General features: G+C 41.2%; 4 protein-coding genes across 5 annotated transcripts; 2 read left to right on the top strand and 2 right to left on the bottom strand.

Moving 5' to 3' along the window:
* Positions 1–11,030: 11,030 nt before the first annotated feature.
* Positions 11,031–24,607, top strand: HNRNPU (heterogeneous nuclear ribonucleoprotein U). The gene is made up of 14 exons (XM_084284625.1): positions 11,031–12,042; positions 12,651–12,762; positions 12,852–12,925; positions 15,195–15,334; positions 16,820–16,919; positions 18,009–18,121; positions 18,544–18,807; positions 19,034–19,153; positions 19,618–19,746; positions 20,116–20,284; positions 20,822–21,061; positions 21,531–21,733; positions 23,014–23,085; positions 23,478–24,607. Exons 1-14 carry the CDS (start codon positions 11,298–11,300, stop codon positions 23,529–23,531), a joined length of 2,535 nt encoding a protein of 844 aa, XP_084140751.1. The 5' UTR covers positions 11,031–11,297; the 3' UTR covers positions 23,532–24,607.
* Positions 24,608–27,139: 2,532 nt separating this feature from the next.
* On the bottom strand, positions 27,140–38,839 carry COX20 (cytochrome c oxidase assembly factor COX20). 2 transcript variants are annotated; one of them, XR_014618262.1, is made up of 6 exons: positions 38,774–38,839; positions 36,928–37,042; positions 36,729–36,792; positions 35,917–36,141; positions 27,470–27,726; positions 27,140–27,370 (listed from the first exon to the last, which is right to left on the bottom strand). XR_014618262.1 is itself a non-coding variant. In XM_084283357.1 (4 exons), the coding sequence occupies exons 1-4, from the start codon at positions 38,804–38,806 to the stop codon at positions 36,000–36,002; spliced, it is 354 nt and encodes a 117-aa protein (XP_084139483.1). In that variant the 5' UTR covers positions 38,807–38,839; the 3' UTR covers positions 35,034–35,999. The 2 variants fall into 2 exon arrangements, 1 of the variants encoding a protein (XP_084139483.1); XM_084283357.1 differs by lacking the exons at positions 27,140–27,370; positions 27,470–27,726 and having other exon boundaries at positions 35,034–36,141.
* Positions 38,840–56,204: 17,365 nt separating this feature from the next.
* DESI2 (desumoylating isopeptidase 2) lies at positions 56,205–70,843 on the bottom strand. The gene is made up of 5 exons (XM_084285205.1): positions 70,487–70,843; positions 64,460–64,532; positions 62,534–62,627; positions 61,671–61,812; positions 56,205–59,776 (listed from the first exon to the last, which is right to left on the bottom strand). The coding sequence occupies exons 1-5, from the start codon at positions 70,523–70,525 to the stop codon at positions 59,543–59,545; spliced, it is 582 nt and encodes a 193-aa protein (XP_084141331.1). The 5' UTR covers positions 70,526–70,843; the 3' UTR covers positions 56,205–59,542.
* A 29,132-nt stretch (positions 70,844–99,975) lies between these two features.
* On the top strand, positions 99,976–135,461 carry ADSS2 (adenylosuccinate synthase 2). The gene is made up of 13 exons (XM_084283581.1): positions 99,976–100,316; positions 113,655–113,757; positions 116,174–116,242; positions 116,978–117,028; positions 119,244–119,310; positions 122,020–122,127; positions 122,356–122,437; positions 123,612–123,738; positions 126,612–126,766; positions 127,629–127,753; positions 128,749–128,846; positions 133,159–133,308; positions 134,080–135,461. Exons 1-13 carry the CDS (start codon positions 99,984–99,986, stop codon positions 134,130–134,132), a joined length of 1,521 nt encoding a protein of 506 aa, XP_084139707.1. The 5' UTR covers positions 99,976–99,983; the 3' UTR covers positions 134,133–135,461.
* Positions 135,462–143,516: the final 8,055 nt, after the last annotated feature.

Here is a 143,516-nt window from a genome sequence, read left to right as displayed (position 1 = left end):
GATTTTTCACCTCTAATTAGTTACAGGATTAAGACCAAAGCTCCAAAAGATTGTAATTTCTTACCTGAAAAGTGATATCATATATTTCAATTGCATGTAGGCTGAGTAAGTAGTGTTAGTGTTGTACATTTTATAATATCCTTAAGATAGCATTCGTGCCTCTCTCTCTACCCTCTTTGCAAGTAGTGTGTCTCTTTAGATATAGTGTGGAACATACGGGATATGTTGAAGGTACATGATCAAAGAGAGAACTAAAATTCAGTATTAAAGAGGTGAGGCTGAGGTTAGTTTGTAGCCACAGAAATAAGTAAAAGTAGAGCACACAGGAAGAAGGGAGGCGTGTGGGAGGAATGTGGGATCTAGGGCAGATGGCATACCCAAGTGCCAAGCCTTTTGAAAAGGATCTCATTTTGTGTCCTCTGTGCCTCTGTAAAGATCCAGAGATGATCCTGAAAGCAGACACACCCCTGGTGCCCGCCCTGTGGCAGCACCACCACTTCTCCATTTGCCCACAGTGCAATGTTTGCACGCTGCTTCAGACTGCACAAAGACATAGACAAGGCCGTGACGGCCAGGTCACAAGACACTAATGGGCCATCGTGTTGATCTCTAACCTGACACCAGCAAGTTTAACAAGGTCAAACAGCAAGGTGGTGCAGTAACATGTCCTCCCTTTTGACTGACGGTCAAAAAAACACAGCCTTGGTCTCACTAGGAAGCCAGCATGGCTAGGCAGCTGATCTGTGAAACTTTCCAAAATGGCTACCAGAAATCTGACAGGATGCTCACAAACTGATCCCGTAGCCATGGAGATCCACAATTCTTCTGATCTAAAATTTTAGAAGCCTGAGTCTCTTGTTCTCCTAAACAATCCTAGCAGACAAAATCTTCAGCACATTTTCAAAAGTCCAGTTTCCAGAGGTGACTGAAGGGACCTCCTCAAGTAAATATTACAGTCCCAGGCAGGGCTATGAGAGGTGTTCTGTCTTTGTAGGATTACTTCGCTTCAGCTGTAGAAGGAAGGAGACGCTTTTTAGGGCTCTGTTTTTAACACTTTCCGACTTATATTCATTGCCATAAAATATGAATGCATAAAGTTATCAGCCTAGAGCTATTGGCTTCCCTATAGATTTGAGAAACGAGAAACACAGAGAATCTATGATTCCAGGCTTTGGAATAACTAAATACCCATCTCTTTTTTTCAGGAATTACGAAGGGGAAAATAAAAAAAAAAAAAGGCAGCTCCATAAATTCACAGATCACTCAAAGCTCCAGGCCTGGCATTTAGATCTGCATAAGACATGGTTGGTTATGAAAAAGCCACTGCCATCAGCAGCAACCCAATGGCTCTTGATTTTGGGAAGATGGCTTCTTTGAACATTTTAAAGAATTCTTTTGTCCATCCTCCCAACAACATCCTTCAATAATCTGGTGGATTGCAGCACATAAGGGTTGATTTTATTTTAAGCATAAGGTTTCACAGATGAACCTGGCTTGTAAGACTGCTTTTTGTCAACTCAGTGATCGCAAATAATTGCATGGAATTAATCACTTCTATTGTCACTTGGAAATCAAGAATAAAAGTGCTAATATCTGGAAGCTGGAGAGAGAGCATATGCATTATCTATTAAGAAAGACAGATAATATGTACTGGGAAGAGAAAAGATCTGTGAGGTAAGTGTTAGAAGAATTAGAATGAAACCTAAATGAGAGGATTTCAAAATAGAACAAAACAAAGAACAGAAGTGAGAAAATAGTCAAATTCTTGAAAACAGAAAGCAGAAGCATCAGAAAACAAAAGGATGAAAGAAAAACTGAATACAGATAATCTGATAGAAAAGTTGTATTTGTTAGCATGATATAAAAGGAGCTTTATGTTTTCGGGAAAAAAAAAAAAAAAAGTGATCCAAAATGTCAGCAGACCTAAATGGCTAATCAAAAAATCCCAGTCTTGAGGCAGATACTCATACTCAAATCCCAGCCATGAAGCATATATATGTATGCTTAGCTTTACCTCACACAAGTAACACCAGTGAGTTCAGCAGTAAGCTAGCTCCACCAGTGTAAATCACACTTCTCCCTCTTTCCACCCCCAGTTTCAGCAAATGCAGCCACAGTAAAGACTAGAGAAAAAAAAAAAAAAAAAAAAAGACAAGAAGACAGAACTCAAATGCAATTTCCAATTCAGATAAAACATCAGACTGTTAAAAACACTGCAAGAAAATACTTTTCCTTTATATTTCAAATGTGGTTCCAAATGTACCTGAAAGGTAGAATGGGGGAAGCTAATATACTGATATCCAGTTTTAAATGTTTTTATTTTAAAATGTAGGCTGTTAGTATTTTAAGACATCTTGGTGCCCTGCAACAAGCAACCTAATTGCTAACTGAAATACTGTGTTCTGCAAAATTATTTTTCTTAAGGACTTCTCTGATTTTTGTTATTTTCTAGAATAACTAAATCTCTTACGAGATTCTAGAAGTAGTGGTAATAAATCAGTTTAATAAACCTGACCAAAGAAGCAAAGTGAATTTTATGTTTCAACACAACTGATTAAAATCCAGAATACACTCTGGAAGAGCACGTTGTTTACCACTGGTATTTATTCAGTGTTTTTTTGGACTTTTTTTCATTCGGATGTGCTCTGGACGTTACCCAAGCATGAGGCTGCCAACAGTGGGTTCAGCCAGGCTCCTCACTGCTCCGCCACCCCTCCTGCTTCAGCCCGTGCAGGGTGGGCTGCCTCACCACCTGGGCTTCATGCGCTTCCTTCCCACCCTCAGCCTGCAAGCCAGAGCCTCCCTGTAAAGGCACAGCCCTCCTCCCTCCCCACCTACCCAACCAATTCTCTCCTGTCGTGCCTCAGACTTTCTCTAACCTTGGCTCAGAGGTGGCTTTGGGCTCCCAGGCGCCTGGCAGACCAGGCCCAATGTGCCTCCTGCTGTGGGTGATGAGCTTACACCAGTCCTTTGCCCCTGAAGGGTTTCAGCAAGCTGTCTTGCACAGGGAAGTGCTCTGTCCCCAGCTGCACCAGCACAAGTTTCCATTGTGGTGCCCATCACATCGGCTCCCAGTTCCAACCCGGAGGACTCTGTGTAGGTGAATGTGTAGGGGAGGAGGAAGGCATGGCAGAAGGAGGAGTATCTTCAGTGTTACACAGGTTTCACCTCTGTGTATCCAAGTGGGCTTCTGTGGATGTTACAGCAAAAAAGGTGAAAAGGGAAAGAGGACCCGTGTCCATTCACTTCACTCTCTGGCTGTCAGTTTGGGATTTATCTGGGGTAGGGCTCTCCAAAGCAGCCCGTGCTCATTTGGAAGTGGGCTGAGATCTTCACCTCATTGCAAGGGGGCTGCCACACACTGCGATCCACTGCAAGTACACAACAGGTGCAAGGCAGGCATCTCAACATCCCAGCAAAGTGGAATTCTATACAAGTGTGATAAACCTAACGTATTTGGAGTATACAAAGCTACTTAAAATACAAATGGGGGAGGAATATAGAGTAAGTTATAAACTAGGAGGGAAGAAATACATAATAAAAAAAAAAAAAAGGAAATGTGAAAGAACAAAAGGAAATGTTACCAGAAACATCTCCTGGTAATAAAAGTTGTTCAAATAAACAATAGACCAAATTCCCTACATCTGGTTTCTGATTTATTGCTGGTTGCTAAAGCATAGCATTAAGCGCAAACTCTGGTATTGTCCAGCCTATGAACTTGAACTAGGATTGCTAGATCTAGTTACTATGGAGTTAAAAAAACCTGTTGGCTTTTTAGATGAGTCCAGATTCTCCCTACCATGAGAGAGAAGAAACAGAGGATAAAGGAAAAAAAGTTGGCTTTAAGCATTCATTTAAAGATTTGCCATCTGAACACTGGGCATTTGTATCATTTAAAGCTGATCAGTTATAACATTAATTATTTTCTCCTGTAATAGCTTCAAGTCTTTAGTGTTTTGTTTTGGCTTGTAACTTTTAATTGCCTTTTATGCGCCAGTGCATTAGAATTTCAGAGTGCTGTCCATAGCTAGAGTATTTGAGCCTTTTCGATGTGAAATACATTGGCAATAAAAAAATAATCTTCTGGATTCTTTGTGGGCATTCAGATACAGCTCTGTTTTGAAAGTGCAAGAGCTATACTTGGAGCATACGTGTCTTTTTCTTGCCTTTTTAACTATACTTTTAGTTTTAAGTTTTTGAGTTTGTAAATGTTATGATAGACAAGCAGGGTATTGTCACTTAGCAACAAGCTCTTATTTTATTACAGAAACACTGTCCTACATATGACAATAGGATTGCTAAGGCAGTTCCTTGTTATGACCAGCATGCTGTGCTCACCTCGCTTCTTATTTATTTTGTTTTATTTGTTTTAATGCTTCCTGTTGGTGATCTCTTACTTTGCTAGTAAGTGGAGAGGGAAGGCACAGGAGAAACAAGAGCAGATGCCTTATCTCATAGAGGAATTGCCAGGCGGTTCTTTTTTCTTTTGCATGAAAAGAGCTCATAAAATCCAGAATCTCATTTAGGCCCTGACCCCGTAATGAACTCAGCAGAGTCACGGGGCCCCGGGACATAGGAAAAGCCCTAAGATAAAGAGCCTCGGATTGTAAATACCGATAATCAGGGTGCTGCATGAAACACATAGGCCTGATGTTATTTTAAAAACTGCTTTGTTTTATGATTGGTATCAGAACAAAAATTAACTGGAGAGTTTAGGAGCTCATTAACTATGGGATTAGCAACTTCACAGGACAAAGCTGCAGGAAAACTCTTTATGGCACCCTTCTCCCTGGCCCGCAGGGTGCTGTTTCTTTAAAGCAGCATGAGCTGATGGGAACCTGTGGGTTATAACACCTGCTGGAAGGGCTGCCTGCCTTCTGGCAGTGCGCTCCTAGGAGTGGCCCTAGACTATGGATGTGGAGCACCAAGGTTAAGTGACAGTGCTTTTGTTCTGGCGGGGCTGCGGCGATGTACGAGTGCTCTTTGGTCTGGCAGAGGTAGTAGGGGGCTTGCTGCGGCTTCGGATGCTTTCCTAGGAAATTACCTGTAGCCATTTGGTAGCAGACACTTCTGTTGCTTTGATGGAAAGAGTTTCTGTTGCTGCTAGTCTGTCATGTGAAATAATGCTGGTTTTCCTCCTCCTAAAAATAAAGATAGACAGAGCAGGTTTGCTCCAGCAGAGTAGGTTAAAGAACAGTCTATGAAAAGTTGTCCTGATACAAAATGACTTTCTTTCCAAGTAGCATTCTTCAATGAGATAAACTTAATTGGATAGAGAGTAATTTCCTTTTTTTAAAAAAAAAAAAAAAAAAACTCTCATTTCTTTATCCTTTTTGACTTAAAGATGATATAGTATATAAATTCTTAAAATTACATGCCACTAATGGTTGTGCTTTGCTTGCTCATACATAGTTAGGTATTTCTGTAGCTTCCTGAGCCAATGTATGTATGATTGGAGGAGAGAGGGCAGAAAAAACAAGTCTCTGTTTTCTTTTTTTCAGCAGTTATGCTGAGTATTTTTCCTATTCTTTTGTGCTGGCTTATTCTGGGCCTTAATGGAGATGTAGCTAGGTTTTAGGATGCTGCTTCCAAAGGTAAGAGTGAAAAGATGCGAGACCAAGACTGTGAGGGGGAAGCAATTTTGTACTTTCCATGTGTTTTTCTGATGCTTTTTACCTCAGCAGACCTTACCATTTTGTAGCACCAGCCTTGTGGGACTGTCAGAGAAGTGCCTGGACAGGGAAAACTTGACATCTAGCTATTCTTTTTACTTTATTTTGTTTTTGCCTTCCCCACCCCAAATGTACTGGATATGTTTCCTAGATAGGAATCAGTCCTGGGGAGAACTTGGAGGGACTGCCTCTAACATTATGTATGCCTTCTGAGGCTGTGGCACTTAAAGGAAAGAAACCAACAGCTTCAGGAAGAATAAAATCAAGCTTCCTGTTGTTGGGATATGTAAATCAATGAATGTGCAGTGCTTCAGCCCTGTGGCAAGCCCACACTACAAAAACGGCCATCTTGAAAGCATGCTAGCAGGGGATAGTGAATATTCAAAATTAGCTTGCTTACTCAGAATTGCCTATTGCAGATTTAATGTATGGGGTTGGACCATGGTAGTAACTTTTGTTAGAGTACAGTATTTTTTAATCTGTAGGGTTTTCACGTTGGTTTGTTTAGCGAGACCTTACCCAATCTGTGAAAAGAATTTTTTTGAACTGGGGCTGAGGGGAAATAGGGTGGATGGCCTAATACCTCATGGTGCTCTGGTGCCACTGGTTCCTTTTTTTTTATTTTTATTTTTGTCCAAAGCATCAGAAGATGGGAAAAAGAAATGTGTATTCAAAGAGTGAAATGATGATAGAAGTGTAGAATGCAGTGTGTGTACTGTAGAGCAGGCAAAACGTAAGGGAGGGATGGAGGAAGGGAAGGAAAACCCAAGAAGATAGTCACTGGGACATTAAATGTGGCTTTTTTCCTGTTTAAAACATAAATATTAAAAGGTTGATCAAAGAAGTTGCATTAGGCAAGAGCTGGTCTGTTGGCTGCCAGTTGAATTGCCCCACTTAGTTTGTGCCTGTGAGATCCTGTAGTTCTATGTAAATGTATTGACCGTGTATTTCTTCAGGTACACTGGAGCTGGCACTAAAGCCTGCTTTGGATTGTCTTAATAGTCCCTTAGAGAAAATTTTTGTTACTCTTTTGAAAGAGTTGTTTCACACACTCAGGAAAACATTTGGAAGTTGGTTCACAATGCTACCTCCTCTTTCAGTCTGCCCTCTATTCAGAGGGGTTTAGTTAATATAACTTTCCCAAGTTCATAGCCCTGCTCTAGTGTATGTCTATATATGGAGGTATCTGATCTTTCTGAGCTGAGTACTTGATGAATTAGATTGTATGTAACACCTGGTATTGCTGTGACCAGTAAGCTTCCAAATGACCCAGAATAAAGCCAAAATGATTCCTGTTCTTGATGTTGGAGGATACAGCCTTTTCTCCAAGGCCAGGCTTAGAAGCTGTGTGAGCATCTGAATGCTCTGAGTTGAGAAACAATTCGTCAGACTCCTGGTGTTTTGTTGTTTTCTCTCTTTTTAACCAAGTGAAGCTACTTCTTGAAAATGGGCAAAGGGGGATTCTTGTCTCTACAGGGTCACTGGGTTCTTGAACTTTGAAGGGTGACAGACATGGGCTTGGGTTAATTTGAGTGATGAAAATGCAGCTGCTTTAGTCATTGTGAAGTGTTCCTGCTGACACTGAAGGGGAGGGAGTGCTTCCTCGTTATTTGTCACAAACGTACCCTTATTCCTTGTTTCACATCACTACTTCTCTTCCATTTTCAACCTTTTTGCTTCTTGCTAATCCCTGCTTTAGGGGATGAGTGTGGAAAGCTAGCATATGTGGAAGGACTGTTGAGGGACCGAGGGTCAACTGGTGGTCCCAATGCAACTTTGACACCCTTTGTGCTGCTTGGTGGGATTGCTGAAGCATTACATCAACAAACCCTCATCTAAATGTAGCGTGGGAAAAACAAAATAATATCAGTGTCTTAAAAAGGAGCTGTATATTGAATATAACACACAGCCACCTGGAGGCCCAAAGGGTACGATGGCAGGAAGAGAAGCACTGCGCAGAACTGTAATAGGAGAAAGGTGCTACCAAGGAGTAACTGGCTAACCAAGCCAGTGCCAGAAGCCTGGAGTTTAGTCCCCTGAACACTGTCAGCTCTGCTTGTAATCGGGCACTAAATATCCTTAGGGCTGAGATAAGGATCTAGTTCTCGTACAGTTAATAGTCCTTATTATGGCAAATGGCCTTCTTGTTTCTGAGATGAATTGGACCTCACTGGGTATTAAAATATCATGAAGAGATTATAGATAGCACAAGGCGAGACTGGTCTAGTTCTGCAGCCTGATTCTGATGGTGAGCAGTAGTGCATGTTACAGGAAGGGGAGAACAGTGCAAGCACCCAGTGATGCCAGTCCAAAGCAGACTCCCAGCCTCCTGGTAGTCTCAATCTACTGGCTCTATTTATATAGATTCGTAAGTTGTTTTTGGCTGACAAATCATCAGAACTGATTCTTTGTCATGCAACCTTGCTTGTGACAAATTAGTACTTAAAAAATGTCTGAAAAGTTCTGACTGGCTTTAATAATGATTAATGAGGATTTCATGAGGAGAGATGAAAAGGGAGAAAGAAAAAGACTTGCTCCACATGCTCCCTGCTATCATAAAAGGCAGCAGAGTATTGCAAGAATATTCTCTTTAAAAGTAATGGTGTGTTGAATGTCGAACTCTGAAGGCGGTGTTAATTGAGGGTAGATGGGTTGAGGACGTGGAGAAAAGACCATGAGCGTATTGTAATGGTCAGAAGTAGGGTAAGGCATGAAAAGGACAGGCAAGGCCATAAGAGAGCAAAACTAGGCAAAGAAAAATGTCTGGGTCCTCCTGCAATACTGAAGGCCAAAGAAAAGGCAATTTTAATGGAAGAATATTTGTGTTTGTCACCATTAATGTTACATTTTTCATGTGGCCATCATTATCGTGCAGGTAATATCTTTGCAAGTTACAGGTGAAGTGTTTTCCTCTAGAACTTTCTTGTTTCAGAAGTTTGCATTACCAAACGCTGTTTTTTTTTTTTTTTTTTTTGATATGGCTGGTATCTGCATGATACAGGAAATGCTGGGTTAAAGGATTTACCCTCTGAAATGAGTGTACAACAATGAGGAGATTGTACCCTCTTAACTTTTTTCTTCCTTTAGAGTATGAATAGGGAAGATATGAACTCCTGAAACATAGGACTCAAAGAGGGCAAGTGAGATATCTTACAGAAATGTTCCCAGAGACAAATGTGGAAGAAATATATTTAATTTAAAGAGCAAAAAGCCTTAATTTTCATTTTACACAAAGAAGCAGTTATAATATTACTTATCCATTTCAGTTTTGTATTTATTTTATGTACTTTATGTACTTAGCTTTATAAGAAGCGTTGTTCTTAGAACAATTAAATCACCTGGCGTCTGAAAAATGAACTGAGATTTCTCACTTTTATAATAATGGATAGCAACATACTGTAGTCAGAAAGCATGCTCCTGCTACACTTATGAATATCTGTTTGATAGCGTGTGGTTAGATAGTACCTTTACTACTATGGTGTGAATTAATCTTCTTTAAAAAAAAGTTTGGCTGCCTTTGTGGTTTAATAAAGAAAGAGCTTTTAACGTCTTCAAAAACAACAATAAAATCACTACTTTTCAGGCTGGTAGCGCTACATTTCTGGGGGTAAAAAATATTATTCTTAGTTTATGTACTTGAACCTTCATATAGAGGCCTGAATGCTTTAGGGTAAGTAAGCTCGCTCTCAATGTGCCTCAAAGCTGTTAGCTGTTTTGTTTCTCCATGGTAACGGGAGTATAAAGCAGTATGAGTGTGTTCCTGAAGTAGGCAGACATGACATTGGTTAGGAATGGGATTACATGTGAGGATTCCAGCTCTAAAATGAGTCTGATTGAGGCCATTTTTTCCAACAGAGGTGCTGTGAATGTGTGCAGATGTGCTAATTTCAGGCATGATTCAGGGATCCAAAACTGGTTTAAAATAATCTTCCCCCCCTCCCCCCAGAAAGTTTGCTATGGTGAGGGGGATTATCAGCTTAGTTCAACGAAGCTCTTCAAGAAACATGGCTCAACATGTGATCCGTGCCAGATCAAGGTTTCAATGTAGGGCTCAGAGATTCAGATAAAATGTCATAAAGACTTTGCGTTGTATGTTCTGTGTAAAATTTTTACATCTATAAAACAAACATAGAGGTTGGACAGGCAGATGGCATCTAAATTAATGCAGTTTTGGATAAGCTTTGGCTATAAGTCGTCTTGCAATATTAACGAGATAAAACCTGGTTATGTTCCCACCTTGGCAGAACAGCAGTATCAACAGTACCTCAGCAGACTGGTTTAGATCACTCTTTTGTGCAGAAAGGTAATGACTTGTATCTGTGCGGCTAGACTGACCTTTTTGTGGTACTCGTGCACTCTTATCCTTTTCTTTCTTTACTTAGATGACTCTGACCTAGTAGATTGAGATAAAATCACCAGCTTGCATTCATACTAAGGGAAAATTTCATAATCTGGACATACTGCATGAGGGAACTCTTCCTGTCTCTGTTCCAGCGAGACTCTGTGTAGTGATGGGTTGAGCTAACCTCGCAAAGTGAGTCAGGTTTCCTCCAAAGGCATCCAGCCTGACTGAAGACAGAGCAGTGTGTGTGTTTGTAAAAGAGCACTTACCTTTAAACAGAGACTTCCTCGTCTCTCCTCCCTTCCGCTGGCTGCAGGTAAATGTAATTTGTTCTAGTTCAGAAGGGCACGTGACCTGTTCCTATACAAGGCAACTCCACACCTTCAGTAGGACTTTATACTTATCTGTTTGTTGCTTGGCCTGTTTTTTTGTTTTTTTTTTTTTTTTTAAACTTGTGTGAGTGAAAATCAGCTTTTTGTTCAGGTTCCCTGAAGAAGCAGAATTGTCTCTCAGTGGTGCCTTTCTGCTCATCTCCAGTGCTCTGTAGTGTTTCTTTTCGAGTAACTTTTGGCGAAAGTGTAAAAATTCAACCGCCGAACAACTTCGGTTGGGCCCAGAAGGCCCAAAGCGGAGGGAAAGACGGGAAAAGCCGAGCAGTTTGGCTGCGGTCGGCTCTCTGATCAGCGCTGCGCTGCGCTGCCTGGTGCTTCCCGTGTGGCGGCGAGTTAGCGCGCTGGAAATACCTTTGTTAGCCGCGTGGCTTGCAGGGCAGCTCGGTCTAGCTAGGCTCAGATCCGTGCGTGCCTCCTGCTGCCGCCCTTATGCAACCGCCTGAACGAGCGCCGCTCCCCGCTTTAACCGGGCTGGGGCGGGGGGCGGGGGGGGGGGCAACATGGCGCGGCTGCGCGCGGGCGGGTAATTACGGTAGGGGCGCGCGCGCGGGCGGCCGTTACGGTAGCGGGGTAGGGGGAGGGGAGGGGAGGGGAGGGAGGGCCGACGTGCGCGGGGGCGGGGCGGGCAGTGCTGCGTGCTCGGCCCCGCGAGGCGCGTCTCCCTCGCGAGCTCGGTGAAAGGATTTGGCGCCAGGCGGGTCCGCTCTGCAGCTGCCGCAGCCGCACGCAGCAGCCCAGCCGCGCCACCCACCCACCGCCGCCGCCGCCCGCCGCCGGGGCCTCGGCTCCCAGCCGCCGCAGCCGCCGCCAGCCCCAGCCCCAGCCCGAGCCCGCCAGCCCGAGCCCAGAGCCGCCCGCGCGCCGCCCAGGGACCGAGCCGCCGCCGCCGCCATGAGCTGCTCGCCCGTGAACGTGAAGAAGCTGAAGGTGTCGGAGCTGAAGGAGGAGCTGAAAAAGCGGCGCCTCTCCGACAAGGGCCTCAAGGCCGACCTGATGGAGCGGCTCCAGGCCGCGCTGGACCAGGAGGAGGCCGGCGGGGGAGGCCCCGCCAGCAGCGCGGCCGAGCCTGGCAACGGCAGCATGGAGGGGGAGGCGGCCGAGAGCGGCGGCGGCGCCGCGCAGCTGCGCCAGGCGGGAGGCCCCGACCAGGCCGCGGCCTCCGCGGCGGAGGACGACGACGAGGAAGGGCTGGAGGCGGCCGATGGCGACGCCATGGAGCTGGGCGAGGAGAACGGCGAGCGGGCGGGGGCCGGGGGCGGCCCGATGGAGGAGGAGGCGGGCGGCGAGGAGGAGGAAGAGGAGGAGGAGGAGGACGAGAACGGCGACGACCAGGGCTTCCAGGAGGGCGAGGACGAGCTGGCCGACGAGGAGGAGGCCGCGGCCGGCGACGCGAACGGGCACGGCGAGCAGCAGCCGCCGCAGCAGCCCCAGCCGCAGCAGCAGCCCCAGCAGCAGCCCCCGCCGCTCCTCCCGCCGCGCGGCGCCGCCAAGGAGCCCGCGGCCAAGAGCGGCGCTGCCGGCGCCTCGGGCCCCCCAGCGGCGGGCGCGGCGGGCCCCGCCAAGCAGCAGCAGCAGCAGCAGAAGAAAGCGGAAGGCGGCGGCGGCGGCGGCCGCCCGGGGGCTCAGGGCGCCGGGGGTGAGTGCGTGGGGGGGGGGGGGGGGGGGGTGTGAGGGGGGGCGGGGGGGGGGGGGCGGCCGTTAACCCCCCGCCTCTCGGGATGGGGGGGAGGGGAGGGGGGAGCGGCTTCCGGGGCGCGCGAGGCGGGCGCGTGGTGCCCCCCCCCCCCCCCCCCAGCCCGCGGGGGGGTCCTGGAGGGGCCGTTGGGGAGGGGGCGGAGCCTGAGGGGTTGGAGGGAGGGGGGGAGGGGCGGCGGCGGGGCCGCTGGGGCGCGCTGTATTGTGCCGAGCGGCGCTCGGCGGCCTGACGTCACTTCCGGCCGGGGCGCCGCACGGGATGGCGGCGGGGAGGCCGGGTACAATGGGGGCGGGAGGAGGGGGGGGGGAGGGGGGGGAGGAATCCCGGCCCCGCGCGCGCGGGGCTCGCGCCCTGCCCCCGCCCGCCGGGAGGAGGCGCGCGCGGGCACGATGGCGCCGCGGGGGGGGGGGAGGGAGCGGCCTCCTGTGCGCGCGCCCGGCGCCGAGCACGGCCCGGGGGGGGGGGGGAGGGAGGGGGGGGGCACCTTCCGCGGCTTTGTCCCCCTGAGAGGGGCCCTGTGCCTGCCTGACGGCCGCGCGTCCCCGCAGGAGACGGCAAGGCGGAGCAGAAGCCCGGGGAGAAGAAGAGGGGCGTGAAGAGGCCGCGGGAGGACCATGGGCGCGGGTACTTCGAGTACATCGAGGAGAACAAGTACAGCAGGTAACGGAAGGGGCTGGGGAGCCGGGGGGAGCCACGCGCGCTCACCCTACAGAAATCCACCTCCTTTAACCTTCCTTCTCTTTGTGCAGGGCCAAGTCCCCTCAGCCACCTGTGGAAGAGGAAGATGAGCATTTCGACGACACAGTCGTTTGTCTCGATACTTGTGAGTAGCCGCACTTCCCTTCTGTCCGCAGAGATCAGGGTTAGGCTTTCAGTCTTAAAACTGCACTTTATGAAATGCAGGGCAAATGTGTTCGACTCAGATTGCCGAGTAACATAGAAATGTGTTTTCACCACTTCTCAGCATCCAAAACAACAAAAGGACACATGGGTCTTCATAGTAACAGCAGTAAGTTGAGGTTTCTCCACAAAATCTGTGGCATCATACAATTTCCTGAAGAAATCTTGACTAGAACACCAAGTTAGCCTATAAACTAAGTTGGTTGAGTGTAGAGTGAGCATAGATAACACTAAAAACAGTGTGAGAGGCATTGTCTGCCGCATGAAATATTCACTTCAGGAAGTCAAAGAACCAGTGATACATAGTTAGAGTAGTAAAATCTGTAGAGGAAGCTTCCTGCATAGTTTGCTGAGGCCCTGCTTATTTATCAGCAATAAATAAACACTTATTTTTATTCTTTCTGATAAATCTAATCAAATGACTTAGGCCTTCGGGAATAAAAAAGACCCATTTTTGCAATCCAAACGTTGAGACTGGTGTAGAGGTGACTTGTTTAAATGGGTGCCAGAGAGAATTGGTCCAGAGAACACAGATTGACAAAAAGATACCAATAAGAGGGTTTTAAGGCAGTATATCACAATAGTAGCAACATTAACAGTCTGTGACCAGGATAAACGTTTGTATTCTTGAGGGTAAGTATAAGGAACTATTACAGAATTAAACCCAGGTAATGTGCTAACTCATTGGCTTAAAATGCCATGAAAGAGAACCTCTAAGCTTTGGCTTTATTTGGCATGGCATGTTTCCTAGTAGTTTTTTTCCTCCTGAGAAATTCAAGGATGCGTGAGTTTACAGCCACGTATATGCCAGCCTTGACATTCTGTTAACTAAATTTCAACCTTCTAGCTGCAGACTTGGTGAGTAGCAATCTCTGTGGGAGTTCCTAATTCTCCCAATAATTGACTAGTAGCTACTTTTGATTATTATTCCTAGCAGAAAACTTCGTTACTGGATGAACTGTATTTTAAAAGTGTTGACAGGCTGTCTGGAGCGCAGAATCAACCACGTCTTCAAGACTGAATTGTGTAGCAGTTTGGCTCTCTTCTACTGGACTGTAACAAGTCAGATATAAGAGGTTTAGTGCTCTCAAGTGCTTTTTTTACCTGTCACATAAGAAGGCTATTAACTTGATTCTCATTTGTTACTCTAAAATTAACCTACAGAGAGAGGTTTCTACTGTATATTCCTTTTGTTTGTTTTTCATGCAACAAATTAGTACTGCAAAATACAAAAATGTATTAATGAGAACACTTGAGTCACAAACACAGTAGCTGTAACCGGAGATGGCTTCATGCAAACAAAACAAGATCTTGTGCATGAGAATTACCAGTAATACCGGGAAGACTGCATTTTAGTGCATGTGCTCGGGCACCATGCAGATTTTGTACTAGGGCATAAGATAGTCTCTGCTTCCTGATTTTACACCTTTCTTATAAATATCAAATAGGTTTGGAGTTCATTCTGTGGTTTCCTTGCTGTGGGGAATTCTAGCCCATGTCCCACACGTCATGTGACTGTTCTGCACTGTCACTTTCTGAAAGCTACTAGGACATGAGAAACTTGATGGTGCTGCAGCCTTGAAGATACCCATACAACAAAGGTTCTGTGTAAGGTTCCTGGGGTTCTTTTAGAATGATGGGTGAATTCATATTGCAGATCACACTTGAGTGAAACGTTCTCTTACCACATTCTGCATGCTTAACCTATTGGCACTTGACTGAACTGACTTTATTTTAATTGACTTAATCTAATTGGACTTGCTGAAGGACTGTATTCACCAAAGATGGTACTGCTTTCAGTACTTCAAAGAAAAATACTTGTTTTTGTACTTACCTACGTAGCTGCCCTTAGGTTTGGGTATGAGGGATAAGACTTGACAAAACCGTGCCTAGCAAACCACTCAAGGAGCAAAGACAAAACAGTGGGAATTCGGTGACAGCGCATGGTAGTACCTTGAAAATCAAATCTGTTGTTAGTTAGGTTTCCCTGGGGTTTTGGCTGAACTTCAGGCTGCAGCTTTAGGCGTGTATTCATTTCCTTTCCTGAAAGATGGTGAACAGTTGCCAAATGCCAGTTATTTGTCTTAAAATAAGTGGAGGCTTATACTTGTGAAAGCTGAAATCCTCCTTAATGCATAAAATTTGAGAGTTCTGCTTTATTTTTATTAATAAACAATGATTTTTGTTAACAGATAACTGTGACCTGCATTTTAAAATCTCAAGAGACCGGTTTAGTGCTTCCTCACTGACCATGGAAAGCTTTGCTTTCCTTTGGGCTGGTGGGAGAGCCTCCTATGGAGTTTCTAAAGGCAAAGTCTGCTTTGAGATGAAGGTGAGTTAGACTGATGTTTTGTGGGAAACTGTTCTTAGTTAAATATAATAACACTGTTTATACTTGCTATTCTTTCAGTCCTCTTTTTACTTAGTTGGAACTAATTCAGGTGAAGAGAGCTTAAGAGCTTTCTGAAATCGTTCTGTCATGAGTCTGTGAAATGGTTCTCAACAGAAGATGACTTAATTAACAAAACTGCTTCCTCGTTCAAAGGACTTCCTTTAAAAAAAAAAAAAGCTGTGCTTGACCCAAATGTGTAACTTCTGGTTTTAGTTTCGAACCAAGAATTTCACTTTGCAGTTTATGCATTAGAACTTAAAGACTTAAGACACAAGTCAGAAGTTTGCTTATGTTTTCTGAAGATTACAGAAAAATTGGATTTAACAACAACAAAAAAAAAACCTACAAAGCACCACTTACACCAGGAAGTTGGTTAGCTGACCTCCAGAGGTTCCTTCCAACCCGAATGATTCTGGGTTGTGTACACAATGAATGTGAGTATTTAGCTGGGCATTTCAGTTTGGAGAGCAAGAGTTCCCTTCAAGGGTAAGAATGGAAAAGCTTCCAGCCTTGCAATAAACAGATTTCTCCAACCTGGTAAGGGAAGAAAAGAAGGATGCACAAACCTTGATTTGGGGTTTTAGTGATGTTAAAGCCTTGCTTGTGTATGATGTGTGTACACACGCTTACTCTGTTCTCTTCCTCCAGTACTTGCAAACCCAACTGCTACCGTGAGGACGGGGTAGTGATCCCATTCTCTGCGCTATTGCATTGAGAGATTTCTGTGCCTGTTGGTGCTTGTAACTTTGGAAGGACAATGAAGTGTAACTGATGTCACTGTCTATTGCCCTGTTCACTTCTAAATAAGCTTGGTTAAGGTTTCACCTTGGTTACCTGACTCAAGTACTCATGGAAACTGGTGGGATAGTGGTCAGTTTTTCCACTCTATTTGGTGAAATTTATTTAAAAAAAAAAAAAACTTGATTCCAGTTACGTCGTTTGGAAGCTGGCAACTTGCCCAGCAGCTCTGTTTGCTGTAGAAAGGGATGAGTGTAATATTTTTCCATATCTATCTAGAAAACTGTTTTCATCTAATACCACACTGTATTGGCAAAGTAATTTACCGTTAATCCCAAAGTTCTGGCCTTTTTTTCTTCTAAATTACATAAAGAATTTTTTGTAGACTGCAGTTTTAATAGTGTCAAGGATTGAGGTTTTTGGCCGCTAAGAGGGACTGCTATGAGTAAGGTCTCCGAAGGTATACGTGTTATCTTGCATCTCCATCAGGCGAGAGATGGGAGTGTTGAGCAATTGGTTTGTGTTCTCACAGACTTGGCATATCTTACATTTTTGTAGATGTTTATTCAGACTAGGCCAAGATTTAACCAAAGCATAAAGCTTTTGGATGTTTGCATTGTTTCCATTTTGTTGGCGTTTTTAAGAAGTACAGTGCATTAACTTTTTTAATGAATAATTTAAAAATAGGTTACAGAAAAGATCCCTGTTAAACACCTGTATACAAAAGACATTGACATACATGAAGTGCGAGTTGGCTGGTCACTGAACACAAGTGGAATGTTGCTGGGTAAGACTTAAACGTTTGGTTACTCCTCTGTATTGTGTATGTGGTTGAAATCTGTAATCTTTTTTTTTTACCCTTAACTGGATAGGAAAAGCTTAGTGATCTTAATCCATGTATTCTGAAAAGTGGTCTCAGTTTGGATCATTCTGAGTGTTGTGGGAGAAAGTTTTTATTACCAGGACCAAACAAGGTTAAGTATTCAGGCTTATACAGGAGGGTATGATTTGAGTTAATTCTTTCAGTGGTCAAGTGTGGGTTGTGGAGAACCTTCCTGGAGACCTGGCAAGGTTAAGCATCTCCTTTTCTTGTAATGTCATAAATAGGAAGATGATTTTCTGCTTTTTTTTTTAAATAAAAAAAAAAATTTAAAAAAAAAAAAAGTAAGGCTACATGATAACATTATCATTCTTTCAAAGCAAGGGAAGAATTCTCATTTCTAAAAGTAGCTAGAACAATGAACAACTTAATTAGATAAATGGGAACAGATAATTATGGTATTTTAACTAATACCTGCTGCTGAGATATGTCTGTGGGAAGTACATATGAGTAGGGATATTCTCGTAGCAGCAGCTTTCTAGTTACTGAAATACTTAAGTTCCACTTGAGTTCTTGTGTTTGACATTTGCTGTTAGCTTGTTCCTTGCAGCTTCATTCATCCTCAGCTGTCCCATAGGCTGAATGTCTGCTAAACTCCCTTTAAAATGGGGAGGGGTAAGTGCTACTGGAGACTTAATTCAGAAAGCCTTTGTGACCAGCTGCATTACAGGTATACTGGTGCATAAACAGGTCTTCAGAGTTTAAAAATACTTACTTGTGTCTTTAGTGTTTCAACTTTACGTCAACATGAATGTGGAACCAGTAGCATAAGGCTCTTAAGACAAGGGTGGGGGAAATGCTGCTGTTCAATCTCAAATTGAGTGTGTTGAGTACTTAAATGCAAGAATAAGCTGTAGCTCTTTTTGGGGGTCATAGCTTGTTTTAGCATCAATTAAAACATCCTGAAAAACAGTTCATTTAAGTAGCTGTAAAGTGACTGCATTTCTGAACAGCTAGGTAAAAATGCATGTTAATAAGTTTAAATTTCTTCTTCAGGTGAAGAAGAGTTTTCTTACGGATATTCTCTAAAAGGAATAAAGACATGCAATTGTGAGACTGAAGACTTTGGTGAGAAGTTTGATGAAAATGATGTGATTGGATGTTTTGCTGTAAGTTTTCTCTTAAATTTTCTCTTGAGGAAAAACATCCTTGCATTTTCAGGCTACTTTGTGGGAAGCAGTAAAAGAAATCCCCAAAAACATGGAGCAAGACAAGTTGCTTAACATAGGGAGGAGGTAGAAATAGCATGTATTGTCAGCAGTCGCTGCTCTCAGTTGTTTTCACACTCACAGGCCATGTCTTCTAAGGCTTTAAGTACTCAGATACTAAGATCAACTTAAGAGGAAATGATCAATATAAGAGATCATGATCGATTTGACCAGCTTGAGAGAAAGCCTTTAAGGATTTACTTCATGATATAAGTGGTTATGCAAGTTAAGTTAATGCAACTAGTATAGTGAAATGACTAATGTGGCTTGTACAGCACAAGGTTGGTGTCTTTGTGCAAACTAATGCTTTGTCTGCAAAACAGAACTTTGATGGTGATGAAGTGGAACTCTCGTATTCCAAGAACGGACAAGAGCTCGGAGTTGCATTCAAAATCAGTAAGGAAGCTCTTGATGGGCGCCCACTCTTCCCACATGTTCTCTGCCATAACTGTGCAGTTGAGTTCAACTTTGGTCAGAAGGAGGAACCTTACTTTCCTGTACCTGAAGAGTACACCTTCATCCAGAAGGTCCCCCTGGAGGACAGGGTCCGAGGACCAAAGGGGCCTGAGCAAAAGAAAGATTGTGAGGTGAGTTTCTTGTTTTATCTCCAAGTTGTTGAGGCAGAGATGAACAGAAGTGGTGGAGTTTAAATGTACTATAATAGAAATTTTCCCTTTTTGCTTGGATACTTTAATACTTGGTGTATCCCATGACTATCTCTTCCCCATACTCAATTTCCTTTACACTTCTAGTCTTAGTTGCATATTAAAGATCTGTGAACTAGTATCTCAAATATAGAACCTGTCGTAATAGGTGGTGATGATGATTGGCTTGCCTGGAGCTGGCAAGACTACATGGGTTACTAAACATGCAGCAGCAAATCCTGGGAAATACAACATTCTTGGGACAAATACTATTATGGACAAAATGATGGTAAGTGATAGTACAACCTTCTGTACGTTGGTATGTTAAAGACTGGCAGTCAATCCAAGGTCTTTGGCTGCCAGGGGATTCTCTTGCATATAAGAAATAAAAGAAACAGATGCTTGTGACTGCTAGTGACCACTAAGTCTTCTGTCTTGCTGAGCTACTTCTTAGCAGGATTCTGAAGCTTTTCTATTGTTGTACTGTATAAAAAGTGGAAGTATTTCCATTTATTTGTTATTGTCCTCAGAACATGCAGCTTTTTGAATGTAATGAGTATACGTTAGATTCGGCTGCATTGATTCACCTAGATTCTTTATAAAGCTGTACAGCTTATGAAGGCTTTGGGAATTTCAGTTACGAGTTTGTGGCTGTGGCCTTAATAACCTTTGAGGCCAAATGAGAAGAGCAGTGAGTAAAACCATGTGAAACATGCATATAAGGACTAATCTAACTCTGGGAAATCTCTGTAGGTTGCAGGTTTTAAGCGTCAGATGGCAGACACCGGGAAACTTAACACACTGCTGCAGAGAGCTCCGCAGTGTCTTGGAAAGTTCATTGAGATTGCAGCTCGTAAGAAGCGGAATTTCATTTTGGATCAGGTAGAAGCTTCACTAAAAAATTGTTCTGGAATTCTGTTATAGGCTCTAGTGTAGTAATTAAATGGGATTAAAGTTATGTTGTAATGGCAGTTGTTGCACTTAATTGACGTAATACTGGTTCTGGGGGCACAGTTGTGATACTGCTACAAATGCTTGTCTGAACTTCTCTGGATTTATGGGATGTGGGAGGCATAGTGTTGTAACACTTGGATATGAACTCGTAACTTTGCATTATGCAGCATCTTTATGTCCAGTTATATGTAAACTTCATTGCAAGCTCTTGTAGAGGTGAAGTCTATACACCATAAGTTGACTTCCTTAACTCTTACAATGACAGCTACGTGTAGTAAGTTACTGCATTTTTTTCAGACAAATGTGTCTGCAGCTGCGCAGAGGAGAAAAATGTGCCTGTTTGCAGGCTTCCAGCGCAAAGCAGTTGTTGTTTGCCCAAAAGATGAAGACTACAAGCAAAGAACACAAAAGAAGGCAGAGGTGGAGGGAAAAGATCTTCCAGAGCATGCAGTTCTCAAAATGAAAGGCATGGAACATAATCCTATACTGTGTTTTAGGATGCTGAGTATCTGCTTAAAGGATTAAGTAAACCTGAAATCTAAAAATTCACGTTATCTTAAACAGTTGTACTTTAAACAAAACTGGAAGACTACTGTAACTTGTAGGACAACACTATATTGTGTTCCCTCTGCTGCAGTCCTTAACACTACTCATTTATGCTGATATGCTTCATGCAGATGCACAAAGCTGTCTTGGCATAAAGTGCCCTATTTAAGTGACATATTTGGCAGAAACTGGTGTTCTGAGTGGAGGCTTATAAAAGAAAAAAAAAAAAGATATAGGCAGAATGCTTTCAAGGTTTGGAACAGTACTGGCAACTCCATGGAGACCCGTTTATTTCTTTTGTCACTCTTACATACCTAAAATGCTCAAATTACTTAATCTTGTCCCTATGCTGAGGGAATGCAGGGGGTGGGAGGCAGGATGGGAGAAAGGTGGTTAAATACGGCTTGAATTGTAGCTGAATGGAGATGCTGAATACTCAGTGTTTTTGCAATTATAGGGAACTTCACACTGCCAGAGGTAGCAGAATGTTTTGATGAAATAATCTATGTAGAGTTGCAAAAAGAAGAAGCTCAGAAGCTCTTGGAACAATATAAAGAAGAAAGTAAGAAATCTCTTCCGCCAGAAAAGAAACAGAACACTGGCTCAAAGAAAAACAAGAAGAGCAATAAAAATCAGTTTAATAGAGGTCAGAGGGGACGTGGAGGATTCAACATGCGTGGCAACTTCAGAGGAGGAGGTGAGCCTAGAAATAAGCCTGGAAATTCTGGAGATGGTACCTGCTGTGCAAAAAGCCTGTTGTGCAGTACTTCATTTCCAGTTACTGTGTGGTGGTAAGCTTGATCTCAACTCCAGGAAGTTTTTAATACCCTGACATGTAGTGCAAAGTTAGTTTTACGACTTCATCCAGGATTTTGATGATGGTCCTCACTTCTAATGCTATTCATGTGGTACGAGACACAATGTCCAAGTCCCTGTTGTAGGTTTGGTGTTTGCTCGTCCATGAGACCCTATTACAGCGGTTTTACATGCTCATATTTCTTTAGTATGACCAAGCTTGACTTGAAATCTTTGCATTGAAGTCTTTGTTCTGAACTTGGCTACGTATTTCTATAACATGGTTGTGTTCTTGCTTTGAACAATGATCTTCCCATAAGAAACACTGAAGACCTAACGGTGACTTGATGTGAGTGCCTTTCTCCCTGCAGTCCCTGGCAATCGTGGTGGATACAACCGGAGGGGAGGCAACATGCCTCAGCGAGGTGGTGGAGGTGGTGGCGGCGGCGGTGGCAGCAGCGGTGCAATTGGCTACCCGTATCCTCGTGGCCCTGTCTTTCCAAGCAGAGGTGGCTACTCAAACAGAGGGAACTATAACAGAGGAGGAATGCCCAACAGGGGAAACTACAACCAGGTAATGCTTTGGGGTGGGCTTAACAGTCACTGGGCAGTGTTGTGGACAGCGCTGTGTGAAAGGCTTGGTAGCTGTGAATTGTGGTAGACCTGGTTGTTGTGGTACGCTAATTCCACAGTAAAAGGTCTGGCTTCTAGTTTTGTGCACATGCCTAGAGCTCTAAACATTGTCTGAGAAACTCTAACATGGATCCAGTGGTTTCCTGGTAAGACTGTACCTCAGTTCTGTTAAGCTGAACATTTTTAGGGCTGAGGTTCCATTGAGCAGTCCCTGGATCTGCGTGCTCTGACAGGTGAGAGTTGCCTCTTGCAGTTGATGTAGGATGCAAACACTCAGGTCTGGTTTAGTTCCACACCTTCAGTTGAGCTGGAGCTAGGCACGGCTTGTTCCGCTACACAAGGTGCGCAAATACCTATGTAAGAACGAGTAGGTAAAAAAAAAAAAGGTATTTCTGTAACTTCACATTGTGCATAAAACTTGGTATGTTTTATTACTGCCTATTCCCTCCCCTACAAGTCCCCACCTGACCCCCAATAGCAACAACCCTTGTTTGGCCCTAGGGTCAAGGTGTATCTTCAAGTAGAAAGTAAAGCAAGGAGCATTTAGAGCTTTCTGGAAATAGCCCTGGAGAGAGTCTGTTTTGCTGTCTGATGTCAAACACCGATTAAAGACATGCCAGCCTCGGTCTTAACTGATGGAATATCAGTGAAAGTATTTGAAAACATAATTTTGATTACTGAAGAGCCAGCAGATGGAGCCCAAGCTAGTAAACATGGATTAGGTTTGTCTAATGCTGACAAACAGGGGAAATGCTGTGTTTTATCTAAAGTTTTGTGGACTAACTATTTTCTGTTGCATGAGCCGTATCCTTTTGTCTGGTCAGATAACATCCTTGTAACTACGACAGCCTTTCCTAACTAAAAATAGGCAAGCTCTAGTATTTTTAGTTGTCCTGGTGCAGTTTAGCAGCTGGAAATAGGGTGAGTCAAAACTGGATTAGCCAGCTTTCCAGACCTCTGGGAACAATAGTTTGAGCTAGCTTATTAGTTTTAGTGGTTTTGACCCATGTTTTAAAAATCAGTTGCTTGGAGGGGGCTTTTGGCATTGTTTTTATTTTAATTCTTTAACCTAAACCTGATCCCTTGTGTTTGGAAGATGCTGTGTGATATGTGATCTTCTGGTAGCAATAGAAAGACTCGGTAGCAGTGTATTTCTTAAAAAAAAAAAAAAAAAAAAAGTCTCTACAGATGTAGTAGTTCAAAACTGTTGTTCTCTTTCAGAACTTCAGAGGAAGGGGAAATAATCGTGGCTACAAAAACCAATCTCAGGGCTACAACCAGTGGCAGCAGGGTGTAAGTAATAACAACTAAACTTGTTCCTTTTCGCTGATTGTTAATTGAGTGTTTGAAAATGCTGTCTGAAATAATTAGGAGAATCAGAAGTAGATGTGTAATCAGAACTGGATAGCATAATCTTCTAATGCCAGGTAATATTGCTATAAATAGTTTTCTCTGCAAAGCTTAATCTGTCTTGATGTATCAAATATCAGCCGTGGCTTATTGGTCTTAATGGTATGAAGTATTTGGCTTCATGTTGCTACTGTGAAGTGAACTTAACTGTCTTCAGTTCTTTAGGAATTCGCTGTTGTTTGGGAGGACTTGAATCAGGAGGACTGCATGTTTGTTAAAGATGTTCCTTCTGTAAGGAGCTAAGTTAATTTTAACCATTTATCCATTTATTGCAGCAATTCTGGGGTCAGAAGCCATGGAGTCAGCATTATCACCAAGGATACTATTGAATACCCAAATAAATGAACTGATACATATTTCTCCAAAACCTTCACAAGAAGTCGACTGTTTTCTTTAGTAGGCTAACTTTTTAAACATTCCACAAGAGGAAGTGCCTGCGGGTTCCTTTTTTAGAAGCTTTGTGGGTTGATTTTTTTCTTTTCTTTTTTTGTACATTTTTAATTGCAGTTTTAAAGTGATTCGTAAGAGAACCTCAGCATTGTGCACGATAAGAGAATGTGTCAGTATTTCAGGGTTCTACATTTTATCTGTAAAATGTGACTTTTTTTTTACCACAACAAAAGTAAAACGTTGCTTTGTACCTGGTGTCTTTTTATTAAAGAATTTTCTCCTTTTTCCCCATTCCCCGATTTCTAAGAAACAGTCGTGAGTCATGTCACAATACGATCGAAATGTTAGCAACCAGATTCGTGTGGAGGCTCCTGAGCAGCCCTCGCGAATGCCATGAGATACTGTAAAGCTCCGTATTACACTCCATCCTCTCTATACAGCTTCGGGGTGGGGAGGGGAGGAGGGGGAGGTAAAAGTTTCTGGCAATAACTAGGACTTCTTTTGTAACACTTGGAGCTCAATAAGATGTTGGGGGCAAAGAGGAAACCTGGAGCTAAATAGGGAAGGTGGAGTGTATGTAGAAGCTCTTAAAGTTGTAAAACTTTGGTTGCATTACTTGTGGAGGCTCAAACTTGTGAAGGTACACCACCATAATTTCTTTTCCATTTGTTCTGCATTTTGATTCTGAAAAGAAGCTGGCTTTGCCCATTTCTTATTAAACAAAACTTGTTGTAAATCCAGTTGTCTAATGGGATCTATATGAAGTTAGCTGTGTGTCTGTATAACTTTCCCCACAAAATACTGTATACCTAGTGTGCTTGTAGTAGTTACTCCACCATTTTGTAAGCTAATGAAACTGTGAGTCACCCATTTTATATCTAATTTTTAATCATGTCAATTCTCAAATGGGTGTATCTCCGTAGCCTGCTGATTCCTTTTTCTCTTTAAAGAAAGTGGGTGGAGAAATTTAACTCTAGACGTTTGTTTGCAATAAAATAAATTCATTTTACTCTTGTTTTGGGATTGTCGCCATCAAGGTCTAAAATCCCTTTAAGGCTATAAAGAGGAAGAGAATGTATGGAAGTGCTGATGTTGGACAGTTCTAAACTCATTACTGTGTACATGCTGAAATAACTTGTGTTTCTTTACAAATCTAAACCGGTGGTTGCTCTGTTAGAGATGTATCACATGTATAATCTCACAATTTAACATGGTTATGTGTGTAGGGCAAAAGTCTTTTGAGTTGCACTTGCATCATGTAAATCCACTTAAATCTATTTATTGTAAAATAGAAGCCAGGGGAGGAGTGGGGGAAGAAACCGCCCCGGGAATAGGACAGAAGGAGGGTTGTCGCAGAACGAAACCCGGAGCTGGAACAGAGCGCTTCAATTTGTTTTAACTGCTACTTTGCTCAGACTTGCGCTTTTGTAATGCTGTAGTGGCAATGTTAGCTAATGATTTACTTGCATCCTAGCGCCAGGGAAGGGACGTAACAGTTGTGAATTGGGCTGACAGTATACGTGTGAAGGCATTACTGCCAGCAGCGGGGGGTGGGAGTGCTGTGCCGAGTTGTACTGGCAGTGTACAGACTAGCAGAGGCTTACCAGCAGCAGCGTAGACCTAGAGGCAGTGTAGTGTGCTTGAAACTGTCCTCCAATGTTAGTCGATTTCTTATAGTCTTTGGAAGTACAGATAAAGTTGTGTTGCTCTTCTAGCCTTTATAGCAGATGACATTGCATATTGACATTAAACATTAACAGCACCACCTCCTTGTTAATACTGCTTTAAATCATCCCTTTACTTTGAACAAGAAAAATGTAAGTTGTCTTTAAAGAAGCATTATTTAATGAACTAGAAGTATGGGAAATATAAACCCAGCTCTGTTTTTGCTGAAATGGAATTTTCTTTAGACTAAAACAACATTAGTGTAATTAAATTCCATGTCCCCTCTGCCTTCCTCCTAAGAACCTAACACTTTGTATGGAGTGCTGATCCTTTGCTTATTTTGGTACTCTATAGAATGATATAGTCTTAAATATAAGAGCCTACGCTTACTATGTGCTTGTAAAGTTTGTATTTTAATTCAAAAGTCTGGGATGTTTTGTTTTCTATTCAACATACGGTGTTAATAATGCCACAACTGAGAGGAAGGGCTTTAAGCGTTATACAAAGGCCATAGGAGTATGTAGTAATACTCCTGCGTGAGGAAAAGATGCCTCAAGTTGTTCAGCAATATGTGCTGTCTGGGCTCTGAGTTGCAGAAACCAAGTCATTCCAACATAAAGCATCATGGAGGTACATTTAATTCAGAAAGTCTTAATACTTTATCACTATAGATCAGACCCTCACTTGGTAAGGCTTTGCTCAGCCTGGGTTCATCCCTGAAGGAAAAAGCCTTCAAGTTACCTTAGCTCCACTTACTCAAATGAAAGGGATTTAATTTAGTGTGAAAAGGGCTTGTTACCAAGGCAGTCACTAATATTAAAATAATTGTGGGTTAAAAAAGGGAAAGCTAGTGGCTACACAACTGCAAGGAAAGCCCAGCTGTATGTTGTCAAGATGGGAGGCTGGGACCATCTGTCACATTGAGCAACTTCTCGCAGCTTATAAGGACTTGTTTACGTGAGGCAGAGCGCCCGGATCGTGGCAGCTGTGCTGCTGGCAGGGGCGCCGCACATGCTAGCGGCACGTAGTGTAGGGTGGGGGCATGGGGGGCTCTGAAAGCTGTTCAAATCCGGAGGGCTTCAGCCCTGGGGTGGTGGCAGCAACGCTGGGAGGTGCTGCCCATGCTTGTGTCAGCAGCTGTAGCGGCCTGGTGAAGCTGCCTGCACCTTGCACTGCTGCTGCCCTGTGTTGGGAACTCCCCAGCCCTGACATCCCATTTCCAAAGCAACCCAAAGCGCTTGTGGTCTTTCAGCCCTAGCTGCTAACAGTCCCTGGAGTACATGTACACATGGGGTAAGGGTGGGCCTTTCCCTGACGGGCTGGTGTTGGCAAGGGGCTGTGTCCCTGGGGCTCTGTGCATATTGGGCCCACCCCAAAGCGCTCAGGTGCCTGCAAACACTTCCCTGGGGGACGTTGGGGTTTGGCTTTTGCTGTGGGGTGCTTTATGAGACCCCCTGTGCTCAGAGGCAGGCTCTGCTGTAAGGAGCTGCCTTTTCTTGGTGTCACACTGCTGGGCTGTGTGGGATGTCCTCAGCAGTGCTGTGGGTGTGAGCACGTGTGTGTGACATCATCCGTGCACGTGGCACTGCTATCGGACAAGTTCCTTTGGGTGCCCATTGCAGAATAATTCCTGGTCAGCTAAAACTGTCAGAAATTGCTCTTCTCCCTCAATATTGCCCAATCTTTCTGACAGTGGGAGTGATGAAACCAGCGTTCTGGCAATGCCAAGTGCAGCCCATGCCACTTGGATTAAAAGAAAAAACAAACTGTGGTGTAAGCCACTAGCTTGTCCAAACCTCCTACTACAACACTATCTGTTTTTAATGTAAACAGCCCGTGAAGTCATTTTCTAAGATGTGGTTTCCCTATCCATGACCTTTAGGAAAACTAGACCAATGCTTTCTAGAAGTGCCGCTTCAGACTACGCCCCAAGATACAGAGCTCAGTTACAGATGTGAGGTGCTTTAATACCTCTGCAGATGTTCAGCAGCCAAATTTGAGACTCACAAGTGAAGAAGTGTGCATACGCCTTGGTCCTGTACTACAGCCTGTAGAGCTTTAGCCTGAAACACTGCAGAGGATGGGGACAGCTGTAGGTCATCACAAAAAGCCGCTGCAAGGGAAGCAGAAATTTAGAAGGGCAGCTTTATAACTCAAGGGTTAACAGACCCGTTGTGAAGTCAGAGCAGCACCCCGGTCATGCAGAGCTCACCTACTCCTAGACAGAGTGGCTGCGTTTAGGTGGAGGGGGAAGGAGGCCTCTCTGCATCTTGCTAGCAGGAGTGCGTGCACACTGAGGCGGCGCCTCCCGTTTTTGGAGCTGGCAGTTGCAGGGAATCAGTCAGCCGAAGTCAGGACTTGGCCAGCAGTTTGTCTGGACGGGACTCGCCTCAGTTCGTCTCTCTGCCAGTGCTGGGAGGGGCAGGAAAACTCAGCAAGGAGTAAATAGCTACATAAACTCAGCGGTAGCTTAAAAAAAAAAAAAAAAAAGATGCTAAGCATTTAACATATTGTCAACTTCAAAGGAGAAAGAGCAAAGGCAAACGTAGAAAACTTGTAGTACAATTTCTAATGCTTGGCTCATTGCCACTGGCCCTTCCGCACCAGCATTACCTTAGAGCAAGCTTTTGTTTTTGTTCCGTTTCATGTTTTAGTAAACAACCTCTGCAGAATCATTTTAGTCCTGAAAGTTACTGAAACTGAAACCAGGGGTAAGAGAGCTCGGCCGAACTTTTTCACACTTAGAGAAGTTTCATGATGTGATGTCAAGGGAAGATGCAATTTACACAAAATAATGAAGCTGGATCTGCTGCATAATCGGCAGCAGATTATTGCTGCTGCTTACTGGGACACCTGTGATACCTGACGTGGCAGAAAAACACCTGTATGCATTTTCTGGCCTGAATGAAACCTTAGCTTCTGCCGCATTCGCCTACAGTAACTCTTCTAGCACTCTGCTCAGGTTTTCTCCCAACAAACTGACTTCCATTAGAGGGGGGAGATGGGTGCTCAGGGAGAGCACTGGCTCTGCAATGGTGCAGGTGCCTGAAGCAGTTTTAAAATAAAAAGGTTCAGCAGTACTGAGCACTCCCTGAAAGAATTCCCCAGTTGTACCTGGATGCTTCAAGTACCAGTAACTGTTTACAAGGTGAGAGACACACAAAGGACTTGATTCTTTTTTTCTTTTTTTTTGCGACACAGGCTGGAGCTATGTTTGGGCCCTGCTGAACTTTCAGCTCTGTGGGGCTGTTGAGCAAGCTGATAAGATAAGCCCTTGTGTTATAAAAGGACTTTTGCCTTTATGGTAAGAAGGTGGTAGAGGAGGGGGGAGAGGAAACGAGTAAGTCTTCTTGGAGGGATGTTTGATGGCTTTGTCCAGCCGCCTGCTCTGAAGCTCCCAAGTCTGTGGTCATTGCCCCCTCTATGTCATCTGCCACTACCAAGAGGGGTTGGATCCATCCTTGCAATTGCCTCGCAGATCATTTTAGGCAGTTATTTCTTATATTGCACCCCGTAGCCTGCTCTTCCTCAGACCTAGTCCAACTCCTCCCACCTTTTTCCCAGCGGACATGCACTCTGGCTCTACCACCACCTCACAGCACCCTCCGCAGCTTTTCAGCATCCCCGTTGGCCAAGAGGCCAAAGCTGGACAGCAACATTGCACGCAGCGTGGCGTACTGGGGGCGAGTGCTCCCGCAGATTTTCTGGCCGCGTGCCCCCCGATGCAGCCCAGCCTGGGGCATGCCGTGTTCGCAGCAAGAACTCTGCTGGCCCACGTTAACTTGGCAGCCACTGTACGCGCTGCTTCTGCAGGGCGCCTGGTTCCCAGCCTCTACTGTGCACTGCTGTACAAGCAGCCACATCATCATCATCACCATGGGTGGTACGGAGCTGTTAAACAGGAAGTCAAGCACCTCAAAAATAAACATTAGCCATAAACGACTTGTGCAAGTGAAATGTCTTGTGTGTTTTCCCTCTGGCTCAGGGAGACCTCAGAGGAGGAGACCGCGCTAGAGTAACAAAAACTACTGTAGTACTTACACACCAGAGAACGCAATAGCTAAGTGTTACAAAAAGCATTTGGGTTCCAGACCTAAGACAATCTTTCAGCCATAATCTTCGTAGGAATGTGCCTGCTCCTTTCCACAGAGAGGAGGGAGGATTTCCGAGGAGCGGGGCCACTGAGCACTACGCAGGCTTCCGGTGCTTGAGCCGGCGTGGCAGTGGCAGAATCCCTTCTCCCTGAAGGAACGAGGCCAAGAGAAGCAGCGAAATCCAGCGCTCGAGCCCCCAGGGCAGGGGCAGCCCTGCTTTTTGTTGAGGAAAACCTGCGATCTCCTGCGCGGCGAGAGGAACGTGGAGGCCATAGGCTGGGTCCGGGGGGCGCAGGCAGAGGAGAGGCTCCCTGGCAGCTCCCGGACATCCTTCAGCCAGGGGCTGCTGCTGTTACTGAGCGGCGGCGCTGGCTCAGCCTCGGGATATCGCTGTGCCTCCATGGCTTGGCAGTTTGCCAGCGCTTTGCTTTGCTTTGCTTTTTTTTTTCCAGAAATGGCCATGAAAGGGAAATGATGGATTCCAACGGCTCCTCTCGGCAGACTCTGTTACAGGAACTGAAGGCGCTGGATGTTTTCAGGAGTGAACTTGCTTTTATACATGCTTACTGCCTTGGAAAGGAGGCTACCCAGCAAGCACTAAGTACAAGCATCCCCCTCTGGTTCCAAAACTGAACAGTGAGAACTACACCACTGAAAGCAACCGGAGCGTTGGTGGGGGAAGGGAGCGAATGGTTTCCTCCTTGAGCGGTGGCTGTATCTGAGGAGCTCCAGCTAACAGGGATCCTCTTGGAGACACCTGGCAGATGGAAAGTGTTTCTGATGCATCAGTAACAGGACTCTTCCAGTTTTGTCTGCTTTGCAATTGCAGGAGTATGCAATTTAATAAAAAGCTGTGGTTTGCAGCACATCTGTCACAGCCTTGCAGTTCCCAGGGACTGAGAGCTCCCAAAACGGAGTGGGGATGCATCCTCTGCGTGCATCCTTTGTGCAGCTTGAGCCACACTTGTCACTGTGCAGGAGAGGCCTTCTGGCTGTGTGGTAGGAGAGAAAGCACTGTGTGACCTGCTCAGAGGCTCCGTGACAAGATCAAGGTGTTGCGGTCTTCCCCACGGCCAGACACAGCCACGGAGGAACAGACAGACTGAAATGCCCAGTCTTGATCGGGGTATTAAGAGCCTTGTGTCTGCCACATCCTGAACATGTGGACGCCTCTTTCCTCATACCAGGGGGAGCACGGAGAAAAAGAGCATCTGGGTCACCCACTGCTTTAGGTGGAGGTCTCAAGAACACACGTGTGGGTGGTAGAGGCATACAAGCCAAAGCACGGTGCTCCCAGAACGAACAGTGATGTAAAAAGTGATGACTAGAAACAGTGAATGGGTTTCTGGGTTGAAAAGCCCATCTTGCTTTTCTACTCTACGTTTTTTTTTGTTTTTTCTACTCTACTCTTCTACTCTAGCAGGAGTATGAAGCCCTCCGTGGTAGTGGTTTGAAGGGACATTCTGATGCTTAGGAAGAAAGAGCTGAGCTCTTTTTATCTGGAGTTTGAGTAGAGGGCTACAAAAGAACATTGCGTTTAGATACTATCAGATCTAAAAACCAAGTAAAACAAGTTCTGTCAGGGTCTCCCAGCGCTGCCTCAGGATGACCCTCCAGGGCTTCAGCTGCTGGATGAATATGCTGTAAGCAAAGCATGTAACAGGCACTGGTAGTTCCAGATTTCCTTGGGGTACCTGAACAGAGAATCTCTTTATCGAGGAACTGGCTGTTAGAAAATTTTGCTGTATGTTGGGTCTGAAGAACTGCAACAGCTGTTGGTGACATTGTATCCGCCCAATAATAAATCAGTTATCAACTTTACACCTTCACTGGTATTACTGATATTTCACCCAGAGCCTGAATGTTTATTGACAGTAGGGGAATGTTACTTTTTTTTTTTTTTTTTTTTAATTTCTTAAGTAACATATCCAAAATAGGCTGGTGGCTGGGGCTATGGGCTCCTGACTGAATTTGCTTAGAAGCAGCAGCCATAGGCAAAGAGGCCTCACCCCATTTCCACGGCATCTGTGCAAAGCATGAGTGATGAGGTGGTAGAGAAAGATCTCTCTCACTGGATTTGACTGCCTGCCAAAGGTAAAGACAGTAAGAACTTTTGATCCAGATAATGAAAAACGTGACTATTAGCTGGAGTTGTAAAGCTTGTAGGTGAACCCCAAAACCTGTCATGCGTGTCTACATGGCCCCGAAGGCCAGGACTTCTTGTAGATAAATACACACCACGATCACTGGAGTTGATCACAAGCTGACTGCCATCAATGGAGAGATCAGGGAAGAGAATCTATGTAGGCTGAGGGCACATGGCTGCTCCTTGAAACAGCATTTGATATGCTTGAAAAATAATCAAAGAAGGCATTTCATTCTATTCAGAGTGTGAAGACAGAAGGGGATTCTTTGGTTCTGTTACATACATCACCACAATATACAGTCTGTGTATTATTAAGCTTGGCCAGTCTGAAGAAAAAGAGCTCCATAATGGGAACTGTCTGCTCCCAGGGTAAGTTTGATGTACTCCCAGCAGGCTCCTGGCACGTCCAGAACAGTTGAGGGCTGTGCCCCTCTCTTGCTGATGACAGAAGCTGGAAGGGTTAAACTACCCTCCTCAGCACCCAGAACAGGAGTGCCCTCAGTCTTTACACAAGACACAGGGATACTGTGACCTGCTCGCATGGCAGCAGGCAGCCCCTCCGCTGGACTGTTCCTGAGCAAACCACGAACCACATACAGAAGAAATACAGAAAGTGCAGGAAATGGATAGGGCCTTGAGAACAGCTTTAGCCAGGGTTTTGCTAGCCGTGAGTCTGCATTTTACTCACCTCACCAAGGCTCTACCTTCTCTTCATCCAGCTGTTCCCCTGCCTCCTTTGAAGGTTCACCAGCTGTACTTGCTGAGTGCAATGTTCTCAGTTTAAGAATGATGTACGTTCCAAGGCCTCGAGTCACATTAACCAGAACTCAGCTCTACGTCTGACATATTAATTCTTGGTTCTTCAAATTCAAAGGAATTGATCAAAAGCTTGTCATCTTCATCTTCTGAACGTGCTCTAAGAACCTTGTTCTGACCATTTTTTCATGGTAATTTTACTTCATATTTGCTTCAAAATTTCACTAGTAATCACCAAGCTCTTGACCTAAGATCCTGAATACAGGAATGAGGGAAGCATGGAAATTAACGTACTAAGCTGAGGTAATTCTTTCACTTGGGAACTCACTACAACCAAGTTCACACAGTGCTCCATTGTTAGCTGTGTTGCTTACATCAGAAATAACCAGTGTACTCCCCCCCCCCTGTAAAATACAATCACCCCACCAAAAGCCAGACTCATTTATGAATGACAGGTGAACTTCCCTTTCCAGCACTCTAGGACTTGGGTTGGGTGGCAGTACACAAAATACCTTGGAAGCCTGAGAAATGAAGCAAGAAAGCAAAGCCATCTCCTAAAAACCTCTGCTTGGGTTAAGATGCAACCGACAAGTTTGGGGTAACAGCTGTAAGTGCCTCTCTTGTCAACTTAAAAGTTTAGGTTCTGAGCCTGTCACAGTTGTTGATGGCTGAAACATTACATTTGCTATAGCAGAAGGTTCTGGAGAGCAGAGGCAATCTGATCACATACCTCCAATAACAGAGTTGGCAATTAACCTTAGACAGAGACTTTGTGCCTGAAAGGTTTGGAGGATGTCCCTCCCTTGTGCAGTGTGCTCCAGTCACTGTGAGAGCAAGGTGCCACAAACCCATTTGTTTACCTTGGTGGAATTTTACATTGCTTTAAAAGTAGAGAGGATTTTATTAACTTCAGAGAGCAAAAAAATGTGTTCTGGTCAGGCACAGTTTGGTGACCAAATAAGACAACTGTCAGTGCAATAAAGAGGATTTTTTTCCAGTGGTCTCTAAGTTTAAAGGTGTTACACTTCATTCTCTCCTTTTGCAGGCTCATTCGGAGTGCAGAAAAACATATTCAGTCCTACTATTTCTCTTCTGTGTTAGCTATCTATTAATCTGAGGGGTATTTTGAACCTTGATAAAGCAAGAGCTATCACACCTGTCACTAGCAGCAACAGGGATATAAAGTGCAATAATAAAACAGAGGTGCATGCTACATATTTCTATGAATGACTTAGCTAGAAGAAAAAAAAGCAAACAGTATCAGTAAGAATACAACTCACTAATTTAAGGAATAGTTAGGACTTTGGTTTTGAATATTAAAATTACTTCTGCTAAGTTATTACACTCTTTATTCTCTTATGTATTTACCTCAATTTACCACAGCTAATAGATTTTGGGGTTTTGTCCTGTCCCCCACAAAGTTGTTCATCCTTTCAACAGGGGTTTGTCACCCATCAGTCACTTTCAATCCACTTTCCATAGCCGATGCAGAAGCAGCTGTAGCTGGCACTCTGAAGAGCTGTCAGCCTTTTTTTGAGCCATGTTTAACTATCTGCATTCTTTCCTCTGCTGTTGCCGACCCTCCCCTTTCCTGCCAGCTGAGTCCTGCTCACCGATTCCTCCTCCCCACACTTCCCATTCTGCAGAGGCTGACTTTTGGTTGGCTCAATTTTACCTCTGTTTTTCAATAATGAAACTCAAACGTTGGCCAGACTGCCTGCATATTACCTCTTTCCCCATTTTTCTGTTACCATTTAGCACACTCATTTTATGTTTTGTATGGGGAGGCAGCGTTAGACTGGTGATTTAAGCCATCGGATACACCTGGAATTTGGTTGTTATTGGCCAGAATCACTAATACTGCCGTTAAGCTGCTACTGGGCTAATGTCCTTACATACAGCAGCCTAAAACAGCCAATTAATACTGTAGAGAAATTAATCCTGCTGTTTTCCGCTCGTCATGGTCACTGTACTTACGCATTTTAAAGGATGCCCTTCCGTGCATGTTGCCTCCTTTCCTGTCAGCACAGAGCCACGTTCTTTTCTCAACATCTTACCTGATTTTCACCCGGATGCTTTTGTTTTCTAAACTCCCCAACCGAACTATGGCCTCACAGCCAAAAGACCCCCTGCTTAGGTTGCAGCTCCTTTTCTTATGTCAGATAGGAAAGAACTCAACCATGTGTTAAAATAGGAGCTTGCTAAGTACTTGCTCATGGCTCAGTTTCCCACTGCCACTCAAAGGGCTTCAAGAGGCAACGCCTCCTACATGATCCAAAGAGAAGGAGCTTCTCTCTCCTCTTCACCTCCCAGCATAAAACTACAGAAAACATTTTATCTTGTGAATTAGAGCTAGCTATGAGTTAAATTCTGAGCTTGAACTTTCCAGTGAGGACAGAGAGTGTTTCATTGCATTAACTCAAGCCCTCTGGAGACTTTTTAATATAAATTACCGAACTAAAAGTTCTCCATAAAACTTATCTTCATTCTTTTATTTCCTCCAGAAGAAACAGGAGGAATACGGAACAAAAATAAATGGTACAGAATACAGGTTTGTTTTCTTCTTGTAAGAGGCTAAACCAGAGAGGTTTTGTAAAAGTTCAACTATCTTAGTGTAAACAGCATGCTTGTTTAGTGCTCTCAAGCGTATTTCCAAATTAACTAAGTAGAGCAATGCTGGTGTTTACATCTGCACTCCTCTGCACACCCCCACCACCGACAGATCACAAACTCTCTCAGACTAAGCAGAGGGTAATTGTGCTCAGTGAATGACTTTAGACCAAAAAGGTGCTTATAACATGATGTACTATAAATCATTTTGTAAAAAACATAAATGCATCCTCACTGGTGTAGACAGAATCATACAAGCAAAGGAATTCTATGCCATCATTCATCTTTTTGCCCACATGCCATTAAATCTAACACTATTTCCCAATGAAACAATGTTTCCTTTAAAGTATGTAGTTATATTTTTATCTTAAGATTTACAGTGAAATATATTAACAGAGCATGCCTTCTTCCATGAACTGCTTACCATTACTACTTGTAAGTAATATAAGTATTATTCCAGCAATTGTTAAGGAAATGTCTCAAACAGATTTTTAATCAAGTCAAAAGATATTACACAAATACCTGAGGCTCCTCCTGAAGCGTGGTTTTATTCTTCATTTTGCACAGACACAGATGGAAGTTCACAGTATATATAGATTATTTGAAGTTGCCCACTGCTCTGCAGCTGAAATCTTACAAAAGCTACTGATACCCACCTTGCACAGGCAAAGCATTCACTGATTGTTTAAATACTCCTGTTTTACAAACAGCATGCTAACCAGCAGCACTGAAAGATGCATTTACTCAGAGAAGAGCTGATGGAAATATTTGCCTGTATTTAAATGAGACGTAATTACAACTTTGCTAAAATGAACCATTCTGTTTATAATACAGTTCAAGCAGTCCCAAAATGCCATCATTAATCCTCCAAGACCCTGCAGCAGACCACATCAATTCCCAAATGTTGAACAAGCCAAAACCATGGAGGTCATTCCTGACCGTGTACATAGTTATATACATACATACATGAAACAAAGAAAGGCTTGTATACTGACTTAACACTGAATTTCTTACTTGATTTTTCTAGGAAAATCAGCATGATTTATCAGTTACCTCACACGTTTACAGGGAACACCACCATTTTTGGACCACCTTCTCCCAAAGCTGTATTAGCCCACAGATTCTTCTAGAGCAGACTATGAATTGCTTCTTTCACTGTCCGTTTGTTTTTTTTCTGGATCAAAAGAACTGCCTTCAAATAAAATTTTGTTTCTCATTCCTTCTTTAAGCATTCTTTGCCGGATCCTGTGTTTGGCTAAATTGTACCTGCAGTAAAACCTAGAGGAGACAAAAAGAAAACGTGATTCCCTCTTTACATGTGTGACAGTATCAAATCAGAGTTATTCAGCCAGTTGAAATTTTGAAACCACATACAATAATGGTAGTAAAATTCAGTATGAAATAACGCATAATGGAAATACCAGGGTACCTGCTGTTTCTTTAAGGCAGGCATTAGGCAGCTCCTACTGAGGAGCAGGACATACAATTCCAATGGAAAATGCTCACTTCTATGATTTGGATCTTAACCTCGTGAACATTTAATATGCTGCTTTTTTAATTAGGGCAGAAGAATGGCACATGTGAAGGAAAAAAAGGAAGAAAGAAGGAGATAACTAGATGGTCTGATCTCTGAGAATTCAAGAAACGAGCAGCTTCTGTTTTGTTTTTTTTTTTTAATATATGAAAATAAAAATTTGAAGGCATAGAACTCTCTTCCCTTAAAATGATTTGGGGGAGAAGGAAGAGGACAATTAGCTAGGCAAGTCATATATGGAGTTTCAAAGAGTATGAAAGGTCACACAAGGATTGTGTTGTACAAAACAGCCAACATAGGTCTGTCAAAATTCAAGAAACGTTCTACATACCAGTATCCTAACATTGTGCAAATAAAGCCACCGACTGCAAAGTCACAGGATCTTTTAACTCTACCTGAAACAAAAATACTCCAAAAAATTAGAGGAAAAAAGTTGGGTGGCTTCCCATTATTAATAAAGCTTAATCGAAATTGAGAATGAATTTCTCCTTACAAATAACACAAAAGAAACAAAAGGTGTAATTACTTACTGGTTGCTAAAAAGTGTCCAAGACCCACAACTAAAGATCCCACAGAGCCATAGAGCACTGATTCTCGTGCACATGGGACATTTTTAACATCAAGAAATCCTAGGAGTTTAAAGGACTGCAAGGAAAAAGAAAACAAAAACAACACATTAAAATATGAATTAAAAACTACTTTTGTAAAAGTAGCCAATTTCCCTGTAAAATTGACTCATTTTAGTAGTCAACAATAAAAACTGGATGATCTCCTGCTCCCAGGAATACATTTATATTTGAGCAAAATCAATTTATACTTGAGCAAAAGATGACCATACATAGCAAATATGCACAGCTGTATCAAGAACTGCTTTAAAAGAGTTAGCAATTGATTTAGACAACAACATTTTTATAAGCCTGGTGGCTTATGGTTCTTCTATCCTTCCTATTGAAGATTATTTCATTTCTTCCTTTATTCTCTCTAAAAAGGAAGGGAGAATAAACACCCTTAGGAGCCCAGTTCTTTGTTTAAAACCAAAATACATCAGGTTGTATAACAGGTGAGGTTACAATCAACCAGGTAAGGTTATGCCACATAATTTTAATACCTGTAAAGGCAAACGTGTTTAAAATTATTTATTATTATTATTATTATTATAAAAAAAAGACTTAAAGAAATTATTGGAGAAGATGATGCTGGTACCAGAGAACTTTATATTAAACAAAGACTAAAACCACCATTTTAAACTTAATCCCATGTATGCCTAAACATAGGGGCTATTCATATAAATTCATCTATATTCTACACATAGATTTTAATATGAATCTACTGATTAAAATTACCCTAATTATTTCATATTCTGCCTCACATCTATAATCCACACTAGCTTTTTTCTGCCATATTTCTATTTACTTTTCAAATGGCAATTACATATTGCCATGCATACATGCAACTGTTGTCTGGACAAATATGTTTTTGATTTCTGAGATGCTTCCGTTGGCTTAAGTATGATTGAGATCTTCTAACTTGATTACACCTCCTATCTCCCACCTGAAGAACATCCTTGCAAGTGCACGTTGGTGTCACAAGCAGGAATGGCAAACTGCATGTGCAAAGGCCTCGAGACAACATGGTCAGAGTGAAGGGGCCTGAACTGTAATAAATCTCTCTTCTTCCTCCTAACTCACCTGTTACTGGTGGTGCGATAATTCTGTCTTCAACCATTCCATTGACTTTAAATCATTAAATACCATTAAACACTGCAATGTGCAACAGTACCAGCTGAAGTCATTAACAATGATTTATTTTTTTTTTTGAAAGCTGCTGTAGTTGGACCAATTTAATTTTAAAGATAGGATACCACCATAAACCATCCACAAAGGGCTGGCAACACTGAGGGAAGTCACTGAGAATGATGCCCGACTACGGAGAGAGGGATGGCAAGCCTCTGACTACAAATGGATTTGCGTTCAAGTAAGGAACCTACATTAATAATTTAATCTCTGTTGTCTGCAAACAGCCCTCAGCTGCTCCCACACCATCCCTTTGTGCCAGCGGGACAAAAAGCCCTGCTCTGATCTCCTAACGATTTCAAGCATGCTCTTGCGGAAGAAGCCAGGCTGCCCGTGCTGCACCCACGCTGTGCCCCGTTACGGCAGGGCTTCACCCGCTGCCACACGGGCAGTCAGCCGCTCGGTGCGACTCCGGCCACCGTTACGGCGGTTGAGGAGGCTCGAGGGTCACGACAGCGTTTCAACCCCAAAAGCGAAAACCCTGTGGAAGAGCGTGTGGAAATAAAAAATAAAAATTAAAATTAAAAAATAAAACTAAATACGGAGAGCGAACGGCCGCCGTCCCGCCGGCAGCCGCCATTACCTTCCCCTCCTCAGAGCCGCCCTCGCCCGCCATGACGCGACAGCGCCCGCGCACCACCGAGACGGGGAAGGGACGCGCCTAGAGAGGCCGCGGCGAGGCGCCGCTCTGCCCGCCCCGTCTCGGTGGTGCCCGCGCGGAGGGGAGGGGGGCGGGGGGGAGGGAGGAGGCGCCGGCGCCATTTTAGGTGCGGGGCCTCGCTGCCCGCGAGCTCCTTTGTTCGCCGAAATGGGTCACGGAGCGAGGGCGCGCGCGCGTGCGCCCGGCTGCGTGCGTGCGCGCGCGCGCCCGCCCGTGGCGGGAGGGGGAGGCGCGAGGGCGCGCAGCGGGGAGGGGAGGGAGGGAAAGGGAGGGGGGGAGCCATGGCGGCGCTGCGGGCGTGCTGCCAAGCGGCGCCCGCCCGGCACCGCCGCTCCTTCCCTGTGCCCCCCGTGCCGCGGAGCCACAGCACCGCCGTGTCACAAACGCAGAGCCCTTAGGGTGGGGAAAGCCCGGCAAGGTCACACGGGGCGGCCGCCACTGGCACCCGCTGGCACCTGAAAGGGCGAGGGAAACGGCCCGCTGCGGGGAGAAACCCGTGCTGGGGGCGGGGGGGCGTGCGTGGGTGAATTACTCTGCACAGAATGGTGGTCCTGTTTGGGTCATTACGACCAAATCGGATAAAACACCAGTGCGTTTCTTAGGGCAGCCTGTGCCAAATCACGTCCGCACACTGGAAATGATGCTTCAGACGTTAAATGTTACCACGAGTAAAATCTGAAGAGGTAAACGGTGCTAAGTGACTCAGGACAGCGTTTTGTAGTTCTGACATACTGTGAAAACACATTTTGCTGGAAGAAAACAAGTTTCTACCTCCTAAGTAGTAATTTGCCAGCTAGGTTCAATTTAGGACCTTTTACATCGCAGCAACAAAGAAAAACAAGGATGAGAGATGTGTAGTATTGCTTTTTGATTAAAAAAAAAATAAAATCCTGAAACACGTTGTTTCCCTAGGAGGAATTGGATTTTGTCAGACCTTTTAAAATGCTATTTTGTATGTTTTATTTTTAATTCTATGCTGAATAGAATGGTCTTTTGCACTCGCTGGATTTTAAGTTTGAGTTTTATATTACTTACATGTTTTCAGGATTCTGGAAACAACGTACTTTTACACAGAATTGATATATTACTAGTTGAAAAGTGCTGTTTTACATTTGCATGGGTTATTTGAAATCTTTAACAGATTAGAAATAAGTCTCACTCCTTCCCAGCAGTCCCAAATCTGATTGCTTTATCATCTTTGCAGTCTCTAGAGGCAATATTCAGAATTCATGGAACAAACTGGTCTGATACATTTGCAATTTTAAAAAGATCAATAAACATATCTGGAATTGTATCTAATCTTTTTAAAGCTAATGTGTATTATGTATGTAAAAACACAGGACATTTACCATAATAAAATGTGGAAATAAAATTATTGGCATATTTTCTTCTTGGAATTTGTAATGTATGTTTTTATTTTAGTTGGTTTAAAAAAATCATTGTGTAATTGCATTTTATTGCACAACCACAAACATGGAGGAGTATAGTAAGAAATCGCAGGAGTGGGCTAATATGTCTGGGATTAATAGGGCCAAATTGGTAAAAAGTAGATAGTGCTTTTACTGGTGGTAATGTGGCCTGGCCTGCAGAAGTTAATATTTTGAAGAAGAAAAGAGTGGAAGAATTGGATTGATGTTGGCTTGCTGACTTCAGCGCTAATTTCCTTCATCATGCTGAGCACTTTCTTGAGGGGTCTGAACCTACGTGCAGTCTTGTCACCTTCGAACATAAGGGGAGACACACGTTTGCTCTTCTGAGAGCAGATAAGCGCCTCAAGACGTTGCTCTGCTACAGGCATTGCTTGGTAGTTAGCAGGCTGGCAGATTCCTGGGCTAGTGGTGGAGGCACCCCTTGAAACAAATCTTGTAGGACTTTTTATCTGTCTTCATGGTCAGCTTGAAGCTGCTTAAAAAGAAGTCAGGCAATTGCCTGTGGTGACCAGGTGCCATGTTGTAAGCAATGTAAGCAAGGGTTACTTAACATTGCCAGAAGTCAGGAAGAGGATGGTTATTCCATTCATGTCCTTGGATTTCACAAGAGTGTTTGTCCTTCAGGAGGAGGGCATCATATTATTAGATTCAGGTGTGTAGGATTTATGTATATGATGGTTTTGTGGTGGTAAATATTTACTATGATGGTTGTAGAGATACCATCCAGCAGGTTATGTCAGAGTAACTACTCCCTGTAGGGGAAGGCACAAAGAGTGAGTGCAGGCTACTGCTGCCAAGGCAGTCGGGAACCACGCTCATGCAATTAAAACAAATTGCCTTTTTTATTCCAGCATTAATACTAATGCAAATTAAGGCTCAATTGCAAGCCAGTTTTATTCCAGGCTGGCTTTGCTGATTGCTTCTGTAGGTTGACTTTGACTAACACAGAATCATATAATCATAGAATATCCTCAGTGGGAAAAGACCCACAAAGGTCATCGAGTCCAGGTCCTGGCTCCATGCAGAACCCCCTAGGAGTTAACCCCAATGTGAGCGTTGTCCAAACACTTCCTGAACTCCAGCAAGCTCAGTGCCGTGACCGCTGCCCTGGGCAGCCTGTCCCAGTGCCCGACCACCTCTGGGTGCAGACCCTTTCCCTATCCCCCAGCCTGACCCTCCCCTGTCCCAGCTCCATGCCGTTCCCTCGGGTCCTGTCGCTGTCCCCAGAGAGCAGAGCTCAGCGCCTGCCCCTCTGCTCCCCTCATGAGGGAGCTGCAGGCCGCCATGAGGCCTCCCCTCAGCCTGCTCTGCTCGGGGCTGAGCAAACCAAGAGACCTCAGCTGCTCCTCAGCTACTCCATAGAAAATTCTTGCCCTCTAGACCTGTCACCATCTTTGTAGCCTTCCTTTGGACACTCTCTATTCTTTTTATGTCTTTCTTAGGCTGTGGTTTAAAAAACAGCACATAGTACTTGAGGTGAGGCCACACCAGCGCAGAGCAGTGTTCCAATACTCCCAGTTACCCGTACAAATGATGTTTCTGTACAAATGGTCTTTCTAGCTACAACATGAGCTGTCAATTCAACATACTCCTCTAAAAGCCTAGGAAATGAAGGCAGGCTCCTATGGCTTTATTTCTTCTGCCAGATCTTTTAATGTTATTCAAGTATATGATTCAAAAAGAACAAGGGGGTTCTAAAAAAAAAAAAAAAAAAAGGAAAGAAAAAAGACATATAAAACTTTATCAGTTATAATTTCAGTTAAACTGTCAGAGGTAGAGCTACCTTTAGAATTTCCTGACTTCTTGGTGGCAACTGGACTTAAGCATGCTAAAGTCCAGACTAAAAACAGAACCAACATTTTCGTAATTAAACAACATCTTTCATATAATGAAAATGTTTTCTATTTTGCTTATAAAGCATGTCTTAAATTTATTATTGGTGAATACAGAAAGACAGCTTTCTTATATGACATTGTAAATTCCCTTCATGCAGACGATGGTAGTATTTAATTGTCTGGTTTTGGTCCATTTCTTTTTAAGTTTCAGCCTTTTAAGACCTAGAATATATTTTCTGGAATTGAAGACTTTAGGAGATGTATGTTACTTCTGAAAGAAATCTGTGTAATAATGACCTAGTAATCATGGGGTTATAGCAATAGGAGTGTGGAACATGAGAGGTTTGCTAGTCCATTCCTTTGCCCCACAGGTACTTAACTTACGCTGTCTCATCCCTGACAAACTTGTCTAAGTTTTTTAAAACACTTCCACAGGCAGGGATTCCCCAGCTTCTCTCAGCAATCTGTTTTCTAATTGCAATTAAATTGAAATTATATTAACAGATTATTAAAGGGGTACTGTAATAGGCTTTAGATCACCTATCCCAACAATTGGCCAATTTGCAGAAAATGAATTATTTCAGAAATCTGCCATATTGTGGTCATATGACTTTTTTTTTTTTGTATTTTTTTTTTATATATATGTTACATTTCTTATTTTTCTGCCAGTGAAATCACAGTCCTTTGCAATCAAAATTGTATTTTGTCATGGTTTTGAACCTGTGAACATTATATATTTAGATCCTCCAAATCAGAATATTGCTGCTTTTATCCGTGCCAATGAGTCCCAGAAACACTTCACATCTTAATTTTTTCAAACTAGAGTAGCTGTCCTGAGGTTTCCATCAGGAATAGCGTGGAGGGGTATTATTATGAACTCTAAGCCTCGTGTTCCATGTCTGTCATATGAATGTGTCAGGTTTAATCTTTATTAATTCCTCAGAGAAAACTGAAGAGTAGAACTAATAAGATATTTGTATGGTAATTGTTTCTTTTGGGATGTGGTTTCTGAAAATTCATAACAAACTGAATTATGCCAGTAAGAAATTTATGTAGAAATAAGCTATTTAAACAGCACTGCAAAATTCAGAGGAAAAGAAAAATCTATCAAAGGCTGTTAAATACTCAGGCACCCTCTCAGGGTTAAGAATTCCCTCACCACAAGTGCTAGGGTACAATGAGTAAGTATTACTACGTGCTTCTCCTGTCCTTACACTTTTCCCTGTATATCCAGCACTAGCTAAAGTAACTTTTTGCATTAATCACCGTGGCTCTTTATTTTTCGCTGAGATAAAAGCCTGGAGAAGGCAAAAACGTCTTTATTGCATTAATACACTAAGGTCTCAGCAACTGGTTCATTTTTAACACAGACAGTGCTAGAATATAATGACATCACTGAACCAAAGGGTAAGAGGAGAGAAGTGATGTTCAGGAGCTGCTCTGACGCTGTGTTTTGTATGCAACGTGCTGTTAAAGCAGGTGTATAATCAGCACTATACAGGGAGGTATAGTGCTGATTTTTGCTTTTTTTGTTAGTTTGTTTTTTTTTTGGGGTGGGGGGAAGGAGGTGGGAGTGGGGGTAGGGGAAGGGTTTCTGGGTTTTGTTTCCAATTTTGTAATAAAGCACCAAACACTTTAGAGTACACTCACTGGCTTATCCCCACCTTTCCTGGTGACATGACTGTCCTCTGGTAGTCATGCCAGCTGCAAAGTGCTTTGTTCCACTGGAAATAACTGGAAAGTGTACTTTTAAGTAATAAAGTGTACTTTTAAGACAGCTGCCATCCAAAATACACTAAGAGATTCAGAAATGTCAGCATACATTTTTTTCATCGTGCTAAAAGACCAGTTTTAGTATGCTAGGGCAGGATCTCCTATACCAAATAGTGCCCCTTGGGCAAGTGGTAGCGAAGAGAAAGCTCATGGCTCCAGAAGGATCTCATAAGAAATGGCTCATCCTTAAGGCTGAGATTTGAGAGATCAAAGCATAGCAGAATATATTGTTTCCAAACAGTTGTTGCAGATTTGCAGACACCTCAGGTGTCCCACTATGGTGCTCAGATTCCCTGGCAAGAATTCAAGGTTTTTCTCCATAAGTGTTGGGAATGACTTAATGTCTAGCATATAAATATTTCTATATATGATGAAAATTCTCCTACTTTCTGAGAAGGATCAGAGTTTAAAAACTTGGTATTAGTGTTTTTGAATCCAGTATTTTTTGCTCTCTTTCTGATGCCACGCTGTGACCTGGCCTCAAGTCTGAGTCAGTCTGCTGGTGGTTGACTACCAAGGGCTGTGACCTTCTGTCAGAATTCAATTTTGGAGACTCCTAGCTTCCCAGCATCATGTGCTGGGCTAAAATCACTAATACCTATGAACTTACAGACCACCTGATGCAAGACAGCCTGGGGCAGAAGCTGTTTGTGCTCTGAGGTCTGGTAGAGGAGCCGGAGCTCTCAGGGTGCTGGGGGAATTGTTCCCAGGGTTCTGGTGGGATTTGTGTGAGCTCTGCACCATCATGCTGCTGGGGAAGCCCTCGCAGTCTCCTACCCTTAGTGGAGGGTTATTATCCTCACCCATGCCATTCTCCTCACCAGCAAGGTAGCCAGCTGCTCAGTAAATTCAGTTGCAGAGCTCTTGGGCATGGACATCTATGCTGTGGCTGCTGATCTGTGCAGAGAGTTTTCTTTATTTACCCTGGTAGGGCTTTTTTCCCCATAATTTCCCATGCTGGTGGTTTTATTTTCCTAGCATGTCAAACTCGTGCCTTCTCAGTACCTCTGCAGGAATGAGAATAGAAACTAAACATACACTTAATCACTTCACTTATAAGCTGTTTAAAATTCTTACAGAGTTGGATATAATTGATGTCTAATAGATGAGTTTTTCTGGTCAGCTAAAGCTAAAATAGCCTAATGGCAGTCGTGGTAAGTTACTCTTCCAGTTTTGGAGAAGTGTGTGTTGGCAGAAAGCTGCACTGCTTACTTCATCAAATCCAGTGCTTCTAAGACAAAAGAGGGGCCATTTCTAACACGAGGAAGGGAAAGGAGTGCTTATTTTGATGAATGGTCCTTCAGAGTGCTAGCTTGGGTTTGTGACAGCGTAATTCTGAGTAACAGTGTCAGTTCCATCTGATTCCCACCCCGTCCCCGCTCTTGGGAGTGACGTGTACATTCTGATAGTTTATGGTTTCCGTTTTACATTTGTTTACCTCCTGTGAGGACACTTTAAATTAGTTGATCACGATGATTGTTGTGATAGAGCAGTTTATCTTAAACCCACCATCTTTTCAGATATTTGTTCATGAATATTTACCAAGTAATGCTGTTCAAAGTTGGTTTTCTTCAACCTAATACAGGCAAGTCTCAGATTCATTTGGAACATATTAGATGTCTCTTTAAAATTTTATCTATAACTGGCATAATTATCTGTTCTGACAAGATCTGGTGAAAGAACAGTCCCTAAAAAGAATTTCAGGCATTGTGCTGTTATTTATAAGTCAAACCCTGAAACAGTTCCCACAGCCCCACCATTTATTTATTAGATCTTATCTAGAAAAAATGGGGCTGCCAGGCATTCAGAGGAGTATCATTTAAGCATTTTGATTTAATTTAAACTTAATAACCATCAACTCCTTAACTAGTAGGGGTGTGCCTAATAATGTCACCTGTCAGTGTGCTTTTAAGTGAGCTTGACTTTGAAAATATAACTCACCAGATCCAAAGCTAAGGCAGGTAATTGATGAACTCCTGCAGATTTTAGGTGAGAAAAATACTACATCTTGACACTGCTGATATCCACGTGTGTTGCTTTTTTTCAATTAATTTCACATTCATGTGCAATTTTTGTTTATAAAGAATGACATATGGACTGATTTTAGTTAATTTTAAAGGCATATCAGCTACAAACTGTCCAGAATCTTCACAGTTATATAAATTCTGGTTAAGCCTAAATTGTTCATAATCAATACAGCTCAGTTGCTGGGAAGTTTGTAGGACTCATTTTAATATACATACCTCAGTATTTCACCAAAACACTAAGCTTTCCATATCCCTGTAGCCTTCTGATAGCTTCACATTGATTGAGGTTATTAGTGATTTTGGGGGAATAAAGAGGTGAGAGTACATACACTGGGAATTTTGACAAGTGCTATCATATCATGTAATCAGTACAGAACAGCATAATTCAATAAACCTTGTTTTCTTGTCCAGAATAAATCTTTATGTGGCCTCTCTTCCAGTAACAATGAGGTTAGCATTAAATGGCAGTATGTACCTGGGAAAAATAGGTCTGGGAGAGATTCTGAGACATGATTTTGTCCTGCTTCCTGTCCCAGGGCAAACACAAATATTCCTGCCACATCGCTGACAGCAGTTTTTCTACTGTCCACTTTAGGACCTTCAGTGAGGGATATTCTGCAGCCTCCCTGCTGCTCTTTTCACAAAGAAATGCTTCCTATTGCCTTTCTTATCATCTTCAGTGGGGTGCTTGGGAACTCAAGCAGATTCCTCATCCTCATCCATCTCCATCTCTGCTCGTTAGGAACCACATGTGGCTGATTCAGTTAAGGATCTAGCTCAATCTGAAGAGCTCCTCACACAGAAACATAAAAACCCAACAGCCTGTTGGTAATATCCAGAAAGGAAACAGCAGTTTCCTTCTTCTTGGACTTTGCCTAGTTGCCCTCACGATATATGAAGTTCTCTGATCCCCTTTGTGAACAGCTGGGGAACAGAGAAACAGAGAAGCTGCAGTCATTTGCCCAGATGTCTTGGAAGTACGGAGTTTAATATTTAATTTTTAGTACCAATGTATATGATCCTGTTGATGCAGCCTGATCCAGCTAATGTGTCCGAGCTGAGTAAGTCAAACTGCTAGGAAAGCTGTGATTTGCAGAGAAAGGTACCTCTTAGAAGAAAATAGAAGACCTGTATGTCTTCTATTCGAGTCAGGCTGGTTGGGGCTGCCAGCATGGAGCAGAAACCTGGGCAGTCTGAGCAGAATTGCTGCAGGTTGCTTTGTTGGCCTCCCCACCATCTTCCCAGCAGAATATTTGCCAGAGTTTTGCTTGGTGTTGGGTGATCTTTGTGCTACTGGAGCTGTGGCTGCATGAGAAAGTAACTCAGGGCAATGGGGGGACTGGATCAGTAGATAAAAGTAGCTGACATTTGTGTGGTTCACCTCACATAAATTACGAAACATGGTGGGCTTCACTAGAAGAATTAATGACTTTCACATGCTCCTTAGAGTCTCCAAGCAGAGAAGGGATCATTTGTGATGTTACAGTACCCCTTTATGTCACAGAAGACACCACACCTCACAGGACCATGCCCCTGTACACAATTAAAAAAATAATAAAAATGAAGCCTATGCTGTGTTTACCTCTGGCCTTACCGTATGCAGTGTGGAGGCTGAACATGTGCTTAGTTGTCTCCCTGCCAAAGGGTGAACCCTAGACAACAACCATGGTGCCAGTCTTCCCAAAAGCCTGTCAGCTCTGAGTATCCTGCCCTTACCAGCCTTTGGCACCCTACCCTATGGGACGGAAGGAGGCAGCCCAGAAGGCTCAGATGTTTAGCTCAGAGGAAGGCAGTGGTGGAAGACTGCTGTTATGCTGCTGTGTGAAGAGGTGACAGAACAGGAGGAGGAGCTGAAGTGTTGTTTGCTCCAGGGCTCCTTTGAAAGGAGTTGATGGGAAATGCGGTGGTTGGAGAGAAGCGCAACAGTGGCTCTTGAAGCAACAGCCACAAATGGGAACTTTGATAAAGGCAGAGAGCTAAGGTGTGGAGCTGGTGTCTCCTGCCCTGGAGGGTATGAAGGAACCTTATCAGCTATGAAACTTTCTTTTCCCACACCACAAGCAAAGGCTTTGTCTCTATTTGTCCTTGGACCATATTCCCTTGCCAGGACCCCCAAAGGGTAAGCATACTAGGAAAGTGTGCATCTGTAAGCAAAGATCAGACATATAGTTACAGCGGTTGGTTGGTCAGCAAAAGCATTCAAATGCTACGAAGACTCCTTGGTGCCGCCATAATGTTCTGGTTCCCTCTCAGCAGTGCTGAGGCCCTCCTACAGATCTCACCATTGATATTCCATGGTTAGGAGGTGACACACTTATCACAGGCTTAGCTCATCTGTTCGGAAATATTCAACTTAATTCCCTTTTAGAGCCCCCTCCTGCTTCAGAAACTATTTTAGAATAATATTTGAAATCCCCCAGGATATGTGCCAGCAGTAATTGACCAAGAAAGCTTCATCTGGGGGAAAATTCTTCTAGGTACTGAAAATGAAGTTGTTCTCACCTGCATGGTGCCCTACACAGAGGAAATGAATGCATGAGTCAGATTCAAAACAAAACAAAACAAAACTCCCTTGTTTCATCACTCATTAGGACACATGGATTTCATCCTTAGTTGCATATTTCATTTGCTCGGTTTGCCTGCAGCAATTCTGGGCCTGCCAGCTTGTTTCCTCTCACATTGCTGAGGATACTCAAGTCTTAATGCTGTAGGACAGCAGCTGCACAGCAGCATCAGTGAACTAAAAAAACACATTACTGTTGAAAAGATAGATCTACAAAGAAAATGTTCACTGACCCATCAAAAGCCCACTATTGTGACACAGGATGGAGTTCACCCATCACTGTGTAATTTAGATCAAATTGGATTTATCAATGTCTCAGACAATTTTCACTTAACAAATTGCATAAGAGGCACTTTACAAGGCTGCTGGGTGATTTTCCTGTACTCTGTGTGCTTGTGTTGAAAAAGAACACGGGGAACAACTTCTGAAACCCACTGTCCCCACTCCCATAATGACTGCAGGTCAAGCAACTTCTAGACTGAAATTTGGCTTGGAAGTCAACGTGTTTGGTTGAACAATCTGTGTCAGACATGAGCGTTTGTATGTGTGTCCTGATCCAAGGGTTTGACTAACTCTGTGGCAGCTAGAGGCTGTGGCAGCAAAGCAAAATGGAAAGAAGGCATTGCAACCTGGCCAGCCGGTGCTGCTGCCTGCGTGGGTAGCGTGAGCCAGCGTCACCCCTCTCTTCCTCACTTCTCTTCACGTGGCTGTCTAAGTTATGTTTTATTAGAACAAAAAAGTAATTAAGTCTGGCAACACAACTCTCTGGACTACTACGTGAGACAGAATAAAGAAAATTTTGGAAACAAATCTCATGCTCTGTCTGCTTCAGATGTGAGCTGGGAAAATTCAGAAGGGAGTCTGGGAAATGCTACCTGACAGAGAGCTTACTCAATCCTGCAAACCCTGTCCATGCCAAACAAGTTCCTTTCACGTATACATGAGTTTCATTGTTACCAAGACAGTAATAAATCAGCTGGAAAAGTACCTTATGGTTGGGTGGCTAAACCAAGAGGGACCCAATGCAGCTGAATTTAGGCAACTGAATCATGCCTTCACTGTTCAGCAGCTTGAATCTGAAGAACCCGAGCCACAGCTCTGTACATTTAATCGGCGTCTTATATGTTGTATATCTATTCTTCTTTTGCTGTCCCCAGCTATGGAATGACCACCAAAGTTCTTTTCAATCATGTTGTTGGCAGACTAAGCATACATGTAAAGACAAGTCATTGCCAGCACCACAAGGCTATTCGCACTGTGTATAAATGCCATATCGAGGCATTTTCTAAGACCCATGTTTCTCCCATAAAATACCATAGCTGTTTTCTTTGGGGCTTTATTCCTCCTTTGATGGCCTATTGACCACCAAATTCTGCTTCTTAATTTAGCTTCTAATTGCTTATTAGTCATACTGTAAATTTCTTTATGGCTTCAGTTGCACAGCTATAGTAATTAGCGTTTATGTTCCCGAGGCCTGCAAAGCAGTGCTTTAACACTGCACAAAGAGATGAAACACTCCGCTACAGAGCAGGGATTGTGCTCTGAGGATTTCTCATTTTATCTCCTTAAGTTTTGTAGAGCCTCGCTGTGGGAGTCTCTCCAGAAATGGGGTCAGGGGTAAATTCGGTAGAGTCATCCTGAGTAGATTTCACAGAAGAGATTCAGAAAAATGTTCATTTATGATCATGTAGTGTTCTCTGCATGAAGGAACATGCAAGCTTCTCTGCAGCGAACACTTATTAGTGCCCTGGTGTTTCTCTTATGAGGTGAAACACTTCTCTGTATTTCTGTGGACTCTTTCTGCTTGAAATGTGATTCTGTGAAATTTGATTGAGTAATTAATGATCTGTAGGGAGAGTTAAGCTTTTTAAATTTTGCACTTTCTCCTGACCACTACTCCATCAAAGCCTGGCTCAGTTTGGTGCTGTTTATATCGCTCTGACCCACGCCCACAAGAGGCTATCGGCGGCCTGGAAGTGCTGGGGCCCTGCTCCCTCCTCCTCCTCTCCCCCTACCTGGGCCTTGTGATGTAGCGCCCATTTCTGCAGCTTGTCTTGGGGACCTGCAGAGCTTCTGGGTGAGGCCAAGAAGCACCTCACCACAGCAGGGGACAAGATGGCTGGGGTGCTGTCCCTTGCCGGCCCCTCATGTTGGGCAGGCCACAGGGCTCCCTGGGAGCAGTGTGAGGCGCTGTCATGGATGGGCCAGGCCAGGGTGCTGCCACCTGCAAAAGCCAGCCCCAAAACTGCTGGGTTGTGGCAACTGAAAGGCACCAGCTCATCCTTTTATCATCCCCAGTAGGTTTGTCACAGCTACTTCAGCATTTTTAGAGCAGGTGACTCAAGCTAACCCAGCCTAGAGCACAACCACAGGAGTTTTCTCAGAATGCTGTAGGAGGTGGAGAAGATCCGGTCGTGGCTGCACATGTGGGTTTGCAGGCAGGCAGGCGGGCCCACAGCTGCAGCTCCTGCCGCTGCGAGCACAGGAGGAAGGGGCTCGCTAGTGCCAAGATGAGTTACACATGAGTTACCTCATGCCACAGCACACCGCCATGATGGCCACATCTCTCCTTCTGCCCTGCCTGTTCATTGCTCCATTTTCACATACCCACATTGTTCGTGTCTGTGATGTGTTCAAAGGCTTCAAGCTGTTCAAGGGGCAGCAGCCTGCGTGCCTCTCCCTGCCTCCCACCCTCCTCATCACACCCCTCAGGCAGCTTGTCCCACAGCAGTGGAAGGACGACGAAGGTCTCGAGATGCCTTCACCCCCTCCCACCCCAGCAGAGATGGCAGGGTTTGTGACCTGCACTTTCACAAGGCAGAGGCTGTTCTTGGGTGGGCTTGGAGGGTGGCTCCACCTTTCCTGAGAAATGCTGGGGGAGAAAGGAGTGGGGGGTGCAAAGGGACCATGCTCCTCCATCTCTGTCCTGCTGCTCCCACCCCAGAGGCATTTGTTTTACCTTTAAAAGCAATTATTTTCATACCTAGAGCACAGCCTGAAGATTCGAGTCCAGATATTTGAAAAACAGTGCAGAATTTTGCCCTGACTGCTTGGTCTGAATGCTGCTCTGAATGCAAACATCCCCTCTTTTTGGAGCCTTCGACCTGAGGTGTTTCCTTCACTCTTTCATCGTGCTGCACACAGCGTATTCCTGTAGGTTAAGCTGTTAAACGAGCATATCTCAGAGCAATACCAGGGCGGTATGTGCTGTGAGTGATCTGTGAATGCTCCTGGCATTCTCTCTCCCTGCCACACCAAAGCGACTGCTCTTGGGAAGTATGTTCAGTCATTGTTCAGGTATTCTTCCATAAAAATGGAAGATTAAAATTTATGGAGTTGATCCATTAAAAATAACCTATTTCAACATGTTTTTTTCATGCTTGCAGACAACTTAAAGTCAACAGTGGTTTCTGGTGGCAGAAGGTGACCTGGGAGGTCTGCAAGGAGGGACAGAGCCAAGGTTCCAAGGTTTCCCTGACCACCAGGCACACACTGTGGAAGCTGCCACTCGTGGAGATGAAACAAAAGCCCATTTCTGCTGTTCCTGGTACTTCAAAACATTTTTCAATAAGCCTCCCCCAAAAATAAGGAGAAAGAAGTATGGAGTAGCATCCTTACTTGTTTCTGCTGTTGTCCCTTCCCAGGTGGATTAAATGAGCTTGAAGCAAGTGACAGTGCTTTTTGCCAAAAGCAGTCGATTGTTTCTGTCCTCATTACCTATTGCATGTCAAAGCAAAAAGCCCCTGAAGATCAGCGCAATCCAGCCAGGAGCTGGAGGCTCCCTTTCTCCCTGAGGGATGGGCTCCATGCTCCCATGCTTACCCCTGCACCCAGCAGCATGGGAAGCGTGCAGCACCCCTTCCTGCAGGATGGTGTGTAGCTGGGGCACCAGCCAGGAGGCTGGGCTGGGAGTGGGGCAGCAGCACCTTGCCTTTAAACCTCTTAACACGCATGGAAGCTGTAAGGCTCCTGAAGGGCAAAGGAGCTTAAAGAGGTGACAGCATCCTCCAAGGCTCAGGAATCCCCCAAGGCATTGCTCTGCCAGGGTGAGCTGCTTTGGGAGACCTGCAGGAGTTTGGGTGCCTTGCTGGATCTTCATGATTTTTTTTAAACCTAAGAACAAAAGCTGAAAGAATCACACACACACACAAAAATCAGTCTCCTGTCTCATGGTTCTTTCTATCTCCCAATGCTGTTCAGAGGAGAAAAACTGAAAAAGTAGCTCCTGACACAGTATTTTGGTAGGCAAGTATCCGGTTTGGTACTGGCAGAAACCTAGGACAATGAAACAAGACAACTTGGAAGTCATTACAAACAGCAGGCAGATTTAGGAAGTGCTTTGTTTTAAGCTGAGTTTTGCTAAGCACCATGTGGACTTTGATTTCCACTTACTATAAAAGCCCAAAGCATGCCTATATAATAGTAAGTGGGTACAGGAGCTGCACAGCCTATTTCTTCATCAGTTCTTGTTCACTGTTTTTACTGAACTTTCCAAGTCTCTTCAACATAAAAAATAATTGACTTTTACATTTGCATTTGAGCTGGCTACATTATTACTGGATCTTTCTAGTCCTTTCTACTCAGCTCGTATTTGCTTAATGGCACATGAAATCATTTGTTTGAAGCTGGCATTTCACTGCAGTATTAGCTAGTGATTCTAACAAGGGGCCGGGGTCTGAAATTTAAGATGCAGAGCATCTTTTAGGGGAAAAAAAAAAAAAAAAAAAAGGAGGGAAGATTCCAATGCTCTTGGAAATCCTCACTTTTAGGATGCTGTAGTGATGAATGAGCTGAAGTATAGAAGAAAAATAAACTCAATTCCAGCTATTCAAACACTCAGCAACTCCTTCCAAGCAAAAAAACAACAAGCTATTGTGTGCTTGTGCTGGTAAGGCTGGGAGGAGACAAGAGCTTCCCACAGGCAAATTAGGAAATGGAAAAGCAGAACAAAACCCACAACCCTCAAAATCCCAAGCAAGGAACACAAGTTACTTTCTGTTTGTTTCAAACATGATTTGTGTTATCATTAGGTGGTTTTAATAGGGCTTCAGTCTTACTCTGGGAGGAAAGCCCTGGCTTTGCTTGAGCAAACAGCAATGACCACTCTGAGCTGGGAAACACGAGGGAAGCAGCCTAACCCACGTTCACCATCGCACTGGAGCACTTACTGAGAGCTGTGTCCTCCTCCTGTCCTCTCATATGCTCTGGGGGTTGACCACATTTAGCTAGAGCCCAACCAAACTTGCCAGTGCCCAGCCCAGCAGGGACACAGCTGACACACACCATTTATCCAAAGACCCATATAGACTGTGCTGGGACCAGACCTGAACCCCAAGAAAGGTGCATCCTGAGTCCTGCAATATTTGGGCATCTTGTTTGGGTTTGTATAAAGGTAAAAGGGGATAAGGAGGTTAAAAAAAAAAAAAAAAAAAAAAAAAAAAAAAAAAAAAAAAAAGCTACCTGAGAAGGAATCTTAGAGTTGAAACTGTTGAGTTTACTTTGACCAGTCCCCATGAGGCATACGTGAAGCCCCTCTCCTTCAGTTTCTTCAGTGTCTTCCAGAAGATACTGGGAACGATTTCTTCGCTTTCAACCATGTGAGGTAAGAGAAAGCACAGCGAGTAATTGTCAAGTGCAGCAGGCTCTGTTGCGAGGATCACAGGGTTAACACACCACTTTGCAAAGAGCAGGAGAGCCCCCAGCCACCCACCCACGGCAAGAAGGGCGCTAGCCTAGCTCCGCCAGGCTGCTGCTGCTGCTCAAAGCCACCCTCTGGTGGACGGGCAGCGAGGCCAGTGCTGGTGAGAGCAACCTCCCTCCCCGGGGAGACCTGAGATACCTGCAGCCCTCTGCCTGCCCCAAAGAAAATTAAGATTGCACCAGTGCAGGAGTCTCGCATTCTGCCATGCAGACCCTGTTTTATTTTGTGATACGCTAACTTTTGTGGACCAAATCTTTTGAGAAATAAGGGATTCCTACCATAGTCCACTAGAAAAAGGAACTGTGAAGGGGTGCGGTTGCTTCCTCAAAGTAGTGCTATGGGATTCCTTGGCAACTTATCACATTGAAAAGTTCATTCATTTATTTTTATGATCTGATTTAGATCAAACCAAAGGACATTAGGCAAATTCAGAAACTATTCAATAGCCATTTCCAATGCATTAAGTACTCTGAAGGAAAACATTTATACTAGTGGAGCAATATAATTAAGGGACCTCTAGAGGTAAAAAACCTAGAGGTAAAAACTTCACCTAGTGAGCAGCTGTTCCAATAACAAATTTGTTATGTAAACCTTGCATACACAAAGCGAGTTTCGGAAAATGAAATCTCATTTGAGACATTTCTTATTTCTTCAGGAACAGTTCAGTTAAACTCAGCTACTCACCCATCAACAAAACATGCAGCACGTATGTTTTGTGCACTGAATGTCTTCCCAGAGTGGATAAGCACTCTTGGCCACTGGATGTTGCAGGTGTGTTTGCCTAGAACAGCAGTGCAGGCCATGCTGTACAAACACTAACTCTCATTTAGTTTCAAAATTTCAAAGCAGAAAATCCACAGACGAGACAGATCCTTATGTTCACATCAGTTTCAGCTGAAGAACTCATTGGAAAAAACAAACCTTGACAAATCCAACTAAGTTAAAGCTCCTCAAACCCTCCCACAACTTTAACCATGATTTGGGTCCAGTAGCAGGTGGGCAAAGGAACTGCTGTGTCTCAGCAGCTTCTCCAGCAACTCACATCCTCACCCATCCTTAGCAGCAGCAGCAGATGTGGAGACACCAGGCTCAGAGACGTTCCCATCCTGTTAAAATCTGAGCACCCACCTGCCTTCCGCAGCCTCCTATAAAGTAGAGGCTGTATGTCTTGTCTCATTAACCCAGGTCTGGCTTCGCTGGCTGGCTCACTGTGTGGCTGCCCCCTTACAGCCCCGAGGCTTGCGAGGAGCAGCCAGAAGCCCTGGTACCTACAGCCTCGAGCAGAGGAATGGCCACAGCCCCACAGAAGGGTGCAGGGAGCCAGGCTGGGACCCTATTCCAGACCTGCTCTGAAACAGCTTGGCAGCTTTTTAATTAAACAGCCAGAAGAGTTTCTCCAGCCCGTGCCAGGGCTGGGACACACTACCAGGGGCACTGCTGCTGCAGGAGCAGGCGTAGCGCAGGCTGCAATGGGTTGGTGTTGCTCTTAGCACTTCACCACAGTCTGGGGACCACCTTTGCCACTTCCTGCAAGCACAGCACAGCAAAACACAGGCTCCACACTAGCTGTCAGTAATTCACGAGATTACCAACAGCTGAGCCATTTAAGGCAGTACTCCCTGTTTGCTTTGGCTGGTACAAAACCAGATACAGATCTGGGCTTTGGAGCACGTTTGTGGAAGGTGGCACATAATTACCAGCAACACGTCCCGAGCATACTTACAGAATCACAAGTGCTTGCATACCTCAGTGTCTGTGGTTGACACACCAAACATGAAAGAAATGGAATTTAGCCTAATAAAAACTAATGGCTTTTAACAGTGCCTTAAACAAACCAAGCCACCCAAGTCAGAATATAACCTATAGCTTAAGTAGCTATAGTACAACTATCCAGTGGTTTCATACCTTTACCTTTCAAATAAAACATCAGAAAGGCAAGTCAGCTTGCACAGCATTGATAAAATGAGCTATCGGTACCAGGAGAGTAAGAACCACAGCCAACCGTCTTTTTTATAAAAGTATTTTTAATAAACTGATGGATTTAAGATGCTAGACAACTTGTTGCCATGTACAGGTAACAAAAGTCAAAATTCTTTGAATTTTATACAAATACTATGTAGTATTGTAAACTTGAATACAAGTTTACCAAAAATGCATCAGTGAGTATTCAGCTTGTAACCAACTTCCAACAGTGAAAATTATCATGTATCAATAGTGATCAGAATTGCATTGCAAATTTTAGAAGTAATGCAAGTATATTTTTACCAAGCCACTCTGAAGTTACTGGTGCACACTGACAGTACATTGGATTTTTTTTGGCTTGCTGAACAGAAAATGGCATTTAAATAAAACGACCGAGTTAAAGAATATACTACGTATCAAAAGTACTATCTTACAGAAAACTAAACAACAATGAGAAAGTAAACGGAGCAGAACCCTGAAGTAGTGAATTATTTTTCTACCCGTTTTGATGGAAAAGACTCCACAGGTGTCCAGCTTTCTCACAGCATTTTGGAGTGTCCTAGTCCTAGCACAGTGTGGTTGTTAGTAGACTAAAGTAATCCCTGCTTGGCAGTAATGCTGGTGAAAGGTAACTTGTTCTATTGCTAACAAATCGGAGTAACCACTGGCAGGGTGACTTCTTGGAGGCATCCAGCAGAGGCTGAGTTCACAGCACATGGTTGAAGTTACAGTACCACTTGCTTCGATGCAATACCCAACAGCCTTCAGGGTTCACGTGTCAGTTTCCTCACAGGATTTACAAATGGATGGTATTTAAACAAAAAAAAATGGAGCATAAGACACTATTTTCACCTGTACAGCTACCAATAAAATGAACATTTTTTGTTACAAACTTTCCAGTCTGCTTTATAAAAAATATTCTTAGTTTTACTTCTAAATAAAAACTGTGCTGTGATCTGTCGCTTTCTTGCATTGTACATGCTGCAACTGTGTGGGTTAATGAAGGTGTAGAGATCTGTGACCTAGAGCTCTGGATATATTAGAAGCCTAGAAAGCTGGTTTTGGTACATAAAAGTTAGGTAGCGATGAAAATTCATTCTATTTATTTTTCCTAAAGCCTAGGAAGAGCTACAGTACATTGCTAGATCAGTGGCCTCAACCCTGAGCTGAAATAAAGGACCTGCCTTGACCAAGAGACTTAGTCACACTCCTACCACAGCTGCACAGGAGAGACAAAACTTATCTATGGTCTGTCACCTTCGCTGTAAGTAGTGTGATCTTTCCTTCTGTAATGCTTGAGAGTTGACTGGAGACCACCATGTTCATTTTCACAACAGGAAAAAAAAGAACTCAAATTCAGAGATTCAGGTTTAAAGAAAAAACAATCAGGGAGAGTCAGTATGTCCAACTTCTGGAGACCAAATAGATAACATGATAGACTTGTCAGTCTTAAGCATTTCCCACTTGGTAGAAGAGATTATAAGAACACGTACCAAAGCACAGTTAGCAAGACTTCTACCATTATCCCACTCTTTCAAGAAAAAAGTAGCACTTGATTTTTGCCCCCCGCCATAACCAAACATTAGCATTTCTTTCTGTCACTACAATGTACCACAGTTCAGTGAAAGCTTCAACTGTCCTACAAATGACTCGGCCCAACTGCAAGCAGAAAGACTTCTTGCTCATTTCTAACACGAATTGGAGTTGGCCATCATATGAATTCTTACTAGAATATAACCTACTGCGCCTTCCTGAAGGGTTCAACGGCACTGACTACACATAGCTAGGAGAGTACGTAACATTAAGCATTCTTGCCTCCTAAGAGGATATTTTTTCCCCTTTTAAGTAACAGAAACTGTAGAGTCAGTATTTCACTTAATGGAAAAATTAAACCCAGCAACAAATCAAAGCCAAAGCTCGTAAAAATCATTCATACTTCTAGTAATGCACACGTCTTTGAGAGCTGATCAGTTTACAGATGGTATGTTTTTGTTACAGTTTAAGGCAGCAAGTCTTCCCTCCCTCATGTTTGTGCTACTGTATCCTCACGTGCACAATAGAACCTCACTAATTTACACTAATAACTGGAAGAACCATTAATTCTCTTGGTAAGTGAACAAGAATAAGGCATTCCATTATATATTCTGATCACTAATTATAATTTAGCTCTAATTATAATCTACCAGCAAACATACTTCTGTGTTTTAGAAAATAGCATCTCTTACCTTCAGATATAATTATGTGTGCAGATTAGTGGGTTCTGCTGTGTAAACACGCAGGTGCATAAGCAGTTTTCAGGTTTTTCTTCATTACATCTGACAAGAAAGTTAATGCCACAGACAGAAACTGCGGGAAAATAAATTAGGATTTCTCTATAACTTGTGCGAATCTGCACGACTGGGCAGTAATATGTAAGTAAAAAAAAAACAAACACTAATGTTTACAAACTCAAATGAAGCAAAAATCAGCAGCAGAAAGCAAGGCCATTCCCCAACCATAAATGGCTTGTTTTATACTGTTCAAACTATGTGAAGGAAAAAAAAAAAAAAGAATACAAGTACTAACTTTTATATACAAGTTTTAAATCAAGTAAAGCAAACGGCAAAAAAAAAGTTGTTGATGCTTTCAACAGGTGATATTTACATGTCTAAATCCTGGCTGAAGTAGACTGTAAATACAGATGGAAGTTAGGATGCAAACTACACGACTAAGTTAAAAAAAAAACAACAAACATTAGGGATCAATGTGCAGTGTAATGAGATAGAAATTTCCCTTCATATGTGCAAAAATCCACAGTTTCGTTAATGTAGAGGTCATACTTCTTCAGTAAGAGATCTTCAACAAAATCAGTCTCCCTACATCCCGGAATCTACCTGTTTACATCAGCCACTTTAAGTGTACAGTACCCTGTTCGCATATATAGTATTCAGCAGTTTCTACATTTCTCAGAAATTTAAACTTCGCCTGCCTTAAATCTTGAAAACAAAGGGGAGAGTTCATCCAGGGCATAATACTACTGCCTTTGAGTTATACCAACAGTTAATAAAACACATGTTCTCTCTTCTTCCATGGTGGCAGGAGTCCTTACAGGACTTGTAAACAGCAGTACACCATACTGTAAACAAATAATTTAAGTTCTGCTTTATACAAGATGTTAAGTTAACTCACGTCTATCAAACAGGTGAAAATGAAAAGGGTGGCTTCACATAAAATCCTTCCCTTTCCTCCCAGCAATTCTTTTCACTACATAAGTAATCCTGAGCTGAAACAGGGGCTGATGAGAGCCATTTTTGCATATAAAAACAATGTTCTAGACTCAGCTCTCATGTTCTGTCAGGAAGTCAGTTGCTGGAGAGATTAAACTGAAGTATTTCAAACCATTGTTACTTTGGAGGAGGACTTATAATTTGGTGTGACGTCCAGTTCTAGACCCAGATGCTGAGCTTGCCAAGGAAGCTGATGCTGCTGCATCCTCAGCTTCCTCCAGCTCCTCGTGTAGCTCCTGGCTAACACTAGACTGGAGAGCTGCAGGAGTTAGCCATTCCTTCGGCAGGCAGCTCTGGAGAAACGGTATGCAAGAGCTGAAGTAGGCAAGACGATTCACCCATCGTGGAATCTCTTTTCCACACAGAATCTAGAGCAAGAGGGGAAGGAAAGGATTAACTTGTCTTCTTGGTTCAGCAGAACAAAGCTACATGACTGTAAAGAGAAAGCAAAGGCTGCAGCACTCTTAGGTTTATGCATCACAAACACCATTCAAGAAGCACTCGGCTGCACTCAGACAACTTGGTCCATCAGTAAAAGCACCAACCCAAGTTGCAGAGACTTGTTTTTCACTCTAAGTTTGACACGTGGTCCTGCTTTCCTTCTGTAAGGAAGGAAAGTAGGGGGTGTATTTTTATTTTGAGTTCTGAAAAGCCCAAACACCTAGCTCTTTTTGAATAGTTTCTATAAAAGGCACAGAAATGAGTTAAGCTTTATTTTGTATTCACAGACAATCCTTCAGGAACAGCGGCCAAATGAGAAAGCTCACTATTACAGATGTGCACCCTGAAATCAAGCAGTCAAAAAAACACTGCTAGTATTACAGCTACGTGGAGTTACACACACAGCTCAGGATATTTACTATGATTGTCTCTGATGACTCTGGACCAGAGATCACTATCTGACACCGCACAGGCTGCTAAGATCGCTAGAACAAGAGAAGCAATACAATACAAAGCTAGCTTCAACCCCTCAAAAATATATAAATTTGCATTAAATATTTGTTTTTACTACACAGCAGTCATTCAATGTTTTCATTGTCACTATTGAGGGAGTGACCTATTTTATTTAACTGCCTCCATGTTCACTTTGAGCATTACTTATTCCAATGCAAATCTGGAGAAAATCACAGCTAACAGGAATGTTACTCTGCTGTAACTGAATAGCATTTTATTTGTAATTATATCCCTGGTTTTCAGTCAGCTTGAACACTGAATAGGACATGAGATAAAACAGAAACGACATGATCATGCAGTTCAAGGGTATGGCAAGTGCCTGGCCATATGGGCCAGATGTCACGTCAACTGCAGCTTCACCAGTGGGCCACCCTACTAATTTGTACCAGTGCTGCATGCAAATCATCCACCTCAAAATTTTCCAGCACCACTGGAAGATCAGACTACACAAAGCAAAGGCTATACAGTAAGCGTGCCATTAACTTTTTTTTTCCCTTCTTCCTCCGGAACGGTTAAGTTCTATGGAAGATCGCCATGGAAAACACAGCCATCCCTTTTTCGGAAGGCCTCAATGAGCATTAGAATAAATTCTGACAAGCACAGGTTAGCAACTACTAACGAAAACACAAGTGCCATTCTCCTTTTTGTCCTGGGTTATTTGTTCCTCACCCTTCCTCTTGCGTTGGTACAAGCACGTGAGTGATCAAGCACTCAATCCTACTGGCAAACTGGTAAGGTTAAAATAAAGCTGAGGGGGAAAAGCAAAGCCCATTCAATTCCACAACCAGATACTTTTGCACACCCACACAGGTATCTACATGACCAGGACACAGGTGCTGGCAGAGGGATAACTTGACAAAAGCCTCTCAGACAGCAGATTCACTTCTGAACCTTCAAGGCTTTTGTTGTTCTTTAATAGTACATCGTAACTTTAGAAATTATTTTCAGTGTGAGGGCTCTGTGAGGGAACACTGGTAAAAGCAGCATGTGGCTCTGTCTCCTGTAGTGATCTATGAGGAGTCTGACAAGGTCCTGCAATGCTGTTAATACCTGCTTTACTAGGTCTCTCAAATAGGAACACCTCCCCCCTTCTGGACCTCAAACTACATACAACAATGTCTAGCATTTTTGGCAGCATAATCTTGCATTTTGGACATAAGCCCAAAAATCTGAAGAAATGGTGACATTTACCCAAGGTAACAAAGATTATTACTGGAAATTATGCCAAACAATCCAAAGGACAGGAAGGAGATGACGCTCTGTAGCCACCTGGGATGCACCTTTCTATAGACCCTCGTGTTTGTTTACCTCAGATAAAGCTGAAGAAAAGTGATTGCAGTTTTTGTGCATTAGGTGATAAGCATTTCCTTTGAATTCTTTTCCAAGCTCTTCTACTATTTTTTCTATGTCATCTTCCATAAAGTCAGTACTGCCTAGAACCACAGCCTCTCTAGAAAGAGAAACAGAGATTAGAAAATGATTAGGCTGCCATAAAATAAGTAGATAACTGTTCTTAAAGTGCTCAAAAATTACCCTACTGCAGGTGGGGAAATCTTTCTGCCCTCCTAGAATAACACACTTTTTCTATTGCATTTTACAGCACCACTTCCATCTTACATGACGTTATTTTCTTGCTGACTGCCCACCTCTATTCCACTTAAGTTCTCTGCAGCTTAACTCACAGAAGTGCAGGCTGCAATTTTCCCCTCTTCTCCAAAGGATATTGTTTATGAAAGACAGCTGGGAATAGGCAGGAGTTTGTAATGCAAGGAAGGGTCAAGACAACCACACTGAGAAACCACAAAAAAAAAAAAAAAAAAGACGTGGAAACCTTGAAAAGCAACACGATTACCTTTGTATAAAAATTTCACTACCTTGAAAGAGTTACCCCACTGTATATATGGAGAATAATAGAAAGCTAGCTACGAGTCCACATAATTTATGCACATTTAAGGAATTTAACGGTACGCTAAAAATAATGTTCTTTGCTGCCATCACCTCTTCCCATTTTTCAAAGAAAAGAAAACACGCTATTATCTCACTAAGTCAGAAATCCTTGGGTACCATTTAACACACTTAAAAATCCTTATTTCCTTATCCTTAAAAATACATTCAGCAAGCTGTCCTTTTAGCATACCTTCTCAAAACAAGAAAACAGATATTTTTCTTACTTAAATTTAAACGTTTCTCCTAGCTCAGAAGCATTTCCTGGTGAAATTTCAAATATTCCAGAAAAAGGGTATGGATGACCACCGTAGGCAAATTCTGAAAAAGAAAGCTCAGGTTAAAAAAAAATAATAATGCCGTAAGATGACAGTAAAGAATAAGAGACCTCATCAACTGGTATATCAATTGCAAGGATCTTCTAGTCGATGAGAACTTCACAAGGACCTAAACCTAGAAACCAGGGCAACAAATGCAAAGAACGACCAACTAATAGGTTGACTTCTAAGTCAATAAAACTAAGTGAAATTTGACAAAAAACTTGCTATATCAGCATGCAGGCTTAATTAATAAGTGTATATAACTGGTGGGATTTTCAATTTAACTTTTAAATCTTCACTTATACAATTAAAGCAATGTTTTTTACATGCGCTTACCTCCACAAGTCTACTTAAATATTTACAGATTAGGGATTCAAAGTACAGCATCCTCAAAGGTCTGATGGTACACTACAGCTGTACGCGTTGCCAACTAGTATTGGCCTAAAAGGTTTTTGAGTTTTTTGATATGTAAGAGTTCAACTATCCTGCGTTCTTCTCTAAGAAGAAAGTAAACCAGTGCACAGATCTGAAGTCTGCACCTAACATCTGCTGGCACAAGCCCTTACAGTTCATGAAGGTATCAGTGTGCTTTAACTTCCTTCTGTGTCTGTAAGATAACACACCACGCCACACCCTGGGTATAATAAAAAGCTTTAAGCATGACTTCACACTTCCTTTCCTAAAAACTTGAAATACATCATCCAAGTCTAGCATTCAGCTTTGTGGATAACCTTTTTTAAAACAGGTTAATAAATAAAGTTTGAGGTACTGTGAAAAATGCAAGTCATTGTTCTAGCAGGGGCACGACCTAATATGAGAAAGCTGTTACAAGCTGTACAGGAAGGGAGACGTGGATTTGGCACAGCGCAAGGACTGGGTTTCACACACACCACTACTAGGAGTCAGGCCCTTCTGGTTTGGATTAGAAGAAATTCAAAGAAGATTTTAACTGTAAGCATTGTATTTCATCAACTCCCCGTTCCTCTGATAACACCTGAAAACCCAGTTACAACGCTACTATTATGGTAGCTGCAACACCTACAGCGTAAGATACTTGCACAATGGGGTCTTTGGATCAGCTCACAACCCCCATTGCTTTTCCTCACCTCCAAACACATTCCAATAAAAGAAAAATAACAAGTATATGTAAATATACATCTAATCAGACTACTTTTAGCAACACCATCACCTCAGAAAGGGATTTTACTTCTAGGTATGTATGTCTAAGACCTAAGCTTGCACCCCTTCTGGCCGGGTCTGGAATTGAAGTGGCCTGCGTAAATCAGGAAGCTGCCTCCCAGAGTACAACCCACTGGGCAAAATCAGGACATATCACTATTTATCAGCAGTGTATCTTTCGTAAATAAACAGTATGCATAAGATACCTTTTAAATAAACTCTCCCTAAAACAAATAAATCTACTAATAAGGAATAGACCACAACAGATTAGTCTCTATAGTTAAAAATTAACTCCTTGCAGAAGTGCTGGCAGAATACTGACGAAACATGATCCATCATGCTTGTGTGAAACATACATTATTTTTTTTTAAACAATAGGTATTTCTAAACCCAAACCAAATATTGCTATTTCTAGTGGGAAAAAAATGTACACTTTTTCACAGCTATATAGCTTTACACAAGAACGCAAGATGCATATCAGTAATCTGATAGTCAAGTGTTTTTTGTTTTTTTTCCCAGAGACAGAAGAGATGAGAACTTGAAAACAACAGGTTTCAGGACCAGCTTTCTCTCACTACCCCAAACCCATTTTTGTTTGAATAATACTGTTACTTAGACAAACAAAAGAGTAAATTATAGTTTTCTTGTACATACCTCGGCCATACACCTCTATACCTGAATGGAATACTCCAATTCCAAGGGAAGAAGTATACTCATTCATCCAATACTAAAAAGAAAACAGAACAAGAAGGCTCTAGTTAGTTTCCAATACAGATTTGTCTTCTCACAGCACATCAAAAGGATAAAAGCCAACCATAAAACCAAACTGCACAACCCAGTTTTTAAACAGGAACAGAACACACTATTAAAATTCCCCAACTGTACACAGTCAATTAATTCCATTAGGTTTTACTCGATGTTTTAGTGCTGTCAGTGCCTGTCAACCAAGGAGACTATACTGGGGAGAAATCCAGATCAACTTTATTTGTCAACAGCTTACAAAAGTTTCCCATGAGTTGACTACATGCTGGATTCAACTACAATAATTTTGCAGGAGCTTTTTTTTTTTTTTTTTGGAAAGAACATCAAAACATAGGACTAACATACACACACCAATTGTCCCTTGGAGCAATGACCATTTTTTCTTATGACCAGATGATGACAGGACGCTCAGAGATATTTAAGATGAAATTACCTTGTATTACGTGTTTGATTACTCAATTGGTAATCACCATACAATAGGCTAAACTCTCAGCAGGCTCCTGACGTATCTGTCTCCACACAGCAAGTGCAAGACCTTTGCAGACACCTGGTATGTGTTTCTAGCATATCACTTCTATGATAAAAAACAGATTGCAGCTGTATTTCAAAGTTATCACTTCCTGGGTTCTTTTAATTCTAACACACAAACCACACTCCCTCAAAAAAAGGAAAAGGAAAGAAAAAAATTTCTTGGCACTATTTTCTATTTAAAAAGTAGCAGCAGTGAGGGCCTATCAGGAGCTAACAATTATCCTCAACACCATAAAGGCATACAGAGTTTGAAAAAAAATGAAAACCTCAAAGTTACTGCCTTTTCTTGGCTATATCACCACCTTGAAAATATCAGTCTCCAAGGAGCAAAAAAATTTCCGAGTGAAACAATTTAAAGAGGAACCTCAAACAAAGGCTTCAAAGAAAAAAGTCTAAGCAGTGTCCTTAAAGCTGAAATTGGCTAGCAAGGAAAACCTCTCAAAAATACATGAAAAACATTATTTTGTCAATTACTCCAGTAGTGGTAACCTTCCTCCCAGGTCACCCAGACCTGAAGCACACCACAGACTTCAAAAAGTCAGCTGGCAGTCAGGATAGAGACTGAGGCAGCATCCTCAGCGAGTTACTACTTGTTTTGTAAACAGGAAGGAGAAAAATCCATCTTATTTGCACAAACTGTTGACACAGTAAGCGCTTTCTGATGTGAAGTCACTATTAAAACATCACAACCGATGATATAAATGTAAAAGGTTACAGATGTCACACTGTTGATGTGTACTAGCTGGGGCTGGTACATAATTTACAGACATTTTAGTCATCCTGGCATTTAACGTGCAGTGGGAGAATGAGACGTTTTTCCTCCAGTGAGGATCATTCTCACTAAGTTTTGGACTGAGAAGCTTCTTTGTGAAAATCAAAGGAAGTTCAATGGCAAAAAGAGCAAGTCAGGCCACATATTACAAGTTTTCAAGCATCAGAAATGCATGCATTTGGCTTTCACAATCAGCCTTACCCTGAGGATTGTCAAACCTAGAGGCAGTGGTCTCCCACATTCAGTTACCCGCAGTAGCCAAACATCTGCACCCCATTTTTTCCAGCCTAAACTTGACAGCAGCGCTGCAGGCGCGGGACTTCAGTGACTAAGGACTTAATGATCATGTCTCCAGAAATGCCAATTGTGGGAAATCTTGACAATGTGAGTTAGCAGCAGGCAGGTCTTGCTCCTTGTGTTTATCGAAAGCTAACAGTCACTGAGATCTGGGGGTACAGTTTGCTTCAGAGTAAGCTTCACACTCAGCTTTGTTAAGGGATCACTGTGCTAGTGAGCGTGGTATAGATGACCACGCTAAATCACCACCTTAATCTGTTTAAAGGCTTCCCAATTCTCTCCTCCCTCTCTCCAGAAGAGAGAGCAGAGTGCTCATCCACATGCGTCTAATCAGCCTTTTCAGGTCGAGCTACCTCCAGGAACACGCTGGGTTAGGTTTGCTCTGTACAGAACGACGGAACAGGGAGGACAGAAGAAGAGGGGATGCAAGGAGAGAGGTAAGACTGCCCAAATAACTTAATGAGTTCACGAGCATAAGAAATAGACTGTTCATTGAAGGGAAATTAAAGCTTACAGAAGAATGCAAGAGATTCCCAAATGTAGACCTGCTTCAGTTCTGAAGCCAGTTTTCCTCACTTCTCCAGCTCACTGTTTCAAAATAGTTTTACTTTTTTTTTTTTTTTTTTTTTTTTTTTTTTTTTACACAATCAGAACTACAGGAATATTCAACATATAAGCTGTCAGCACAGGAAAAAAGTTTATTTGTCTAGGGAGAATGCGTCCAAGTCTCTGTAACCTCACACTGAGCCGGTAAGCAGCCCTGGTTAGTGGCAGCACTTCAGTATGCGGGGCTCATATGGCTCCAAAAACTGAGCAGTGGTAGCAAATTTAACAAGTGTTAGCAGCTTGAAAGAAGTGCCTACAGCACTGCACTTAACACTTCCAGCAAGAACCGAGTAGGTTAACTGACGAATTTTAATACGGCAGAATTACTTTCCCCTAGGAACAGTAATTAGATCTAATTATTACTTAATCTGGATCAGTTATTGGAAGGTGGGTCACATCCTCTCATTGAGCAAAATGCCTTATCTCACTGAGGAAAGGAACACGGGAAAATGCAGCTTCAAGTGTGCTGAATTTGGCTGCAGCTGGCAAGGTACGGTACAACTTACAGAATAGAGATTGCCCATAAATGAGATATATACAGCTCACTGGTTCAGTAACATGACAAACTCTGGAATCCCAAACCGATCCCAAAAGCTACATCCTTGCTTTCATTACACAGAACAGGTTCCCTTCACCTAGTTTTGATCTGAATTTAACTACAGTAGAACGTGTAAGAGCACTGTCCCACATCCTCAGTATTTTGCAGTCCTGTGAAACAGGGATCGGTGTTTAATGCATGTACCAACAGAAATTAGAGAAACATTTTTCTATGTGGGCAATAAAGACGTCACTGATACGAAAAACAGATTAATCCCAGTGCTTCAAAAGTATCTTTGTTACGCTCTTCAGAGCTTTCATTTATGTTAATGCTTTAGATTGTTATAGCTTTACTTGATGAGTGAAAAAGATGGTGCTACTTTGGACACACAAAAAATAGAATCCTAAAAAAACAAAAAAAACAAAAAAAAACAATTTTACTATATTGAATACTGCAGTTCTCAAAACACAGTAACTGTTTTCATCTGACCATTTCTATGATAAGAAGTTCTCAAAGGCATGAACAGAAGCACACAAACATGCCCTTAAGTTTCTTTCTCTCCAGGAAGCTACCACTACAAGAAAGTAAGCTCTCAAGCACAACACATACACACCCCTCCTCAGCCTCTGGTTTTATCCCAGATTTTCTCCTTCTCAAATGCTAAGGAAAGCAGAAGGGACATGCTCTGAAATGAACCAACTCAGTCCTGTACAGAGCTCCAGCAGCAGCGAGGTCACCCATGAGTCCCCTGCATATCTACGTGGCTGTTTTGGGAACTGAGCTACAGCTAGCACCCGGGTCAACACGAAGCTGTTCCTACAACTGCTGAAGCTACAGCAGCACTGGTTCTGTCAACAAGTGACTAATAGTGTTCTCTGATTAAAAAGAAACAACACAACAATAACAACCCCACAAAGCCCAACCTCCCCCAAAACTCCTCCAAGTGCTGTGAAACACCAGAAGCGAGAGCAGCAAGCCTGCGAGGGCCTCAACACACAACTGGTGGCCTTTGATGAAGGAGCAGAACTTCAGGACGGCTGCAATAAAAGATTCTTCCCTTCTCCCCCCTCGCACTTAGTGCTCCAAACGATGCATTACCAATGATTTCAGTAGGCTTTCTTCATGCAGTAACAAACGCTACGCAACATGAAAGTCAGGCTTTAGTTTAGGCTCCTGCTTCAAACCAGCTTAAAACAGACTGAGACATCGTTTGTGAAAGAGATCGAGGCTGTGCACAGACAGTGGCGTTCAGACACCGTCAGAAGCTCTGTTTTTCTTTCCAGTTAGAAGGAAAACTGTTTCTCTAGCTGTCAAATAACATAGATGTCATTATAAAACAGCAAGCACAGCTGAAGTAGGATAAAGAAATATTTTGCTCAGGGGTCTCAGCTTGCACTGTGTATAATTTGTGGTGATGTACAGCTTTGACAAGTGCCACAGCTGCAGACCAACACACAAAAACCCACCCCTATGTGACCAGACATCCACTAGTAAGGCCGCTTGTTGCTTGTTTCTTTTGGACAGTGCGTGCTGAGTAGAGGTGGTGGCTTTGCAGACTCCTCTACTTCTTGCTGTGGACAGAGCCCTCCCAAGCACAACAGGACAGCTGTCAGAGCCCTCTGCACAAACCAGGGCTAGTTTTTATGAGTACGACCTTTCTGTTGCTTCCCCTGCTCCTGTCAGACCTGCTAGGGGAAGTGAATAAAACCCACCTCCAGACTCAGCTCTGGAGGATGCAGATTCCTGCAAAGATGTCTCAAAAATAAGTGACAAAGCACTGAAGCAGCACTGAAGCCACCCCCCGCCCCCAAATGCTCTCACAGTGAGAACAGATTTTGCAAGACCATCACATCACCATCTAAGCAGGTGTTTACACATGAGGCCATCTCTTCTGTTAGTTTTCACGGCTGCCTGTAAGCAGGGCTCTGACAACCTCTGGCACGGCCACGCATGCCTCTGCAAGGACACTGGATCTTCCCCGTTCACAAGTCAGAGGTGTGTCAAGCCTTTGCCTTTGAAGATAACATCTTGGGTATGAGTCTTGAAAGTAAAGCCCTGCTTCTTCCTCTGTACAAGTATCCATAGTTAATATACATAAAAACAGCTCTCTTAACACTAGAGGAGCTCCTCCTATGCACGTTTCTAAATTGTAGCCCAAAGAAGTCATGCGTACCTGTGTCATAAAGCATCCATTCCAAACCTCCCATAAATAAAGCACGCTGACTGTCATACGGCATCCCATATGTGCACAACCAGGTGAGCAAAACCCCACTTTCTGCCCCTCTGAGGGGTCACAGTGACAGTGTTGCTCCCGTCCCCAGCCTTTCCCCCCCACTCTCGGAGAGGAAGGGAAACCAAAGCAGGACTAACAGGTTACGCGTGCTGGTGGCAGAAATCAGGCACGGGAGGTGACACAGGGAATCCTTTGGCAGGGACGTTACTTTCTTCCGCTCCAATACTTACCACAGAAACCAGTGACGGGGATCAGAGTAGCTGCTATATAACCTCACATATAGTCTTAGTTTCACGTGAGGCAGCTCCCTGCTAGCAAACACTCGAGCACTTGAGCCTGAGTGCTCCCAAGCACAAAGATGCATTTTCCCTCTGCCAGCAGCCAGACTCCACACTCCACACCTTTGCCCTTTCAAAACACCAAAAGTTTACTTTAAAATGGTGGCAGCGGCAGGGGGAGAGCCTCTCCAGAGCCAGCTAAGTAACGCAGACACTGCTGCTACCTGGAGCTGGCTGTTAAGCGCCACCGTCCCCGCACCAGGCGGCCCAAAACACGGGCAGAGGCGAGCTCGTGGCGCTCGTGCTCCTTCCCAGCGGCTGACGGGCATTAGCAGATAATATTTTCCCCACATCGCTGATCCGCGGGGCCTGTGCCCCGCTCACACCTCACCCGTTACCATGGCGGCTGAACCGGACCCCGGGCAGCCCCGCAGCCGCTGCCGGTGTCCCGGGCAGACCGCAGGGCACAGGACCACGAGCCGGGCTGAGGCAGTGCCTTCCCTTCTGCCCACACCGAGGCTGTTCGCGAACCCGTCCCTACAAACCCCGAGCAACTTTTCTCCCCGCAGCGGCCGCCCCCAGAGGGCACCCAGCGGGGGGGGCACCCCCCGGGCCCCTTCCCTCCCTCCCCCCGAGCAGAGGGGAGCCCCCCGGTGCCCCTCACCATGTCGTAGACGTTGAGGACGACCAGCTGGTTCGCCATCGCCCCGCCGGGCGGCTATCGCGGCGCGGGCACCCCCGGGGGCCGCTTCCTCCTCGTCCTGCCTGTTGCTGCGGGGCGGCGGGGGGCGGCGGGCACCATGGAGCCGCCGCCGCGGAGGGACGGGGACGGCGCCTCGCCCGCGGCCGGCGGCGGGGCCGGGAGCGGGCGGGCGGGCGGAGGGGTGGGGGGGGAGAACGGGGAGCGGGAGCGGGCCCCGCCCCGGCGGCCAGAAGGGAGCGGGAGGGAGGGGAGAAGGCGGCGAGGGGCGAGCGGCGGCGGCCGCCGGGCAGCCCCCTCCGGTGGGCGCAAAATGGAGCCGCTGCGGCCCGCCCCCGCCTTCCGCCGGGCCGCCGGGGACTACAGCTCCCGGCGTGTCCCGCGCACGGCCGCCGCCGCCGCGCAGGTGTGCGCAGGGGGCTCCCCTCCCCTCCCCTCCCCTCCCCCGGCCGCCATCTTGTGTGGGGGAGCGCTAGGGTACGGCCCGGGCGCGTGTGTCTGGAGGAGGACAAATGTTTTCTGTCTTGCAGCGCCTAACCTGAGGCGCAAATGGCGTTTACAAGCATATACACCGCTACGTAAAAGGTGCCCTTCGCAATAGGGTGCCCTCTTGAGAGGACGTACCTCACCCCACTGGTGTTCTGGCTCCTGTTACCCTTACCTGCAGTGCCCGCGGGGGGAGAGCCCCTTGGCACGCAGAACAGCTCCATTCCCTCCAGTACTGCAGGGTGACTGAAACGGTTACAAAAGCATCATGGAATCACAGAATCATAAACGTTGGAAAAGACCCCCAAGGTCATCTGCTCCAACCATCCCCCTACCACCAATGTCACCCACTAAACCATGTCCCTAAGTACCACGTCCAACCTTTCCTTGAACACCCCCAGGGACGGTGACTCCACCACCTCCCTGGGCAACCCGTCCCACTGCTTGACTGCTCTTCCTGAGAAGAAATGTCTCCTAATTTCTAACCTAAACCTCCCCTGGCGCAACTTGAGGCCATTCCCTCTTCAGACAGTAATCTTTGGTTAGAGGAAATGATATCGTTGCAAAAACCTGTCAAAGGTTTGGCTGCTGGTTGTCAAATACGAAAATTTATACACCAGCCTAAGAGACTGATGTATAAACCTCAGGTCCGTCTGAGCTGCTGAGGGCTGCTGGCAGTAATCCCTTAGTTGGCCAGTGAAACTGTAAGCCTGTGGACAGGATGCCTGTAACTCCTTTGGGTCATGTTCTTCATCTGCTCCTTTGGCCGGCAGCTAGGAAACAAGCCGGCTGTTACGAAACCAAAAGGTTTTGTGGAAAGAAGGCCGCTTCCATATCGGGGAATGCTGTGGAAAATATGATTGTATCTTAAAAACAGCAGGGGTCAAAAACCTTCTCTGAAAAGACAGGGACTTCTTTTCCAGCTAACAGTATTCGTTAACTGGAAAAGAGAAGTACAGAAGTCTGCAATGACTTCTAGCTAATGATTTTCTTCATTCTCCTGCTTGTTCCTTGTCTACAAGATGCAATGTGAAGAAGAAAGAGGAAAACATAACTTCTAGCCTATAGTGATAGGAGAGAGATAAAATCCATATTTTTTGAAGAAGGCTGAAAAAATAAAGTTCTAAGGTGTCATTTATTTGACTTGGAAGCTGAACTTTGGTATTTAAATATTAGACTTATTACACAGAGTAGTACGATAATGCTATATATCTCTCTTCCTCAGTGATACAGTGATATTTTCATGCCATTATCTGCGAAAGACAGGAAAATCCTTTTGAGCAAAAAGACTGGAGATTAGCTAGGTGTCAGACACAATGTTAAACATATGTGAATGCTGCAGAAAGTTATGCCTTACATGGTGTATTTCATACCAGGTTGTATTTATAGGTTTAGTTTGGAGAGTGAGCAAGTACGGTATGAGGCTACGTCAAGATACTATGATCAGTTTGGCAATTTGGATGTTAAAATATAATCAGAGGACAGCATATGATTTTCAAGATCTCACTCCAGATCTGCAACCTGTACCTTACCTCTCCAGTGATGAAGGGGTAGAAAACCATGATTTCCTGAGGCTTAGTATGGATGCAGACAAGGACAATATTATGGACTCTGCAACACTGGAAACTACAGGACTATCAACTAATCCAGGGATATCCACCAGTGGTGATGGTAAAACACACTTTGACCTGTGATACTACAGTACGTGGCACTAAAGTACACAAAAAAACTCTTTCTACTGTATAAATTTCTATCGCATTTGGTACCAAAGTGGAGGTGTTACGGAAATGGCTGTCAGTTTAGGATTTACCGATGAGAAGTCAGAAGATTGCAATGATAGAACAGTAAGTACCCAGTAAGTAAGGTCCCGAAAAAGCAGCTGACTATTCCAGGCCCTGCATGCTGATGGCACAGAGGAGCTGAAACTGATGCTGCTACTTTGGCATGCACAGAATCAGTGACATCTTGGCTGAGTAACTGTGGTAACCAAAGTTCTTGAGCTCATGGGGTCTTTGTTCATTGAAGATGACTTTTGATCCTAAGTAGCTACAGTTTGGAAAGTCTTATGAGAAGGTGGTGGAGAGGAGTCAGGCCAAGCTCTTCTTTCCATGTCAGGATGCAGTACAGGCTGCTCAGGATAAGTCTCCTACAAAGTATTACTTCCAGGACCCCTGAGCCTGTACTTTAGGCATCTTAGGTTAGGGGGTAGTGTTCAGCAGTGGACACTGTTACCTCAAAAGAAGTGTTAATGTGTGAACTCCAGGGCTTCTGCTTTGTAAAACTGAAAGCCAAGCTGCTTGGGCCTTGAATCGGAACCTAGAAAATCTCCTCAGAGAAGAACAAAAACCAAAATCATTGTCTGTCCATCTGTGAAGTTTTATTACATTTAATTTATACCATAACATTTTAAATTGCTTGTACGGGAGAAATGCATTTAAAAGAGCAGTCAGTGTTCATGTGTTTATGGAAAACGCCATTTTCTGGTTTGTTTTCAGAGATACAGAAACAGTAGAGGAGCACCAGTTTTCAGCCATAATGGAGAACTGAGAGAACACCAAGGCAGCTTAGAGTCACAGAGAAATGCAGAGTGCCCCACACAGGTGTTGCTACAAACCTCCTGTGCATCCCACACATCAGACATTCTCACAGGTAAGGTGGAACACAGATGGGCAAATGCTCCGGGAGGAACTGGAGGGCTCTAATTTGTACTTCAGCCCATGGACCAACCTGTTTTAAGGGAAGACTGGCTTCAGTAGGAACAGATTTTCACTGCAGGTGAGATTTCTAAGTTGATTACCATTTTTTTTTCTGATTTCGGTCTTGGTACAAACTGTACAGAAATAGATGGGATATGAGTCATGCAAAATGAATCAGTAACAATGTTTAAAAATGTGCATGTATTCAAGCCAGATTTCTACAGCTTTTCATAATCTTTATGAATTTTTTCATAAACTGTGAACATCAAATTAGATTGTAACAATTTCACCATTTATTCACTATCGCGTTTAATTAAACCTATTTTAGGAAAAATAGAAAAAATGCCATTAACAGCATAAGCTCTGCAAGGCATCTTAACTTGACAATAAAAAAATTCTGGCTAGAAGTGCAAAAATGTCTTCATCTGGAATTAAAAAGTAGATGCAAGTAAGACTTAACTGATATAACAAATATTATAACCCTTACTTTTATATACTGAAGGAGTGAATAAGCTTGAGAGGATATACAATCCAAATACATGCTATTAAGGTAGAATTAACATTTGTTAAATATCAGTAAAACATGCAGTATCAAAAAAAAAGTCTTCAAGAACATATAATATTCCCTTTGTGCACTGTGCTACTCAGTTTTGGAACTGAATTGGCTGCAAACCTTCTACAGAGTGGAAACTTTGCACAAGTTCTATCAGACTTTACATTGAAAAGTAATGCTAATATCTCAGGTAAGCCAGTGAAAGCCATAAAGAGGTGAAACTAACTCAAGCACGAGGCTCACACCTGTAGCTACCACTGACCTTTAACATACAAGTTAAAGTTACATTGACTAGCATGCCCTTTATATATGAAACTAAATAAATTAAATAATATTATAGAGATATTAAAAGTGCTTACAAAACCATCCTTTATTAAACAAGATTGATTTGATTAAGGTTCAAGAATAAAGCCTGTTTTAAATAAAAGGTACTGGGGTATTTAGAAGTTCATTTGGTTTAAAAACCTTACCAATACCACATATCTTTTGTACAGAACACAGGAAACAAATTTAATATATTAAATAATAGTCATACTTAGAAACGTTTACTAGCTGATGCCTTTCCATTATTAGTGTATGGACTGCAAAGAATGCTATTAAATCACAAACACTGAAATAAGAAAAGCTGTTAGGTTATTTTCATAATTGAGAGCAAAGGCAGAGAATCTTATGAAACTGTCCAATACCCAACATCACCCATCCTTGCATACTTAATGAAAAATTTGAGTTCTTGTTAAACAGATTAGAATTAGCATTAAAATTATTTAAATCCTTCTGTAGTTATAAGTAACGCTTGAATTATTTTGTAAAATTTTACTACATTTGCAGTTATGATTAATTTTTCTGCAGTAGAGTCAACATTTGTGAGCATTCAGGTGTGCAAATATGGATTTTTACATGTGCCATGCCTTGGAAAAAGCACTTTCTACAAGAGTCACCCCAGCATTATCCGCAGGGCTTTAACCATGAGGTAATATGTCTCTGCATAAATCAGGATACAAAGGAACACATACAGCTTTGAGAGAGGTTAGAGAAAGCTTTATAACAGTCATCTCTTTACTGTAGGTTTAGTGTAAGCAAGGAATATTGCAGAAACTGCGGTGCATTAACCAGTCCTCACTGTTTTCAGACTGACCTCTCTGCTGGTGGTTCAAGCATGTACACTTGAAAAAGGAGAAGAAAAGCTTAAACTCTTGTTTTTCAGGTTGTGCAAAAAAGGTTGGCACAAAAAAAACTGGCACAGGAAACTTTTTGGTTTCAAGTGTAAGGGTAGTGGTTAGAAATACACAACAAGGAAACGTGAACAATGTTTGTTTTATTGACTCGTTGTTAGAATTTACAGATCTATTGTATATTCCCCCAAATATATGGAATGTGGGGTAGTTCACTGAATATTATACAGATCAACTTTTTTTTTTTTTTGTAGTGGACGAAAATGTTAAAATACAAAATCGTTAATTTAATGCAAAAGAAAGGCAAAAATTCTTCAGTAGAAACTATACTCTCATAAGTTCTTGAAAACCATAACATGATAGGCCATTTTCAAAGATTTTCAGATTACCTGTGTTTATTTATGAACAGTATGGTTCTTTTTTTTGTAGCTGCCTCATTGTTTTGAGACTATGTAGTAAGTACTTATGCTGTGGACTAATCTGAAAAATGGAGAAGTCAAGAATTCCGAGAATGATACCAGAATCATTTCTAAGTTGTAGCTAGGGAACAGTGAAAACATTGTTAACACCAAAGCAAAAGGAAATCCCGAGGAAAAAATATTTTAAAAATACAAATGGTCAGCATTTTATCTTTTTTTTTTTTTTTTTGCCCCATATCATTACACTTTTTCACATTAAAGAAGACAATAACCTGTAGTTTGGGTCTAATATCCCCACTCTGAACACATAAATGGCATTATGACTAGAAGCCCAAACAATGTAATTCTTAGAAGTGCTATTTAAAATTTGATTCTGCTCATACATCCTTCATTTGTTCTGTTCTCATGAAACTCAAAACAAGATCTGTAATTCTGAACAGAAACAAAAAGAGTTGCTTCTGAGGTAGTTCTGAAAAACAATCAGACACAGTTTTTTGTTGTTGTTTTATTTAATATACAGGTAGTAGCTAAAAATTATAAATGGATTCTGCTATGTAAATGTTCAACTGAGCACAAATTCAGTGTCCAATGAACATAAATTATGTAATTCAGTCCCTTCACAGCACTATTAAGAAACTACCAGTAATTTACCAAACACAAATATCAGTCCTTAAAAAACATGTATCTCTCCTTAAGATGACATCTTAGAGAACTTGCTGATCTTACAGTTGGAAGTCAGTCTGCATTCAGTTTATCATACTCAGTCTCTGTTATACAGATCTCAAGACTACTACTGGACAGAAAAGACAATACAAAACAGACAGGGAACTTTGAAGTGCCTCAGAATTTACTTCTGATGCTTCAGAAAATATTTTCCTTAATCTGAAAGAGTTACGAAGATGCTTCATAATTATGGCTGAAGTCCAGACAAGAACATCTTGGGCAGACAGGACAAAGTACTAGCTCTGTGGATTTTATATAACATATTCTGTCATTTCCTATCCAGCTCGGCTACTTGAAGGTTAAAAAAACAAACATACAAAAATAAACCACAACCACCAACAAAAAGAGCAAAAGACTTAGTGGTTCATATATTCTCTTTACATTCTTTCAAACGCTTATGACTTCCTGATATGGCTTCCAGTGGGAATCTAATCAATCAAGCAGCAAAAAAAAAAAAAAAGGTTACTTACTCAAAGTTTTTTCTCAGGATATATTATTGTCTGTATATACATGTCTACATTAATACCATCCATATGCGTACGTAAACTCTATCTGTTAGAAAACTGTCCTGTTAATATAGATAAGATACACTAACATATAAGATATGAAGGGGTGCTTCTAGAGAAGAAGAATGAACTTTATAGGAAAAAAGATGCATACAAAGATTTCCTGAGCTAAATGTCAAAAACCGTCTAGGATAAGAATTTTATGTATGTTCTAAAAGTCACACTGTCTTTATACAAAAGAAAGGTTAGCCATGAGGAACTGACTCTCTCACCTAAGTTAATGGGACAAGGTAATGACTACTGAAGAGGTTATCTTAGAGGACAAGTTTAGAAGTAGTCAAAGGATTTCCTTTTCAACAGATACAGAAATTTAATTAAGATTCCATTAAAAGAACAGATTGATATGAAACTGGGTGGGGGGGAGCGTATTTTACAGGCAATCGGTGTGCTTTAGGTCCTCGTTATCATGAAGGCTCTGTCCCAGCTGTTCCTTCCCCTACCACTAAGGAGGCAGCTAATGAGGCTGTGTGAAGACAGGCTTGTGTCCTGCAGGAACAGGTGCTTGTAGTGGCCTTAACCAGAAGGCTGTTTTACATCAAGGAGTTAATGACCCACGTAACAGCTGACTTGAGCAGGCACATGCGTGTGCTGTGCTGTACATATCACTTGGATGTTGGATGAACTTACTAATTGCAGCAGAGAAGGCTATACGTGGCTTTTTCTTGGCACCTGGCCTGGCACGTCTCGTCTTATCTTGACATGAAGCAGCATGTTCATGTATCTTTTCACTTGAGAATAGAAATGATAAATAGAGTTGGTTACTTCCAAGAAAATCCCATAATAGCTCTAAAGACTCCTGTGCTGGCAAATCTCACCACGGATGATATCTGTGCAGCAGGCTGTGCCCTGACTAAAGGTCTAGCCAATGCTGTACAACTTGGGGTTCCCAGCATCTGAAGGGATGTAAGGTATCTACACTATCCCCTTTTACCTTTTCTTATCGCCAATAAATGTTGTTTTAATCAATACCTAAAGTAGTCCACGTGCCTTTCTTAATGGGATCCGTAACTGACACTTGCTAGTGGTGCAATACAGTAACTGTTTTCTATGTTTTGTGATGTAACTTTGAAGTACAGTGGGTTTTGCCAGATCAGATGAGTGGAATCCCAAAGGACAGGGTTAACTGGAAATGATGGCTTCTAAATCAAAGTCTGATGAAAGATGTCAAATAAAGATTAAGATGCTTCCAAAAAGAGCTTCAAATGACTGTCCTGTGAAGTCACTTTTTTATTAATAACATTCTGTGCCTATTGGGAGATAAAAAAAAAAAAAAGGCCAATACTGAAGGAAGGTTCTTTTATATTTTAAGAGGTATCAGAAAGTTGTGAGGCTACAGAAGATAGAAGAGAAAGTTTCCACTGTTCAGACTCTACATACATTGGCTGTCATAATGTTGAACTTCTGGCTGTACTGTAAAACTTAAAGGACCCTTCGTCTGTATCATAACTGTCTGGATGGTCAGAAGTATGTGTCTGTGATAGCCAATACATCATCCATTGAGGATTTTCAAGTTACGTGTGCTGCTGGTGATGCAAGTTTTTGGTGTTTAGGTAGGCTTTCTTCTCTTACTCTCGTTTGATGGTGACTTGTTACGTTAGGGGGAGGACTCTGTATAGGAATTACTGTCACTCAAATGAAAGGGTTCAGATGTTTTTTTCCCCTCCTTCCAAAAGCCAGAGCCTCTGGCAATTCCAAAAATCATTTGGTTGTTGGTCTCAGTCAAAGCCAATGATCTCCTGAGAAAGACAGTGGATAGCGTGTCTGGTTTTAACTGCGGGTCTCCTAGCTTGGGAACTTGTTGCGCATGTCAGCACAAGCAAAGCTCCTAGGCACATCGATTGCCTATAAAACATGTTTAGCTGCGATATTTTCTAGCTAGTATTACATACAGCTACATTATAATAGCTAGAATTGAGTGTCCTTTTCTAACCAAAACACTTAGAATTCTGATCGTGAAAGTATTGTAAACAGATAGATTTAGCTGTAATGATGAAATAGATTTCAAAAGATTTACCCTAAATGTAGCTATAGCTGTGCTTCTACTGTCAAGACCACAGATGGACTACTAAAAAAGCTTACTGATTTGTAATTACATTACCACCCCTTTGAGCAAAAGCCCAGATTTGGGGTCCTGTGAAAGAAACTTCTTCAGATGGGAAATACACACTATGAAGGTGACCTAACTGCCAAGGAAACTACAGATAAATAGGATATTCAAATGGAGTCCTTTCCAAACTGGCATCAGAAAACAAAGTCTGTCTCTGGCTTTACTGTGGAGAAGATGTCAAACAAATACGTCTCTCTGAACAACATACAGAACACAGGATTTTGCAGAAATTTCATGCCAGATACTCCAACCTTGTGTGCAAGAAATAACTCTTTCTTTGCCTTTAATTTTTAGGAAAGTTGTACAGAGTTTTTGCTGCTTATTCCACTTCCATTGGCTTGAACCCACTCTCCTCACAGCTTCTTGCTGTGTGCTTGCATCCGAGGACTTTTTTTTAGTTCTGTAATCCCCTTCTGGCTTCCTGTCTAGCACTCTTCCTTGTGTTCTACTATTTATATTACAAAAGTGTTTTAATTGTTCCTACTATTGCCCACAAAGAATGCTTTGCTGAGCATTAAGTGATACCTTTGCTTTTGTCACAATATGATAACAATGCTAAAAACATATTTTTGGCGTAAAACTATCCTTTCTGAGTACGATTAAATCAAGGCTGTATTGTCATATGAGCTTCATTCCGCCTTGTCAGTGCTTGTCTATAGCCCCTCCTCCAAGGATATCAGCAATGCAACAACACGAAGTAAGATGACAGTACATTTTATTCACAGTATTACAAGCTATTTCTAAACCTATGTTTTCGTACCTGCGGGACCCATACTTCATCCAATGTGAAGTTTTTACTTTCATTAAGGATCATGGGCCAAGACAGTACTTTATACAGACAACCTTCCTGTTAAAAACAGAAATTGAACAGATTAAAAATGTGAAATTCAGATGTGTATCATTTGCAAATATGGTACACAAAAAGGCGGCATCATGCTTCAGTATGTTTGATTTACTTCTCTTTAAGAGATAATTGTCTTTGTCAGGGTTGCAAATGAGTAAGTATCAACCATCATGTCCAAACCTCCAGAACTGCTCCAACCATTTCTTTCATAAACTGGGCTGCCAGAGGGGGCCATCAAAGTTCCCTTACTACTGTATGTAGATGAGGAGTTGGCCTAAATATCCTTTGCCATTCTCCTGAAAAAGGAAGCAATGTGCTCATCTTAGATGTAAAGAGTTTGGGCAGAATTTATTTCGACAAGACCATGTAGATTAGATTGATTATTTTTTTTTTCTCTTTAGAGAGAAGGAAGTCTGAAATTTCAAAGAGATTTTTAAAGTTTCATTTCCCAAACCATATTCTCATGGGTAGGTTTCTCTTCTGTTTAGTGTATCGTTTTGATACCTCCCACATGCTTAATTTTGAATAGTGTATGATGTTAAATCCACTACATTAAATGCTAAAATGTTAAGCTGCTAAATACATCCATTCAGCCTAAAGAGGTCTCAACACATGTAAAAACAGTGATATTTTGCATGTGGACCACTATGCATGAAACATTTAAATTACATCCTTGGTGGTCGACTTACTTTTTTGATGGATGAAGTATAATCTTAGTCAGTTCTGCCTTTTATCTCCCATAATATAAAATTTGCTTCTGCTTTTCTAACAAAAATCACCATCCTATCTGTAGAACAAGGAATGTGGTATCTCAGTAGAACAGCATAAGCACACAAACAGCATTTGTATTCATAACTGTGCATGCTATGAAGAGAGCATGTAGAGCTGCTACTGCTGCAGAGGATCAGACAGGTAGGCAGTGTGCTGACAAGATGCCTTACTCTAAGATGTCCTAGGGCTTAGAGTAGCATCTTGGAATTACAATACTGATGTGGTGCAACAGTACGCACCAGCTTCTTGTGCTAGGTACAAGAAGGAACATAGATTTGATAATATTACTCTTGCCATTGGAGCAGGATAGTTTCTTCAGCTTCATACCCGCACACAACATTGGTGGAAGAAGTCTTCCTCGTGCTTCACAACTTATCAGCAATTAACTTACAAGGAAATAACAGGTTGGAAATGCTCTTGATTTGAAGTTCCATTAGGCAACTATATTCATCCCAGTCATAACAGGCTATCTGAAAAGAGAGAAGTTGTACTCATACATTGAATATTGTGCTATACTTCTTTTTTTTTTTTTTTTTTTTTTTTTTTTTTATATATGCAGCCCAAATAGAATGAAATCTGTAACTCTCACCTGGTCCTTAACTGTTGGATGCCACAGTAATTTCCTAATGAAAGGCAAAAAAAATCAACAATCATTTTGTTAAACTTCTTATTTTATCTTGATACAACATAGTGTCAATTGTTTAGATAGAAAGAATTCAACCTGCCAATCTCTGACTTAAAAACAAAAGCAGCAAGTCTGTCTTTCTACTATACAGTTTAAGCTTCCTTATGTTTTAAAAATTTTACTCAAAGATGACCATAGGTTCTAAAGATTTGTAGCCAACAACTGATATCAACATTACCCAGAACACATAACTAAAAATTTAGATAACAGAAAAATTGCAGCCCCCAGTTTCTTTACTTTGTTCGTTTCTTTAACTTTTTCTTTTAACAGCACATTGGGTGAAATTTTCAACTATAGCAGCCTGTTGGAATGAAGTACAAATAATGCTTTTGCAGCTATTTCAGACAGTAATCTGAGTAAAGAAAAAAAATATTTCAATAGTTTTCTGCATTGATTCTATCAGGCCACTGTCCTAGTAGAGAACAAGTAGAGAAATAACGTCTTTCTACACAAACTACACCTGAGGTCCTAAAAACAAAGAAAATATGGTATTCATAAATTAGCTCCATTTAATATGTACACACTGCACAAACGTACATTATTTTTAATTTTTATAAGCTCTAAGGATTATAATTTTTGTACAATAAATTCTCATTTATTATTTTAGTATTCTGAACTCTATTCACAAAAAAAAAAACCCTTTCCAATAATTTCAGTATGTTACCGAATTATTTTATTAAGAATTAAATCTCACATCCACTTAACCTTCCACATCAGCAAGTAAAAACTACAATAGCTCCATCCATATTAGCCAAGCTAAAATTGATGCTACAACAGATTTTTTTCAAACCTCAGGTTAGGAACGCTGGAAATCTGCTACATATACATCTATATACGCCATCCTAAATATGTCTAAATCTTGATCGTCAGAAGCTGTGCTTCAATTACGAGTAACAAGCAAACATGGCTCCAGTTGGTTGTTATGCAAACCATTAGAACAGAGCTCCCAACGCTTCCACTTCTGGACTATTTAACAAACTACCTTTTTTTTTTTTTTTTTTTTTTTTTTGTAGAAAACTTACTTTTTCTTCAGTTATTCTTTGAGATAAGATTTTTTTAAGGATACGCAGTTTTAAAGAAAATACAAAAAAGCTGGCTTGTTGGGATGAACTTTAGACTAACTTTAATTTAATTCTAAAGGCAAAAAAGATCTACTGGATATGCTTTTACTTTCCTAAGCTTTTTGATACGTGAGAAATCCCTGTACAAGAATGAAGTTTGAGCTGATAGTAGTGTACCGATAGTACTGTACTTCTCATCACAAATGTAAACAGTTCAGAGGGTTATAGGAAAATAACACTTTTATTTATTTATTTATTTTTAATTTGTAGACAACTTATACTGTGAAATGCAGAAAGGTCCAGTTTGGAGGGGAGACTGATCACTGTTAGGAGAGATGTGGGCTTGCTATTGAACCCTTTAGCACGTTCAGTGCAGCCTGGAATTAGGCAGATGGAAATAAGCAGAATTACAGAGATCTTACCCAGTTTCACTCTTTGTAAACTTGTAAACTCGGGCTTGTATTGAGGTAGGATGACAGGCATAAGACAACCTACTGTGGCACTGAATCTGAAATCTGTCGGTCAGAGGCTGTTGACTCAGGCAGCCCTAAACCAGAGTACCTAGCTGGGTGCTGCTACTGTAGTTTTTCATAAAGAAATCAATTCCAGAAAATCATCAGTCCCTGAAAACACTCCTGAAGACACCTGATTGTACTTCCCATCTGTGATCTGAGAGTCTGAAAGGGCAAGGCTTGTTCACTAGTATTTTTAGCAGCCCTTGAAGGAGAATACTAAGAGTTGAATTGGCAGCTTGATTGAAAACTTTGAAAGCTCAACTGGTTCTGACAAGGGAATAATCAGGCTACTTTGTGCTTTGATGCAGAGCGTAGTGATGATATCATCGGATGCACACAGGGTTTTTTAAGGCTCTATGCTTCAATATATTAATGGCAAGACCTTTGTCCTTGAATCTTCTCCTGAAATCAACTGCATGAAATCTATAACTTACCAAGAACAATCCATTTTGACTGATTTGGGTGGAGGAAGAAACTGGTGGAATGGCAGAAACACACAGACATTTTAAAAACCCTGCCACCACTGCAGGTGAGAGTGGTACTGAAAGAGAGACTGAGCAGCATGCTGTGGGGAGGGAGCAGGGAGGAGGGTCTGAAATAATCAGACATCTTTAAAGGAAGGGCTCAACCATGCATTTACCTCACAGAAGCGACTAGGGAAGTCACAGGCCTGAAAGCAAACAGATTTGACTGCATAGAGGTGCTTGAGCAAAACATAAGCAGAATTATCTCAAAAAAAAACCACAAGTAATTTCTGCTTATAAAGTTGGCTTGATAAATTTACTAATCTGATTTAAAAGGACACGGGAATGTGTATGCTAACTCTGGGCATCCAGTCCCTTACACTTTCTCCCCAAGTGAGAGATTACAACTTGCTCTCCAAGTTCAGGTTGCACGAAGCAGCCTGAAAATGTTGGATTTTCTCTGCATCACTGTTACTATCAATGGCATAGGTGATTACCGCTGTAGCTAAAGATGAATATGGTATTCTCTGCCGAGACTTGTTCTCTTTGGAAATGGGGATGGAAGATGCAGGGGCTTGCCAATGATAGACTTACTGATAGCTTTGAGATTGCTTCATTCATTGGCAGTGAGTTCCCTGTGAGTTTTGGTAGCAGAACCCAGAAGCGTACACAACAGCTTGCCAAAGTATACATTTCATGTTAATTGATGAAGAAGGTTTCAAAATCATCTGGTATCCCAAATTAATGGTGGCCTTCCTCAACAGAATGAAGCAGTGTCTGGTGGTTCCTGGTGAAGGACTATCTGGCTGAATCCTGGTATAAGAATTCCAAAGCCAGCAAATTGCAGCACTGATGGTTCAAAGATGAAGTCAAAGAAAGGCCTTCACCTCACAGTAATTTAGCCATTGTGTACTGGGGAAAACCATACGTTTCTGATTCCTACAGCATAGCTGATAGAACACCTAAGCCTGGCATTAAATTAGATCAATTTTCTTGTGCAAAGTTGCAAGCATTATGAAAATGTTTCTTTTATCAAAATACAAGAAACAAACCGATTTCTTAGGCCTCACATTGTAAGACTTTTTCTTCACTCAGCATTTTTGTGATCCTTAATCCTTCCCCAATTTTGTGCATTCCTTCTGAACAGGGAGTATCAGAACTGGACACAACTGTATTAGTTTCGGCTTTATCAACGCTATGCACCAATGCAAATAGATCGTTTCAGTTCTTCTTCATGTTCTCTACCTTATACATACAAAAAAGCCTGCTAGATCCTTTACATTTTGCTTGTAAAAAGAGATATTTGCACTTCTATGAACAAGGCGGTTAGTAGTCTGGAAGACAGTCAGAACTTTCTCTTGAGTAACCTGAGTGTCAATAGCAGTTTTAGAAATGGAGAAAATATTTGAATAAACCTGTCTGCAAATCCAAAACAACAGTGAGGATAAGAGAATTAGTATTTATCATTTTCATTTATCACTTCATAGGACCAACCATAAACGAGAGGCTGAATCTCTTCTCTGTTCATGTGGGTCTGACTTGCCTAAACATTGTATCTAGGATTCATCTACCCCAAATTAGATACCTAAACTACAGATGGGTGCATGTCACAAAACAGGAGCTTTCATGTAATTAAGACAAATTCCCAAGCACAAAAGACTAAGCCCTGAACCTCTCAGTATTTCTAGGATCTTCAGATTCCTTTGGGAAAAGCGCTCAAGAGGTCTACTGTCAACCTAAGCCATGCAGTTATTTCCTAAATAACATCTGAAAATAAAAGCACTGTCAGGCCTGGAATGTGTGTTCAAGGACTGTGGAACTCAGCACCCTCATTCCCATCTCTTGTCTTTTCCTTGCTTCTGCACACAGACGCTTATGATTTGTCTTAATTTCTCTTCATGGCAAGTTAGGCTCCTACCCTTCCAGAGGTGTTCTTACAGCCACGGCGTCAGAGACCAAAAAGTCACTTTATCTCTCGAGTTAGAAGGCATTAAAATCCATGCTGTGTTGAAAAGCTGCAATTGAGCTAGAGTCTTCAGAGCTAAATGTAGGACATAACATTTCAATGTCTCAAGGATAAATCTGGTGGTATATTCTAGAACCATCCGTTAATAATACATGTATACATACATTAGCAGATGGATTCTAATAAAGGATCATGTTTTTCCTCCTACTTATCCACACAGGAGGCTTTACTAGTCTTCTCAAGCCAGTTCCTGTGGCAAGTAAGACATTATTTTTTATTTTTATCAATAAATTCCCAAAGTAGTCTGTAAGAAGGAAAGCAGAAATACACATTTGCATAATTCTAATTTACAAGGGATTATGGCTGCCTTTACTTTTCTTATAGTTCTTATCTATTTTATGTAGTATCTGCATGTGCTTCGTTCATAAAACATCCCCAAGTTAGAGCACTGTCTTTTGATAGTGGCTGACAGACATATCTTTTGCTCTTTCAATCTCAATCCCATTAAACAAACAAACAAACAAACAATGAATCTTGTAGGATCATTTCCTTTGTCAACTGGAATTCTTTTTTATTAAGAATCCTGATGTCATTGGGACTGAAGGGAAGTCTTGGTATAGATAGAAGCACATTTTGAAGAAGGAAGGCAAACTCTTTAATTTGCTTTTAATGACTATAAATTTCAATGTAGCATTTCAATTCTAGCAGTCCTACCATATATCATCTCATGTGAGAAAGGAGGATAGCAGTGTGAAAACTTATTGAACTGACTGCAAGAAATTGAGGTAAATGATTAGTGTCACACTCTTAGAAGAATTGCACCAACGGTGGTACAAAATTATTTCTTAAGTTTCTTCTAATTTCAGAAGGTAGACAGTGAAATCAAAAACTAGGAAAAAAAATAAAAATTTGCCTGTTATTGGACTTTAATTTCTAAGCTTAAAAACCACATATATTCTGTATCTCGGTGGTGTTTGGAAACTGTACGTGTCTGTAAGATCTCACTGAGAAGAGAGCATTTGGACTTAAAAATGAATGGTTGTAACATTATAGCTCCATGGAATAATACAGCTTTCACCATTACTGAGAACACCTTCTCCATAACCTCCACTGACCTACTTGGAATGTGTAGAAGACAAGAGGTTAACAAGAGCTAACACGAAACCATGTTGCAGACGATAATCGGGGCCACTGATGAATTCAGAAGAGTTGTGTGAATAAGTCATAAGAGAAAACGTGGCTTAAAGAGAGAACCTACTTGTAGGAATAATCTTATTGTAAGTCTTGCAGAATTATGCATGAAAACATGCATGACAACAGAAATAGTCTTGAACGTTGAGAATTTCTAAGTCTTTGGGAAGAATTCTTTCTCATCCTCTCGGTGTGTGTACATTTGCATTCCTGATGCAGTCATTCTGAGCACTGAAAGCAGAAAGTATTAGTATGCTTGGTAGGCAGCTAACTACAGAACCAGATAAAGACAACAAATCATATTATCGGATTCTATATCCTTATGTTTATATGCTTCACTTGCCAATTATCAGTGCATTCCATGGAATTATTGATGAATTCTATTAATCCAGTAATTAATGGGTTCCCTGCAGAGACCAACAATCTGTATGGTCCTACTAACGATAGGGAGATAGCACACTGCCCCTTTATTAGAATATACAATGGCATGAATATGGCTGTAGTAGCTATAGTATGTAGTATCCAGTCTGGAGAGAATTTGAAACTTGGAGGTAACAGAATAATGCAAGTTAATTAAGACAGAGAAATGATGCTTTGTTATGTTCCGATGAACAGCTGCTGCACAGCTTCCCAAAATTATTTCCCTAACTTTAGGTAGCTACCACAATAATATCACTAGGCCATGAACACAATAATACAGCTAGAATACACCTAGTTCACAAAATATGTAGGATAAGAACAGATCTGATGGGGTGCAAAAGGCCAGTGTCACAGAAGGAGGTTACTTGTTTGAAGACCAAGGCCCAAGCAGGTCTATTTCACTACAGCAGGGTACAGCAGGGCTGACAGAAACTTAAAAACTGAAAAATTCAATTCATATAAAGCAGAGTATAAGCTTTGTAGCTTGGTTTCTGGAGAAAATGCGATACAGGACAGGACCTTTTCCTATTCCTATGAACTGTGTGAGTTTCCTAGGAAGCTGCTGCTTTCAATGGAGACTTAAGAAGCCTAAGAGCCTCTTACTGAGTGTTTAGTAAATACTTACTGAAACTAGGAGTCTGTCCAAGGCCCCTAAAGTAAAAAATGCCAGCAGCTCAGTTAGGACAGGTTTTGTTTCTTTTTCTCTCTGAGATAGAAATTTCAGACAGTGATAATCACCCTGTCCAGCCTGCCTAGAATTTGAATTAGTCTGCGGGCTCGGTGGTCTCAAGGGGGATGCTGGATTACTGGAAACACGTTGTTACACCCCAAACTCACTTTAGTTTGTTCTGTCAACAGGTTTATCAACTTCCAGACTTACCACAAAAAATGAAATATTTCAAAAGGCAAAAATAATGCAAATTTTGTTCTTGGTAGAAATGCAAATGCCACTGGCTTCAATAAAAGACATTTGTGCAAAATAACCATGTGTGTGTGAGAAGATTCAGGTGAATCAATAGACTCTGTTCCTTATTTGGATTTAATTCATAAAACAATGTTATTTTCTTATAATTGATTATTCTATACTTCTGTTGTGTAACAAACCAGCAGTTAGTAAGATTAAAAAAAAAAAGTAATACCAGAACACACATAATTAAGAAACAATTACTGAAGTTGCCAGAATGCATGGATTCCCATTTCACGGGGTGGGGCAGGGAATTATTTTAGCTCTGCTGTGACAATTATGATGGAAAAAAACATCTCTGATTACAGGAACTTTTTTATGGAGTGTTGCTATGTTGCCATCTAGCGATGAAATAGACACATACAATTGATAAAGGTGTAGGGGAGCAAACCAAACCTACGGAACAAGAATTTAACACCCCCGTTAAAAGTCCTACTCGTTTCTTACAGTATCATACATTTGCATGATAAAACCGGTGACAAATACGTTTGCTAAATGTAACTCCTAGTACATTCACATTACTGTTATTTACTGGTTTTATGTATTTTCTTATGAACTCACAATCAAATAAAAGCTCTGAATTTCTCTCACTGCTGACCTGCTGTGTTTTGACAGCAAATTGCAAAGTATGGTGAATACTACATACTCGTGGAAAGGAAAATAAGTAATTTTCCTAAAATGCAGTAAGCAGTAAGAAAAGTAGAGCACCTGACAGTATGAGAGTCCTCATATTAGAATTGTTGGTCCAAAATAGGGGAAAAAACAGTGCAGAAGAGTTTCATCAGGGGCTCCCGTGCAGAAAGGACAGGAATTGGAGGGGATAGCACTGCCTCAGGAAGCTCTTCAAATGTCATTTGTGTGGATACATGAATTGCCCTTTTGTGGATATCCACACATATTGTGGTTTTACCATAATCTCTTTATTTATTTCCAAGAAAATTGACGTAGCTGCTTGTGAAAAGAAAGCTCCTCAATCATTCTTTGGAATCCTATATAATGTTTGTAAGAAACTACTACAAATGTCACCTGATGGTGGATGCTGTAGCACAAGGAGGCACTGGGGCCCCATTCATTTTTCCTTCACCTTGCAACCACTTTCTTGCTATTCTGTTTTCTATACAGAACATGCAAACCACTACTCATAGCATGACTAAGAGAAGGATTAATACTTTGAGTATTATTTTATCACATATGTTTAGAAACATATTGCTGTTATAATTGCCATTGTCCTACTACAGCTCAACAAGGGTATAGTTAAGTATTGATTCTTCCTGGAAGCCTAACAGAAAATGCTGAACTCTTCAGCAGACAGGTGAAAAAAAATGTCTGGATGCTTACCACAAATACCTGGACTCAGTCCTGAAGAAGTGTTGGCGTTTAACCTGGCAGGCAACCAAGTGCCACTCAGCCATTTGCTCGCTCTCCCCGTGCAGTGGGACGGGGGAGAGAATAAAAAAAGTAAAAGTGTGAGAACTCATGGGTTGAGTTATGGAAAGTTTATTAAAAAAGAGGGAAAAAAGTTGAATAAACAAAATAAATAAATAATCATAACAATAAAAACAAGTGATGTACAATGCAATTGCTTGCCACCAACCAACTGGTACTCAGCCAGTCCATGAGCAGCAGCAGCCCCACTCCCAGCCCAAATCCCCCACATTAATTGTTCCACATGACGCCACGTGGTGTAGGGACATCCCTTTGGCCAGTTGGGGTCAGTTGTCCTGGTTCTGTCCCCTCTCAGCTTCTTGTGCACCCCAAGCCTCCACGCTGGCAGGGCAGCACGAGAAGCTGAAAATTCCTTGGCTCAGTGTGAGCTCTGCTCAGTAAAACTATACCATGGGTGTTATCAACACTATTTTCATCCTAAATCCACAACACAGCACCATACCTGCTACTAGGAAGAAAATTAACTCTATCCCAGCTGAAACCAGGACAACAAACTAGCAGAGATACTGCAAGCAATTTAGTTGAGCCTGAATGACATTCTACCTGAGCTACCTTCTTTTTGTGCCTGAAATATCAGCAGATGAAGTAGAAATGTGCAAACCCCTGACAGAGAAGCCTAGAGAAGGATGAGTAACAGTACCTGGCCAAGGTACTTTTTTCCTAAATGAAGATGAGGTGTTTACCACAATAGCTCATGCTGGTTCTCACGTTTCAGGAATAGCATGCCTGAATGGGGGGGACATTGAACTTCGAACCAATACCTATAACTTACAGACTATTCATTATAGGAAAAAAATTTAGGTGATTTTTGAGTCCAGCCATGCTTTCTACTCCCTGGGCTTCTATACATACCGAGTAAAAAAATGACATGCAGCCAGATTTTCAGGACTGAAAGGCACTTATATTTAAGTACCATGGTGAATGAAACAAAGGGCAGATAAACCTGCTTAGCATAACAGGCTGTCTTTAAAGAAATGGAAAAAGGGCAAAATTATTACTGAAGCACAAAGTTATCCTGAAGGAGAAAGAAGAATCCCTGACATGGCCACAGTCAGCCATACTTGTATTTGGAGGAGCCACAGAATGGTCTGGTTGCTGCACAAACACTGGAAGTTTTATGACTGGTTGTCATAAAACAGCTGGCGTGCTGCAAGTTTACATCCCGCAGTTTGTTATTCATCTACTCAAATCAAAATGCCAAGTCTTGCAATCTGTCCTTAGAATAGGGCAAGCTGAGTAATCACACAGCTGCTTTCTCAGAGCTGGATGAGCAGAACTTGGACAGAATATAGGCTTGCTTCCACAGCTGTGAAGTTCAATCATTTCTAGCAGGCTGCACATCACTTATGCTGCAGCTACCTGTATTCAGTTTGTTAGCAAGGACACTTTTTTAAAAAAAAAAGTTTCTGTATTTCCTCATATGATCACAGTCTCTTTCACAGTCAAACAAAAAGCGGGAGAGGTAGGAAATAATTTCTCTTGTAATCTCTTTATATTAAATTTGGCAGATGTTGTGAAATAAGTAATTTTAGAAACTAGATATTAGTTTGCTGTACCAGTGGAATGCTTAATTATATTCATTGTATGACACACACTAAAAAAATCTCAAGCAAGCAGTCAAATTCAAAGAAATGAATAATAAATTAGCCAAAATCTGCTACTAATCAGCTTGAATTTGTGTAAAAATTGCATTTGATAAAAATGAAAACAAATAAAGACCTAGATTAAGATATAAGGCCAAAGAACTCATTCAAACTTCAATTTCCCTTGTGCTTAAATTAAATTTACCTTGTGCAAACTTAAATTTATCATTAGGAAGAGTAGATTCTGCAAAAACAATAAAGTATACAATACTTTAAATTATCATTTGAAAACTTTCTACTGGATAAAATTACTTTAGAAAGTTTAAAATCAATCTGCTTGTATGAGGTATGTACATAGTGTCTAAAATGTTATATCGCGTTTAGCATACTGGCCTTGGTTGTTCCACTGCATAAATACTTTACTATTTAAAGAGAGACATCCGTATTTGCTGATGGTTCTCATTTCAAAACACACTCTAAGCATCTTTCATAGACTTTTATATAATGTAACTTCTCTCTTACCAAATATACATACTGTTTAGAGAACACCTGTCTTCTGCTGAAGTTCATCCTATTTAAAGTTCTCAGATTAAGCAGATCGCATGGAAGGATACCTGCTGTATCAGAGTGCATTGTGGAGGCCCTGTGTTGTGCACTGAACCACTCCCCTTTCCAATACAGGAGATGTGTCTTTGTAATGACATGACAGAGCGCAAAGTGCTACTTGCCTTAGAAACAGGGCCTCTGAGTCTTCTGAACTCTTTCTTACTGCAGTTGGAATGGGTAAGGTCCAAGGGCTGCGACTTGAGGAGAGGCAAGGGAACTGCTGTATCTTTGATGTCAGAAATACAATAGAATTAGGACTACATGAGATCAAACCCCACTAAACATCCTGGATGAAACATTACTTCCCACGAAGGCAATGCTAAGACATTCGTTGCCTTCAAAAGAGGTCAGGAATTCTTTCATCAGTTTAAGAAAAAAAAACAAAAAAACACAAAAACACTGTAGACAAGGATCAGAGTTCATAATATGGAAACATTGATTATTTATTAATTATTATAATGCATTATTAATTACTTGAGTAAAATGTTATCAATCTACCAATTATCTTCACATTTACAGAAAAAATAATCCAGATGAGAGGCACAAGTAGCTCTAACTAGTGTGACTGATACACGTATAAGAAGAAAAAAGTGTGATGAACAGTTCTTTCAGGATAAAAGAGAGGATAAGAGAGATTGCTGCTATTGCTGTCTTTGACTTCTTGTCAATCACATTTTGTTTACATTTAGAAACTGTACTCGGTGCATTGCTTCTAGCAAAGGAAAACAAAAATAGCAATCAAGTGCTCCTTTTTGGCTTTGACAGCAAGCAAATGATGCTTTGCATTACACAGGAGTTACCAGAGGGGTTCAAGAACTGAAAATAAAGCTATTGCTGTTTATTTCTACTATGTTTACAGAAACAGGACTTTTATACTTATTTCATAAGCAAATATATGCCATTTAAAATACTCCTGACTAGCATTATATGTTTGTTTGTTGTTTTTTTCCTCCTATAGAAACAAAGGAAACCAAACACTGCCCCTGCAACCAAAATCTCTCTGCTTTCATCTTCTATAACCTTCAGACCTGTTGGACACACATCCTCCCAAGTCTGTATATCAAGGTGAATAACCCCCCCCTTTTCTTCGTAGTCTGTTGCTCATTAGCTGCCTTCTGCAATTCTGTCTTGAAATGCTGATTGACCCCAGGCAACGGCTGGCTGCATTTTTGAGCAGAGCCACATCTGAATCCACACATCAGTGTTCTTCATTTTCAAACCTGCACTAAGTGCAAAAGCTTCTCTTTTCCCCTTCTGTGAATTTTAATTCAATGTAGAAAAAATAGTTTTCAATTAATTGCACATGTGTGAACACAGACACATATATTTCCACACTACCCAACATGATCCAAAATTCACAACTTCCAAACTAACATATTTTTCATTTCTTCAAACAGTTCATTAAAAATATTATCCCTGCTAGTAAATCTTAATATATTTCCAAAAATATTCACATAGAAAAAAACTTTTTATAGAAAAAAAATATTTATTTGTGAAGCTGTCATTAAGTACCATGTGAAACAATTAGAATGATAAGAAGCAGGCAAATACTGCCCTTTATCCTCAAAGTCTCAAAGACAGCAGCATGCTTTGCTTGATACACCATTTTCCTAGTGCTATGGGTTTATGTTTCACTTATAGTGATATATGCATCTATACAGTGCTCTGTTACTTACAAAAGAAGTTTTGATTTATGAATAGCCCAACTGAATTCAGTGAGACTATTTATAAATGTACAAGCATGCTCGGAAACTCACAGTCCTAAACCCTATTGTCACATATGTAGGTTAGGTCACAGCATTTGCTACCTCTTGTTCACCCAGTATTTGAAAACTTGAGCAACTGAAAGCTATTCTGTAATGGCTCAAGAAATACTGTGAGGGAAGGGAAATATTAAAGGGTGAAGAGTGCTCAAACCCATAGGTAAGGTTTATTGAGACAGAAAAAGTGAGGCGAAACATACATGAGAGGGAATTAAGGTTTTGCACTGCACAAGGGGAGTGGGAGAGAGAACATAAATGAGTAGGGAACAATTAGTTTTGACATTCATGAAATAATTTGCAGCAATCCCATCTGGTAGGAGAAAAATAAAAATAAGAGTGATTTCATAGAATCATTCAGATTGGAAAAGACCTCTAAGATGATCTAGTCCAACCTTTAACCCAGTACTAACAAGTCCACCACTAGACCATGCTACGAAGTTCTACATCTGCACGTTCCTTGAAGACCTCCAGGTATGGATGGTCACCCAAAACACCAATTACATTCTTTACTAAACACTGAAAAAATCCCAATTAGTCAAATTGCAAAGTTTTTTTTTTTTTTTTTTTTTTTTTTGTAAACATGAAGGCAATCTGTGACAATATCCACATGATCTGTGCCATTCCAGTTTAACAGGCAGAAAATAACCGTTATTACGAATCCATTTAAGAATCAAGAATTCTTATGATCTCAGTAAGAAATTGAATAATGCCTGTACAATGGTTTCTTATCTCATTTAATTTAAGATTAAAATCTGTTAAAATTGTCCCCTTTTTTTAAAAAAAGTGTAATCATACGACAGAATTTGGTATAAAAACACTCAGTGACCATTACAAGAACTATTGTGAGAAAGGTGAGGTTTTTTGCTATTATATGATAAACAGTTGCCTCACCAGAGAAGATACAACATGCAGGTAGGCTTCTAGAGCAAGCAGAGGAACTGGATGTTAGAGGCATGAGTGTAAAATATTTAGTATTTTAATAAAATAAAAAGGGCTACCAGCAATCTCAGAATTCACTGACTAAGCTTGCAAGCTAATGAAGCATCACAATACTTGTTAAACTCCGTTCTTACTTGGAAGAGAGGTTATTTTATAAACAGCATGTTCAGTTCTGGAGCTCCATTTCACAAGAGACTATGGATGCAATGCGAGACATCCGCATCCAAACCATCACCAAGTACATAATGATCAGAACACAATTTTTTTCACAATTTATTTTCACAGCTTACTTCAGTCTTTTGGTTTTATTCTATAAGTCCAAGAAAACTGATGGTTCAGTGTTTTTGGTTAACTGAATTTTTTTTATAAATAAAAATAAACACTATACATAACACGATACTTAAAAACAGATACATGTGTCTGAGAATGTAACTAGATTAAATCATGAGAATTTAGGATTTAAGAGTCCTCTTCAAAAGTCTATGCAAGAAACAAACCCCATGTTTCTATTAAACAGACAATACAGTCTAGCAGTTCAGTATTTGGATGACAGACAATCTAGATCTCTAAGTTCTTTGTACAAAATTAAAAAAAAAAAAAAAAAAGAGAATGTGAGAGAAACTTGAGCCTAAAAGCATATGAAATATTTATTAAGCTTTTGGCTAACCCTTTCCTTTCTTGTATGTGAGACAACCTAGTTACTGTACAGTATCAGAGTGACACTGAGGAAATTAAGAACTACAAGACTGCCCTCTCTCAACAGCTGAATAAACAAGCCCCCTAATCAGAGCCAACTGCCAGGGCACACTTCCCTATCCTTGAGCTCTCTAAGCATGAGGTATGGTATGGGACATTCCAGCAGCCTGCACACCCTGATTGCCTGTCTTTAAGGTCACATTTCATCCCATTAACCAGTTTATTCTCATCCATCTTGTCCCAAAACATCATCTGTACAAAATGTCGATTTTTACTTCTGCTCTGTAATGACAGCAATTCATTTGCCATTCTCTCAGGGAAAAATGGAGCATGCAGATTTGAAGAACTCGCTTAAAACTTCTTCACTTATTTTCTTTAGTATTATTACATAAAATGTTTGTCTTTGCAAATCATAATTCACAAAACTTATTTCCAAGCAAAGGATCTAGCTTTAAATCTTTTCAAAGAACAAAAACCAGTTATTTTATTTTCCTGTACATATCCAGCCCTGTCAGCTGCTACCTTCTTTGTAAAAAAGAAATGTAAAAAACGTGTAAAATGTAAAAAGCATGTAAAAAACCCACCTCTATAAAGTACCAATGAAATTTCAAAAGTATACTGTATTGTCTTAATTATTCTCTCACTGAATTCAAAGTCTTGCTTATTGTGGTGATGTTTCTCATTTTTTAAATTCTTACTTTTTATCTTCTGTAGTGCATGCATCAGGAAATTCCCACTTAGTAAATGAAGTTCTTTCATAATCTAGATATACCTAACCAAAGGGCTGAAAACACTTGTTGTGTGTACAAAGGTAACAATTATGAGAACATGTACAGGTATTGCTTTATAATGTTCTTAATCCAGTTTTTATCATGATAAAAAGATTAATGAATTTAACAAAAATACTTAAAGATTTTTTTAATTTGAATAAATAATTAAAAAATCAACAAGCAAGGATCAATTACATTAAGCACACTGTTCAAATTAAATTATGTATGTCCTTACTGTATAATCAGTTCTTGTTCTTAAAAGGTAGAGTGACAGCATTTTGGAGAGTCTGGAGTGCTAAAGATGCCAACCTTGTCTGGCACAGTAATTCTTAAGGCTTTTTTGCACCGTGGCACTATCAACACCCAATTTTTTTTGTGAGGCACTCTACCTCATAATAACAAATTTAAATTAGGAAAATACTACAAAGTTGGTGCAAATAATTAGGAGGTTAAATAAACTTTCATTTTATTAAAAATGTTCATGACTTAATATGATTAATGTTAGTTCTAGATCTAAATCCTATTCACATAGTTCTAAATCCTAAATTCACATAGTTCTGTGGGACACCTACAGATTAGCTAACCATGGCCCATGGACTTCTTTTCCACAACCACTATTCTAGCACAGGTAAGACCTGGGTGTTAAATATCTGAGTATTACATCACTGTCACAAACAGAACTAGATTTAACAAAAAACTTGTACCAGATACCCTGACAATTTCATTGCCAGGAGCTATTTATCTCTTCAGTCTATAATTTTCCTGAAACTCAGAAACTGCTTTCAGTAGGGAAAACAGTATCAGAAAAGTATTAACATCCTTCAGTTGTCCTTCAACACAATTAAGAAGTATTAGTAAGGACGGAGAAATAACACTTTATGACCCATCAGCCATGCTGAGCATTAGCTAATAGTCCACCTGACATTCTTGGCTCTTTTACAGCATTTTTCCTTTATTCATGCTCATCTTGGATTTTATGAACTACTGAAATTCTATCTTAAATTCAGCTCCAAACAATTTAGGTAAACTTATCTGTGATACTTAAAAAAAAAAAAAACAAACAAAAAAAAAAAAACATATCAGAGAATGCGGGTTACTTCACCGATGTGGGGTACTCCATCAGAATAATTAAATCATACAGATGTAAACATTCCACATATCTCTTCAACTCATCTGAATGAAATGCAGAAATTATCTCATGCTGCATCTGGTCTGTGTTAATTTATAAAAGTTCCTGTCTGAGCCTCTTGAAGTTTATTGCAGGAAATGACTGTAATATGGAAATCCTGAGTGTATCCAAATTGTGGTCAAATTTGTGATAAACATAAATAATAATAATAAAAAAAAAATAAAAACTAAAAAGCATTGAACAATTCAGAAGATGATGAACCCTAAGCTTTATCAATGTACACTTGTACTGTGTGTTCAGTTTTACAAAGTCAATCCCAAACTTGCTAATGCCAGAACGGGCAATCGCATTCCTTTATTTGTTGAACACAAACTCTTGCAACTTACTGTCAACTCTAAATGCTCACCTGAGCAGATTCAGTTTGCTGAACTATAAAAAAAGAAAAAAAGAAAAAAAAAAAAAAAGTGAATGGATTCCCTCCATATTAGAAGAAAAAAACATTACCGTAACATTGCATGCACTTACTGGTTCTCTTGCTCATAGTGAAAAAAAAACAAAATAAGTGCAACAGAGAATTTCTGCACTGTGTTATTCTAACCTTTTACTTATGCTACAACAAATGCCTATTTTTGATAAGGGGCTTTAGATACCAGTTGTTTTCGTACTTTAGTCAAGAGTTAATATTTTCTAGAACTATACTATAAGTAGTTTGTGAATAAAGAACATTTAGCATCTTTTACAGTATTAGAATGAAAAGTATCCATTTATTTTGCAAAGAAAAGTAGGTGGGGGAATGATAGATATATACTAACTAAACATGATGGATCTGTAACTAAAAGCTCTAAATCATGCTGTACCAATCAGTACTGATTTGCTTGATCTCCATTAAACACTTACAGGTTTTCTGGAAGTAAAGAGTTCATAGTTTTCTTCTTTGTTTCTATACCTACCAAGAGAACATACAAGACCACACATTTCAGAACTCTCCTATGCCAAAATAAAAATAACAGTGCAACGATACTATGTGTCTGAGACCTCTTTGAAAAGTAGCATTACAAGCAAGGTTTGGGTTAGAAATTAGGAGGAATTTCTTTTCAGGAAGAGCAGTCAGGCATTAGAATGGGTTGCCCAGGAAGGTGGTGGAGTCACTGTCCCTGGGAGTGTTTAAGCAAAGGTTGGACGTGGTGCTTAGGGACACGGTTTAGTGGGTGACAGTGGTGGTAGGGGGATTGGTTGGACCAGATGATCTTGGAGGTCTCTTTCAACCTTAACTATTCTATGATTACATTAACACCATGTTGCTAGAACACTACCCTGACAGGCTCAAACTTATTTTGAGATTCAAGGGAATGTTTGTGTCGGCAATGGTGAGGCTTTAGTATCATTCAGCTACACTGGAAAATCATATCGTAAAAAATAAATCAAGACCACTTTCTGGGGAGTCATGACATGATGTACAGCCTCAGTTTCTTCTTTCAAAGTGACTGCACTGGAACAAAAGTTGCCTTTGTGTCAGCAGAACTGGAGAGACTTCGGCAGCTCCTTGTGCTTTTTAGTGACTTCCCACGATCCCTGTCCAGTGATTTATCATGTCTATGTTTTTTAGCACAAGCAGCCAAAACTATCAATACTATGGACTATACCAAGTGCTTAGGGGACCATTTACTCTGAGAAGTGAATATAAATAATTGCCTGGTGTATCGTTCGCAATTGCTCAACATCTTTCTACAGAACTGCTGACTGCTTTGCCATAGCACCTCTTTGCAATGACATTCAGGATATAGTTTTTTTTTTTTTTTTACATGTTCTCAGTCAACTTTATACAGTCAACTTTAAACTTAATCTTCTGTTTTATATCTCTCTAGCTTTAGAAGACATAGTTAAACTTTACTCTGATAACTTTTATAACTCTTCTAATTCTTGATTAGAGCAAGCCTGAAGGTGCAAAGAAGCAACTAAAAACCCGATTCCAACTCCCAGACTGTGACTGCTCAGTGACTCAGGTTTCTAAATAGCTCATCTTAGCAATAATTACATCATTCAGACTTCTGCCTTTTTAATAGCTACTTTACAAAAAAAATCTTCCCCCTAGGGGTGTTGATTCTGTGAAAGAGGAAAGAATGAAACAGCCTCTGAGGCACCAGTTCCACTCCTAAACCCTCAAGTATGCATGATGAGGGCATTTCCCTGCTATGGGTTTTTTCCATTCTCGTTTTCTTCTCAGGAGGAAGCTGGGGGCCATGTTCTGGTGGCTCTGGAGAAAATGGCTTCTCACGTATAGCCCCTGGCTACTTCACCATTAAGCGTGCAGAATTAAACACACACACGACGCCGTGGTATACCCAAAACATTTATTTGCGGGTCTGACATTCACGCGGGCGGGCTTTGCGGAGCAAAAGGAGCGGAGGTGCAGGGCCAGGTCTGCGCCGTGCCCGGGGGGCCATGAGGGGAACCGGCCGCCACCAGGCCCCAGCCCGAGCGCGTTGCTACGAGCCGCGGCCAGGAGCTCCTCACGGCGGGGCTTCACCCTCCGGCCATGGCGGCAGCGGGGGCAGCGCCGGGCCCCTCCGCCCGCCCCACAGCCCCTAACGGCCACGGCCGCGGCCGCATGGGGCAGCCGCCACCCCCCCCGCCCCGCTACAGGTGCTGCCCGCGCGGCCTACAACCCCCGGCACGCCCCGCGCGCGGCCCCGCGCGGCGCTCTGCGAGGGGCTTGCCGCGGGGCGCGCTGGGTAATGTAGTCCGCGCTGCGAGGCGCGGGAGAAGCGGCGGGCGGGCTGGGGGAACGGGGAGGGCGGCAGGGACGGACAAAAGCCGCCCGCGGCGGCGGCGGCGGCCTCGCTGTTCCCCGGGGGCGCGGGGCGGGCCGGGCCTCCTCCGGCGGGGGAGGGCGGGGAGCGGCGGGGCGGGGGCCGGCGGCGCCTGGATGCGGCAGCGGCACCGCGGCGCGGCCGGGAGGAGGCGGGGGAAGCGGGGCCGCCGCGCGCTGCCGCTGCCGCATGTGCCCGGAGCCCCGCGGCAGCCGCAGCCGGGAGCGGGGCCGGGACCGGGAGCGGAGCCGCAGCCGCAGCCGGAGGGGGCAGCGCGGGCCATGGCGGAGCAGGGTGCCCCGGCGGCCGCCGTGCCCAACGGGGGGAGCGCCGCCCGGCCCCTCGGCAACAAGGTGACGGTGGTGCTGGGCGCGCAGTGGGGCGACGAGGGCAAGGGCAAGGTGGTGGACCTGCTGGCGCAGGACGCCGACATCGTCTGCAGGTGCCAGGTGAGGAGGGGACCGGGGAGGGGATGGGAAGGGAGCGGGGGGGGGGGGGGGACGCGGCCCGGCGGTGCCCCGGGGCCCCTTTGTCTCCCCGAGGCGCCGCGGGCGGCAGGAGCAGCGTGCCCGGGGCGCTGCCGCCGCCCGCCCTTTGTCTGCCTCTGTGAAGCCTTCCCGCAGCCCCCCGCCGAAGCAGCGAGTGTGGCCGGCCGCGGGGGCGGCTGTTTGCGGCCGGTTCCCCGGGCAGCAGCGGCCATGTGCCGCGTGTCCTCCTGCCGCTGGCCGCACGGCAGCCGCGCCGCCTGCGGCACGCGGGGCTCGGCCGAGCCTCGCTGTGTGAGCGCGGAGCGGGGCTCGCAGCAGCACCGCCGGCAGCGGCCCCGCTCCGCAGCCGGTGAAGCACGAACTTGGACTTGGGAGACTTTAATTTGGCAGCACAGGGACGCGCCCGCAGGCAGCCGGCTGTGCGAATGAATGGCTTTTGCCTCACGTACCTTGCTGCAGGAGAAACAAAGCGGGACGTGGTGCTGTGGCAGGGCTGCCTGGGGCGAGGGTCAGCGAGCGTGGTGGCTCGGCTTGGCCCCAGAAGATGGAGGCGCCCAGGTGAGTGCCCACACGGCGCCAGGGCGTGCGGGAGGCAGGCTGGCTGCCCTGCAGCGCCGGGGATGCAACTCGTTTCTTACTCCTTCCCGCCCAGCTCAGGCGAATCGAGGAAAGGGCAAAGCTGTGATGTTATCTCAGGCTTGAGGTTCATGGCCAGTCCTGCCATTTCTAACTGCTTGTTGCTGCTGCTGCAAGGAAAGAGAGTTTTTTTCTTTCCACCCTCCTTTCTTCCGTTTCCTGTTGGTGGGCCTCCTGTGCTCTTGGCCTCCTCCCATGTGCTCACTCTTGCACTTGACTGCTTCTACTAAGTTGGTTTAACTCACCAAAATGGCTGGGAACTATTTTTTCAGGTTGGGTTTACTTTCTACTGTTTTAGTAAACAGAACTGAGTTTACTTGGCTCAGAAGAGCCTAATGCAAAGAGGAACCCTGGACAAGGTAAGCACAAAGGAACTTATCTTAGAATGGGAGGGAAAATAAGAATATTCTCTTCCGGTGGCACTGAGCTATTAAGTTATCTTGCTCTGTGTTGTGCAAGAATACCCCTGGTGGTTTTGTTACCACTGGTAGGCAAGAGTGTGAAAATGACTCTTGTGCTTTTCATATCAGTACAAGTCCATAAAGAAAGATTGCAACTCTGCCTGCCCCTTGGTACTTGTGGCTTTCTGCAGTCCATACTTCTGATTCTTATTTCACTGTTGTACTCTGGTCATTCTAAGATGGTTCTTTCTGTTTACCGTGTCACAGCGTTGCTAGAGTACCTGTGGATGAGACCAAATACTTTTCTATGGAAAGTGTGTTAATACAACTATATCCCTAAAGGACTTGAAAATACACTTGGAAATACATCAATACATTGGAAATACATCCAATATACTTGGAAATACAACTATTTCCCTGAAGTTGTAGCAGAGCTTAAGATGTCTTAGAAAATTGCATGATATTTGCATTGAAATTCTGAGAACTCTGGTGTGGTTTTCCAGTTGTGCCTGGTTCTGTGCAGACACAGCCCATAAAAACAGTCCTGACCAACAACTGACAATTGTTTACTGTTTACTCTTACAACACCTGTAAAGAAAGGCATTGCAAGAAGTTGTACTCTGAAATCAGTGGCTGTACCCTCTTGTCTTGTAACTCTCAGGTGTCCTAATGGCTTCTTCAGTCATTTGTTTGGCTGGCTGACTGTGGCATCTGGAAGAGGTACAAGTGGGCAAACCAGGTCATAAGCTGTATTATGGCTGTACTTCTTCCAGACAGCATCCCCAAACTTATTTTATCTTAGGTTTGGAGGTTGTTGAGAGTACCCTTGTGCTCAGAGAAAGAATATGGGATTTCCTTGTCAGGAGACAGACTTGCATTTATCAAAACTAGTATTGTGGCTTCAGCAACATCTGACCTTGCAGACCAAGCTCAATTTGTGTCCAGCGGCTGCGACGTGTCTACGCGATAGGCATAGTATGTGCTGGTTCTTCCACTGTTATGCTTGAATTGGTCTTAATTTACTTCTAAGAGGTATCTGGTAAAATGATGCTTTTGATAAAGCAAATACATCTGTGAGACTTCTGCACTTAAACTACATTTGGGCTTCAGTGGCTTGCAGAGCAAAGTCTGTTTACCTGGTATCACATAAATCACGGTCCAGACAGTAAAATAGAGCAAGAACGGGTTTGAGATTCAGGAGAAGTTGCCAGAAAAACTGTGCTTTTTTTTTTTTTATTGACATAGGTTCCTGTTAGTAAGCAGTTAGCCTTTCTGCTCTCAAACCTGGCAATTTCTAAAAGCATATGTTGTATTTTTATCAATTCCACGAGTAATGGAAAGTTAAAGGAAAACATTTCTTGTTCTGATTCCTACATTTCAAAGTGGAACCGAATAAGGGAATTTAATTACTAAAATTTCATTTGTTAATGGATATGGGAATGGCAAATTGATGCAAGCAAATGATTTTAGGTAATCATTTTATCAAAACAAAGATAGTACAAAAATATACTGTATCTCTAATATTAATACTCCTGCCCCATGTACCAGTGTGTATGATACAGCAAAAAAAACCCATGCTGTCTTCACTGCATGGTTCAGTTCTCATTCACCCCTTTCATCAGCAGACTTGTTGGTCGCTGTCTTTTCATAGTACTGGAGGTACCCGATTTATTCGGAGCACATAATTCACACAGGTAAATAGGATTTTGAAGTCTTAAATTATTATAAAGCTATGCTTGTTATGCTAAAGAATCTTATTTTTCTGCTCCTTCAGTCCTGTCATACGCCTTACTAGTACTGCAGAACAGAGTTGCAGCTTCTTACCACATCTCCTCTGCTGATCTCAGTGCTTGCTGCCTGGTAGTTCCCCATCGTTGCTCTGCCTGCTGTGGGGTCACACACTTCTTACCCCCGGACCACTAATGTGCAGTTACTGCAGTGTGTGGATTCTTAATCCTCCCTCCGAGAAGTTTGTGTGGTAATGCCCCTGCTCATCAGTTGATGCACGGCAATTACAATGCAACGGGAGAGAAGTTGTCAGCGGGCAGGTTCTTGGGTTTAAGCGGTTGCCGCTGATCAGTTGACAGCTGCTTAAGTCCTCAGACCTAATGCCTCTGCATCACTTGTCTGCATATATCCATTTCAAAAAAAAAAAAAAAAAAAAGGAATCTTTGTGTTTTCCATCCACCAAACCCACCTTTTCCTAAAAACTCATCTGAAGAGGTGTTTCAGTCAGGCCGCGCGGGGCCGGGAATAGCAGGATCGATAGCTATCTATAGCAGCTGCTGCTTTTTCAGCTGGTCAGGCGTTCGATACGTGGCGTCCAGCTGAAGCTCTGGGTATGCCTGTGGACCTTGCAGCGGCTGGCAGCGTGCCAGTGGTGCGTGCTGGTGAGGAGAGAGGTCAGCGGGATGAGCCTGCCGCATGAGTGAGTCACACGCTGCACCGACACGCTTGGAGCATCCCTGGCAGGTGACCTCTGGTTGTGGCAAGCGCTGAAACCCTGTCAGTTTCACACAGGAGGGCAGCTGAAACCCCATTTCCCGATTCATAAAGCTTGTGCCATTAGCAGGAGATCTTAACAGTACGAGGGAACAAATTGCACCTCGAGCTGCTGGTTGCTTACTGCTCTGTCCCTCTTGCTGTTGTTACATCTCGCTGTTTCCCTTTGGTTGGTTCAGATGCAGTGCTCTGTAGCAGCTTAGTGAAATTTCGAATACATGTATTCCCAAAGTCGCTTTTTGTTTCTTGTATCCCTTCTTAACTCTGTTGCTGTGAGATGTAGCAAACTGTTTTTTTTTTTTTTTTTTTGTGCACTGAAGCAACATAGCACTGGACTGTGCTTTCAGCATTTTTCTTGTTCCGTATCAGCCTGCCTCACTAGGTCTCTTTTATCTCTTAGGGATAGATTGGCCTTTATTCTGGACTTGAATGAAGATTAGCGTAATAAAATCTGTTCCCTACTTAGTACACGTAAGGCATTGCAACAATATAGGGTTTTGCAAATCAGGTGAAACCAAGCTGAAGCTAGTTCTGAAAAGCCTTTCCAAAGACTATGTTCCTGTAGCAGTTCCTCAGAGCTAGCTCTGTCAACACAGAGAAACATACAGAGTTTTCTGAGGTGAGTGAAAGAAACCTGGGCTGGACTTCAGTAAAATTAATGTTTTCTTTCAAACAGTTGCCTGTTTTCTTCTAACAAATAAGGCTGTGTGTAGGCTGTCATATTTGCCTCAAACCACACTCTTGATCTTGTTCTGATGCACTAGTTCTTGTACTACACATTCAAAGATTTCTGAAGTCTGGCCAAACTTTCAGGAAGTTGAAAAGTTAAGCATGTAACGTGATGGCTCCTTGAACTAGGTTCAGCTCTTACAAACATGAGTTGATTGGCATAAATACCAACAAAGATAATTGCCAGATGCTGAATGTTGTTTATATTGAAATCCAGGAGTAGGTTATGTAGTACAGTTTGATAACCACGCATTCATTTTTTTGGGGGAGGGGGTAAAGGGGCAAGAAATTAATCACAAACATCAGAGATGTGAGGCAGTGAATTTGTTATCTGCGCCTTGGTGGAGGTGTGGTTGGCAACCTGAAGCTGAAGCTAGTTTTTTGGCAATATGGTTTGAAATGAGAAGCAAACAGCTTAGTGATTGCCAGTTATGTTATGTGAGGGTATGTAGTGGAGGTTAAGGATGAGACAGCCTCTGATCAGCTTTCTAGAGGTGTTCTCAAGATTCCAAGAAGCTGATTGTGGCAGGAAGGGAAAAAAAAAAAAGTATATTGTTAGTAGTGGTAGTATCCTTTCTTTGAATCTATTTTTGGCTTTCCATCTAAGAGTTAAATGAAAGTGTTTACAACCATATGATGCCAAAACAACATTGACTTGCTTCTTGCCCGACTTGGCAGTCACTTGCATTACTAGCTCAAAAACAACAGCGGTTGCCCCAAGGTGAAAATTAATGCTGGAATGTGGTGGTGATAAAAGTCAACTGTTAAAAAAATAAAAAAATAAAAAAATAAGCTTGTGTGTGTACACACCCCTCCAACAGGGAGAGCTCGAGGGGGCGTATGACTTCTTTCTTAATGGAGGCATAAGATAACATCGCTTTAAAGTAGACAACTAATTTCTGTTCTAGAGGAGATAACTTGAAAGACTTCTTTGCTCTACCTGGGGGCATCCTATTTTTGGCATTACCATGTCATAAGAAAAGCCACTGATTGTCATCATAGGCTTTTGGGGTCTCTGTAGTGCGTGTCGTGGTATTTTAGGGCTGCTTTAAATAATTCTGAGTTTAATGTCGGTACAGAGAGCTATTCACAGTATGATTTTAATAGTAATTTCAGTCTGCTTTTTTAATAAATCTTTTTTTCTCTACGTACTTCAGCTGTTAGGTGAAGTTGCAGTAACGTGGGCCAGGCAGTTCTGAGGGTGCTGGTGTTGGTGAGGCATCGAGAACTGCTCTCCTGTCCTCATCTGCTCGTAGCAGGCTGAAGTGCTCTGGTTACTGTACCAATGTCTGGGCTGCTTTGACTTATGAAGATATGTGCTGGAAATTAAATGCGTATTTTGAATTTATATAGATCTAACGTGGGGAAGGACATGCCATTGTTCCTCCATCTCAGTTTTAAAAATGTTATATTTTTTTCTGTATTCCTGCAGCGCGTATTCTCCTTGTGTATACTGAACATGCCGTACACGTAAGCTTAGACTTCCTTGGCTAGTGCACATAGCATAAATTTCCTTTTATCCTTGGTGCTCAACACCAAGGCTTTAAAAATCTTTTTTTTTTTTTTTTTTTTTTCTAAGAGAAATCATATTTTGCTTTCAGTTTGTGAACAAGCAACACCGCTTTCCTTTTTGGTTTTGCTGGTTATCTGGGTTGGTACATTAATGTTTCCTGTTAGGCTGCACTTAAAAGAAAAAAGGAAAAAAGTATGTAAAGCTAGAATGAGCCTCTTAATCCTCGGAGTGAGGGTCTTCAGTGAGTGACAGAGTACATGTGTACATTTTTCCTAGAAGAGTCCATGTACTAGGAAAATGGAGTTGCTTTTCATAAGCTGGAAGGACAAGCAGTGAAGTCCTGTGGATGGTTTTTGGGTAAATCAGCGAGATTGGCTGTAAAGCCAGGAGCAAGGGACTTCCCTGAGCAAGCTCATCAGAGGAAAGTTCTACTTCAGGATTTTCCTGTAAGCCTTCAAATATGGCTTTATATCATTTTCAGAGTCTTCTCAGAAAATGTGATTCCGTGCTTCCTCAGTGGCTGGCTTCACTTGGCTTCAGAGGAGCTCTTAAGTTAGCAGACAGAATCACAGGATCATCTAGGTTGGAAGAGACCTCCAAGATCATCGAGTCCAACCTCTGACCTAACACTAACCAGTCCTCCACTAAACCATATCCCTAAGCTCTACATCTAAACGTCTTTTAAAGACCTCCAGGGATGGTGATTCAACCACCTCCCTGGGCAGCCCATTCCAATGCCTCATAACCCTTTTGGTAAAGAAATTCTGCCTAATATCCAACCTAAAAGATGCTCACTGATGGCTGCAGTTGACACCAAATACGTTATATTATTGTTTCCGTTTAATTTTGTTATGTCCTTGGTGAATATTACTATTATTGTTGAAATATATTTATGGAAAGCTAAATAATGACTTCTTAGGAAACACTGTGTTTGTACCTGCATATTTAGCAAACAAGCAACCAAAAGCCAGAAATGAACACCCCAACAAACTGACATTTATTTCAAATTCAGTATTTCTTTAGCTGAGTTTTGGTAGTGGTTGATAAAGCACAGTAAACCTGGAGTCTTAGCTAATGAACTTTCTTGCATTATCTTAATTTAACAAGAAAATAATTGCTGTGTCTAAGAGGAAATCTCTTCAATCCTGACACTAAAGGTCACGATGCAGAGACTGGTGAAGCAGTTGTTAATTAGACTTTCTGAAGGCAGATATAAGTCATTGCTGTTTTGTTAAATTAACTTTGTTAGATTATCTTCTAATAACTCTCTCCCAAATAATCGGTCCTTCTTTGTCGAGTGAATCAGCTCAACATACAAGGAATATCAGTTTAATTCCTTGGGATCTGCTGGCCAGTACAGCAATGCAATTCCAGGGGAAAAAAATGTTGGATATTATTATGAGAGCTCCTTCTCCGTGCTTTGTACGTCTGGAAGCTGTTGTGCGTGGATGGAACATGAGGAGCTGAGGAGCTCTTGCCCTAGAGGAAGGCTCACAGTGAGCAGGCTGTTTTGCTTAGAGATTGTTCGTATGTTCATTTAAGTCTACTGGTTTGGTTCTAGAACATGCCTTTTGAGGTGTCCTGAAAGTTGGTTTTAGCCTTCAGAGTAAGGAAAAATCATGAAGCTGTAGTCAGGTACGTATACAATATTATTCCAAACTCTGTCTAGTTCTTTACCCCAAATATTTTAACTACTAGTTAAGACATTTAAAAACTGTAGCTAGAATGTATGAGAAAACAAGCCATTTTGCGTAGGCAGGGGGAATGCTGAAATAATTTACCTTAAAATTGCCATACATGTCCTAATAGAAATACAGTTCAGTCAGTGGGTTTGAAATGTAGTCCTCTCTGATACTGTTGATTTATCCTCAGTGTATTTTGTAGTGTTACTATCTTGATCATGATGCGGCACTGGTACTGCTGTGTGTGTGCTGCTTGCAGCAAGTACTGCCTTCCAGTCCCTAAAAAGTGTTTTTTGGCTGGTGGCAGTCACTTGTTTGATTTACTGAAAACTCAGGTTTGTTTCCAGTAGAATGTCAGCTAGCAGATAACGACCTTTCCCTGCAAAATTAGTATCTCCAGGCATATAACACGAGTGCAAGCAGGGTGTTACCTAAGCATGTTTATCAAATGGCTCCCAGATGTACAATGCATGTAGCTGCCTTTGCTATCGTATGCCCCCTCTGTGCACGTGTGACCGATCCTGTTTGGGTTGGCCAGGAGAGAGGTACATTCATAGCAGCGTCTGGCTTGGTGCGTAGCACCGACCAGCTTATCGATGTGGAATACCTGGATGCAGATTCGTGGGTGTGGTGCTTACACTGAGAAGGATTTTTAGGCTACTTAATCTTCTTCAGCAGATTGGAGGCACTCCCTTCTTCCCCCCGCCCCCCCTTTTTTTTTGTTTTGTTTTTGAATCTCTCTGGGCAGTGTACTGCTCTGAAAGTAATACTTCAGAAGAATTGTTTTTTTGTTTTTTGGAGCGAGGCTTCTGGAAGGGAGGTAAATAAGGGGTTTTGGGACCGTGACTGCTGTCATTCCAACTGTACTGGTGTGATAATTTGTCTATTAGTGTGCACCTTTCCATCAGATTCCTGTATACTTAGCTGTTCTCCATGCTGAATAGCTTGGATATTTCAGGATTACCAGCTGGTGGCCAGGGATCAGAAGCTTTTTCAAGCAGGTGATTTAAGCATACTGCACTAGTGACATTGGAATAATGCCTTTTTAAAAAGCTTACGCAATTAGTTATCTTACAACAACAGGTTTTGCTTAAATATTATAGATTAGATAGTGATCTTAAGCCTAATCTGATGTTCACTATTCCATTTCTACTTAATGACATAAAATACTCTAAAATAATAGCATAATTTAATAGTCATATTATCACAAAAGGGAAAAAAAAAAGGCTGCTGGTTCTCAATAGGATTTTAAGTTGTTCATCCAACAGCATCAAACTAAAAAGACCTCAGACTAAATTCATACACTGAAATGAGTAGGTTGATGCTTGTTCATGACTTTTGCTCTGCATCTCCAAATAAATAGAAACTTCTCTTTTCTGATCCAATTGGCACCCTTTTGAGCTGGATGTATACAGAAGTTTAAAAACCATACTTTTTAAGGAATACTAATAAGGAGCTTTCATAGCTGAGGATGGTTTTGTTCGTTTTGCTTTTGTTTTTTACATTAAAGCTATGATTAAAGAGCTATTTCTCTGATCCTCATCTTCACGGCTGTGTGAGCTGGTCAAACATGTTGTTGGGGAAAAAAGAGGTGTTCAGTTCACGTTTCTTTCTGAGCAAGCTCGTGTTTCCCCCCCATTCTCAGCACAAAAGTTCAGTGTCACCTGGTGGCAGTTCCTGCTGGAACTGCTCACAGAAGTGCTGGCAGCAACTGGAAAACTGCAAACCAGTCCTGAAGCCAGCCTTGGGGAGCAGCGGTGCTACCAGGTATGGACTACAAGGAAAAGTCAAAAATTAAGAAAGGGCAAAACTGTAATGCAAAGTCCGTGCTCATAGCGGTTGAAAAGTTGAGGAAATCCTATTTGAGATGCAATTTAACATTGTAATTTGGTAAAGCTTTGGGCTGCTTGCTGAAAGGGCTGATCCTTTCAGCACCGATGAATCTGTAATGGGAGAAGAGAAGAGAAGAGCCGTTCCAAACAGTGTGAGTTAAAAGATGTGAGGGGGAAAAAATAGGGTAAGGAAAGGAGTAAGGGAAAAGTAATGTAAGGACAAACGAACTGAATGCTTTTATCTTTTCATTAGCCTTCCTCAAAATACAGTGCTAAGAAGACTGCTGACTTCTGAAAATCAAATTTTGGAAACCTCAGAGTATGCCAAAAATATGCGGTGCTGTGCATTGATGGAGACAAATAAATAAATAAAGATCTCAGCTTTATGAGGATGTCAGGGAGAAGATCGCTTATATTCTTACCTGAGTAGCCTAGTAGTAACCTAGACAGATATTTCAGTCTCTGTTAGATGTTCCCTCAGTATGTCACACTATTTCTTCTTGATTCTCTATTTTCTGTCTTCTTTTTTTTTTTTTTTTATATCCACATCATATTCTTTCTTTACTCTGGCAAAGTCAACTGTGCCTTGGCTGCCTGACCTTCTCCACAGCCTGCGTCCCAGCTTCCAGAGGGGCTCCCAGTGCCACCTTTCTGCAGAATGGGAGGGAAGCATCACCGTTAAGTTCGATGCTCAGAGTGCTGCTGGTGCCTTACTGTGCCTCCCATGTATAAGAAGTCATTTTTTCCTCTCCTCAGCCCTTTCCTATCGGTAGCTAAAGCCAGGGTTGCCGTGCCCCAGTGGGTGAGTACGCTGGCTGTAGTGCTTCTGCCTGGCTCAGCTGAAGGAACCATGCTGTTGTGCAAGGAGGAAGGGTAAAGGAGCTGCTGCCACGTGCACGTGGTGTGGTCCACACAGAGCAGGAACACCTTCTGGTCTTTCTCTATCTGTGTCGGCCCAAGGTAGGTGTTCCAGATTTCATGTGGCTGGGAGAAAATTCTCCCAGTTTGGGAACTCAGGTTACCGAGTTATGGTAGACAGACACTGTACGCAGTTAATCAGAAAGTATTGCCAACCTCAAGAAGTAACTTCTGTGTCTTTATTTCCCTCTGTCAAGAGCTTTATACAATGTACTGAAATTTATTTGGGCATAAACCGTATAATTTATTTTCACTATTAGTTAAACCCAGTTAGGAGTACTTCATTAATGTTTAAATACTTTAATCAGAGGAGTGTTAGCTTGAATGATCTAACGGATCCCTTTTGGATTAGCATGGTGAGGGAGGAGGAGAGAAATAGGGATGGAAAGGACTGATGCCAGAAGTGACTTCATCAGTTTCTACCTTGAATTAATCCCAGAGGCAATAGTTGTGAAGATGTTGGTGTTATCAGCAGTTTCTGGGTTGGGAGTGAGGGGTAGGGGAACTTCCACCAAGGAAAATCCTAAACACACCAAACCCAAAACTCAGCAACCCCCCTGCCACTCAAACTCTGAGTTCAAGTGTTTGTTATTAGAAGTGTTTATCACGGCTGCGTGCAATGTGAGCACGGGTGTACTTTACTAGTACTTCACATGGAGTGTAGTGTGAATTATTCTCTTAATATACAATTCCTAACTGTGTAACTGTACACTTGCTCTTCTGTGTTAGGTTAGGGCTTACCTGTAAATCAACGTTTTGAAGACTCAATTAATTGAATGCTGCTTTTGTAGTGTTCTCCTAATACACAGTTTGAAATGAAAAAAAAATTTGAAAGAAGTGAAACAGTTTTATGGAATGATGCCCAAAGCAGGGTGTGGACTGACCAGACAGTCCTACCTAGCAATTGTTCTACCAGGCACCTGATAACAACAGCACTTCTGGGATCAAATCTTTTCATGCTGCGGGCATTATCATAATACAACTGCATTCTGGGACTGAAATTTGAGTATAAGCTGAAAACAAGCATTAGGAAACCTTGAGCATGGCCTAAGAGTGTAGTCAAGTGGTGATTCACCACAGTGCTGAGGTTTTTTTGCTTTAGTTTCTACCAAAGTCCCTTAAAGCACAGCTGCTAATAACAAAGATGGTAAAGTTTATATAACGTGGGTAACCAGCTTGCTTCTTGATGAAGTATGAGCTGTGCTGTACATGTAGTTCAGGGTTTAAAGGGTAAAATACCATTTTAATTCTGTCAGCCACTATGTCAGGGTATTTTTAAACAAGCACAGAAACAACACACCTCTGTGTATCTTGACGTCATTCGGCAGTGCAAGGGAAAAGTCTGGACACCACCAAAACCCAGCAGCTATGTTCTGATGATTTACACGCTCTGTGTCTCCCTCCTGAACACCCTACTTGAGCAGGCTGGCCAATGTTTCATTATTTTCTTAAAAGAATAACCTTGGATGACTTGCTTTGTTTATACAACTAATATGTTTCATATGTCGTGAATGCAAAATTTGGCTTTCTGTGGTTAAGTCAGATCACTTTCAGGGAAAGCCATCCGTGTCCAGAAATCTTCAGCACTTCAAGGTACTGCTTACCAAATGGGAAAACTCTGTAACATGTTACAAATTCATCTCAACTTCGTGTGAGTTTGTAAGGCATCCTTCTGTTCCCAAAGGAGATGGGACTGGTGTAAGTCCTCAAATAATGCTGAAATAGTAAGAAGTTTCATTGCTGACCTCACTGAGATAACGTTTACTCACAGCATGTGTTTATATACTTGCAGAGAGGTTTGAGGGTTAAGAATATTTGTTTTTTGTAGCGTCGGATGAATGGCTTTTTGTATTATTTTCATGCTTTTTGAATGTTGCAGAAGTAGTGAATAGCTTTTGAGTCTGTTGTTTAGAAAAGATCTTCTGTGATAAACTACTGTGAAGTATTTCAGGCTTATAATTCCATGGCTTAATATTTCATATTTCTTTCTTCTTTTCATATAATGCCTTTCTTCAGTTTGTCTTGTACTGAAAAAAGGCTTGGAATATTACGTCTTTCCATTGTCTTTTCTTGAACAAAGCATTTTATGTGTAAAATGCCTGTAAATATTCCTGTCGTTACGGCAAACAGGACTGTTTTGTGTGTAACCTTGTCTTGCACAAATGATTTGGTCACAAGAGAGTGTAAGCTTATTTTCAAAAGCACAGCAAATGGGAACAGGGGATATTCGGTAACTATTTTGTAATCTTTGTTGGTTTCATAAAGCCTATCCTGACCCTCTTTGAGACTTGGACACAGGCTCCTTTTGTGTTTTGGATGTTATTTCGCAGTTTAATAAATCTCTTAATACTCTCATGCTTCATGGTAATGAAAAAAGGTAGGAACGCTGAGTGCTAGTTGGTACAAGTGGTCTCCTGTAACTTGGAAAAACCACAGTTATCTTAGGTACCTTTAGATTCACTGCTTAACAGCAGACTTCAGATACAAATACCGTGTACCAGCTGAGGAGGTATAGAGTGAACTAGTCAGCTTTGAATGTTTTTCTGTGAAAAACAATCAGCAAAAGACAGAACCATGAATTCAGAACAAGAAACATGCACGTTGTCAACCCGCAGCATGCATCCTCCCTAATGGCTTCACATACCCAGTTTAACTGGTTTTGGGTATTGTTTTTCTTTGCTAGGGTTGCAGTTTGACTTTTAATACTTACTTTTCCTAAATGTAATAGGAAGCAAATAAAACAGTTGAATGCTTTTAGAAATGTTTGCACATTCTAGAATGTTTATGGGTCTGTCCGATAACTTCTAGAAACATCGTACTCCAAAGCATTCGCACCTTTATGAACCACGATACCATCCAAAAATCTCTATGACAATATTCATGTGAAAATTATGAAGTTTGACAAACCAAGTTGAGCAGATTGCCTGGGTGAGGAAGATTTCATGTAGATCTTTTATCAGCAGCAAAATGAAAGCTGCGGAGTTGGAGGTGGAACGAGTTTATTCCCCGTCTGTACTGTGTCTTCATTTGTCTTCTGTATCAAGAACTATTAATACTTTTTTTTTTTTTTTTTTTTTCCCCCTCAGGGAGGCAATAATGCAGGGCATACAGTTGTTGTGGATTCTGTGGAGTATGACTTCCATCTTCTGCCAAGTGGGATCATCAATCCAAAAGTCACGGCATTCATTGGTAAGTGGTCCATCTCTGAAACAAAAATGGACAATAATGTAGTGACAAACTTTGGACATACTAAAATAACAAAGTATGCCTGAGGGCATACAGGATTAAGACACTTTTTCCTCATTCCCATGGGCTTGAGCTTTGCTTGTAATTCTACTACCTTGTTAATGTTGATTTAACTCAATCATGCATTTTAGATTATGGGTGTTTTATTGTCTTAGGTCGTTTTTGTTCTTATCTGCCGTATCAATGCAAATGGCTATCTACCCAGTGTATCTTCATTGTCCCTTCCCCTTCCATCTCATTTTTTTCTAAGTATTTCTTTTATTCTCACAGTTCCTCCTCTGTTTCAGTCTTCAGCCCTCCTAAATGACTACCAGTACTTACAGCAACATAAATCTTTCCTTCCTTTTCCACTGGAATGTAAAAGGAATGCTGAATCCAAGAAGATTTATCCACTATATAGATCTTGTCAAAAGGTCTTTTCAAGAGACTGCGTTAGGTTTGGGGTTGTGGCAGTACTAAGTGATGTCAGGATCTATGATCTATTTGCCTTCTGAAAGGAGGTTTAGATTGTACTATCTGTTGCTCCATACCAACATACTTACCCTCCTTTTGCTCTTGGAATCTAGTCCTACTTTTCCTCAAATTACTTGTATAACCAAACTTCTTAATAATGTTGTATAGCCCTTAAAGTTTCCTTCTAAAGATGCAGGTGAATATAGAAAGTCCTACACAGCATTATAACTGTGTATGTTTTTGTGCTCTTTCACAAATCCGGTTAGTTTCTAGGTTACTTAAAGGCTATGTGACCTATCCATTTCCAGCATGTTTTTGTGATAATTTTTGAGTAAGTGCTCATTGACATTTTGCTAAAGAGCACAGCAACTAAAGTGCATCTGTCAGTAAGTAGTTTGATTCATAAACGATACCTGCTGAATTATTAGGACCAGTTTGTAGTGACTGTGTGCTTTCAGTTAGCATTAACACCATTCCTGATGGGAATTTGTCATTGATTGTGCCTCCTTTCAGCTGCTACGGTGTGACTTGGCAGTGGGGTAGTTTTGGATTAACTGGCCCTGTCTAGTACTTTCTATGGAAACTGGGCCAACAGGCATGGAAATAGATCCCAGCTGACAGAGGGGAGGTTGGGTTGTTAACTACTCCTGGTTTGGGAGGCTGTGGCAGATGCTACTACTATTACTCTGTTTTGGTGTCTTACTGTATTACATTTCTTTTAAAAGTTATTGCTGAAAAGCAGTGGAAAAAGAAATGTCCATTTGCCATGTTCTGTGTGCTCGACTCAGGGTCAGGTAGAAAACACTAGATCCTGTAGAAGTACAGCGGGCAGGTGAGAGCTTTTTACAAATCTGTATCTGTCTCCCATCTATCTCTTGGCCTGTCTATTCTGAAGTTTGCTGTTCTAGCTGCTTTGAAGTCTGACTTGAATTTAAAAACTCTCTTGGTGGTTCAGTTTTATTTAGTAGAAGAAAAAAATCTGTCAGGTTTAGGATTCCACTGAAAAGGTTTATAATTAAAAGAAAAAGGGGGAAAAGTGTTGAGGGGAAGGACAGAAAGGTTAGAGTATTATAATAGATTATTACAATTGATTAGGATTATATGCTGAAAAGTATAACAAATAAGTCTTAAATAGTTTGTATTTTGGTGTTTAGAATGCTTTTATCTGTGAAATTAGGTGATTTGCATATAATTTCAAGTGGCAAGTCCATTCTTGACAATAGTAGGTATTTTGTTATACTGGCTACTTCAAATCTACTGCGTTTGGCATGACCTTAAGATGGTTCAATACTGTATGTAGATGTGCTTCTTAAAGCACTCGCTGATACTGGTTAATTGTATGAGCTAACAGTCTTTCTGAGCAATGTGATGGTGTGGTAAATCTCTGCTTCCTGTAGGACAGTGTGCTTGCTTTTGATGGAGCCTTTTCCATATTAATTCTGCTAGTCTGTTAACAACCTGAACTCTGCACATGGAATACACTGTCTATTTACAGATGAAAAGTGCCTGAGGGAGTGCTAACATTTATAACGATGCTAGAAATGTGCTAAGCTTTTAAAAACAATTGGGTGATTAACGTGAAGTGCAAAGAGGGAAGTTAATTTTAGAAATGAGGAAGAGGAAGTTGCATTCTGAACTGTCCCACAATGCTGTAACTGTTTGTCGTGATCTAAACTGAAAGTTTATTAAGCTTCTTAAAAAGATTCAATGCAGGTAGTTAAAGATGCATACTTTGAGTGTAAGTCAGTCTTTTAAAGATACGTTACAACTTTCATTCTTAGCAATTTACTGAAAGATTAAAAACTTAAATACATTGCGTACAGAACATGAAGTGTCTTTGAATTTGAAATACTATTTTTCCACGTTCAATGTAATTCATTAAATTTTGTCTGATGATTTTCTTCAGGAAATGGTGTTGTAATTCATTTGCCAGGGCTCTTTGAAGAAGCTGAAAAAAATTTAAAGAAAGGAAAAGGTGAGAAAACTAAGTTTTACTACTCTTAAAGTAGTTTGTGGACACTTCATCAAAAGATTTAGATAGAGAATGTCTCTGCAGAGGTTACATACGGTAACTTTTTCCAGAACTGCATTTACCTGCTAGTTCCTGACAGGAGTCTTGTCAAAAAAAACTAGGGTCCTGATGGGAAGTATAGATGGGCAAAAAGAATCTCTGTACCGTTTAAGAACAGAACATGTTCTAAATATGAATTATCTGCAGACATACTTTGTTGCTTAAAGCAGTGAGCTTAATAAGTAAAACAACTTTTTAAAGTGTGTTACCAGTTTGTAGACATGCTACCTCTTGCAATCTTGTTTTGACAGCACATGGTAATGCAAACAAGTGCAATAGAAATCCTTTCTTTGGTTTCTTGTTGTCATGACAGTGGCTATGCTTGATAGCAGTCCACTGGAAGTGAGGTAAATCAACTAAATTATTCATAAGTAAAAAGCTACTAATTGGCTGCTGAAATTGAAGAACTAGTAGAATCATCAGGAGTTCTTTATCACAATAAGCCTGACTTTCTCAGCTTTAGAGGCTGATGTTAAGTTTTAATAATTCCAATCTACTTTTTTTCTCCAGAATGTGGTTGCTCATCCTTTAAATAGATTGACTGAAGACTAAACATGAAAAGTGTTTTTCCTTTACATATCAAAAGAAAAAAAATACTATATAAAACATAATTTGAATTATTTTACTTTGTCTTTTAAGGGCTAGAAGGCTGGGAAAAAAGGCTAATAATTTCTGACAGGGCTCATATCGGTAAGTTCCCAGATCTTTATTATTATTTTTTTTTTAACTTTGTTCTCTGAACTTTCTGTGGCAGTAAGAGAGTGACTGTTTTAGCCTTTCTGGCCATTTGTTGGTATGTAAATTTCATCGGGCTAAGCCTCTGTATGCTAGGCATTGTATCTGCTTTGGTTTATTAAAAATTCTAGAAAAACTTGTCCATCACTCAGGACCCTCCTAGGTTTGTTTTCCAGTGAGTCCTTAATCCCCCTCTGTAAGCGTACCTTACTCAGGAAAGCAGGCTCAATTTCCAAGCTGAAGGTAAGATGTGAGAAGCAGTCAAAAAGCAGTTCAGAAGTTAATTCACTGAAGGATTCATTTCCCTTTTCGGTGTAAAAGCAGTTTTGCTTTTCTTTCCTGAAATAGAGCAACTTTTCTGATGTGAAACCATGTGAGTGGGTGTGACTTTCAAATTAATGAGCTCCCTAACAACTAAAATGCCAAGTACTTCAGAAAAGAGACTGTATGGGAAGGGCTCTGTAGGAATTAAGAGAATGGTTTTCCATCTCTCAGAGGGAGTTCATCAATCAAGGTTTGGTTCCAACTTATGTTCCAGAAAATGCTTCAGTTCAGAGCATGGAGTAGAACGTTGAGAGTCCAAACCACGAAAACAGAACTTCAGTGCTAAAGGCTATATCTCTCCTAGGCCATCTTTATTACTTAATTTCCTCCTTTAAATTAGATATGTGGCATAATGGTTACGTAACTGGATGTATTAGGAAATAGAATTATTGCTGCTGTGGTAGTCATCTCAAGATGCAAACTTTTCAGGTCTTTATCAGATAAAAGCTTATGACATGGGGGAAAAATGCATTTTCTTCTTGTTGTTGTTTGTGTGTTACCACATCTGGAAATCAGGAGTAGCTTAGTCAGTGAACATGTTATTTCAGAATAAATATGCTTTTACTTTGATGTAATTACTCTGCATTTGAAACAGTTGAGTAACTGTTCCTAAGTTACTAAAATCCTTTTGAGAGTAGAATCACTGTAGGTGATTCCAATTATTTGGAAGTTGCTTAGAGAAGCTGTTCTGTAATTATTACGTTGCAATGGCAATACTGTGAAATTTTCATGGATAAACAGGTCCTGAGTAAAAAAAAAAAAAAAAAAAGGACCAGTTATCGACTGCCACCCATAATTGTTCAACCTGTCAACATAAATGGACTTCCAAAATGCTTCTGTTTAGAAAGTTTTGAGGGCGGTCTGGAGGTCTGTTGCCATTACAAATGCCGTCACTAAAATGGGTGTTCAGTCTGTGAACTATTAGTCTGTAACAAATGATCAACTAACAATAGGTTCAAGCTGCTGGGGATGATCTAGTCCTTGAATTATGGGAATGTGTGGAAGTAAATACAAAAGTAACTTGGTAAGGAGGATGAGGAAAATCGCTTATACTAGTGAAACATGAACACTTTTAAATCAGTAGGTTTCTTACAAGTTTTCAATCTTATCCTTGTAAAGAGTAGCTTAATTACTTCACTTTGAGGACATAGTGCTGAAGAAAAATAAGTCAGTATCTGTTGAATTGCAAAGTGTTGCCTATGTTCATATTTGCCATGAATCTGTCACGTTTATTTTTTTGCCTTTATGGTGGACAAAGAATCAATGGAAGGAGTATTTTGCATAATCTCTGTTGTTAATAATATGTAATACTTAAAATAAATCAGGGCTTGTGAAAATGACTTATGTTTTCTTCAGGTAACAATTGCATCCTTTCCATGGGTAACGTTTATGGGAGTTTCTTTTATTTCCAAATGCATTTCCATTGATGCTGTCTTGCTAAAATTAAAATGGTCTAAGAAATCTTCAGAATGAATGAGAATGTTTACTTAAAGTCTCCACCTTAAATTTCAAAATTATGACTTCTTACCGTAACCTGTTTTCCAGGATTTCTTTCAACTACATGTTTTCTTTGCTTCTTGTCCATACATTCTTTTGGGACACTAGAAGACTGTAATGTCTTAGTTTTTCTATGGAAGGTGTGTGTACAACTGCTGAACTTGGAAGGGATGGGGGGGCTATCTTGTAAAAGAAGAGAAAAAGCTCTTGTCATTTTATTTCCCTCTCCTGTATGTGCATGTTTTTTCCCAGGTTGATAAACTGGACTAAAATTGATTTGAAAAAATCATTACTGATATGGCCATTTGTTTCATGCGAAATGTCAGTTTATGCAATTTTTTTTTTTTAGTATTTGATTTCCACCAAGCTGCTGATGGCATCCAAGAACAACAAAGGCAAGAACAAGCAGGAAAGAAGTACGTAGTTTTAATGGATGGCTTAGTACAAGCATGAGTTGCTGTGTTGGATTTCCATCATTGATTGTCATTGAACTTAAAAATGTATTGATTATCCCTGTAAGTCTGTAATGTGGAGTGTTTGGGATCACTTCCAATTTCGTACTCCAGTGGCTAGCAAAATGTTGTATAATGAAAGAGTTTTAGCTTGATAGCTTGCCTTAAGGAAAAATTCCTGGTTCTTAATTTGCCTTACAAAAAGGGTTCCTGCTTCTTCATGTTTTAATTGTTTACTGGAAGTATCTTTGTATCATGGATGAAAAGTAATTCAGTCTTCCTTACTGAGAAGCCTAAAATGTCTTCATCCATGACAGTAGCCTTTAAGAGTGTCTTTTCTGGGCATATCTTCATCCAGGTTGCTATTGTATGTTAACTTGTCAATTGTTTTTGCATTCAGTCATTTTCACACTTGACTGTGCTATACCAGCTGTCTTGGTACCTGTTCTCTTAGGAATTAAAAAGAAAACAGGTAGAATGTGTGTACATTTCTAATGAGCCAGTACTGTTTTATCAGCATTATTTTGAGGAATGCTTGGGGAGTGTGAGCTAAAATAGCTCTGTGGCAATAGTTGTGATTGAAAAATGCTATCTGAGCTTCTTGTAGGATGGAACTACTATTTCATTAGTTAACGCTCAAAATTGTAAGGGAAAGCCCAATTAAAAAATTCCTGCTTTCATCTGATCTAAAGAACCCTGCTACACCAGAAAGTTACATTCAAAGCTAAGAAATTTAAGACCCTCTTAAAAGTGCTGTACATATTCTTTCTGTAGGGATTATTATGATCCTGATATTCTGCGACGATCATACAGTTCTCAAGCTTGTTAAAACTGCCAGTGGATTAAAAGCATTAATCTATTTACTTCCCCCACTACAGTGACTTAGATAGCCTTAGTATTTAGGAGGAAGTACTACTGAGGATTGGCGAAGCATGAGATGTCAGAAACTGATTATCGAAAGACTCCTGGTAGTGTGAGGGGGGGGGGAAACGCTTGAAATAGCTTGCTAGTATGTCTAACTGTAGATTTGACTCTGTATTGCATTTTATATTAAACTTGTTTTGTATGTTTAGTATCAAACACTTCAAAGCTGATCGTTACAAATAGTAAGTTAATTTTTAACTGAGTACTTTCACCTGTTCAAATGTAGCTCAAAGCCAATCACAAGTGAGGGTTCTATAGCTTCCCTTGCAGAAAGGTTATAGAAAAAGGTAATCTAATACAGAAGTATATTATGCTTATACAATTGTTCTAACAACCAGAAATACAACCTTTTGACAACTTAATTCTTTTATGAATTGGCATGTCCTAATAAATGGAAGCTAAAGCCTCTTAAAAAAATTATCTGGGAAGGGTATGAATAGGGATGGAGGCTAGAGTCAATTATTTAAGCCACAACCTCCTGGTTTGGTTACATGATACTGTATTACAGGAGGTTGGTTACCATGCTTTCGTTTCAGACTGAGACAAACATACCACACCCTGCCATCAGTCTAATTGGAACATTTGTTTTACCTTTTCCAAGATTATTGTTTTGAATCTACTCCAAACTTGTTACGGTCTGGTTAAAATGACTTAAGTACTGATCATGAACTGTATTTCAGTTCCCTTGCATATCAACTGATGCATTCTAATATGAAGTTTAGATATGACCTTGGGATTAGCCTGTATCTTCTATTTGAAATAGAATCCCTCTTGAATTGAGTTATGGTATGATACTTCCAAGACAATCTAAAGAAATCAAATTTAAGTTTGACATTCTTGCTCTACCAGTATCAGCTGAAAAGACCCATTTAATATTCAACAGTAAGAACTAAAATATATTAAAAAGTATTAGCTCTAGTCCTTGTAATGGTACATGGCAAAGGAGTTACTTTGCAGTCTTTCAGATTATCATTTGATTGATATGAAACTGTTGCTCACATTAAGCTAACCAGCTTTGTTAAATATGGTGTCATGCTTCTGAGCAAGTTCAAGTCTACCTGTACTTGACTGGCTTAAAGTCAGTGCAGGCAAACTGTGTCTTACGATGTCGCTGACTTAAGCTAGAAAGGATTGCTTTAGGTTTTAAGCTATAGGTTCTTCAGGAAGTATTGTTAGGTAAGAGTGAGAACAGTAATCTTGGTTTTCAGAATCAGCTACAGGGAAAATCTATTCAACCGTTTTGTATGTACAGTGTTTTGGGCATCAGTGTTACTTAGATACTTGGCAGTATTTGGTTTTCTGGCTCCATTGGAAGCTTTTACTATTAAATGAAATATTTCTCACAAATCTGAAATCCATGCTGGTTGTATTTTTTTCAGCTCTTCATGAAATGTGTTTTTAGGAAGGTGTATGGTTAGTTTCAGTTCATAGTATTGAAGGGTATTGTTTTAGCATTCAGTTTCTTAAGTAGAAAAGTTGGGATTTGTGTTCAAATAAGCAAATAAGATTCATTGAAGTATAAAAAGTTACTGGTCTAAAAACAGAAGTATGTAGAAGATGAATATATTTATGTCTATAAACAGTGATGTTCTGAAACTAAGTTATGTACCAAAAGAAACATGTATTTGAATGTTTAAAACGAGGTTTGCAATAACGGCATTTCACTTTATGGTAAGAATGTATTAGCTTTAAAGAAAAAAACACCTTAGTTGTATATCAATAGTAACTCCTGTTATTATCTTTTTAAAGTTTGGGAACTACCAAAAAAGGAATTGGTCCAGTATATTCTTCAAAAGCAGCACGAAGCGGCCTCAGGATGTGTGATCTTGTCTCTGATTTTGATGAGTTTTCTGAAAGGTAATTTTTGTCCTTTAATGCAAGTTTCGAGCATAGTTTTCAATATCTGGGTGTGTCCCCATGGAAACAGTTAAAGCTGGTTGCTGTTAATTTTTTTGATTTCTTGGTCTGCTTAAAAATATTTAATTGTAAAGTAATTATAAATACATTATCAGTAGATTGCAAGGTTGGTGGAGGTGAGAGAAAAGAAACAAATAAAACAAACTTTAATGAATTTTTGTCTTCCAGGTTCAAAGTGTTAGCCAATCAGTACAAAGCGATATATCCTACCTTAGAGATAGATATTGAAGGGGAATTGAAAAAGCTCAAGGTAAGCCTGCTTCTGTCTTTTAAATGATGTAATCACTGTTCAGAGCTACTGATATGTAAGTCTCAAGGTGATTGACTGTCATACTTCTGTGAAGAGTGGGAACTTAATAATGGGAAATTGATATGTATCAAGTCTGCTAGCATCCTTAAAAACACCTTTTCCTCTTTATGCAGCATTTAAAAACTTGGTTACAAGAAAACTACTGTAGACTTTAAGAAAAGATCTTACATACAGAGAATTATTTCTGACTTACTGGCTAGAAAAAACAAACAACAAAAGCATCAAGACTATAGTTGGGGAAGGCATATCTTCGTTGTAATGTGGAATATGATTTCCTTGTGTTAGAACCTTAAGCACTGAAGTAAATTACTATTCTGTGCGATAAAGCCTTAAGGAAAAAACTTTTTTTGCATGTTGTTGGACTGTAAGTTGATAACAGCAGAAGTAATGAAGCCTGATTGCCAGCAAACTATTCTTGTGGTTAAATACAAAATTTAATTTGATCCCTCAGCCCCTAGCAACTGGGTTACACTTATGAGGGTTCTCCCTAGTGTTGATTCCTTTATGCCTAGCAGTACAATTTCACAGTACAGCTGCATTCTTATTTATCTTACCCTTATTCAGCCTTTATTTTTTATTTTATTTTTTTGTTTGTTTTATAGAAGTCTAGTTGTCTGAGACTTCTTTTTTACCCCTTAGAAAACCTCAACCAAATTTGACAAATGGGTTAAAAAAAAAAAAAAAAAAGTGGAGTATGTGTGGCACAGAGGAGGGCATGCACGGTTATACATTTCTAATTCTTTTAGAAAATCAGTCCAAAAAAAATCATACTTCTCATATCTTTAGTTGCTGCTTTACTTAGTTTGCCAATTCTAGAATGGAGTAGTGGGAGTTCATCGAACTTCTGCTTGGTTCACCTTAAATGGTATCCATTACACTTGCTGAACTGAAGTATTTCTTTCAATACGTAGACCTAATTCAGTTTCTGTTACATACGTACTATGTAAATCTGCTATGATGTTCTTCCTTCCCTTGATCATGTATTATGGCATTTCTTTACGTTTGCTTTTACTTTTGAAAAGGATTAATAGCGTAAATATGAGCACTTGCACTCTGAGCTAGCATTACTATAATGAAATTGTACTGTAAGCTAAGCTACTCTTTTGTTATTTAGGCCTACATGGAAAAAATAAAACCAATGGTAAGAGATGGTGTCTATTTCATGTATGAAGCTTTACATGGACCACCAAAGAAGATCTTAGTAGAAGGTGCAAATGCAGCACTGTTGGACATAGATTTTGGTAGGTATAGCCTTAATGAGAAACAGGTCGCTATATATTTATTTTGTGAAAGAATTCAATATAAGCTCTTCTGTGCATAGCTGTTCTAATGGAATAATTGTTTTCTATTCTGGAAGAACAGTTCCATCTATTGTTAGCAAATTATTTACAGGAGAAAGCAATGTTTTTAACTACATACTTTGAAAAAGCTTAAGATTCTCCCAACATCAATCTTTTCAATGACAGGAAGGATTAGGTGATTAAACTTCTCTTCTTAAATAGAGTGTAACTATTACTTCAGCATATATGTTTCACATGGAGTAGTTTGTTTTCCCAAGATCTATACAGCTGCATTTAAGGAAGGTGGAAAGCTTTTTAATACTCCATAGCAGAGAGGCAAAGTATATGCACAAAATACTGACTTTTGAAGAGTCATACTGCATTTTTCAACTCTCTGTTTAACAATGTTTCACTGATTTACAACACAAAGAATGAACCAGGAATCTGGATTGTTACTGAGGTAAGAATGAAAAGGTTATCCCAAACAATTTGAAACTATAAGTGGTAACTAACACTAATTTTGCTAATAAAGTGAGAAGCTTCTTGATAGAAACACCTTTTGTATTGTGAGATTACTGTATTCCTTACCATATTGTAAGGACAGACATTATTCTACCTTTATGTAGGCATAAGCAAACTGTATGACAGACATTATTCTACCTTTATGTAGGCATAAGCAAACTATATGATAGGCTGCTGCATTTTGTGACATTTTTCTTCAGTCTCACTAGCATGCAACTGCATCATTTTTCTTTTTACAAAGATGCTTATGCCTGAGATAAAAGCCTGTAAGTAATACTGTCAAACGAATATGAAATTGGCATGGGCTCTGTGTTCAGCTGATTGGAGTTCTGATACTGGGCACTTTCAAACAAAACAAGCGTGAAAATCTTTTTTACTTTAAGAGGAAGATTTATCTAAGAATATCCCTTGTAAATGTAAGCACAGTTTTCCCATGATAATCTGAATGCTGGAAGAAAGTTTTAGCAAGTCAGAAGAAAGAAGTCTTTGAATAGGCTTTTACAGGGAAGTGTTTGATACAAAACTGGTATTTGCAATAAACTCTAGGGTTTGGGTGTTGTTTTTTTAAGTATTAAGAATTTTGGTTTTCATATAAGCACAGGAAATGCAGATCGTGTCTGAAAATCATCAGGTATGTCTGTAATATTGACAGATCTGTGTCACTTAGATTTTTTTTTTTTTTTCCTGCCCGTGCTGTGAGAAACAGATTGATAGGAGAATCTCTGTTCTCCTTTAGGTAGATACTGTCAGCTGGTTGGACACTTAGGTGACAACAGGCAAGTCCTGCTCAAAAGATTTGACAATACCAAATTTGATTCAGTGTTCTGAAAGAGGCTATTTTCTGTGCCTTGTTGCACAGATACATATAGCTTCTGGTCTGATACAGAAGTAAATTTTATTAGTGTGTGTGTGTCTGTGGGCACTGAAGTTGGTTAAGTCTTGCATTCCGTGTTGCTTCTCTGGAGCGTGTAGTGAGGCTTCCACACATCTCCCTGACTGTGAATCTAGTTTTCTGTCTTTTTAATTAGTGAATGAGGGTAAACCACTGTCAGTTCACCTTGCGGGGAGCTGAGAATAAGAAAGAGCTATCTCATTGACTGCATTTGTGACATCCCTTAGCTATACTACCTGCTACTAAAGAGAACCTCAGCTGTGCTGTCACAAAAAAAGATGAAGACTTAATTAGTGCTTCCAAACAGCACTTATATATGTAACATGTTACACAGGTAAACCTGTGTCTTTCTCTAGAGATTTGAGTTAAGCAAAAAAGCCACAGATAACTTCGCAAAGTCTGCAAAGCCTCACTTAACAGTCTTTAACTGCTTCCATTTTCTGTACTGCTGTATTTTTGCCTTGGCTGTCGCTTTTTTACCATTCTCTTGACTCTTAGACCAAAAAATAAAAATATGAAGCACAAGGTAGAAAACCTTAACTTGTTGTTACTGTGTGGCTGAAACATTTGTTCATGATTCAAAACAACTAAATATTAGCATACTGTTTCATCTTCCAACGTTTAACAAAAAAAAAAAAAGTGGTGCAAAACTGAAGATTTTACAGGAAGTTTAGCTGTCTTTGATGTCCAGGCTGCTCTTTAAGTGACGGCTGAGTATTTAACCAGAGGCAAACTCTCATCATTAGTGAACTGGGTTATATTGTAGGAGTTGTGCCATGCTTTTTTTGTTTGGTTTGTATTTTTTTTCACGTGTCTTTTGTTAATTTTTTTGAACGTTAGTTGTGGCAATCAATTTTTTCAAGTAATTTGGTAAGCAAAATTCTACATTTTCCAAACTTCTATATTTACATTTCTTTGTGATTTCTTACTGTTATATCATATTGACCAGTTTGTACAACTCATTATTTTTTCTTCGAAAATAGAAAATGGTAAATCCATATTTTCTAATTTCCTAATATAATTTCCTTAAGGGTGTCCTTCCAAATTCTTATGTTGTTCTGTCAGTGAATGTATTTTGTATAATATGAGGTATGGTTTCCTGGTGTCTCATTCCAATTCTTGACTGGTATGGTCATTTGGAATTGTTACGTCATCAAATTTTGCAGGTGAAGTGGTAAGATTTCTATTGTTTTAGTAAAGAAGGGGATCAGACATTGTATGTAAGATCTAGGAGCTTATTAAATCTGTGACCTCAAAATACAATTATTGTGTAGTTGGTTTTGGTTTTTAGTGTTATAAAATCTAGGTAAGTGCAATTTAGTAGTGATCCTTACCAGGTTAGATTTTTTTAGTAGTTTTAAAAACTGTTTTTAAAAAGTGATTTTAACTCATCCCCTCCCCCCATTTTATTTCTAAATAGGCACATATCCTTTCGTGACTTCATCGAACTGCACAGTTGGTGGTGTTTGCACGGGTCTGGGCATGCCACCACAGAATGTCGGGGAAGTGTATGGAGTTGTGAAAGCATACACAACTAGAGTTGGAATCGGTGCCTTTCCTACAGAACAAAATAATGTGAGCACTAACTGCCCTAGACGTGATCTGTAACTGGGTGAAATAACTCAGTGTGTGTCTTACGTTAAATCAGTATTGCTGGTTAAGTGTGAATAGAAGACAATGTGTTAGGATATTTCATCCCTCCAGTTCTATTATTTGTTTATTCCTGCTGATTGTTACTGTGGCTAGGATTCCTGCATGTGTCTTCACCAGCAAGTAAAGTGATTTCCATGTTGTTTGTGGTAGAATTTTAAGAATATTCTTAATTGCAAAGAACTCCAACATACCTTTGTTCAGTTTCTGGACATGGCAGAAAGTGTTCAGAGCTGTTTTTTGAGAATATTAATGAAGGAGTCCAAAGTCTGCAAAGTTTTTTCACTTGGAGGGTGGTGAGGCCCTGGCACAGGCTGCCCAGAGAAGCTGTGGATGCCCCATTCCTGGAGGTGTTCAAGGCCAGGCTGGATGGGGCTTTGGGCAGCCTGGTCTGGTGGGAGGTGTCCGTGCCCATGGCAGGGGTTGGAATTGGGTGATCCTTAAGGTCCCTTCCAACCAAAACTATACAATGACTCTGTCATTCTAAACTGAGTTTACAGGACTGCCAAATCTGATTGTCAGCTTCTCAGATCTCCTTGTGGAATAGAAGGCTAAAGCAGGAACAAATTTTCAGAGACTTGCTCAAATAGCATTCTCTTGAACTAGAAATAGAACTTTTTCTGTTTTCATCTCTATAGACAATGTTGTAAAAAAAAAAAAAAAAAAAAAAAAATAGGGGGAAGAAGTTTTAAGGTACTTTACAGTATTGTAAAATGGTGTTAAAATACATGATGTATACTTACTGCAAATGAAAAAAGGCTCATGTAATAGTACTACTCTTTGCTAGGAAACTGGAGAATTGCTGCAAATACGAGGTAAAGAGTATGGTGTTACCACTGGTAGAAAGAGAAGATGTGGCTGGCTGGACCTTGTGCTGCTCCGATATGCCTATATGATTAATGGATTTACTGCGTAAGTTTTCTCAGCTTTGTTGGCAACTTGACATAAAATCATGATACGCTACAGATTAAATTGTACATGTGGTAGTAAGCAACAGACTGTTAGTACTGATTTATTGTTTTGATGTTTTCATAAATTAATTATCCCTTTTCTTGGAAGTTAGTTTTTATATATGTCTTCATATCCTTTTTTTTCCTATTATATTGTAGAAATGCTTACATCTCATAGTATTTGATGCTTCAAGCTGTGTTATTCTCTTTGCCATCCCACCAAACCAAATCAAATGCATCACAAGGGCCTTAAAACATATTATAGTTTGTGGGGTTCGTGGTTTATTTTCAAAGAAAGAGAGATGGAACCTATTGGTATCTTTAGCAGTATGTGTAAGTGTAGAAAACATGTATACAACTTGGGATTTTCATTAAAATGAAAAATGGGGATGTGAAACAAAATTGGTATGAAATTCTAGTAGATCAACTTGTTTAAACACGTCCTTTACTTAAATTGTCTTGCTTTTTTTGTCCCTTGTGCTTTGTATTTAAAATAATACGCTTTGGTTATGAAACTGGATATTTACAGAGCCAGTACTTCCTTATTTTGTTGCCTTCACTATAAGGACAGAAACATTTGGCAAAGGACAAGAAGAGACAGCAACAGGCATTGTGCTGTGTAACGATGTCAAATGAATGGGCATAAAGTATCTTGGCAGCACTCTGTCCAGTTAAAATTCTACCACTTAAAACTATAGACCAATTATTTTAATTGAAGAATACTTGTTATTTGAATTTTGCCCTTTTCTAGTATTAGATCTAAGCACGCAACAAAAAAGCTGTTTTTTTTAAAGTCACAAAATAAATGGAATAGTGTCAGAGGCCATTTTGCTAAGGAAAGATGATTAATTGTAGTGTATGCAAAGTGCAGAATCCATTTTTTCCTGTATCTTTAAAATATGATCAAAGTTGAGAGTTGTTAAAAACATGTTTAAACGGAGTAATGTTTCTTTATAGATTGGCTCTTACCAAATTGGATATCTTGGATATATTTTCAGAAATCAAAGTTGGTGTTGCATACAAACTAGATGGTGAAATCATACCTCATTTTCCTGGTAAGACTACTTATTTTACACTTCACCAAAATTTAAAATTGTTATCTGATATGAGAATAAGTCAAATGCATTTAGGTAAAATGTATGACAGTAATTTGTCACTTCACCACCAAGCCATTGATGTCTTCTGAGATGCACTCTGTGCCACACCTGTACCAGTGTCATTTGTTTACTAGAAAGCTGCAAAATGTTATCTAAAGCTTGACTCCTTAAATGTAAATGTTATCTGCTTTATCCCATTATTTTAATACAGCCTGCATTACCTTCAAGCTAAATCCAAAGCTCTCGTTTTGTACTGTAGATCCAGTGTCTGATTCTCAGTACTCTGTTCATCTCATTTTCTAGCAGGACAAGTCTTCATTTAGGTGTGCAGTGAACCAGATGAGGAAACTGTGTTTGAAAAGCCAGACTTCTCTGTGTGTGTTATTTTTCTAACAATTCAGTTCCCTTTAATGGATCACAGAGCAGCCAAAACCTAGGCACACCTGCACCATGGAAAAGAGAGGGGAGAAGGTGCAAGGAGGAAATGAGCAGTTTTCATAGGAGAAAACAAGACTGTACCTTCTAATGCAGGACCAACATACACCAGCTTAGCATGATGGAAACTATAGCTCCTCTCTAAGCAGGACAGTGCTCAAAATGTATCTGGCAGTTGAAGTATTCAAAGTACCATTTTCATTGGTAACACATCTTTTTCAGTTTGTTGTAGAGATACTCCAAGAAAAAGAACATCAACGAGTACTAAGGATTGGTTTTTCTGATGTGCGCATAGACGTGTTTTCATTACTACATCAGGGTTTGAGGCTGGTCACAGGTTATAATGTTTTATATGATAGCATCAGCAGAGAATTTTTTTGCAGGTGATACCAAATGTAGTAATCAAATGCAACTCACATCAGGGTTTATGGAAGATTCAGATGTGCCTCACAAAGGTATAAGTGTGATCTGTCAGTAGTCCTTGAAATTAACATGTCTACTGGGGAAAATTTGTAACTCTTTTTCCATGTGCTCGGAAATTCTCTAATTGGTTAGCCCTCCAGTATCTTTGAGCTAACGTGTCAGCTACAGTGTGAATGCATATTGAGCATTGTGGCATGAACTGTTATTCAGGAAGTTTACTGCACATCTTACACTAAACCAGGGAATGCTTTTCTATTTGTAAAACTCAAGTATTGCTTGATTGATATCCTTTTCAGAATAGTAAGGACATCTGTACACTTTAAATATCCTTTGAATGTAATGGACAATGCATGTTTGAACTGAGGACTACTCCGCAAGTACTTTGGTGGTAGCACTGTCATCTAACCTGAGGGTTACTTGTTATTCCTGCCCCGTCATTTAAAAAAAAAAAAAAAAAGCAAAATGAAACTTTCTTTACCCTTTGTTCTGCAGGTTCTCAGAGAGGGGTTTATTTCTTACCTTGCCACTTTAACTATTTGAATTTAATTTAGAAGAATTCTAGACTGGGAACCTTTTCACCGGCAGGCTATTTATCTCTCTGTTCATCCCTACCTCCCACTTTCTTGGAGATGTTATTGACTTACCCTTCTTGTGAAATAACTGTCTCTAAATTAGAAGCACACAGAGTACCCAGCATCTCAGGAAAATCATGCTATATTTCATATATTGTTCCTTTTTTCTGCTGCATCTGAGAATCATAGGAATCTTGCTCAGTTTTTCAGCTTAGTTTTCTGTGGACACGTCCTAATCTGGTAAGAAAGAACTAAACATGCTTTGTAAATTTACGGCTCACCTCAGGTGGTAACACTGAGGCTCTAGTCTTTTGCTTTGGAGCTGGCCACTTCATTCCCATGAGCTTATGGAAGAAAGATGGAAGTTCCTACCATCTCAAAGATCATCCAGATTAAGAGCAATGTGAAAGCCATAGTCTAGTCCTGCTCGTGTACAAGGCATTGGTTGATCTCGGCACAGATACATACAACCTCTTGTTCTTAGAAGGTTGCAAGAGTGTTTCTCAGAAACTTTACTTCATGTCTGCTTCTTTTCTTTTCCTTGTGCTCTTTTCCTGGGCATTTGCTGTTGATTACAGAGCCAGGACACTGAAGTAGATGGATCTTTGGTTTGACCTATGTAACTGTTTGGTTTCTGGAAGTCTTGTAAGCTGAGATCCCAAATTCCAGCTATTCTTTTTGTGTTGGGAGTAATATCACACCACTCTTTCTCTAAATTCTAGTACCAGACTACCAGATGTCATTATATCTGTGCTCTCCATTATCCAATTCAGCTGTTAATAAGCAATGTTTCAGAGAGCCTGAAAGATAAATCCCCTCAGGGAAGAGATCAGAGAAATCTAGATGGTTACTGTATCTGTTCCTGCACTGAGCTCACTTCATGTCTTATCTTTACCACACATCTTCTGTTAACACACCTGCTGGAGCAAGATGAGAGAATCACGTGAAACATCAAATTTATCACGTCTTTTTCTTCATGTCTTTTGGGGAAGTAAGGAATTGAACAAAGAGTAATGGAAGACTGTAGGCAAGGTTAGACTACTCAGTTCTAAGTGCTTTCAGCTTTCTCCCAGTTATCATCATCAGAGGGCAAACTGTCTGTAGACTTTCAAGGTTAGGTGTTTGGTCACTCTTTGTTCCTTAGAGGAAGACTGACATCTTATTCTGGATCATCTGCAATGCCTGGAAGTTAGTTTGTGGTTTTGCACTCTGAATATAGCTATCTTACAATTTACCTGGTCAGCAGACAGCAGCTCAATTGTTACTACTCGTGACATAAAAGAAAGTGCTTGTTCTTGGCTTCTGCAACCCGACATCCTTAGTATTCCTGCCTGCTTGTCAGGGCTGACCATATTGCAGCAAGTATTGATTCAGAATCATTTGCCTTAACCTTTAAACACCTTGGTCCAAAAATTGTGCACTTCTTCACTATTGGCTCCAAAGTCAATAGAATATAGCCCTCTTCCACCCGTACTCAAAATGCCTAGCTCATAAATGCTGTGTTTACAACATCCCTACTGTTGAGCTCTTACCTGCACCAGGACAAATAGTTCGATGTGCTGAGCCTGAGCTTGTTGGCTAAGCACACGCTCGGGAGGATTAGCTATGATTCTCTATGTGCACTTTCATTGTGCCTTTTGTACCTCAAACACCCTCCCAGGTGGACTGGATGTCTTCTGTCTTTGCAGTAGTGACTTGATCAGGTATCTGAGACATGGAGCCTACGTAACAGTAATTACAGTGCTGTTGGTAAAACACTGTTGTCTTCAGGAAGGCGAGAATGCCCAGTAGCCTCCATTTCTTGTTGATACATTTTTCCTGTCTTTGGGTTTAAGGCTTTTGTTTTGCTGCCCAATGTCATTCCAAGATTAATGTTCAGAAAATTAATGGAATGATTCGATTCCAGAACAATGTATTTTTCCAGTGCTTGAGATCATCACAGGATTCAGAATTGATGGACATCATTATAGCAGGTTATTAAATAAAGGGCAAAATGGAAACGAGTCATTGCTTCTATTCTGAGAAGTAACTGGAACAGCTACTGTTCGTACATCACGTGTCACTCCACCTTCAGGTCACAGAGCTGACCTGGTAGACAAAATCTGACACTGTTGACTGTCATGGTAGACACAAAAAAGCTGTCTTTAATACAGGATGATACTCATTCTATGTCTGATCAAGGTAAATGCTTCAGGCTCTGCTGTAGGAAGAAGGTTGGTAATATATACCTTGTTGGCAAACTGCCTTCCTTGTAGTATTCTGTAGTTGAGGCCCTTAAGAGCTTAGCTGGCTGCAGACAGACAGAGGCCTGATGTAGAGTTTTGGGGCAAAGGCTCTGTGGGCATGACAGTTTTATGTATAAACAGTACATGCTATGTGCTCTTGACATGCTATGACTCTGTTTAATAAAAAGAACACTCCTATGCAATGGTAAAATGTATTTTAACTGTCTAGTACTTACCAGCTGTTACATAATTTTGTTTTCACATCATCCAAATTCCTTCACAAAGGGAGGGTTGGATCTTTGTATTTGTACAGCAAGAAGAATCAACGTTGTAAAGAATTAAACTTCCTTGAAGAGTACTCACAGTCACACAGATATGTTTTGCTTAAACCACAAACTGTACAAGAATTCCTAAAGTCTAAGTCCTGATAGTTGCTTGGGCTTATTTTCTCCACTTATATTAAGAAAAAGGTACAAGTTAGCACCTCTGGTGCTGGTATTGTCTTCTGAGAAGGTCTCTTCGTATAAGAAAAAAAACCAAAAAGCTTATAGCTGTGTTTAGTGGTAGAAAATACATAAACTTTGTGGATATATCGTGTTTCTGTTTGATTTTCAGCCAACCAGGAAGTCTTAAATAAAGTAGAGGTTCGGTATGAGACACTCCCAGGATGGGGTACAGACATATCAAATGCAAGGACATTCGATGAGCTGCCTGTAAATGCACAAAACTATGTTCGCTTTATAGAAAGGGAGTTGGGTGTTCCTGGTAAGTAAAGCAGATTTATTTTTTTTTTCAGCTACATAAAACTTCTCTCTCATGCACTCTGCCTTGAACATGCAAAATATCAAAAATTGGTTTGTATCTACAGTTAGTCTGATGTACCTGATGATACTTTTAATTACCATTTTACTTTTTTTTTATCGATTTGGCTGTTGAATTATTTTAATATGCATCCTTTCCTTGGCTTACACTGTAGCTCTTTTTCAACTGAGACTTTTAGAGATTGCTTAAGAAACTGTTTTTTAGGTTGGGTATAGTAGGGGTTTAGTTCTGCTGCCATTAAAAAAGTCAGTGAGACCACTGGTATGCTTATGTGATGTTAAATATATAAAAAAAAAAAAAAAAGGTCCTAAGCTAACAATTGCTCATTGTTCTTAAGTTTCCTAATTAAGTTTCCTAATAAACCTGGTCTTGTGATCCATCCAAAGCTGGGAGAATGAGATGAGGCAGACCTTTACTTCTTTGTCAGTTTCTGTGTCTTTTTTTTCCTATGATGTCAATGTTGTTGTGTTTTTGGTTTTTTTTATAATGTGAGCCTGAAGACTGACTGTTCTAAGTTACCTGTGAATTCTTTCTTTAAGAAGAGTAGACAAAATTATCGTTTCTTAACCTACTAATAGTATAATATTTTTCTTCATAGACTATAGTGTTTATTTTCTGAAGTATTTAAGATCCTGAGTTTGTATCTTACCTTAAGATAAAGTCTGATCTTGCTTTGTATTATGTATAATACGAGTTTGCTTTTCTCTCCTGCAGTTAAATGGATTGGAGTAGGGAAATCCAGGGAATCAATGATCCAGCTGTTTTAAAGATTTCAGATGCATGGAAGAAAGCACACTCCTCAAAAGACTGCTCATTCTTAAATGCATTGGTAGCCCGCAAAGCAAAGATGTTGGAAAGATAGATTTTTTTTTTTTTTTTTTTTTGCATGGAAAGAAATGCTAGAGTTGATGCCCCTAAATCAATTGCTATTCCTGAAAGAGACTTTAACATGAAACCGTGTCTGTTCTTATTCAGCTGCAAATTCAAGGACATTTGTTGTCATTTGTTGTTCAAGGTGCCATCAGATTTTTTTTTCTATACCTAATATTTACTTCGTAATGTAATTCCTGTTTGAAAATCGAAGGTGTCATTACTTTCATGACTGTTTGTCTTTTGTTATCCTCTCTCTGCTTTTGGCGGTGTTACTTCCCTGAAATTTTAGACAGTAAAATAATGCAGTTTTGCACAGATAGTTTTACATCCTCATTATTTGTATTCCTAAAGCTGTTGTATTCCTTATGGCTGCTCTTGTGAGTGATTAAAGAGAGGGATTCTGATTTTGTAATGCTATAAATGCTGTCTAAATTATTGTGTGATCTGTTTTTTTAAAAAAAAAAAAGTGTGATGCCAAGTTGTTAAGAATGTCCAGCTTTTTTTTAGCTGTATAGCACAGGAAACTTACTCTTTGTAACTCACAGAGGACACTCAAATGTTTACTGCAAAGTGTGCCCAGAAAGTTAGAAAATTGATATTGTAAAAAGTTCATTTGCGATTATTAAAGAACAGTTTTGATATTGAGTTAAATGTTTTATAACGTTACTTCTTTTTTAATTATTTTTTAATTTTAAAATCCCTGTACTTCTCTACTTCCAAAGTGCATGGTTCAGGAAACTGTTACATACTTACAGTTAGGCTGTTGTAGTTTCAGCAAACTAAGCTTTTATTTGTGAGAAGTCTAACGTGTTGATGCCCTTTTAAATTCCTTTTTACAAAACCTATAGAAGATCTTTCTCTGGAGAGCTAACAAAGCACAAACAATTTTGTAATTATAAATTGAAGATGCTTTAGAAATAACAAAGAATATTCCATGTATTTGCCTTAGATGTAGGGAAAACAAGTATTTGCTTTATGACATTGACATATTTTGGTTTATTAGTGTTGTAAAACAATCTAGAATGATTTTCATTTATAACCGCTATGATTTAATACAAAAAAAATCTGATTTTTTGGCAATAACCCATGATTACATATTCCTATTCCAGATTTTTTGACAATGACTTTGTTTCTATACATTATATTGTGGTACTCATGTGCTTCTTTTTCACTCCAAATAAAATTTACTTTTCCTAAAACCAAGTTTGTGTCAGGGTGAGGCAGGGCAGTTCAGTAGATTTCAGCTGTGCAGGTGAATGTAAGAAACTTTTAATGTAAAATAAAAGCTATCGGGCCTTCCATGTTATGTCTTAGATAACCACACGTTGTCTGAAGTTGGGTAGATTTATTGGATTATTTCTGCTTCTGTGGTGGTCAGCACAATGCTTATATTTTCAGGTGGCATCAAATAGGATTCTTTATCACAAGGGGAGGAACAGGAGCGTTGGGCAAAATTACTGACATGTAGGGAGTGTTTTCCTGTTAAATTGTTTGCATGTGACAGAGCAGTTAGCAGGGTGGGTACTTTACTGGCCTGATGTGGAAAGAGGAGGATAACAAACTCTGGAAAATTAACAGGTATGTTGAGAGACCCTTGTATTAGCACTGCATGCAAGCATTGTTCTCAGTAGTTTAAAACAAAAACACAACAAACCACCAACAACAAAAGACCAACTTCATACTTTTTTTTTTTCTGGAAGGGGAGAGGATAGGGACCTAGGGACCTAGTTTTGCTCTCAGCCTCATTGTTTAGGAGAAAACAATCACATTTGTCCCTAGCTAAAGCGAATCATAAATTTGAAATATGTGATGAGAAAGAAGGGTGGTGAGAGAAGAACTGTTACGTATAACTTACAAAGTTCATTTAGAATGTATTAAAAAACAACAACAAAAAAAACCACAGTATTTTCTAGGAGATGGAATAAATCATGAAGTGTGAACCATAGGTAATAATTACAAAGTGTTCTTGTCTTCTATGTAGCTGTAGGAGGAGCTGTCAGTGAAACTACCAGCCCAAGGAATGGGGGCATCATTGGCTCAAGGAGCAGGTAAAATGAGGGAATGCTTTGCTTCTGCAGCAAGGAAATAAAAGAGGGCTTACTTGTTAACTGTCTCACTTCTGGTAAGCAGAAACTTTAAAGTTAAGGCCTGTTTCAATTTTCATACCTTTGTAACTCCATTGTATGAACTACCCTTGTTTTGAGGAATTCATATTCCCAGGTGCGAGAGGGTTTCTAAGCAATATAGCTATGTCCTAAAATTATATGAAGTATTTGTGGAGTTAAAGAAACAAAACAATTGTCTTGGATGCGAGAGTGATTTATGCTCCCCTTCTAAGTTCAGCTGAGATGTCTCTTTCATTCACATGCAGGCCTGGAAGGTTGAAAGCATGCTCTGACCAGTACTTGTCCAGACAGTATGTGGTCCAGGATCTGTTGTTGGTGTGCATTTATTCTCATGACCTGAAACACAGAATTTTTCTCTTTAAGTTTTGGGTGGAACTTGGTATCTGTAAAGCTTATTAGGTTGTCTCTGAATGCCTGTTTTGTGTAAGTTTGCTTATGAGTTAACTCTTGGATTGTTGCACAGCTGCTCTCCTAATGTTGAAAAAAAAAAATAAGGTTATAGAATGGCTAAACCTGGCCTATTTTTTGCCTTTTTTTCTTCCAAATGCTATTTTTCTACCCCTTCTTTCATTTGTACATGTGGGAAAAGAAGTCTTTTGGTCAAGCTGAGATAAATGTCTGGTCACAGCCTGAATGCTGTGGAAACAAGAGCTAAAAGGTAGGAATATTTTCAAGCACTGTATGGTTTGCTCTTGAAGCCATGTTTTGTTCAACAACAGAAGCAAGGGGAGAGCCATTTCATGAAAGAAAAAGAAGAGCAGCCCAGTGCTGTACCAACAGCAGGGTGTTTACTGGTGGCAATGTTTAAGTGGCTCTGAAGGTTTTTATAGTTTCTTTTCAAGCCAAAATACACTGCTTTGCTTCCCCCCAGCACTTCCTGTTTGTGAAGTCAAGAGCCCTTTGGCCTCAAAGGAATTGCCCCAGTCCCCAGCAATAGGCTTTCAATTGTCTATCACAGGCTAGATGAGTGAACTGTAATAAAAGACACAACCTCTGTCCTTAAGCTTGCCATTGAAAAAAAGCAAGTCTGTATTTTTCAGGCCTTTCCTGTATACTCCTTTCCTCTATGAAGTCTCTTCTGTTGTTAGTGTGTAAGGGGATAGGACAGTAGTGTAGGATAGTAACTGATTCTCAACCAAACGCCCCTCTGGCTAAGGGGATGCTTTCAGGAGAGGCAGACTTGGTAGACTTGACAAGGTGTCTGACAGAAAAAGTATTCTGATCTCATGCTGTTCTTGCTTCCACTTAATATTTACGTGGTGATACTCCCAGGCTAGTGCTGTACTGCAGCATTTAGTAACCCTTCTGTCCCTATGGTTTAGCGAGTCTGCTTTGTTAACCTAATGGGAGAGGAAGTGGGGGATGCTTCTGCTTAGCCTTTCCATTTGTATTCCATGTGTAATTGGGTTTTGGTGTGCAGCTAATGGACAAACCCTTCAGATAAAGTGGCAGACAGACATGGTGATGTAATGCATGACAGCTGCTTTTGTCCATCGTTGTCCTGGAAATCTACTTTCTATTAGAAAGATCATAGTTTCCTGTTGCTGTCACAACCAGCTTCCCTAATGAAATGTAATCAAAGGCTTAGCTGGTTTAGAAAAAGTGAAAGGCAAAATGGTTGGGATCGAAGGTGAGGGATAACTCAATCCGCTGAGTTTTCTCCCACCCATACTGCTCCTAGTCTCTGAAAGAGTGAATCTTAATATACCCAGAAGTATAATAATCAAGCTTATCTCTTCTGGTGTATAACAATTTTATGTTATCAAGGTACTCTGCTGCACATAGATACGTACAGACAAGGATGATGCATTATTTTCAGGTACTTAGAATTTTATACCATTCTTTGTTGGTCAGTGTTGCAACTGTGATTGTACACAATGAGCTTACTTTTGATATCACCTGTGAATATCTTTCACATTCAAAGATGTTCAGTACAGCTTTAATCTGATAATTTTCAGTTAAATCCTAATGCTCTTCACTGCCGCTTTAGAACTGTTATATCAAATGTATTAAATCAATGTGTTTTCTTACACTACTCCTTATTTTTTCAGTGATGAATCAATTTGTTCATACATCCAGGTACTGATATACATAGAGTTAAAATATTACTGGCATGTACAGCACGTTTAACTAATAATTTTTAAATAGGAAAATGCACAAGTATCAGTAGCTTGCTTGTTCTCATCCTTTGATTGCCTTCTGTATATTAGAGAGGGAACCAGGATACTTAAGTGTTGGTAGTGAAGAGTGTATGGCTTTGGGGGATAGGTGGCTGCTCTCTTTTGGGGGGGAAAAAAAAGTGAGAGAACACTATTCACTTTTTTTCTCAATGCAATTTAAGTTGGTTAACATTTACAGCAGAGCGAACCTCCCTTGTCCTTGTTTGTCTTATGCCCCTCTTGCCAAGAAAAAAGTAATGTGTACAGCACAGTATGGACGACTTACCTGCACTGAAATAGGGCAAGTCAAATGCTGCCTTGTATGAAGTTTGATTGTACCAGTCACTGGCGGGTTTTCTCGCTATTTTTTGACAATGAACATACTTCCTGAGAGCTGCGTTGTCAAAGTCAGGTTGAAATGGAGTTTCAGCTCTGTAGTTTACTGGAGCTGGCTGCAGTTTACTGAAAGGTCTAGGCAAAAAGTATAAATCATTCTGTAATACCATGCTGACATATGGTATGTAAATACCATGATCCACCCAAAGGGTAGCCAGCATTATAAATGTACTTTCTAATCTCCTGCTGAAATGAGCACTCAGTATAATGCAGCTGTAATCTAATAGATATTAACAGCCTGAGAATGTACAGTAAGACCTTAATAATTCAGTATTGTTCTATTATCTCCATCTGACTTGTAATTAGTATGATAAGGGTTGTGCATCTTGCAGGCAAGCAACTAACTGGATTAGTTTAATATTACTAGATTTTTTTTTAAGCCTTGACTCCTGAATTGAAATAGCCTACAACACTTAAAAAAAAATAAAATAAAATGTGTATACGTGTTTTGAAGTTGGTGTGTAAAACAAATTTTTATGGGGGAAAAGTACCCAACAATTTCTATCGTGGATTCTCAGATACATAATAAATTCAGGACATGCAGCACTTCTCGTATGGCCAAAACCCCTTTGGATGTAATTTTGGTTTACTCTGCCTGGATTCTCTTGTTCCTCTTTTAGGCCAAAGTCATAAAAAATCATTAGAGTTGTTGTGATGTTGCCCACAGTAGGCGTAAACAGGAAAGGCTTATTCCAAAATACCTATGGCTTTACTCTGACACGCCAGCTTACCCTGGAGCTCCTCTGGACGTGTGTGCCTGGTGGACCCGTCCTACTTGCCCAGGGTAGAATCCATAGGCATCCTTCCCAGGGCGAACCACTAAGCTGATAAAGCAAGCAAACAGAAGATAGTGGTGGTATGAGCAGGATCCCGCCCATTCTGTGGAAAAGCAGATTGTCTATGTGGCAGTTATGAATAAGCAAAGAAATATTTTTATGCTAGTGTTGCACTTACTAGGAAATAAGGGAATTAGTTTGATAACAAGGTACAATCTTGCATCTTTTGGAAAAAACAAACAAACAAACAACTGAGCTTGCACATTCATCTGCACGCCTTTACAAAAAGTACCCTTCTGAAGAGGCAGAGTCTCGAGCAGTTTTCTTGTACAACTAACTGAGAGCCTGTGCATGTGCTGTGTGGTTCAGGAGCCTTACCCTGGTGGAAAGATCGGTGCAGGATCCCTTAGCTTGTTTGCAGAGTACGACATGACAAATTCCTACAAACAATGATGTAAAATGTTAATTTTGTTTTTTAAGGAGCTACTGATAGACCTAAAATGACTTGTTAACATGGCTGAATGTACTCATCTCTTATTTTTGGTAGCCAAGGACTACAGGATAGCATACCTATTGGGAATCCCCCATGAAATGAAGAAAAGAACCAATGTACGTGTGTAAAAGTAAAGTACTGCAAAATGCTGCATTTTTGTAGAGATTCTGAGGCTCGTAGACTGAGTTGCACAATATCAGTAGCAGGTCTTAAAATAGAAATAAATGCAGGAACTAGTTAACTTATTTAAATGGTGCTTTATAATTCAGGACAACAGTGCTGCTCTGTGACTCAAAGCAGAATTTCTTTGCAGACTGATTCATTAGATCAGTGGGTCTGATGGTCTGCTCATTTGTCACAATTAAGCAGTAATTTGCTCTACCTCCTGAGGAATGAAATTTGGCTGATACGTATAAAATAGTGACTCACCAGTATTTGGAAAACAAAGTAGATGTTTTCTGTATTTTGTTGCCCATCAGAGTCAGTGAATTATGGTTTGGCCACTCCATGGCAACTACTTCACTGCAGCGTGAATTAATATTGTAGCTTGAGGAGTTTTAAGTTAAAAGCTGTTCTCAGCAGAGATGAGAGTCACAGACTATTGTTTTGAATAGTATTATGGCACTGCTGTCTTAGAAACTCCTTGAATGTGTCCATAGTTTGATTTTTTTTTTTCCTAAAACTAAGAGTAGTGCGTCTTCCACTTAGTTGTAGAGCACTGTGTAAAAACCCCTTATCCAAATCAGTCTACAAAAGAATGTATTTTCATGCTTTAGATAATTTCAGTCAATCTTGGAAAATGTAGCTATACAACATACAAAAGTGACAACTCCAACACTCACACACAATATGAGCTGTTGAGAATCACTGTTATATTTACCAACATTTCCATATCCCTGTCAGCCAGTTCTGCACAACTGTTGTCCTCATCATAGTCAGCAGCACCAACAGAGATTCTTCTCCTTTCCCCGGCTCCTCCCCGTGGGTGATTATTCTTCTCTGGCTTTACCCTTATAGTGACTTTAGTAGGAAGCATTGCTCATATGCTCCTCTTTGAGAAATGAGGGGAGTTGCACATTGCTTCCTTCAACAGGAATTATTTACTCAGGTTGCCAACCCTGTTACCTTGCCAGTGGCAGTGACTGTGTCCCACAGAACTGACAATCTTCCTTCCAGACCTTGGGTTCACTGTCTCTTGGTGTATGCTTTAAAGGCTCTCATCTCAAAAGTTGTCCTCCATCCTGGACACAGCCAGGACCATTTTCAGTATTTGCCAAGTGAGTGCCTAGGTTACAGCTTTCTTTTCTAACTTCTCGTGCATAGCTTCTCTTACAGGTCTTGGAAGCTTTTTAGACATGATGCATTAAACTCAATGTACTGTGAGCAACGTGGCTTTGGTCTGAGCAGACCAGGCACGTAAAGCACAACAGGAACAAGAGAACCTAGGCAGGTTAAGTGATTCATGCAGAGGCCTGCAGGAAGCCTGTGCCAGGCAGGGAAAAGCAATATATCCAAGTGCCAAAGCCGTACAATTAAAATTGTAGGCCCACCTGTAACCTACCTGCCCGTGTTAAATAACGAGCAGCTATTTAAAAATGCCCTCATCCTGTTCTTGAAACTTATCTAACATGGCACACTGAAGGACATGATCCCCTTTTTCAGGATGAAATCCATTCCACTTTCTAGAATCGAGAAAGTCCATCCCAGTAAAGTTTATTTTCCCAAGTGGTATTTCAGTTTACACATCGGGTGAAGATCGAGGCTATCACGTGAACTTTCCTTCCCAAGTTCACACACCGTGGGTTTATGGATGAGACGAATCGCAGAGGGGTGATCAGGCACTGCACAGCCTGTAGGCACAGCGGCGGGGCTGCCTGCCCGGGTTCCATTCCCCTTGTGAAGCTGATGCAACAAAGCCCTTTCCCTCACTGTGCCTGGCTTTGTGATGCTTCTTTTCTTTCAGGTGCTGAAAGGGGAATCCTGTCCTGCTGTGGGTGAAGAGATTAGGCCTGGCACTGTCAGCTTTGCAGATTTGTCTTTGAATGCTGCTGGAGCCAGTTTGCTAGCAGTGTTGTTGTTGACTATGTGCACAATAAAATGAAGGACTGCTGTCATACTGAAGATCATAGAATCACAGACTCAGAGTCACTTAGGTTGGAAGAGACCTCTGAGGTTATGAAGTCCAACCGTTAACCTGGCACTGTCAAGGCTACCACTAAACCATGCCCCTGTGCACTGCATCTACACATCTTTTGAATACCTCCAGATGAGGGTCTAAGGACCCTGGGAGCTGGACAGGGGAGGGGAAGTCTAGTCTACCAGCAAACCTCGTGGAAACTTGTGCCCCTGTACTCCCGACCCACCACTGAGTGCTGCTGGGCTTCAGTGAACTAGGTAGTTGTGTCTTCTGGTCCCTTACTCCTAGGCCTGAGCGTAGGAGCACCTCCTGGCAGCAGGGAGATTTAATAAATTCAAAGGATGAGAAAACACAAAAGGACTGACACAAGGAGCAAGGAGCTCAGGGCTGGATATGGGGTAAACTTTTTTTTTTTTTTGTGTGTGTGTGTGTAATATATTTTAGACCTTCCAGTGCATCTTGCTGTAGACAGAAGGTAAAGCTTTATTTAGGCTTTCCGTAATTAAAGGTGTAGGTGTAGTTTGAGTCTGGAACTTCTTTTATGCACGCTTCTGTCATGTGAGCTACAACCAGCATCTCAGCAGTGAAAGGGGGGGGAGCTCAGGATATCAAGGTGGAGCAGGGAAGAAGGAAGAGCTTTGTTTGCTTCCTGGGACAGACCCTGGAACCAGGGAGAGCCACAAGGGGCCTTCTGGTCAGTGGGGGCCTGGGATGGGAGGGAGGACTCTGCCTTCGCTGGGCCAGGCAGATACTTGAGTAACCTCCTGCCGTGAGACTTTACAACCACACAGAGGATCTGCTCCTCTGTTTTACCATCAGAAAGTTTCCCCTGCTATCCACTCAGATCCTTCCTGCTGCCACGTTAAGCTTGCTGTTTGTTATGTGTTTGGAGGATACATTATTCCCCCTTTCTCAACCTTTTGCTATATCCTGGTATTATTATAATTTTTTTTTTCTTTTTTCCTCAGACTGATCAATCCCAATTTTCTCCTTATTTGCTTGGAGATCTGAGCCTGTTTGTGACTCCCTTGTTTTTCCTCTGTCACTAGGGAGTTGGGACCTGAAAAAAGTCAGTTTGTTCGCTGATGCTTGCAATACTGAGGAGAATGGATAGATGACTGCATATCTTGCATCAAGGAGTCTACTTTTGGATTCCAGCACAATGTTTTCCATCTTTCCAATGCCATAGCT

Source organism: Netta rufina (assembly GCF_964035555.1).
Source record: "Netta rufina genome assembly, chromosome: 3".
NCBI classification, from domain to species: domain Eukaryota; kingdom Metazoa; phylum Chordata; class Aves; order Anseriformes; family Anatidae; genus Netta; species Netta rufina.
This window is presented reverse-complemented; position numbering and strand designations above follow the sequence as displayed.

Coding starts and splice junctions, on each gene's coding strand:
- HNRNPU (XM_084284625.1), top strand. CDS start 11,298: ATGAGCTGCTCGCCCGTGAACGTGAAGAAGCTGAAGGTGTCGGAGCTG. Junction 18,808..19,033: donor AGCAAAAGAAAGATTGTGAG/GTGAGTTTCTTG, acceptor CTGTCGTAATAG/GTGGTGATGATGATTGGCTT. Junction 19,154..19,617: donor CTATTATGGACAAAATGATG/GTAAGTGATAGT, acceptor AAATCTCTGTAG/GTTGCAGGTTTTAAGCGTCA.
- COX20 (XM_084283357.1), bottom strand. CDS start 38,806: ATGGCGGGCGAGGGCGGCTCTGAGGAGGGGAAG. Junction 36,793..36,927: donor TGGACACTTTTTAGCAACCA/GTAAGTAATTAC, acceptor TTTTTGTTTCAG/GTAGAGTTAAAAGATCCTGT. Junction 36,142..36,728: donor TGCACAATGTTAGGATACTG/GTATGTAGAACG, acceptor TGTCTCCTCTAG/GTTTTACTGCAGGTACAATT.
- DESI2 (XM_084285205.1), bottom strand. CDS start 70,525: ATGGCGAACCAGCTGGTCGTCCTCAACGTCTACGACATG. Junction 61,813..62,533: donor GGAGAAACGTTTAAATTTAA/GTAAGAAAAATA, acceptor TTCTCTTTCTAG/AGAGGCTGTGGTTCTAGGCA. Junction 59,777..61,670: donor TTTCTTCAGCTTTATCTGAG/GTAAACAAACAC, acceptor CTCTTGCTCTAG/ATTCTGTGTGGAAAAGAGAT.
- ADSS2 (XM_084283581.1), top strand. CDS start 99,984: ATGCGGCAGCGGCACCGCGGCGCGGCCGGGAGGAGGCGGGGGAAGCGG. Junction 127,754..128,748: donor ATGATTAATGGATTTACTGC/GTAAGTTTTCTC, acceptor GTTTCTTTATAG/ATTGGCTCTTACCAAATTGG. Junction 133,309..134,079: donor AAGGGAGTTGGGTGTTCCTG/GTAAGTAAAGCA, acceptor TCTCTCCTGCAG/TTAAATGGATTGGAGTAGGG.